General features: G+C 38.7%; 3 protein-coding genes across 5 annotated transcripts in view; 1 reads left to right on the top strand and 2 right to left on the bottom strand.

Annotated features, from left to right (window-relative positions):
* Positions 1–1,650: 1,650 nt before the first annotated feature.
* Positions 1,651–76,372, bottom strand: STK10 (serine/threonine kinase 10). Of its 2 annotated transcripts, XM_039352266.1 has the most exons (20): positions 75,670–75,702; positions 53,066–53,145; positions 51,422–51,586; positions 34,814–34,862; positions 31,281–31,430; positions 28,501–28,573; positions 27,295–27,489; positions 24,306–24,387; positions 22,644–22,778; positions 16,508–17,089; positions 15,451–15,581; positions 14,363–14,486; positions 12,369–12,548; positions 11,445–11,537; positions 11,076–11,205; positions 9,463–9,587; positions 7,840–8,028; positions 5,858–5,983; positions 4,796–4,909; positions 1,651–4,487 (listed from the first exon to the last, which is right to left on the bottom strand). In XM_039352266.1, exons 3-20 carry the CDS (start codon positions 51,506–51,508, stop codon positions 4,347–4,349), a joined length of 2,706 nt encoding a protein of 901 aa, XP_039208200.1. In that variant the 5' UTR covers positions 51,509–51,586; positions 53,066–53,145; positions 75,670–75,702; the 3' UTR covers positions 1,651–4,346. The 2 variants fall into 2 exon arrangements, with proteins under 2 accessions (XP_039208200.1, XP_039208191.1); XM_039352257.1 differs by lacking the exon at positions 53,066–53,145 and having other exon boundaries at positions 75,670–76,372.
* Positions 76,373–81,063: 4,691 nt separating this feature from the next.
* On the top strand, positions 81,064–88,172 carry EFCAB9 (EF-hand calcium binding domain 9). Of its 2 annotated transcripts, none has more exons than XM_039352289.1 (4): positions 81,064–81,478; positions 83,364–83,512; positions 85,951–86,119; positions 87,295–87,406. In XM_039352289.1, exons 1-4 carry the CDS (start codon positions 81,343–81,345, stop codon positions 87,315–87,317), a joined length of 477 nt encoding a protein of 158 aa, XP_039208223.1. In that variant the 5' UTR covers positions 81,064–81,342; the 3' UTR covers positions 87,318–87,406. The 2 variants fall into 2 exon arrangements, with proteins under 2 accessions (XP_039208223.1, XP_039208215.1); XM_039352281.1 differs by having other exon boundaries at positions 81,071–81,478; positions 85,951–86,127; positions 87,295–88,172.
* A 1,379-nt stretch (positions 88,173–89,551) lies between these two features.
* UBTD2 (ubiquitin domain containing 2) overlaps positions 89,552–144,179 on the bottom strand; it is a 69,216-nt gene continuing 14,588 nt past the window's right edge. Inside the window, exons 2-3 of the mRNA XM_039352303.1 lie at positions 112,340–112,576; positions 89,552–95,737 (exon numbers count right to left, since the gene is read on the bottom strand). Of these exons, the coding sequence (XP_039208237.1) occupies positions 95,340–95,737; positions 112,340–112,576 (635 nt within the window). The 3' untranslated portion in view covers positions 89,552–95,339. The remainder of the gene's footprint in view (positions 95,738–112,339; positions 112,577–144,179) is intronic.

Raw genomic sequence — 144,179 nt, forward strand, 5'->3', positions numbered from 1 at the left:
CTCCCTCATCCCCTCCCTGCTTTGTCCTCCCAGATTTTTTTCCCCCAGTCCAGAGCTACAGAGGAGGAGGGGGAGGTTTCCCTTGCCTCCAGCATTTCCCCTTGGTAACCAGTCCCATGGCAAGGGGGCTGGAATGAGGTGGCAAAGATGAGGTGGAGGTGGTGAGTTGTCCTATATCCTTAGCTTACATGGCAAATGGATTTCAGCTCACTAGAATGAAGGCATTTGCAATGGTGCCATGTTAGGGGGCTGCTTCTCAGAGCAGGAAGAGTTCTCCAGTGCTTGTGGAATTTTCTTGTTTTTTTTTTAATCTGTTGTTTATTTCTCCAACAACTCTTCCTTCTATAGGAGATGAGCAGAGAGATTGGGACTCAAAAATCAAGAACTAGCATCACTGCCTAAAGGCTTTGAACGATGACCTAGTATTGTATAATAACAGATGTTGTAAAAGATATTATAAGTAGTGCAAAATTCTGAACATAAATTCCTTTATTTTCTATTCTCAACTGCCCTAATATTTTATGGGAACTGCTGAAATGTACAGGAAAAATGGCTTCTCTGTTAAACCTAGTCAATTAACAAATTTCCATCTTACACGAAAATCAGTAAATTACTAGATGGTTAAAAAGATCCTTTTAACTAAGACTTCAAGATATAGTATGTAAGATGGAAATGTTTCTGGAACTCAACTAAAGCCAGGTTTTGTGTACCTGAAAGTAATGCTTTTTTAAATACTTCAGCACTCCCAGTCTATTATTATTACTACTACTATTATTATTATTATTATTATTATTATTATTATTATTATTATGGATCATCGCAGTCAGCCAGATGTTCAGACTGGATTTGGCATTTTGTCTACCTATCGAGTCCTTACCCAGGACCTGGGATAGGCAGATGTGGATGTTTGATGGTATTACAGGTATCGTCGCAGGATGGAAGCAGTTCCTAGTAAGGCCGCCTTTTGCAATTGACTAATAACGAATTTGTCAATGCCAATGGTGTTCAAGTGGTGCTCCAGTTGTTTTGGGACTGCACCCAAGGAGCCTATTACTATTGGTACTACCCTTGCTTGCTTTTGCCACAGTCTTTCTATTTCTATTTGTAGGTCTTTGTATTTTGTTATCTTCTCCAGTTCTTTCTCTCTATTCTGCTGTCTCCAGGCACTGCCACGTCCACTATCCAGACTTTTTTGTCTTTCTTATCGACAATTGTTAAGTCTGGGGTGTTATGTTGCAGGTGCTTGTCTGTTTGAATTCTGAAGTCCCAGAGCAGTTTAATTTTATCATTTTCTATGACTTTCTCTATTTTATGATCCCACCAGTTTTTGCTTACAGGCAAATGATATTTTTTGCAGATCTTCCAATGCACCATTGTTGCTACTTTGTCATGCCGCTGCTTGTAGTCAGTCTGTGCAATCTTCTTGCAACAGCTTACCAGGTGGTCCACTGTTTCTTCAGCTTCTTTGCATAGGCGGCACTTACTGTCTGTGGCTGATTATTATTATTGTTGTTATTATTATTATTCAGTATAATAATAATTATCAAAATAGAACTATTGTAAAGTAACAAGAATCTACGAGAGGTACAGATCTTGCTATCAGTGTCAAACCAGTGAAAGAGATTTGTACATAATTCCAACTAGTCGCAATTTGCTTCAAGAATTAATAGTTTAATATTAACACATTCCAATACAGTACAGATATTTTTAAGTAAGACCATCTATCTATATTTTAAAAAACACTTTGTACAAGGCCAGCAAGCTGTGGACTTGATTTTTTTTTTCAATGCCAATCAATAGAATTCTGAAACACAATTCCACTGCAGCCAAGCCAAGATCATGTACAAATACAGCTCAGCATTGCTGGCCTATAGATACATGCAGCAGGTACGCAATTCTGGATTGCTATGCAAAGGCTTAGTGGTTCATATTTTATTAGATTATTTACATCATCGTGGTAACCCAAAGAGAGAAAATCCTTGAGATTTTTTTCCCCAAAAAAACCCTTACCCCTATAAAAATACAAAATACCTTCTCCCTGCCCCTGATGAAACCAAAATATATTTTTTTCCTAGGTTAACAAATGTTTAAAAAAGGAAAGAGATACTTTCTTTCAACACCCTTCCGGGAAAAATTGGAAAGTGCATATTGCACATAGGGAAGTTCCAGCCTCTTTGGGAACAGCCAGGAAGGGAAGGGAAGACAGAAAAAGCTGTTGTGAGTGTGTGCCATTGTTTGCTTTCTTAGCCAAGAGAGGAAAAAGCAGGAATGTGCAGACAAACTAACCCACCCAAGACATAATGATGATGAAGCATCCATCATTTCAACATGAAGCTAACACTGTTCATTTAAAGAAAACTTGCCTTTACTTTCAACATTCATGTGCAGACTTTGTTTCCATTTCTCTCTCTCTCTCTCTCTCCTCACACATTATCTTTACACTCTTAAGATCTAAAACAGGTTGAAGAGGGACTAAAGTGCTTTGTGAACACACATTTCCTAAAAATGTCTAATATCCAGTATCTTCTTGGCAGACATTTCTTTCAGATTCTATTTTCATCCTGCCATCTTTAATATAATGCTTGACACTTTGTGACTGGCTCTGTCAGCAGCCACTAGTTTACTAAATTTCAATTGACATTCCAACAAATTAGCTGTCAGCACAGCAATCATTAGCAACAGTGTTTTGAAGAACAGTGCATAAGAAAACAACCATTTTTCCTACAGAGAGGCAACGAGCTATGCTTAGAACAATCCTACACTGGACATCAAAAGGAACAGTGGACCATGTTCTCTCCATAATGCGCATTGTTCTGAGATGTTGAAAATGAATTGTATCAGCTTTCTGTTTGAACTTATAGCTAAACAAGTGCCAAAATGTAGCATTTATCACATGTAGCTGGTTGCTCAAATTGAAATCTGTGTGAATTATACTTCATCAATGACAAAACAAAAATTTAAATATAAGTAATAGGGAAACGCAGACTGGCAAGGGAGAAAAAATCTTTGGAAATTTATATTAAATAAGTCAAAATATGTGGAAGGGAATGAAAAGGGATCTCTCTGGTCAAAAATAGCATTTGTAAAAGTTTGAAATACTGTGCTGCTTTAGCATTTCAAATATATAATATTATATTCTACTACCCGTGGCCTCTCTTAGGTAGCCCTTTCTCCTGATTCAGAGAAACTGCAAAGACTGGAATTACTCACAGCAATCCAGCACTGCTTTATTTCAAAACCGTGTCTTCAGTTCTGAGCACATCCAATCATTTAGCACGAGAAAGCCCCTAAGCTAGCATTTGCTACTCTACGAAAACTTAAAAATCATGTACAATTTGATACGGAGCAAAGTGCCTTCAATCTTAGTCCAGCTACAAATTTGTTGCCATGGACATCTGGAGTTGCTCTTCTTTAATTTAGCCAAAGAGTAAACACTAGTTCTTTCCCTAACTTAAGCAGAGGCTTCATCCATGACTGTGGAAAGAAAAGGAACCACAAAATTCTGGTTCACTGGTAAACCAAAGGTAAAATGCTGCAGAAGCCACTGGGATAACAGATGAACAACAAAGATCATTCTTCCTTATTATACATTTACAACCATTTAGCTTGGGCAAGTCTTTTTATTTAAACATAGCCCAGGTTGGAAGCCTTTTCCACAGTCCCTATTCAACCTAGAAATTCATTCCTCTGGCTACCCTGTTAGTTTTAAGGCTGCTTTGTTTCTAAATTTCAGGCTATTCTGTATCAAAGAAAAATTACAAATAATGTCACAAGCTGTTTGGAAGTTGCTGAGGGACAGAACAATTCCAAAAGGAAGGCACAGAACAAAAAGCAGTCTTTTGCTTAATTTACACAGGTAGAGACCGCATTAAAGGCAGACGATGGTTTACTGTCATCTTAAAGGCTATCACAGGTAAACATCATCTACTATTGAGTCTCAAAGTTATGCTGTTGAGTAAAACCACCCAATCATTAAGCTCAGATACACAGGAAAGCTAACTTGGAAAATCCAACCAATACTGCAATTAATCTCCTCTTAGATCTTTTCCACTATCCCATTAGGAAATGGTAAAACTGGCTGGGGAAGGATTCGGCAAGCAACTTAGATTCTGCAGTCCACCCCGTCAGGTGGTCCCCTGGAAGCTTGCTACAGCTTGCTTCTAACCCATATGTGAACCTACCTCACCTCTAGTGGATCAGATTGCTAGCCACACTGACTATCTGGTACACGACTGAACAGGAAACTCTGATCTGAGTTGGCAAACAGAGGAAGGAACCCTGTCTGTTGATTTTCCTCCAACAGACAAAGGCAAGTATCACCAAGCCTTGCCTACTGAACCCAAGTATTAGGAAGCCTCTGCAGAGCTGAATGGGACAAATTTAGCAGGTTTGTTTGGAGACATAGGAGATAGACCATCAGCTTCTTCACTGAGTTTGAAAAACATCTCTTGTTCTCGCTTTTTCTGATTCAGCTCATCTTCTAGTGCCTGAAACACAAAGACAAAAAGAGGTGAAAAGATAAAGTTTTCGCTAATAATAACCTTGATTTCTCTCTGGATTCCTGCCAGTTTACATGCAGTTGCAGGTTGAAATGAATATGACATTAGAATAAGGAAAATAAAAAAGTATACAATGCAAACCTGCTCACAAACATTCAAAGTCTTCCTTATTCATTCTCCCCTAAATTATGGGTCTTGTGGAAATTAACATTTTTTTCTATCCTTATTTTGACCAACTGATCTGATATTCAAAATTTCACAATTTAATTCTGATGCGGGTGCAAATTTTTAATCACCTTTTTTCTTGGCCTAAGTTTATCTCGCCAGTCCTTGAGGGTCAGGTTGTGGTTTTCATCCAAGGCTTTCAGTTTTTGTGTCTCATGTTCAACCAGAAGGTGGCACTTTTCATTCTATATAGATTGAAACAAGCAATAGAGAGAAAGAAATATGAGAAGATATTTTGCAAGGAAGAAAAAGTACCAGGCCTACCATCTCTTTGACCTAATTTGAGATTGCATGACCAGCAGCAAATAATATGAAGTTATCTTTCTAATATCTTTCTGACACTAGAAGTCTCATTCTACCTAATGTCATAGATTCAGTGTGTCTGCTTAACCTGGAGTTAGCCAATATAGCATGGTTAGCATATTGTGCTCTAGACATAAAGAAATCTCTGATAATCCATGGAGTTTACTTGATGGCTTTGAGAAAAATCATTTTCTTTCAAAACTAACATAACTCACCAGGCTTATATTAGGATTTAAATGAATTAAATGAACCCACATTTATTTACCAGTATTTCACCCCTGTGATATAATGATATCTGCAAGAGGGACCTAAAGGCCTTGGGAATGGACATTAACAGCTGGGAATCCTTGATCTCTGATCTAAAGACGCAGCATGGCCTTCTCCAATTTGAAGAGACACTTGTGCGGCAGGCTGAGGCAAAGAGGCAGTCCCGGAACCAGCGAAACCTGGGGGCTGGACAGGGGACAGATTGTATCTGCCCTCAGTGTGGAAGGGACTGCCACTCTTGAATTGGCCTTTTTAGCCACACCAGATGCTGGCTTAGGACCTCTTTCCAGAGCACAATACCATAGTCTCTCAAGATTGAAGGATGCCAATGGAATGGAATGGATTTCACCCCTTGGATAAAACTTCAGATATAAATACAATTACATGCCAACATTAAAAAAAATCCCTGATATTATTTTTCTCTTCTATTTTAGGGCCGACTGTGACCAGTATTAACAAATCTTTCAGAACAGGATAACAGATAGCTCAAAGACTTCATATGTATTGCACTTTTGAAGATTAACATAAGCATAAATAAAACTGTACCATTGATATTAAGTTACCTGTAACTGCTGGAGTTCATTCATATTGCCCTCACACTGAGCCAACATGTCCTTCATCTGCATCTCATGTTTCTGCTGCTGTTGCACTCGCTCAGCTTTTTGTCTTTTTTCTTCCTGCTGGGCAAACTGTCATGGGGAGAACACCAACAATCACCCAAGTTTTGGACGGTTTCCCGCAACAGTTATCTACCCGAACTTGAAATACTTCAGAAGGTAACTAAAGTTTACCAATGTGATTAATTATTTCTTGTCAGTGAAGCTGTTTTAAATCATCTCCTGGGATAGTTATAGGATCTCTGGACCCTGACTAATATTTGCTTGTATGATGAGTGCTTTATCAGTATGGTTTGATTTCATTTTTCCTTACTTAAGATACACCAACAAATGAGAGGGATGGGTGATCATAATTATGATCTCTCTACCCTTTCACAAAATTAGAGTGTGTGGCAATTTGAATTATTTCTATTTTGAAACTCATTTAACGCTGAAGCCTAAATATCAGTGATATGATATGCAGCTAGACAAATCATTCCCAGTAGGCTATGTCTAGCAGATTTTTACAGTATAATACATTCATTAACTTAATTTACATAACAAATGCAAGGCCAAATTACAGTTTAGCATTTAATTGGCAGTGCGCTGGTCCATACAGTACTGCTGTGATAGTACCTTTAGCTCCTCCTGTGAGCTGGCACAGCTAACCAACCTTGGATAATTCACCTATAGATAATTCATTGTATTATTCAAAGCAGAGGCCCTGGTTTGTTCTTCTCAGTCGTGGAATCCTCCATAATTTGTTAGTTGAGCCACTACTGGATGTGGTAGCAGATACAATTGGGGAAAGTATACACATTCCTCATTTACCAATACCTTATTTTTATTTAAAATATGCCTATTCCTGATTCTCTTTGTTAAAAAAATGCCCAAGCAATTGTTATAATCCTGTAACATGTCTAAGCAGGTTATATGAACTGACTCATTGACAAAAGAATCCTCTGCTTATTTTCCATCCAGCATTGAATCATATGGTTGGAAGGGACCTTAGAGGCAAGAATTCTCATATCATCTTGGAGAAATGGTTGTCCAATTTTTTCTTGAAAACTTCCAGGAATGAAGCACCTGAAGATTGCTATCATGTCTTCCCTCAGACTTCTCTTTGTTAAGCTAAAGTTATCTAGTTACTTCAGCCATTCTTCATAGGATTAGTCTTCAGACTCCTTATCATCCTTGTTTCTCTTCTCTGCATTCTTTCTAGGGCCTCAGTATCTCTTTTGTAACTTGGTGATTGGAACGGGATACAGCATTCCAAATATGGCCTCACCAATGTGATATAAAGTGATACTATTACTTCCCTTGATCTTAGTACTATCCCTCTATTGATGCAGCCCTGGACTGTTTTGGCTTTTTTGGCAGCTGCACCACACTGATGACTCACACTTAAACAGTGGTTCACCAGGACACCTTGATCCCTCTCATAGGCACTACTGCCTAACCTGTACCGATGCATCTGACTTTTCCTGCCCAAGTGCAGGACCTTACTTTTCTCACTGCTGAACTGCATCTCTTTGGACAGAACCCTGTGCTCAAGACTGCCACGATCCTCCTACATCTTGAATCTATCTTCTAAAGTGTTAGCAATCTCTCATCCACAACTTTGATGAGTGCCCCTTCAATCCCTTCATCTAGGTCAGGAGTCCCCAATCCCCGATCCCTGATCCGTTCGGAACCGAGCTACTGAAGTGGTGAGTGCATGTATGCATGTGTGTGAAGCTGCATTTGTGAAAGTGGCGTGTGCATGCAAAACCATCCCTACTCCCCTCTCCCTCCGCTGCTGCTGCTTCTGCTGGTCCGCCAAGCTGGAATGTAGGTCATTTAGGAAGATGCTGAAGAGCTCTGGGCACAAGACATCTCCATATCTAATGAAAGTTCTCAGACAGATCTCTTCAGCAAGGCAGCTACCTGACTCTGACAGCAAATTTCACCTGTTTTATCTTCTCTCTCTGTTCTGAGGCACTTCCACTGGAGTTGATATGGAGACTCTTTTTATACATGGCCATGCGGGTTTTCCCTTCACTCCTCTGAATTTTGGGGAGACGGGCCCTCTCTTGCTGCTGCCGAACTTTCAGCTGTTCTATCATGCGCTGGTTATATCGTTGCATTTGCTCACGTTCCTGCAATACAGATCAACACAGTGGTGGGAATGAGGGAGCCAGCATAAGAGAATGCCCCCCATTACACTCAGAGACATCAATGGCAAGGAGCCACAAATTATTGAACAAAAAACAAAAGGTTGTTGGGGGGGAGGGAGACAGAGAAATAAGATCCACCTGGAAGACTTGAATATGCAGAGGAGGCTAGTATCGTTGTTTTTTTCCTGAGGGAAATAACATCAATGCCTCCAGCTCTTATGGATGGCATCCCTAGCGTAAGCGATTGCGAACTATCACAGAGACAACAATGCTAATTAAGCCAGCTGAAACATAAAAGCTATTATAGAAAGCTGCCAAATTACAGATCTATCCAGTGGGATTTCTTAATGGAAATCATAATCAGTGTGTTATTTATGTGCAGAAAGACTACTTGTTCAATGCAGTAGGTAGTCATGTGTATTAAACTATGCAAATAATAAGCAACATATAAATATTAGCGATCATTCACACATGCAGTACAGGTGCCAATAAGTCAGAGGTACAATATATATTAATATTCTCCACATAGAGGAGGAAACGTTAGCTTCATCTCTAATGGAAATGAAAGGCATCTTGCTTCATAATGTAAAATAAGCATTTTTGCCAAAGGTTCAATGCAATTTCTATCACAGCAAAAGGCGAAATAGAACATTTGCTCTAATGTTGTTTCTTTCCCTGAAATCAGAGTTTTATCTGGTTTGAACAAAATTCTCTTTAGCAAATTTGACTGTAATCACAGTGGATATTGGAACTACAGTCCAATACAATGAGAGAATCCTAATTTAGGAGGGACTAACCCTGAGAGTGTGTCCTCCCCCTAATAACTACAGAGATTGTATTATAATCAGAGTACTCATTCCCAGGCAGAACGGGACAACTCGCCACGGCCAACTCATCACTGGACAACACGCCACAGGACGTGAATTGTTGCTGTGCAACAATTCAACAATTCAATTTAATTATTTAAAATAGTTAAAAAATGTTTTATTTTTTGTCATTTATATTTCATTTTGCCCTTCCTTTGGCATCCTTTCATTAATGATTCTATTTCACTATTTTTTTTATATTAGTGTAAATCCTGTCCTGTGGTGAGTTGTCACATGGTGAGTTGGCCATGGTGAATTGTTCTGTGGCAAGTTGGCCACGGCGAGTTGGTTGCAGCAAGTTGGCTGTGGCAGATAGACTGGAGTGAGTTGTTGTAGAGTAGACTCTTCCCAAAAGCTCTTAGGAGCCCACAGTTACCATACAATTTTAATATTTCAGCATTGTGCTGCTCTACCAATTCTCATATTTCTACCAAAGCTTTCCCATATCTCCACATTCCAACCCTTCTACACACTGGCTTTGCTTCTATATATCTGCAACTTTACATCCCAGCTATCATTCAACAGGACAGAGAACGGAAAATGCCGCTACCTTCTCGTGTTTCCGTAGCAGCTCGTGTCTCTGGAGGAAATACTGGTCTTTTAGTTGCTGTTTCAAAATCTGGTGCTTCTCCTGCAGATGGTGCTCTTCAAGATCCCAGATAGTGGCTTCCCGGTCTACAGTGTTTAAAATAAATAAATATATATGGCCGTTCAATACCTGAACAGAGAGGGGAAGAGTAACTGTTTCAATCTCAACATTGTCTATCCTCATGCTTAGTTTTTATCCCCTCAACCTTCTTTTTACATTATGATATTATTGGCCTGAAGAGGTGAATGAATGACAAGAGCAGCTGGTTTTCTTTTTTCTTTTCACAGGGGTTCCCAAAGCAAGAGAAGAGGAAGGATATGTGTGTGTGGGGGGGAGGAGAACTGGCTACAAAATCTTTGCTATAGAGACGGAAAACCTGTAAGCCTCTAGATTAGTGGTTAGTGTCAGTGCAAATAATCATTTCCCAATCTGTGTTCCTGTGATTATATTCCAATCCATAGATTGTATGTTAATATCATTTTTAAAAATAGTTTTCAAAAATTAGTGGTCCCTTGAAGCATTTCCTAACGTATGAAGCTTTTGCACGCAACTTTCCTAATTCACATTTAAAGGAAAAATGATAAGTCTTCCTGATGTAGTGCCATTTAAAAATATTTTTTCTCTCTGCTTTCTTTCTTAAACTTTTTGTAGGAGATGATCAGGCTGAGCCTGAGGGGAGGGACAAATGGATCATCAGTTTGGAATGGCCATGCCCCTTTAAGAGACCTATGTCCAGCTCTCCTTGAGGGCCATTGACTCTTATCTGGCACCAATTTGCCTTGATTGTTAGTAGATCAGGTTCTTGCATATAGGCTGCATGGAATATTGCTTTTGAATTCTACTCTGGCTCCTGGTTTCCTGAGCTTGACACTTTTTTCTCTTTGCACATCTATGCCTCCTATATACTTTTTAAAAAAAAATGCAAACACTTTATGTACATAAAATACAGCTTTGTGACAGATGAGATCTCTTCCCATCCTATCTTTTATGAATAATTCTGCAGAGATCTTTTATTAAAGAAGGATGAACAACCAGAAAACTACAATCTGGGAAGAATTCATACTATGGTAGGGTTTACTTTCTTAGGAATCTGTAGCAAAGATTTGCTTTTAAATTTCTATTTCTGTTTTAATTTTTGATTCCAACTCTCACTAGCACCTGCCAGTATGGTCAACAGCTGAGGAAGTTGGAAGCTGTAGATCAGAGCATCTGGAATATCACAAGTTTTCCTATCCCCATTTTATAAGTAAGCTCTATTTTTGATGTTTTATTGGCTTCCAAACTAGCACTGTGACAAAAAGTGGCTGGAAAATTATAACTTCAGATTAATTGGCTACTTTTCCAAAATAACTCTCTAGCTTAAAATATTATTCCATAATATAAATACTGATGAGTGCTCAAAACAATCCACAGCATGCTTCTCATTACTGTAAAGGATTTGCATTCTTCCTGTTTATAGCTTTGCCAGGGCTCTCCAATAGGTTGCATTGTCTTTAAATGAAAGCATATTCTTCTTAGTCTGACTTCATTACTCGTAATCCATTCTAACTGGTCCATTTAAGGAAAAAAAGCACCTCTCATAAGCTGCTGCTTTTTATTGAGGCATTCTCGTTCTTTGTCACAGATCTCTTTCCGATTCTGAGCTGTAATGTTTTTCATTGCCTGCTCCAGATCCTCGGATTGCTTGGCTATAAAGTCTTGTTCCTGGAATGAGAGAGGAGATGTATGAATATTCATCTTGGACAGTCAGAGCTTTCCCAAATCTGTCAACTTTTAGATATGTTGGGATGGTAGTTCTCAAACTAATTGAAAACTAGAATTCCAGACTCTCTGAAGGTCTTTGAGATAATCCATAGTGTTTCTCCCTGGCTGGTTGGGAATCTACCGTATGTTATTCTAAGAGTTTGTGCTACAATGTCAATTAAATCTCTCTTGTGCCTTACCATAACTTGCTTTTTTTGTACAAAGTCACCCATCTTCACTTTCATGCTGCTCTTGCGTTGTTGTCGTGGGAGCTTTTCAATGTCATTCTTGAGCTTCATAACAAAGAAAAAGACAAGCAGACAAACATTTGAGATATTCAGAACTCCTTCGTAGCTTGGAAGAATCTATACTATTGTTTCGTACATTCAGCAGAAAATTGAATAGTACTGTCATTTTTTTTTTGTTTCTCTTCTGTCTCTCTTATCTACTGTCTTGCTTTGCTCATTGTTTTATTATTGGCCATTTTTAAATTGGCATTGTCCCCCAAATTCCTCCCTAAATACCTTTTTATTCAGCAGTCCAACCTAGGTGAATAGAATGTATTTCTAGTGTGTCCATAGAGAAATGTCTAAAGGTGTTGAAAAAGTTTGTGAAAGAAGTGAGATTTGAACCAGGAACTTTACAACCCATAGCTCAATCATTAAACAAATTCATTAGCTCTTCAGGTTTTCCTCCCTTCTCTCTCTCTCACCCCACTTTTTCATTCTTCTTTCCCTAACTCCCTTCTCTGTATTTCCTTTACATTTTTCCTCCTTAGACTGCTTTCTTCTTCATTCATCCTGGGTTTCATCTTCCATTCCTTTGAATTGCTTGGTTTATGACAAACATTTTAACTGACAGCTGGGTTGGCATCCTAACATTATCCTAGCATGGAAGAATTCAAACTACCGTATTTTCCAGCGTATAAGACGACTTTCTAAAGAGTTGAAATTGGCGCCGAAGTCGGGGGTCGTCTTATACGCCGAGTCGTCTTATATGCCAGAAATTACGGTAGTTTCTGGCATATAAAACAACTTTCTAGGCATGGAAATTGGCGCCAAAGTCAGGGGTCGTCTTATATGCTGAGTCGCCTTATATGCCGGAAAATACGGTACCAGCTTTACCTCTTTCTTTTTTTGTTTTAGCAGTTCCTGAAATTGAAGCAGATCCCGTTCTTGCTCAGCACGGATACGTTTAGCTTCATCTCGTCGGTGCAGTGCATGATCTTGCTCCATTTTTTCAATCTGCTGCTTCTGCTGCCGTTCTAGATTTTCTAGTTCCGTATCATAAAACTTCTTCTTTGACTACAAAAGAAAAGGCAGATACAATCTTAAATATATTGATATTTTTCTTAATTTAGTAATAAAAGCAAAGCTTGGAAAAAAACAAGCTTAGTGACAACCTAAGTTTGGTTTCATATGAGGATGATTAGTCAAGCTCATATTAAATCTAAAACATTCTCTCACTGTCTTGGCTGTGAACATTAAAGATTCCATTGCTGGAGCTGTAACTGAGGAGTAACTCTTATTATTCTACCTAGGAGTCAGAAAAAGAAACTAAGACTCCTCACTTCATCATGCTTGCTATCTTTATTTTTTTAATGTTTTAGTTTAAGGTACTTTCTTTGTTGTAAGTCACCCAAAGTTGTTGAGAGTCAGCCAGTATACAGGCTTTAACAACAACAACAGTCACTTGATTTGAGACTTCTGAACTAGGGCAGGAAGGATGGACAATATTTTGGGACTGGTGGCCTCTTAATGCACCCCTTTTGGGGAGAATAGAATTCATTTTGCTGGTGATTGATTCAGCAATGACAGTCTGGGCAATAACCATTAGGTTCTAACTGTGGCATCCTTTTCTGTAGGCTGAGGATTGCCTATGTGTGTGTGCGTGTGTGTGCACATGTATGTGTGTGTGCACATGTGTGTGTGTTGCTGTAGATCAGGAAAAAGCCATTCAAGATTCCTTCTGCATATAAGATTGGACGATGCACATTAGCAGCAGGAAAAATTAATGGGAAAAATTGCTCAAGTACTGGAATAATTTCAGAGAACTTCAGTACAAATTATCAATGGATGAGAAATTCCTATTAAGGCTGATTGAAAACTGGGAATGTGTAGCCCTGAGAAAACTTAAGGATGGCAACTGTTAACTGTTCAAATATAGTATTTGAAAAATTATTGTCATTTTTTTTGAAGATTTAACAATAGAGAAGCTGAGAAGGATTCAGCAATGCTGATACTACCAGATGAAATGATTGCATCTGTTTACATAAGTTTTTTTCAATCTTGCATTCCCCAGATGTGTTGGAATACTGCTCCAACAATCCCATAATACCATAGTCGTGATATTTGCATGCCCTTAGTTGTGGGATAACACATGCAGAAGACACTGATTTAGAGGTGGCATACTATGAGGCATAAGAAAAGTGATTGAAACAAATTTCTTTTCCAGAATGTTCAGCTAAACGTGCTGCTTTCTGACATCCTGAAGATGTAGGGCAATCTGGAACAGAAACTTACACCAAAATTTTACAATGCAAAAATGCACAACTAAAAATTGATTATGCTTGGATGGGAGACTCCTGCAAATTTTTAGAAAGTGAGAAATTATTAGGGATAGAAGGAAGAATAGTCCTTGTTTTGTATATGCTATATCAGGAATATGAAACCTCCTATGCTCCAGATGTTTTGAACTGCAGCTTCAAAAAATCACCACAAGTTCTTGGAGTTCAAAACATTCGGGATTTCGCTGCTTGACATTGTGATTTTAGCAAGGATTTTCCAAAGGATTTTCAATGTTTGACGACACTAAAATATAAATACAAGGAAATTATTCTGAATAATAAAAGATTACAAGCCTACCACACCTAACATCCACAATCTATAGTAAGGAATATTGTTTTATGTTATGTTATTCAATATAGAGTATATTAATATTGATACATTTACACAGGTAAGATTGCCATTCTACCCATAATTCTTCAGAGAACTGACACTACTTTTAGCGACAGTATTTAGGTTTCTTCCTAGCCTAATTAGTACCGCTTATGGCTTATTAATTTTTCTTTCTCCATCTTTGACCAACTTCTGAGCTGGCAATTCCTCTTCCCACTTACATTCATTTCTTGTTCAAAACGCTTTAACATTTGTTCCAGGAGTAGCTGATGTTTGTTTGTTAATTGTGTCTGATTCCGATGTTCCTCTTTCTGAAGCAAACGTAGCTCCCGCAGTTCCTGCCGCCTGCAGGGTTACAGTAGAACAGAAATTTAGAAACAGAAGAGAAACTTTAAAGACAAAGCTACAGAGAAACACCATTTAGAGTAAAATAATCATAATGAAGACTAGCCAAGATAGGCTGCCTGCTGCCTTCTGCATTCTAAGGATCTAAATTTCCTTGAGGGGAGAACTGACTTCTTCAATCACTGCCATGAACACACATCACTTTTGGCCTGCAGGCAGAATATTTTGAAGAGGTTTTTTTTTCTTTTCCTCCCAGCTCTTTCTTGTTTATATTTGCACTTCTGGCCTTGAATTATTCAAATTACATTATGCAAACATTGTGAATAAATATGGCTTAATACAATCCCACTGACAACTGCGTGCAAGAATATATCTCTGTCTGAAACTTGGCAAGCTGGAAGAAATATAACAAACAACCCAGGTAACTTTGTGGTGTTGACATCTGTTGAAGTGAGTTTTAGAAAACTGTTAACAGTATGTCACTTTTTTGGGTATAATTTAGATTTAACATCTCAAACTGTTGCCAGTCATTTGTTGACTCCTGTCATAATAAAAAGAACAGGCAAAAACATTAGCAGTGAATTGCTCACCTTTCATTTTTCCCTTCCCCATTCTTATTCTGTTGCATGGGTTAGTGCTTTCTATATGTATTTTTCTGCAACTACCATAAATCTCAGCTAGTCTTTGGCCAAGCTGGATGGGAAGACTGGATGATAATTCTCAATATCTGATTCCATAAGATAATTTCTGATCTCTAGTGAATAGAAACCTCATAGATATGCTTCTATGTGCTGTACTTGAACACGATCTAAAATGACCTGCTACTTTTGTAGATTCTCTGATCCAAGACTGAATCTTATTACCATCAGAAAATTCTTCCTAATATTTAATGTTTTCACTGATTACATAAACAGTCAGGCCTATATAATAAATTGGTTACAAACAAAACACAATTTTAGCTTGCCTGAGGAATCTCATCTCTTCATCCTTCTTTTCATCTTCACTGATGATTTTTGAGGTGGTAACACTCACTTCCACTCCATCTACTATAAATCTTCTTGTTCGTTTCAGTGTCATGTTCTGTATTTTTGCATTCTACACATATAACCAAAGAAACAGTGTAAAAAGACAACAGGAAATTCTGGACACAAAATAATTATTTATTGCGTAACTAAACAAAATGTGTTTTCTAAAAGCCTCACAGAAATCGTAACCACCAGAAGAGGAAGAAGGACTATTTTTCTAGCAAGGAAATTCAAATTCCAAGTTGATATTAAGAAATTAAAACAATAGATTCCACACATATTCTTGATTTGTATGATTCATTTTGTTTTCTGTATTTGTATTTGAGGGAGTTTGGGAAAGGGACAACATCTTGTCCAATTAGAAGACTTTGGCAAAGAGCAGGAGGGACTGACAGTTATTGAATGCCAACCATTTTTCTGAAATTTCAAAATTTGAATCCTCTCTGAAACCAGAAATATTTGAGTGTGTCCTCTTTCCACCCAAAAACAGGACTCATCCTCTCCATCCATGCTGCATTACTATCCATCGCTAGGCAAGCAACATAGTATTATTTAGATTTTTTGAATGACATCACTTGTAATGGTATGTCATCAGCCATTAGTTGGTAGTGCTGATGAGAATTAAAATCCAAAACCTTTGTGAAGCATTTGGTTGTTTTCCTCTGATTTCCGTGCAGGTTCTTTACCTTCCTATCCACTGCAGCCCAAAACATAATCTGATTGCAGTAGAAGATGCTGCTGCATTTCCCAACCCTGCAAGCCAATGATACATTGTTGTATCAGGAGATAAAGAGATTTGGAGTTTCTAGCTCACCTTGGCGAACAATTAAAAAAAATAAGTGGGAGCAGGAGTGCTATTTCTGTTACATCGAAGGACAGCAGGAGGTGTTCTCTTTCAACCTCTTCCTAAGCATCTCTGGTGCTGCACTTTTCGCTGATCATTCAATGGGGTGCCTAACATAACCCTCTGCCTCACCCACAGACTTCAATTCTTACCTTTACAGAGTGGCACCCACTGCTTCTGTTCAGGGACAGATCAGTAGACAAAGAGATGTTGAGGTCCATACTCTCTGAAGCAGAGGTGCTACCAGAATCAGAATCTCTCTTGAGGCTATCATTCTCAAATTGAGAAGAGGTCAAACTCCCATTGGGGAGTTTTTCTTCAGTCGGTGTTTCAAGGAGGCTGTTTACAGTATGGCTTCCCCAATTTGAATCCTCACTATTTGCTGGCTCAGTGCTTTCCTTTTGGTGGTTGATAGCCCCATCCTCTGCTTGCTTAATGTTTTCATTGGGCTGCAGTGCCTGGGGGCTGGTGCTTAAGTTCTGTTTGGCATCAGGCAGGACTGAATAACTTTCTATTCCCAACAAATCCGAATGCTCAGCAGTTTTGACCAGAGCTTCAGTTATAGTTTCTTCCTTCAAAAGCCTGTTGTCCTGCCCGTTTATAGCTTCCTTGATGTGCTCCAGAGGCAACGTTGGTCCATTGGCCACAAGTGACAAGCGGTTTTCTTGAAGCTTGTCTCCTTCCAAACTTATCTGGCTTGCAAGAGAGGAATCCTTCTTCTGAACGTCATGAGGCTGAGTGAAGGAGGAGGGGAGACAAGAGGAAGATAATGAAATTATCCTTTTTTACATTTTTTTGCCTGAAGGAACAAGAAAAAACAATTAAGGGACAGAACAATGAGCATTCTAAGATAAAACAGAGACTTTTAAGGGGAATAGGATCACATTCTCCTCCAGAAAAGAATTTTTGCAAACAAAACCATTGAAACTTAGGCTGAGGTAGGTCATTTGTCATAAATTAGTATTTCATCACTGAATTCTCAAGGAACTCTGAGTACCTAGAGCAGGGGTAGGCAACCTTGGCTCTTTTATAACTCGTGGACTTCCAACTCCCAGAATTTCTGAGCCAGCTGTGCTGGCTCAGGAATTCTGGGAGTTGAAGTCCATGTCATAAAAGAGCCAAGGCTGCCTACCCTGACCTAGAGAATATTCTCTCTCCCTGCCAACTGATATTTATGAGATAGGGGGAAAGTGGGAGTTAGAAGTAAAAGGGAGAGTTTAATTCTCTCCTGGTAATTTGGCACTCATGAAGATGCTTTCTCCTCTTCTGCTTCATCAGTGCACAGAAGGTCTCATCACTGGTCTATAAAGAGTTCTCTTTGCTACAGATCAGCTGATAACATTCTGCCAAAATCTTCCAGAAGTGCTTTGACAGTGCTGATGAACTGTTACTTGAAGCATGTTGCCCCAGCTCATCCTTTGCCAATTTTGCTTCATTCATCCTGCCTTTACACTTCTCGGTTTCTGATGATCTCTCCTCCATAAGCCTTCTGTCATGGTTACAAGATCTCCATGAAAAAAAGCCTGCAGCCAAGAATACTGATTCTTTTGTCATGCCTCTGACATCTCATCACAAGAATAAGGGGAGCAAGATGAGACATTGGACATCTCAGAGATTGGGCTGTAGCACTAAGGCAGAAGTAGGGATCACCATTCCTACCTCTACAGAGCCAATCTCCTCCTCTTCATCCATATTGTCCAATTTGAAGATTGCCACTACTGTGGCTGTGGAAATCCAAAGAGTGGAAAAACTCTAGGGTCTATGGTGAGATACCTTGGCAGGAAGATCTACCAGGAATTAACTGTTATACTGAAGACCCTGGCTTGTGCAGTCAGCTGGCTACTGATGGCTATGTCTGAATGGAGATTGGGAACCTGGACAGAGTATAATATACTAGAACAGCTTTTTCAGTACCTCAGTCTCCTCTTTGCCTTGTCTTTAAACCACACCAGCTTTCCTAGAAATCCTATTCTTTCATCTGAACTTGAAAAATATTTTTTGCCTTTTCCTATGAACCTAGAATTGTAAGCCACTTGGCTGAGTTGGATGGCTATAAAAATAAACCTTAGACACTGATAATAAACTTTTCCTTATCTTTATTTAGATTAGACTGGAACTTTTATGTTCTGATTTCAATTCTGAATGCATCTACAAATTCATGGACTCGAACTATGAACAATTTTGCTAAAGCTCTGCAGTCTAGGAGAAGTTCTGGCCTATCAAAATGCTATTTTGTCTTGCATTACCATTATATTTGGACTATGGAAGTTGCGGTTGTTCAAACCTAAACTGGAGCTGCAGTGAGGAAGGACACATTGTTGAAAGCTCATCAAAGCCTATTAGAAAGAACTAAATTGGGACTGTATTCCTTGCCTTTCATCTGAGTAAGGAACAAAGTAAGGCAGAATAAGGAACAGAATAAGGCCGAGCTGTTATCTATCTCCTTTAAAGTAACATGCAATTTGACTTCAGGAAACCACTCCTCTTGCTTTGAGGATTTCACCAGATGATCATTATCAAGCATTTTTTTTCACTCTTTTCACATACAAAGGAATAAGGAAATTAGTAACGAAAATGCTGAAAGGTGCAGTTGACGTTTTCCTGAGAGCAGAAGGCTTCAGGCTGTCCTTCTACATAATTTGCACTAATGCCTGCCCTTCCCTCCCCTCACCCCCTCCCTGCATTCATTTCACTTTCTTTTCAAACTGTGTATTGCTCATCATTGCACTGGATAGAATCTGAGTTGGTTCAAGGATTATTAATAAGGTCTTGGCAGCTAGTGAAGAGAGTGCTGTGCCAAAAGTGTATTCTGCATTTTTAACTCTTTTCTTTCAAAAGGCTTGAAAAAAATAAATGCTTTTCATTGTTTTCTACAACGGAAAATAACATTTCCTGAAATCCCATGCAAAAGTGGAAGATTCCTGCAGCTCTTTTACTTAGGAGATGGCCAAAGAATGAAGATACTCCGTCTCTCGTGGGGTAACCATTCTCCACAAATCTTTATATATCCCTGGTTTCTCATGCTTCAATTAAATTTCAAGAGAGGCCACTACCACTGGCTTCTACTTATTAGGCAGCCAAAGAGGTTGCTGAGGTGAGGACTAAAATGAAAGACAAATCGAACAGAACAGCAGCATGTTCTACCACCTCATGTATTAAAGCTCAAAACCATGACAATAATATGTTCTGAAGCAAACCTTAAAATGAAAAAAGAGAAACAGAAACTTTACTCATAAGGGAAGGAAATCTCAAGAAATAAGACAGGATTCATCCCAGAAAGCAAGGGCAGAATAAGAGTCACTGAACTAGCAGTAAAACTCTAACTAAAATTCCTTATAGACTTTTTGTGACACAGGAAAAATGAAATTATGATGTATGGTTCTGGAAAAAAAATAGATTATAGAAAAAATATATAAATCATGTAATCCTAGAATAAGAGTTTATTTTACATGTACCATATTTTCCGGCGTATAAGACGACTTTCTAAAGCATGGAAATCGGCACCGAAGTCGGGGGTCGTCTTATACACCGGAAATTACTGTAGTTTCTGGCGTATAAGATGACTTTCTAGGCATGGAAATCGGCGCCAAAGTCAGGGGTCGTCTTATACGCCGAGTTGCTTTATATGCCGGAAAATACGGTATATTTATAACTGCTGCCCAGAAAATGGAAAACTTCTTCCTATTTTCTTTCCTTTTTTCTTCCCTTCATTTGTAGCTTTTTCTTTCTTCTTTTTTTTTCTTTTTATTCTAAGTAGTAGTTACCGTGTTTATCTTTCTTTTTCAAAACTGCAGTAAAGTTACATGAAAAAAAAATCTAAAAGGGAAATCAAGTCATTCTTTACTGCAAACCATTTAAACCTCAGCTATATTTCCTACAAACCATAAAGCTTGGATTTCCTGTGTTGCATTTGATAAGCTTCAGTGATACTAGGAATAGGAACACAAACCTCTTACTTGTCTCAGTAAAAAAGTATAAATCATTTATACTTGCCTTATTTTAAAAAAAAGTTTGTTACAATTCACAACTTCCATGCAATAAGATACAAATTTGCCTGTTGACACAGAAGGGGAGCCTGAGACCACATGGATAACTGTATCTGTGTGTGTCTGTGTATGTCTGTTTGTGTCTCTATGTGTGTACACACCTCAAAAGGGCAGGAAGGGGAAGGAATCTCAGGTTAAACAACCCCTAGGACAAAGGGAAAGTAGAATGGACATGCATTGCATTCTTAATTCTCTAATTATATTCTACTCTAGATTCTAGATTCTAGAAAGAGTACAGAGAAGAGCAACAAAGATGATTAGGGGACTGGAGGCTAAAACATATAAGGAACGGTCGCTGGACTTGGGTATGTCTAGTTTAATGATGAGAAGGATGAGGGGGGACATGATATATCTCAGGGGCTGCCACAAAGAAGAGGGAGTCAAGCTATTTTCCAAAGCGCCTGAAGGCAGGACAAGAAGCAATGGATGGAAACTAACCAAAGAGAGAAGCAACCTAGAACTAAGGAGAAACTTCCTGATAGTTAGAACAATTAACCAATGGAACAACCTGCCTCCAGGAGCTGTGAATGCTCCAACACTGGAAGTTTTTAAGAAGAAACTGGACAGCCATTTGTCCAAAATGGTATAGGGTTACCTGCCTGAGCAGGGGGTTGGACTTGATAACCTCCAAGGTACCTTCCAACTTTTATTATTATTATTATTACTGCCTTCTTGTGACCAAGAGATCACGAGAAGTTACACAGCCAGTCTTTTTGAATCTATACCTCCAGCAATATTTTACTACTGCGCTCCACGCTCCATTCTGTTCTACCACAAAACTACTGCTGAGTTAATACAATATGTTCTTGGTCTTACTGTGGTTATTCTTGTTGAAGAGTTAGTTTGTTCAGGCTTCCAACTACTCTTTCAAACACTGTCTTTATTGTATTCATGTCAGGGACAAAAGGCAGAAAGAGCCAAAAAGTTGAGCAAGCTTACAAGGTATACTCTATAGAAGATTCATTCTTTTTATCCAGAGACACCTTATCATTGGCTAGTGACTGCAGATCTCATTTTATTTGATGAATCCTTCAATGGACTAAACGCCTCTTCCCTGTCCAAATGTTTAACCTTCTATCTGTCTCTGCTAAGCCTAAAAGCAGCCAGCACAGTCGAGGGAGCTGCTTGCAGTTTTAATCTTAAGTGGCTAAAGGCTACGTTCTTCATAGTAAAGGTGCCAACAATTAAAACTTTTCCTAGGGGACATGTTTGTCCACACAGCAAGTGCATTTACTGAGAAAGCCATCTTGCAAGAGGAAAAGGAAGGCTTGGCCCCCTGCCCAAACATTGTTTGAAGGATTCCTGGCTGTTGAATGAAGAGCAGCCTCTTCTCAGCCAAGGAGCCATTCTTCCTGCCCACCTGCGCAAACACCTTTCAACTTCTCCCCTCCACAAGTAGCTGCAGGGATCAAAGGTTGCCAGCAGTTTGTTTTCAAAAATCCAGCTAACGTTGTTTGTGGACTCTGAAGCATTTTTAATGTGAATGTCAATTCCTGGCAAATAGACGGGGAAGAAATTGAGGTAGTGACAGATTTTATTTTCCTGGGCTCCAAGATCACCGCAGATGGGGACTGCAGCCAAGAAATTTCCTCCTGGGGAGGAAAGCTATAGCAAATCTAGACAGCATACTAAAAAGCAGAGACATCACCCTGCCAACAAAAGTCCGTATAGTCCAGGCCATGGTTTTCCGAATTGCAATGTATGACTGTGAAAGTTGGACCATAAGAAAGGCTGAGTGATAAAGAATTGAGGCCTTTGAACTATGGTGCTGGAGAAGACTCCTGCAAGTCCCTTGGACTGCAAGGCGTTCAAACCGGTCAGTCCTAAAAGACATCAACCCCAACTGCTCTTTAGAAGGCCAGATCCTGAAGTTGAAACTCAAATACTTTGGCCACCTAATGAGAAGGAAGGACTCACTGGAGAAGGGCCTAATGCTGGGAAAGATTGAGGGCAACAGAAGAAGGGGACGACAGAGAATGAGGTGGCTAGATGGAGTCAATGAAGCAGTAGGCATGAGCTTAAATGGACTCCAGAAGATGGTAGAGGACAGAAAGGCCTGGAGGAATGTTGTGCATGGGGCCATGATGGGTCGGACCGACTTTGCAATTAACAACAACATACATATGTCTTTGTATACTATGTGTATGAACACAGATTCATGTACATATAGGGGAAAAGTAATATTTTGTCTTGTTTCCTTAACGCAAACATCACTTAATGCAACAAAAGGAATTCAACTTACAGATGCAGATTCCGATGAGTCCTCTTCTTCAACTTCCTCTCTATTGTCTTCAATTTCCTCCATCACTTCAGCCTTTGCCTCTGCCACGAGCTCACGTAAGGCTTTATTGCTGGTGACCTTGCTGACAAAAGGGTGCTAAAAAAAACCCCCAAGTTCACAATTACCAAACTAGTCTGGTTCTCTTGCAAATCAAGAGCAAGACAGTTCAAAGTGAATGTAGAGACTTTGTCAGCTATTTCGCCCTTCCTTTGCTACTCAAATATTTGTGAACAATACAATATACTGTATTGATCACGAGTTACAGGCAATAATATTGCAATCTATAACTTTAAAATAAACAATATAGGTCATAAAAGTTTCTGTGTTACTGGGGCCAAACCTTTTCCAGAAAATGTTAGGAGCTAGAAGTATATTTGGTTATCAGTCTTTACAAGCTCAGACTGGTTTCTTTCACAGTTGTGGAATATGTGTGCTTCCAAGTAGCATTTCTACCGAAGCGCATACTTTCTGTGACAGTGAAACATTGAAGCTGGAAAACTACACAGACAAGGCAAAGAAAAAACATGAAAAAACCATATGGAATAGCTGCCTATTGGAGCTTTAGAAAGACAAGTTTCTATTGCTTGATAAATGCAACATTCCCATTGCAATTAAGGAGCTAAAATATACAACATGTTATGTTAGGTGTCCTTTCCATCACAGATGAACAAATAAGAAGGCTACTTCACCATAAACTGCATACACACAGACTTATTGAAAAAAAAAACTGCAGTGAAGGCCATATAATGTACTTTAGAATTTACATAAAAGAACTACATTGTTACCTTGCAATGTTGGCATTCTTCTTATAGAGGTACACCTACTTTAACACCACAGGGAGAAAACAAACTCACCAAGAAAACCCACAAATCAGCCTTCAATTTTTTACTGATTCGTCATTAAATTTATATAGCCCCTCCCATCTCACTTGCATGTGATTCTAAAACACACACAGTTAAAGCACAATTAAGAATTCTAACCTTCCACCATTAAAATCTATTAAAACAGTTAAAAGCTATATTTAAAAATTAAAATGTAAATAAAATAAAAATTTTTAAAAAAATCAGGGTTTTCCACAGTAGATAGTATTGCACACTTTCTTTTTGTTAATTATGTCAACATAGTCTGGTTTTCGGTATACTTCTGCCAAGCAATAATCAAATTAAAATTCATCCCTCCACTTAAAGGACCACTTTTTCCGCAGTTAAAGTTAGCAATAGCAAACAACAACTGCATACTTTTTAATGCTGGGCCAAAATTTAAGCTGCATAGAATAGCCTTCCCCAACGTGGATGCCCCCTACCTCCCCCCCCCCAAGGGTGGAAATAACTGCCATAATTCTCAGCAATGTTTCAGACATATGAGGGAGACGGCACTAGATGTGTCAGGAAGCAGAACTACTCAAACGGTAGAGTTTTTTCTCCCATGAGAAACATAATTAGAACCTGAACTCCAGCAATCAGGTTTTATATAGAGAAATGCAATCAGGTTTTATGTAGAGAAAACTCCAGGTTTTCTCTACATTAATGGGGGTAAATCTGTACTCCCACCAGGGACAGGTATGTGGATTTATGAGCTTCTATGCAGTATCACCACATGACTCACTTGAGATGCTATACTTACTTCCAGTAATTGTGTGGCAGTTGGCCGGGTCTCAGGGTTCTTGTCAAGCGCAAACTTCAGAAAATCTCTGAATGCTGGAGACCTTTATAAACAAACACACACACACATTTAAAAATGTCAGGAGAAATAAAACCAGGATATCCTACCCTGGATAACTAACATGGTTTATAAATTAAAATTTGTATGGCTGAACAGCGATGGCTGTTCAGAAGCAAGCTACATGCTGTCATTCTGTTCCCAATTCATGCCAAAGACCAAATGTTAGCAAGCTCATGCGGGGACAATTTGTCTGCCTGAGTTTAAGCTAATACAAAGCCTTCTGTCAGACAACGGATTGCACCCTCCTCCCTTCCTACATCTCTTTTTCTGTGCTGGCTGCCATGTAAGAGTAGGTTAAAAACACTTACTGCCAGTTTCTATGTAGAATTGCAGTTTCACATAAGGCTACATCTGCCCAGTGATTTTCTAGCCTGTCTTGTTCATATGTAAGAGACTCAGAGCATTTGGCTGTTTTCTATTCCTCTTGTACCATAATAGGAAGCCTAGCTAGATGTACCTTCTAATAAACATTTCATGTCCTGGGAGAGGCCAAAAGGGGCTTCAGAAAGTAAAAACACCAAGCTGCACTGGTTGGATATTTGTTGGGGACTGTGCTGTGCATTAAAAATATCATCATAAACCAACAGATTTCAGATATTCACAGAAACAAAGAAAAAAACTACATTGCACCAGTCAAACTACAGGTAGTCCTCAGCAAACGGCAGCAATTGGGACTGGGTTTGCTATTGCTAAGCAATACGGTCATAGTGTGATGTCATATGACTAAGCTTCTTAGTGACAACAGTTCCAGCACTCTGGTTCCTCACTTCGTTAAGTGAGGATGACACATGGTTACCACTTGTGACCTCCTCCTGGCTTCCCCATTGACTTTCCTTGTTGGAAGCCAACAAAGAAGGTTGTAGGTGATAAGCACATGACCACAAGAGGCTGCAACTCATAACTGTGAGGTTGCACCAAGTGCTCAGATAGCAACTATGTGACCAGGGGGATGCTGAGATGGCCAGAACTGCGAGAATCCGTCCTAAGTACTACATGTTCAGTACCATCACAGGTATGAACAGTTGCTGAATTGTTAAGCAAGGACAACCTGTCTTAGAATGGAGGGACTCTTTCCTGTCTCTTATTGTCATACACCTTTTAAATGGGAAAGGCAAGGAGAGAACTTGAGATCTTCTCATTACAAAGACAAGCTATTATCTTTGCTGTACATTGCATGGCTGGCTCAGGAATTCTGGGAGTTGAAGTCCACGAGTCATAAAAGAGCCAAGGTTGCCTACCCCTGATATAGTCATAAGGCAGGAAATACTGTATTTTAAGAGTTTGGAAAATGAAATATTCTGGAAAACAGGGCAATACAATACATTTAAATAAGAAATGAAAAATAATGATTGATAAAACAAGGTCAATGATACTGGAAGTTATAGTCCAAAACATCTAGAGAACATCAGGTTGAGAAAGGCTGCTCTAAGGAATCCAAGGTGTACTCTTTATACGTGTCAGTCCTTTGAGTTAGCCCAAAATCATGAATACTAAAACTATTTTTATTATAGGATTACAGTAACAGAAACTTGCAACTCTGAACAAGGAAGGGTCAAGCCTGAGACGCTTTCTCAAATTCCAATTCCTGCTTTGGGTGAAGATTTATCTGACTGTTGTCTTGGCTAGATTTCTTCTTCCCTCAAGTTTATTCTCACAGCCCACTATATCAAGTAACACCTTTTACTTTTCACATTTTAGGAAGATGCGCTAAGAAGACATAGCTCTTTGCCCAAAATTACCTAGTTTCAAGGGATAAGTGGAGATTTGTGTATAAACAAATTAGAAATTAGTGCTAGCAGTCATTGTTACCAACATAATTGATATCTCAATGTTACACTTGCTAGATATTGCTGGAATAATATTTTCCATTAGCTACAAAACTCATGGTCAATAGTGAAAGGGGCAGAAGTTATAGCTAACCTGGAGATCAGCATGAGGAATCTTAATCAAGTCTAGGAATGCATAATCCTTTCATTAGAAGCATTTCACATGACGCCCCAAGGGCTGCACTTGACAAACTGGGAAGAGCAAAATCTAATTAAAATTACTTTAATTGACTTAATTGCAGTTAAGATGATGCACTCAGCATGTTTTTAATTATTTCCCTTTTCCGTCAGATTAAATATTACAATTTGGTGGCGAGTTATAGAGTAGTCCTGAAGGATGAATTTAAAGCATTACAGCTTCAAGTAAGGTCTTGGTGCCTTAGGCTGTGTGTTTTTGAACTAGTCCACAGGTTAATAAAACAATAAGAAAAATATTTCCATTCCTCTGCTTATTCATTCTTGAGAACCTTTTTATTAAATGGGTCCCAATTTGCAGTGGCAATATTTTACAGCAGCTCAGAAACCCTAATAATTAATCATGCTGGCTGAGGCTAATGGTAGGTGGAATTCAGCAAAAGGTGGAAAGGTTCCGGATTTCAAATTCAACTTCTCAGACTTTTTCTACCATGATTATTCCGTTTGCTACAGATCTGTTTTGGCTACTAATAAAGTAATAGATTAATCCAATGAAGTATTTCCTTTTAATGTTATGGTATGTGAAAATGACCTTGAAGGAGAATGGAAGAGATGCTGTCTCAGAAACGATCAGACATGAGAAGAAGGAGTTCTCAGGGCTTAATGGCCAGAGGAAAAAAACTTAGGAAGGACCTGCTCTAATTGACTCGGCAGTTAAAAGTGCCGATGGGAGATTTATACCTTCACACTTGCAAGATTCTATTAATGCAGCCTTATAATAATGCAGAATTAGCTTATCCAGTCATGTTTCCTATTTTGTTTACCTGGGAACACTGATCATTATTGTTGGTAAAGGTGGGAAGGAAAGAAGACCAAGACACTTCTTGCAAGTATGCTTGACTGTTAGTGAACAAGAAAAAACTTCTCACCACTTTGATGGATAATTAAGAGTTGGAGGATCAGATTTGGCTATTTTCAGTAAGACCCTCATAGGGTTCAGCTCATGATGAGGTGGCTCTATTTGTGCCATTTCTATGAGTGTTATGCCCAAGGACCAGATGTCAGCCTTGTAATCATAAGGGGTGTCTTTCATAGTCTCACACATCACTACTTCAGGAGCCATCCTAAAAAACAAAGAAAGAGGAGTGAAATTCTACTACAAATTCATTTCCACTGAAAGTGGTTCTAAGAACCAGATCTTGTTTTCAAGATGAACTATATATTCAACTGCTCTAGGACCGACCTTAAAAGTACAACTTTGTAACTAAACTATGAATGAAACATGAAAATTCATCCCTTCTGCACTCAGAATTAACTAGCCAACAATACAAACTCCTGAATCCCATTGTCTATGGTAATACTATTGAACATAACACAAAAATACATCCTCTACTGAAATTAATAGATTGCAAAAATGATTAACTTCTGTAGGTTATATCCAGCCCACATATACACTCCTGGTCATTCATCTCTCCCTTCTCCATTGGCCACAGAAGGCAACCAGTCAGCTAACGACATCTGACCTAAATACTGCTTGAAATGGCAAATTAAATGCACACTGATTGCATCCCCTTAATGATGATGTAGCTGATTTAGCGATTAAATTCTTGGAGTGAATACTTGTTTTTATACCCTTGGAACTGCTTCAAAAGGACATTCCACCAAATTGGGGGAGGGGAGTGAGAAGAAGACAGAACAGCCCAAATTCCATCAATATTTCATCCCAGATACAGGCAGTGATTCAAATGACGGAATACTGTTGCAGCTGACAATTTTTATTCCTTCCATATTTTTCCCTCTACCTCCAAGGATAAAGTCCTTGACACATACAAACTCACTTTAAAAAAAAAATAATTAAATGCAGCACTGCCTTCTAAGTTGACACACTCTTTTTATATTTTACATTCATTTAAAATACATACAAATGGGACATTGCGCTAATTAAGATCAAGATATCAGTCATACAACACAGAGACAAATATATCTGCACACTCAGGGCATAATTTAAAATACAGCCCCATAATAAGTAACAAAACCATATGTTGATTAGGACACAACATCCCCCCACTTCTCTCCCAATGAAATTTGGCAGTGATTTCTTTAAAGGTCATGCTATTGTGAAATAAACCTCTTACCAGTATGGTGTGCCAATGAAAGAATCTCTCTTCTGCACAGTCTTCATGTTTTTGGCTGATACTCCAAAATCAGCTGAAAAAAGTTGAAATCACATTCAATTCTTTAATGAATATTTTGGGTACCAGTGTGCTTAAAAGGGCAACCTTTAATTCTATCACTCCTTAGTTTATTTCTCAAGCATACAGAGGACCAATAGAAACTTTAACCTGGATGGACACCAAGAACCCTCTGCATCTTATTGCACTAGAATTCTCATATTTGGGAATTGGCTCTACCCATATCTAGCCTATACTAATGATCTGAAACATGTTAAAAATATAAAAATAGTGATACTATCAAATTATGGAATCTACGCCCACAAAACATATTATTGCTAAATATTCTTCTCATAAGACAGACTACTTCAATATGGATGAGTATTTGGATGTGACAAGTAACCTAGCATTCTGATTAACTTGCTTTTTTTAGCTAACCATAATTATAGGGATGGTAAGGAAAACCCTTCTAAATCTCTCATCAAGAGCAGCATTTTGCTTTACTATAAGAGGGAAACAATTCACTGTCAGGGACTTCGCCCCCATCCTAACATACAATTCATGGTTTTGCTATTTAAATTAGATTTCATACAGTAATTTACAGTTCCATTTTACGTTAAGTATTATTTCCATCTCTTCCCAGAAATTTCAACTAGAAAGATATAAAGCAAGACATGTCAGCCTTTTCATCTCTCCACACCAACAAATAAAAAAAACATTCTCCACTCATATAGAAATGATGCCAGTTCCCACCAAACTTGAAAAGAATAGCAAGCATTGATTTATATACAAGCTCTCACAGAACAATAAGAAAAATGCTGAATTCATAAGTAGCTTTCAATGTCTCCTTGCATTCCTACACCTACTACTTCTGCTTTTGTTGGTCTTTTTAATGGCCCTAATTTCTTTATCAACTTATGTGCCGGACTTTTTAATTGCACAATTTTGGATTTTATAACTACTGTTCCAGAGAATTCACGTGCTGTTAAATTATGTTCTTGGCAGAACTGGAGCTCTCATCATTTTTCCCTAAACAGACTAAGATGGGACAAGCATGACGATAAATGTATAAATGATGATGGGAAGACAGCTTGAGAGAGAAGATCGGAATTAAAAGTAATGAAAGGGCGCCATGTGTAATGCAAAAGTTAAACTTCTGCTCCTGAAAAGACAAATGCTGAGGCATATCATTATAACATCATCTTCAAAATACCTGTCCAATACTAACTTGCTGTGCAAACAGGATTTCCATTTAGAGTTAGACAATTATCAAAAACTTCTGCTTATAAAGGAGAATCTTTGAAATGAGTTCAAAATAAAAACATCCAGTCCCAAGGAACTATTTCTAAACAATTAAGAGTTGGGATAGCAAGTAGAAATCTTAATAGTCTAACTAGAACATTAGAACAACAGCTATCCTTATGTGGCAGCATGGAAAAGGTTGGCCTTTTCGACAAAGAGATACTGTCTAAGCCAGTAAGGAAAGAAAATTCTTTGGTGGTTGTGTCTTTCTCACTGTAGCCAATGTTACATTCCACAAAGTTCATAAAATGACAAAGTTGATGAACTGACTCTCCCCCCCCCCCAGCACACACACACACACAATACGTTTCCTGGAAGGGGATGGAGGGAAGCACTAAAGTTCTGAACATGAAGCTAAGCACCTAGCAACTCTTTGATTATGTCTCTTTCCCATACAAAACCTCAGTTAAAAATGATCATTTTCTTTTTTTAAAAAAATGTTCATCAATTTATACCAGCTTACATTGAACTACATCTCTGCTCACTCTCTCTACACCATTTATAAACATGCTGAAAAGCATTAGGCGCAATGCAATCCTTAGAAGTTTCTATTCAGAAGTTGCCTTTCAATTGTGAACATGATCCATTTACTCTTATGCCATGATTTTTCTTCTTAAAGTCTCCATCCTTGCTTCCTGGGACAGCCTCAAATATAAAAACTGATCTTAAAACTGCCTTTTTTCCTTTACTAGAAAATCTGCAATTTCACACATAAGTTCTTTAAAAAAAGTTCTGTATGGATACCATCTGGTACCAGAGAAAAGCTCCATGTTCATATTGCTCATGAAGTCTAAATTCACTATAAACTTCATTTACATTCTCTATGTTATATGGATTATAAACAATTTGTAAATTTCCGAGAAACAACTGATCTATACTCTTAAATATGAAGAAGGAAGAAGAATTTTACTTGCAATGTTTCTGACTTCATGGGGCCTCTCTCTGGCAGCTTTTGGCGCCATGACCGAATTTAGTCTTTTTTGTTCCGAGAAAAACATTTCCAGTTAAAATATTTTTGCATTTTGTCATGGCTAATAACATGACAAAGGCCCACCAAAGCAGCAATCCAGTGTGTGCTTTCTCAGGAGAGAGTTCCATTAAATAGTGGGACTTAATACTAAATATAAGATTGTACATTAAGAACTTATTGAAAGGAAATTCAGATATTTGGTCAATAATAAAAGCTGGTAGATTACATTCGGCAAATTCTTCTTTTTCAATCCAACAAATTCCGATCAGAGAAAAAGGCTGAAAGAAGACCAATTTAACCAAAGACTATTTAACAGTTAGATGTGACTAACTGTCTATCGCTATTTTCATGACAAAAGAGTCCCAACTGTTGTTTTTTTTTAATCATCTACTTTTCATACTTGCTGAATACAAGAACCAACCTTCTGGCATACTGACTATTTCTCACTCCAGAGCCAAGTACTTTGTCTCACCAAGTTTAATGTCTCCATCTAGGGTTAGCAACACATTGCCTGCCTTTAAGTCTCGATGGATAATCTTCTTGCCATGCAGATAGTTCAGGGCTTCCAGCATCTGGCGACAAATCACCTTGATCTGGGATTCAGTCAGGCCTCGATCCAGCTCTACAAAACAGTTGGAAAGACTCTTTCAGTTATTCTTTGTTCTGAACTTGGCAGTAACACGCACACAACTGAGAGTGACAACCAATTAAAGCTTAACTAGTTGAGTAATAAATCACAAGTTATAAAGACCAAAATCTGCAATACAGGTAGCCTCTGCTTAGGATCACAACGGAGCTCAAAATTTCTGTTGCTAAGTGAGAAATTTGTTAAGTGAGTTGTGCCCCATTTTATGACCTTTCTTGCCCCAGTTGTTAGGTGAATCACTGCAGTTGTTAAGTTAGTAACATGGTTAAGTGAAGTTGGCTTTCCGTTGACTTTGCTCGCAAAAGGTGACCCACATAACCCTGGACATTGCAACCGTCATAAATATGAGTCAGTTGCCATGCATCTCAATTTTGATGATGTGACCTTGGGAAATCTGCAACTAGCATAATTGTGAAATATGGTCATAAATCACTTTTTTCAGTGCTGTTATAACTTTGAACAGTCACTAAACAAACTGTTGTAAGTTGAGGACTACCTGTAAATATTTTGGGTACCATGGCCTGCTTCCTCTTAAATATAGAAAGCTCATGTTAATATGTAAAATCTATCGCCCATAATAAATACAGCTTTGGAGTCTGGAGTTTACAATATTCTGGCCTAAAGTAATTAGAGCAAAATCAGGTTTAAAGTGTAAAAATTGACTGAAAAAAATTAGATACTGCATAAAAGCATGCCCTGTCTGTTTCATTTGTCACACATATGAACAACCCCCCTCTTTTTCCTCACTGGAGGAATGCTTCCAAATGGCAATCTGCTTAGAAAACATTATTAGTAGCTGAATCCAGTTTAGTGATTAAATCATGGCTGTGGTTACCATGTGGCAGTCCAAAAGGAGATCTGGCCCCATATAGCAGGAATCACATTTTCATCCTCCTCTTTATCGCTTGTTTTTATCTCAGGGCAAGAAGGTGATGCTCTGAATATGGAAGGACACTATAGAGCTAAATGGTTTTCTGGTTGCTCTGGTGAAATTTTTCTTCACTTCTAGCAAAGCCTCCGTTAATGTTTAGAACAGGGAAATCAGTTGGGAAACAGATGCAGTCTCCCTGATAGAGTGCTCCGGCAACAAAATAGTTTAAAATTTGAGTGTCATGGAGGAATAGTTTGGAAAATCCATTAGGGGACAGCCTGGAGCCCATATTATGGTGTATGGAATGACAAGGATATCAAAAAAGTATTTTGCCATCCATTAGCATCCAAAGAGAATTAGGCCATGCAGTTACTTCAAGCTGAAATAAATCTATTTTGTCCTAAAAGTGATTGTCTACTCAATCCTTCAGTCAAATTCATAATCATAAATCTTGCTGGTCTTCTGAACCACCACAACAGGAACGTGTATGAGAGGTCTTTAGAAAGGCATTCTTTCTATAGATAACATAAAATTTAGAAGATGTAATTTCCTGCTTACTTAATAATTACATAGTTTTTGTAATTGGTTTTTGTTTTTAAAGCACTGTTCTTTTTTTTTTTTTTTCAAACTGTTTAACATTTGTACTGACTTGGCTGCCCAATTTGCAAATAGTAACTCTGGCTGCCTTACATGGGTTAAAAACATAGAAACTAAGAATCACAAAACAGACAACACACAAAGACATATCACAATACAGAATAATCAAGGGCAAGTACATATATGCTAAATTCCAAAAGCTTTGTAGGACAGGCTCATCCCAAATTCTGGCCCACTGCCCAGAGGGGGGAAAAAAAACAGGTTCTTAAGGCTGAAAGCCAACAAGGCTGTTTAGCATACCAAGGGATGTATGTTTATTGGAGAGAAAGATAAGGATATTTATATAAATAAATATGTAATTCTCCAAGGCACAGTTATTACAGATGACTAATAATAAAATAAGGAAGGCCTTGACTCACAGCTATTGTAATAGAAATTAGTTTCCTCATATATTTTTTTGCTAAACCATAATAGATAAGACATTTAAGAATATTCTCTATCTTTTGCATTAAGCAACATCACCCAATATGAATGCCAAATAGGGCCAAATAAGGCTAATCCAGGAGGGAGGTGTTAAATAGGACAGTCATTCTTTCAGCAGCAAAACATCTTAACCAGAGATGAAAAGCTCCCATTTCACTGTTGGGTTCTTATTTTCCCACTGCCAGTAGAGACATTGGATTAATTTAGAACAGGGGTCTTCAAACTTGGCCCTTTTATGACTTGTGGACTTCAACTCCCAGAATTCCTCAGCCAGCGTGCCTGGCTGAAGAATTCTGAGAATTGAAGTCCCCAAGTATAAAAGGGCCAAGTTTGAAGACCCCCAATTTAAAGAGTACACATGCTTGAAGGGATAGGGGGAATGTTCCCTCAGTCAGCATTGTATTTCTTCAAAAATGTTCCAGAGATAACAAAACTTGGCTATGAGAGAGTTTTTCAGGATTTCAAGTCCTCCCTAAGTTGAAGTTGTCTTCAAGGCTTGCAATGACCAAAAGACATGTTCATTGTGAAAGTAATGGGCACAGTTGGAATTCATTTCCCTTGATCATAATCAGTCTTTTACAATGACTAATTGCATATTAAAGTTTTTCCCTCTTTATTGGAAGATCTGAGTCTTTAGATCTGCAATTTCTAGGCCAAGTTAATCCTAAGAAGGCAGAACTTCACTACCCCCTGCCTTAAGGGCAGCGACTGAACTTTTAGTTTTAATTAGAAATATTGCTTGGTTCTTTCACTTTGCTTTCCTCTAAAAGCACCTTTTCAATCCTGGAGGTGATTTGTGTGTGTGTGTGGGGGGGGGGGAACTGTGCAATTAAAATCCTGAAGAACACAAAACTCTTTCTTTCCTATCAGGAAAGACCATGAAAATACAGCCGTCACTATAGGTCACTTTGAAATATCAGCTGTAGAAAATTAAACCTCATCACTAGAAGAACTTTTTTTTAATAGACTTGCTCTATATTTTTTCACTACTGGCCAACCTCCCACTCTGCATGATGAAGCCACAACTCCCAGACTGATCTCAAAAATAAAGCACAATTTCCATAGGTTTGCCTGCTTTATTGTATTTTAGGAAAAGCTATGAAAATAAGCTTTTTCTGTAATGACATATATCTTCTTACTACTGAATTTCCTGTATACATATATGATTATTGCCAGTCTATTATGGGAATGTTTATGCACATACCTTTAAGCACAAGCTGTAATATTCTATACCAGGGGTGTCAAACTGCCAGCCCGTGGGCTGGATGCGTTACATGGAAACTGCACCCATCCCATTGCCAGCAATGGCAAAACTGTCTCGATACGTTGTGCAACATCACATGATGTCGCGAGTTTGATATGTCTGTTCTATACGATATGGGGCAATATGAAGCTTCATTGTACTTACCTAGCATAGTAGCATCTACAGCTCCACCAGGACAAAACTCAATCATAATCTAAAGAAAAAAAGAAATAAATGGGTAAGCAGAAATGATATTTATATAATATACACATTTTATTTCATAAAATATGCAAAATAAATAAGTTATGTAAAACATACATATATTTGTTATACGTATTCCCACACAACTATATAACTACTATATACAAAAAATCTGAATCACTGAATGAACAGCCACAACAATAACAAATCTCAGTCAGTTATTTCTTCTCCAAAATAAAGTTGCATTTCAGTAACATTTTCACAAATAAGCTGGACTCCTTGCTGCTTCTGAATATTATAACAAGGTGTTAAGATGCCCACTCAAATGCAAGAATAACTAAAGAGGCTATCTTTCCTCCTAGGAACACAGGAAAAATGTTGTGTTGAAATCAAGGCAAGCCATCTTATAGTTCTTGTAATTTTTAACAAAAATAATAATTTGTTTCAAAACTATTAATACTTACGAAGCACATTAGGTTGCCTTGGGCTTAGATTGGAATAACAGTACTGTTATAGTTTGGACTTCATGTGCCCCAAATGTATTCCTTTTAGTTTTTGTGGGGAAAAAATTAAAACCCTCCAGTCCCTATGTGTCTCAGTATCTCTGCCACAAACCAGGGAAAATACCTGAACATTTTGGTCTACTCGTTCCTGTGCCATCTCCAAGTCTCTAGCTAGGATGAGACTTTGCAACATTTTTTACGTGTTGGGTATGCTCCACAATTCATTCCTTCATTCATTAGGCTTGTGGGGCATGCCCACAAATTCATTCCTTCTCTTGGTTGCCAATAATTCCCTACACTTTTTGTACCAGGCACAATCCTACAAGGTTTTCTCATTATTCTAGTTTGAGAGTTGCCATCAGCCATATTGGAAAGGAGATTCCTGAAAACCCTTAATGCAGAAAGCATTTATTCTGTCAGTCTGGGAATACTGAATAATTGAAGCACATTTTAGTCTAGTACAATTTTTATAGAGATATTTGTAGAGCTGCTAACATGCCTCAATAAGCCATTCCCTAGTTGTTCCTATGAATTTTAAGTGAAGCTCCTCTTGGCAGACAGAAGTCCCCAAACAACCCTACTGTTTGCCTCTGTAGCTGGAGAACTCATGCTTTGCTAACAATAAATTAATTTGGGATTGCTTTTACTAGTTACATTAAGTACTGCTGCAATTGTTCCTATGCCATTTTAGTAGTTTACTGCCTTTTATTTTGATATGTTTGATGCATCTGTGACCTGCAATGAACAATAAAGCAAGCCTCATTCACATTTTGTTCCCCTCATAAAAGTTTGAAATGCAGTCAATTAAGAAAATCAGTCACTGTAGAATTGTCCCTCTCCTGTATACTATAGATACAAAATAATTGATAATTGCTTAGCTGGGCTACTAGTCTGTCCAGCTAAGTAGCAACTGTTTGTCAACGTTTGGCTGATCTCAAAAAACTAAGCTGTATCATACTGGCTGGGACTTAGGAAATTACACTGGGAATTACAATTTTTCAATTGCAATTGAGAAACAAAAACAAATGGCAAATGGCAAACTACATTTGTATGGTGCCAAGTAAACTCACACCTATATCTGCAAAATTACTAGGAGAGATGCTTAGCTTGGAGACTTTTTCTTAACTTAAAACACAGCCAGGCTTACAAACCATTTTCATTGATCACTTCTAGATCATGTATAATCTATTTTCTTACTAGCATACACTGGAAATGGTAAAGCAAGATATTTATACTACTGAAATATTTAAATTAGGAGTCTGTGATTGTCTTTACTTCATACAACTACTCCAGTTCCTGCACTGAAATATTTCTTTCGCTATAGTCTTGCTCCTTTCCATCCAAGAACGGTAAGAAGTTTCATTTGTGCTTGGGACATTCTTTTGCTCATGCATGTGAATTTGTTATATATCTTCATGATAGAGTTCTTCTATCTATCTAATACTTATAACTGGGCAGTTATAATTATAATACTTATAATTATGACTGCCCAATGTAGCTGAATAAGTAGTGCCTGCTGAAGTTTGGCTCCTATCAGGGGCCTTTGAAGATAAAACAGCTAAAGAAAGATTTGTGCCATTATTGTTTGTTACTGTTTTTAATTGTATTTGTTTGACTTTGTACACTCCACAGAGCCTCTGGAATGAGGTGGCTTATGAATCTTATAAATATGTCATATTTAAATATATGCTATGATTGCTTTCTTTCAGTGCAATGTTTTGCACTGCTGAAAATGAACATAATTCTATCTTGGAAACAATTTGATGCAATAATTTTTTAAGGTAAAAGGAGATTAACCCCAACTAAAAATGGATCAGTATTATCTGTCTTAAGTTATTTACACTGTCTTCCTTTATTTTACAAAATAGAAGGTCTGGAAAGGAATGAGAAATAAATATATTTAATATAACAAAGTTAGACCAAGAGTTTGAAAAGCTGGCATGAACATGAAGAGTGATGGGGAGGATGCAAAGCTTTGTGAATCTAAGAAATTGAAAAATTATACATGTGCAGTTCATGTAATATTAAGAGTGGAAAATGAGTAGTTTAAGCTTCTAGGAAGCACATTGTTCTTGAGGGTCCAGAAATTCTATTTAAGTTGTAGTAGAAACTATAATAGCTTCTGTTATGTGAAATCCAATAATAACGCCAGCCTTCCAATCCCAAACATAAACATTTAAGAGTGCTCCGTTCTACAGAACAATATTAAGCAGACATTTACTTCATTTTTTAAGCTCTTGGCCAGCTACACTGTACAAGTTGTGTGGTCAAATTCAACAGAAGAAAGAAACAAGTTTTATTTACTGTGGAACAAATAGAAAATAACACAATTCACTACTCAAGTCAAGTAGCAATGTTGATGGTCTTTCTTAAATGAAACAAGAGAAGAAAAGGTAGAAAAGTTGTTCGCACTGGTTATTCCTGGAACTCATCTAAGTCTTTCATGTACATTAGCACATTAACTTTATGACCTTCTTTTCTTTAGCTCAATGGCACTAGGCAGCCCTCATCTCTCAGCTAAAATCTGCCCTCCAATGTTTGGTTACTAGTCATAAAAAGATAGCATACCAGATGGTTTCTGTAAAGTCTTAAAATGGTGAACAAATTTGGCATAGGCTTACTGAATCATCTCCAGCCCATCTGCTTCAGCATTCTTTTTCCAGTTGTGAAAAAGCTACTGAACAACACACACTCTTAATTTCATTAATAATTTTAATAAAAGTGATTTAAAAAAAGAAAAGGAAAACAAAGAAAGAAGAAATAGTCTTATGTAAATGATATTGGTAGGTCCCATAGCTGAGTTCAAGCCATACTTGATATTCCATACCTTATAAACATAAGTTCCATGCAGTAGGACTGTCCAGTGGTCACATTTGTTATTTTCCTTTTTATTACTTGTCAATTCCTTTTAAAATATTTCTTGAATTATTTTCAAGGATAAGCGTTAAGTCACAAACTAGAGTAGCCTTATGAAGAGAAATAACTTTTTTTTAAAAAGAAACAAGATGACTAGCTGGAAGCTGCTTTGGAACTGGTTGAGCTGTAAGGATGTTGGGGAACATGATTAGAAAACTGAGAACAAGAGATTCTCCAGACCAATCACAAGAGATTCTCCAGACCAATCACTCCTGGATAGTTATCACACAACTGAAGCCAACTAGGATCACTGTAGCTCTGCATTGGAGGTCATTCCCACTCCTGTAGAAAAATAAATATCTATACCATCCATAAAGGATTTGCAGCAGAATGTTGAAAATCAGCCTTGATTAATAAATAGAGAAGAGTTACTGTTTCATTAGGTAAGAAGTCAGGAGCTATCAGAAAGACTGTTAGGATACAGCCACCAATAATTATTTTTTTTAAAAAAGGATGCTTGCCATTGTGTTTTTGGAGACAGATTTGTGACTTCACTCCAAAGAGATAAAATCTATCCTTTCAAATTTCTTAACCTAGTCTTCACTCTTTTCAGCAAAAGAGGCTTAAAGTCTGTGGCATGGAAATTTAACTGCTGAGTAAGCAAAGATTAGAGCTGAAAACTTGACACCACCCTTCCTGTGTGAAGAATTCATGACCTTTGGTCACTTTTCATACAAACTGGCAATTCTCTCAATAATTAATCCTGCAGGGGAAGCACGCTAAAAAGTAGGGTGTGTGAGCCAGAGACAGAATGAGAGATAGTTGTATATTACTGGGTGTGTTCTATTAGCTTTACTGAAACTGTCCCAGAACTAAATTCTAATTACCAACTTTCCAAAAATACTGCTTTGACACAAGAATCTTGTATTTGCATCTCTTAACTCAGTCATCCAGGTCATGGTTATCCCAAAAGTGCTTTTTCATGAGGCAACTGGACTTTCTTTTTTCTCTTTGAAGATGTTTTGCTTCAGCTTCTCAAGAAGCTGAAGAAGCTTCTTGGATGAGAAATGAAACATCTTCAAAGAGAAAAAACAAAATCCAGTTGCCTCGTAAAAAAGCATCTTTGAGATACTTGCTTCTCTTCTATCTCAAGATCCCCTCTCTAGAAGATCTTTATCATGCCCAAAATATTGGGGTGCAATTTACTTTCTGTATTCAAAATTTTAAGAGTTTCATACTTTCCATAAGAAGTGAAAAGATAAAGTCACTACTATTCAGGTCTTGTGACAGAAGCACTTGTGACAGAGAGGAGCACTTGTGACAGAAAGGGCTTCATGGGCTTGGACCTGACTACTTGAGGGACCTTCTGCCTCCTCTAGTTTCTGCTTCTCCGGTGAATCAGCCAGAGTTATCGTGTTTTGAGATCCATTGACTAAACTGGGTCATTTGATGGAACCCAGGAATTATGGTGTCTCTGTTGCAACTCCTATCCTCTGGAACAGTAACTCCCTGGATATCCGTATTGTTAATAGATTTATATCTTGCTTTTATTTATACAGCTTATATACTCCCTCCCTCAGTTTTCCCCTTGTGAGGTGGATTGAGCTGGGAGAACGTGACTGGTCCAAAATCATGCAGTTGGCTAAGGGAGGCTTAGAACGCAGAGTCCCCTGGTTTCTGGGCCAGCACTTTCACCACTATATCAAACTGGCTTCTGCAAGCTACAGCAGCGGTTCTCAACCTGTGGGTCGGGACCCCATTTGGGGTCGAAAAACCATTTCACGGGGGTCACCAGACAATGCAGTCCGCCATTTTTTCCCCTTTTCCTTACCTGTGCTACTCCCTTTTTTTTTATTGGCTTTTGAAAGCCAATAGAATAGACTCTCTTGAATAGAGTCTAATTCTATTGGCTTTCAAAAGCCCATAGGAATTGTCCAGGCTGTCTCTGCCCTGCTGAGCCCGCCAAAAGTCCCATTCTGCAAATGGTGCTGCAAGTTGTCTGCAGCGAAGGCGAGCTGTCTGGAAGTTTCCACCCCTCCCTGCTGAGCAACTACTAAAAATATAAGTAAAAGAGGGCCAGGGGTGGGAGGTGGGAGGCCAGCGGTTGCAGGGAGGGTTGCTGGCGTGCGTGGGGCCCGGCGGGTGCCTTACCTCCCTTGGGCTGGGCCAGCTGGTGGCCCAGCCGGTGGTCGGCCTGCTCCGTCTCTGCTGCTTGCCACCTACGCCTCGGCCGGCGCAGGGGGCAGCACCACGCATGCGTGGCGCTCTTAGGCAGGGAAAGTCCTCGACTTACAACCGGTTGGATAGTCCTTGACTTACAACCGATTTAGTCGACTTACGACCGGTTGTTTAGTCCTCGACTTATGACCAGTTGGGGGTCGCGGCATTAAAAAGGTTGAGAACCACTGAGCTACAGGTATAGTCTATACCATGATATCATTTAGTAACCCTAACAAAAGAAAAGTAGTCTCCCAGGCCTTGGGCTAGAGGGAGTGGCATATGGGAATGTTTTGCACTCATTATGTGGGCTTTATTGCTTTCTCTGGATGTTTATCACTCTTTCCTAGGTATTATATTGTCTCAAATTGTTGTTAATATGATATGCTTCCCAGAGTTATTATGAAGTTAAGTAGTTTCAGAAATTATATAAATAAATAAGATGTACCTGTCAAGGTCCTGCTCCATCTGATTTTATTTTTTTGTGACTCTGATTAATAATTGCTAAGGAGTGTTATGCAACAGGTGCGTCTCTATTTGAATTCTAAAGTCCTAGAGCACTTTATCTTCTTCATTTTCTATTACTTGGTCTATTTTGTGGTCTCATCAATTCTTGTTTGCAGCTAAATAATATTTCTTCCATAATAATAACAATAATTAAGAAGCTAGCAGGTTGCAAAGCACTAGCCGCAAGGTTGCATTTTCAAAACGCTTCTATAAAATGGTGGGAGGCTATAATCCAATGTGTTGTTTGATTTCTGGCAAATGGGCTTTTTAAAAATTTGACCATACCCACCAAGGCAACCATCTTGTTAAAGTGCCCATAACATACTGTCTAAATTAAAATGTGTCCTCTGATTCAAAAAGACTTCAGACCCCTGCACTAAATTATATTTCTCGACCATCCAATCTATACATTGGTTCTTATGATATTTCTTTTCCAGAGTCTATACTGCAGAAAACTCCAGTGAGACAACACAGACAAAACTGAGTCAAATGGGTTGACTGTAAAACAATAGAAAACATGATATTTACAAGTTCTTTTTCTGAGCTGAAGGAAACAATCCCCACCACAGCTCAGAGACAGACCGCACACATCTTAGTCCTTTTACATTTCCAGGCCACACTGGAAAGTACTGTTTTTGTTTGAAACACTGATGACCTGTCTGCTTTAGTTTGCCTTATTTTAAACCATGCAGCAGCTTTCTACATTCTGTTCTCTTAGTCTCGATTTTACTAAATGGTCATTTAACATCTACTAACAAGAGGAAGTTATTTAACTATATGACAATCACAACAAAACAACAAACCAAATTAAAGACATAAATGTTAAAAGTCAGGTTCACAATTGTGTGCTGATACCAGTTCCATCTCTCTTTAAATCAAGATATACATTTATTGAATGGATTGCTCTAGTAATCCTTTTCAACATCTACATCAGGGGTCTTCAAACGTGGCCCTTTTATAACTTGTGGACTTCAACTCCCAGAATTCCTCAGCCAGGCATGCTGACTGAGGAATTCTGGGAGTTGAAGTCCACAAGTCATAAAAGGGCCAAGTTTGAAGACCCCTGATGTACGTGAAACTGCTGGGTTTGGTAACATAAGTACGCTGCAGTATATCTTTCAACCCCAGGCCAGGCAACTGATCCTCTCAAGGTTCTGTCTCAGTGCCTAGAGACTGTATGGGTTTGGATAGTAAGAAACCATCTCCAACTCAGCTCAATCAAGACTGAGTGGCTATGGGTATTTGGGCCATCCAGATCTACGATATCTCATCTCTGATCTTGCTTGGGGTGGCATTTCCCCATTGAAGGTTGCTGTATTGGGAGTCTTCCTAGATTGACACTTACCTACACTCTGATCATCTTACAGCTTGACCAATGTAGCATGCTCTAATGAAGCTACCTTTGAAGACCACCTGGAAGCTTCAGTTGGTCCAGAACACAATAGTGCAGGCAGTGATGAGAATGTCCCATTACACCTATTTGTGAGCTGAACTGGTTGCTTCCAGGTGCAATTTAAGGTATTGGTCTTTACTATAAAGCGCTACATGGTATAGGGCCTGGTTACTAGGATCGCTTATCTCCCCTAGTATCCACTCAGCCACTTTGATATGGCAAGGTTTGCATGCTCTGGGTTTGCTTAAACCAGTGGTTCTCAACCTGTGGGTCGGGACCCCATTTGGGGTCGAACGACCATTTCATGGGGGTTGCCAAACAATGCAGTCTGCCATTTTTTCCCCCTTTTCCTTAGCTGTGCTACTCCCTTTTATTCTATTGGCTTTTGAAAGCCAATAGAATAGACTCTTTTGAATAGACTCTAATTCTATTGGCTTTCAAAAACCAATAGGAATTGTCCAGGCTGTCTCTGCCCTGCTGAGCCCGCCAAAAGTCCCATTCTGCAAACGGTGCTGCACCAGTTGAGTAGTCCTCGACTTACGACCAGTTGAATAGTCCTCGACTTACGACCGGTTGGGGGTTGCGGTATTAAAAAGGTTGAGAACCACTGGCTTAAACAATGTCATCTATCCAGAATTGGTTAAAGATTGTATGATTAAATGGGCTCAGAATATACAGGAGCCGATCTCATTGGATTTATGGGAGATAATTTGGATAAGAAATGTTAAATTTACACAAGCTCAAAATTTGAGAGAAAATTTTTATAAAATGTTTTATAGATGGCATTTAGATCCTAAAAAATTATCTTGTATGTATTCCAACATACAGCCCAAATGTTGGAGATGTGGCAATAATGATGCGACATACTTTCATATTTGGTGGAATTGTAAAAAAGTAAAGGCTTTTTGGATTATGATTTGGTGGAACATTCAAAAGATTTTTAGAAAGAAGATAAAGTTTACTCCTCAACTATTTTTACTTGGTATTTTTGTTGACTTAAATGAAAAAGAAACTACTTTGATGTTGAATTTATTAACTGCAGCAAGGTTACTAGTAGGTCTATATTGGAAGAAAGATTCTTTGCCTACTTTAGAAGAATGGATATTTAAAGTATCTAGTTTTGCAGAAATGGCAAAAATTTCTGCTTATTTAAAGGATCATACACAAGAAAGATATATTACTGTATGGGGAAGGTGGATAGATTATATTCAGAAAAAATATGGAATTAAAAAGTTTTATTTATTTTATGAATGAATATCAAATATTATAGAGAATTGTTTTATAAGTTATGGAGTTAAAGGTTAATTATGATATTTTTTTTCTTTCTCTTTTTTTTCTTTTTTCTTAATTATTATAATTTTCTTTTTCTTTTTTTTTCTTAACCCTGTATTCTGCTCTGGGAAGTGAAGGGAGGGGGGATGGGGGTGGGAGGGAGGGTAAGGGGGGGGTTCTCTATTTTAAAATTTTATTGTATTTTTATAAATGATTGTATGTTTTAAAAAATAAAAATTTTCAAAAAAAAAAAAAAACAATGTCATCTATCACAATACCTGCCCTTTGGAATAAGGTTCCCCTGAGACCCAGACAGGCCTCACCCTGCTGATATTTCAAAGGGTTTTGAAGACCTCGTTATTCACCTAAGCCTTTGGCGAGAGTGAGGGAAACCTCCTTTTTGACTATGTGAGTTCTTTTTTTTTTTTCACTCCTGTTCAATTTGTCATCTTTGCCATCTTTTACTCTTCATTTTGTACTATTTTTCTATTTATTCTTGGGTTCAATATTTTTATTTGTGAACTGCCCAGAGTTGAGAATTGGGCAGCATATAAATATAAATAAATTCACGGGGAATGTGCTGGGATACAGAAAAAGCAATAATCTTAAATAAAAGTGGCATATCCTTTGGTTCACAACCCCATTTTTGTTTCCTCCAGAGACCATAATGGTAAAAATTGGAAGTAAATTGCCAGAGATCAATGGTATTATGTGAATTTTTAGCAGGAGATAAAATCTGTTTTGCATTCAGATAAGCTCAATGCATTTCAAGATGAAAAAAAAGAAGACATCATGGACTATATCTTGCAACTGCCTATTCTCCAAATATAACACAAAATGTACAACTATTTTAAAAATTAGAGAATTTTAATAAGAAATAACCTCATCTCGTGCCTGGAAAAAATAATTTCAGATAAAACACATGCTTTTGATAATTTGGGTTATGTTCAACTACTATTGGAGCATTCATTGTTCAGACATACACTGAACATCAAATTACTACTTGATGATTTCCCTGGAATAAGGTCTGATTTAGTGATTCCCCTCCCTCAGCAGAATGCAAAGAGATTACACCATACTTGTGTTATCCAGTTGATCTCAGGAAAAATACAAAGAACTAGATATTACCCATAAGGCCCTAGATAGCTGGGATTCAAGCTACTTGACAGATACCTTGTTCTACATTGTTCCTGCCCCTATTGAGATCATCTGAGGAGGTTTCTAGAATACAGCTTTGCTGAATTGGGAAAAATAGGCTTTTCCTTGGCTTTTAAAAACTTTCTTAAATGGACAGTAAAGGGGGGGGGGAGAGAAAGAGGGAGGGGGCAGGCAGATCTTGAACTTGGGATGACTGAGAATTGTCCAATAAAGATTCAATTCTGTTCTAAAAAAAGAGAACTGCATTCAGAGTTCTTTTGTATACCACCAATCCATAATTAAAAGTTATATTTCCCTTCTGTTCCTAACTTTTGCCTTTCCTTCCATGTTCTTTCACTCTAAGGTTATTGATGGAGCAGGAAGTCAGTGGCACAAGAGTTGTCTTTAGTAAGACTGGAAACAGTGGAATGATGAATGGTGAAGCAATAATATATTACATTAACTGGTCCTCTGATCCTCTACTATGGAGCTAGAGGAGCTAGAGTTTTTCTAAGGTTGAAAGTTGGTTGTGTCTTCTACTAGTTTTAAAGCTGAAATTTTGGCTAAATCATGACAAAGGTGGGAAAAACGCACTAATTAATATAACGATAGGGCCTCCACTTCACAGAGGGCAACCAACCATTTAAAGCAATTCCATTTTAAGATAGAATAAAAATTCTTATACAGACATGCTGAGGGAAAATTCTGCTGAGTTCAAGGTAAGGAGTCTATTATCTTGCTAAGTTCTAGCTAGAGGCCCTGATAACTACGTTCAGAAGACTACTGAACCTCAAAGGCCAAAAAAGGTATTATCAATCTGTTCTTGGTGGAAAGATCTGGGTGCTTGGTTCCAAACTTGAGCATTATGGGATAGTCTCAAAGAGAGATATCCAATAGTCTGAGAAATCTTCAGAGGCAAAATGATCAGGTTCAAAAGAATCAGTACAGGAGATGAATGGGGTGAACGCCACGGCTCAGTGGAGGCAGACAAAAATCTGAGACTGAGGAGCCTCAGCAGATGCAGACCTAACTAAAGGGGATGATTGTAATTGCTGGGCAAGCAACAGGCTTTGCATGCCAGGAAAGGAAAGAATGAAGAATGAAAGAGTGTTGCTAGCTAAGCTGCCTGTCATATGGTTGGTCCAAAGACAATTACTGTATGCAGCAGATTTCAGGAGAAATACAGCACAGAAAGCCAATACTTAGAATGGTCTTCTTAGTATACTTAATTTAGACTAGTTCAGGGAATTCAGGTCCACTAATTAAAACCACAAAAGCTTTGATGTCAAGGAGGCCAATAAAATATTCTAGGAGAATGGAACAGCATGGAACACATTACAGATTAGACAGCAATGCTGTCTGAAAATGGAGTATGCATGAAATGATCAGCAACAGTCACAATGATCTCGAAACCAATGAAAAGTCCTTAGTTTTGATCATCCTAATTCATCAGCAGACCAGAGAAGAAGATGTGAGAGAGGTCTGTCCTGAATTTCATCTTTCAAGCTTGACTCCCAGATTTGAAGAAGAATTGATAAAGGCGGAGAGGATGAATTGAAGAATTTGGTCACACTTTCTAGGGATGAAGAAATGATGTGTGGGAACACTTGGAGTTAGGTGAAGGGACTATATTAACTTTGGTGTGTATGAACCTTACAGCTTGTTCCCCAAAGAGAGGGTCACCCACAAGATTAATTGGTATAATGCTGACATGAATCTACTATGTGGCTTACACCAAAGTAATCCCACTCATAATTTGTTGCCATACGAGGTCTTTTTCCACAACACTGGCATTTGCACAAGCTGAGAGAGAGAGAGAGAGAAAGGGAAATAATGGTTTCAGTACAACAGAAGGACAATCTGCTTTACCGGTACCAAGTGCTTATTAAAAACAAAGATGAAATGCAGTTTGGCAGGGGAAATATCAAGTAAAAAGATCAAGAAGATTTTGATTTGAAAGAGTTAATGTAGAACTACACTTTCTAAACAGACTCATCCTGTAACAGTTCTGCAACCTTGTCTGTGCTCAATGATCTGTCCTATAAGAGAAATGGGAAAGACTTGATCTTCTCGTTACACACTACAGAGGTGAAAGATACTCTATTTTTCCTATTTTGTGATGGAGCATCTCAGAAGAAGGTGAAAGGAAATATAATCTGCAAAAAGGATTTAGGAAGCAGTTTGAATTCTGGTGGGAGTATGGGTAAAGGGAAAGAGGAAAGAGTGATAACTACCTTCAGAGAAAATTGCTATTTTGTTTTCTTCCTCTGAATCTTTGTCTCCCACCATCTCTGGGTCCTAAATTGTCTCTAGGAGATTGTGTTTTTCTTCTTCCCCTGCCTCTGCATTTATATATAAAATGCAATAGCTATTTGAGGTATGGGCATTCTTAACCTGGAGACCTCTAGATATATTTGTAGGGAAAGGGGAGGAATTGAGCAGCAACTTAGAGCAGCAACCTTTTGGGCACCAGAGACTGGTTCCGTGGAGAGGTTTTCCGTGGACTGTAAGAGGCGTTGTTTCGCATGCTGCCTGCATCCTGTGGATGGGGCTTCACTGGTTTGGGTGTCCTTGTTTCTGGCATGCCATGGACCGATGCCAGTCCACGGACCAGGGGTTGGGGACTCCTGACTTAGGGCACATTTTGTTATTTCCAGAATTTGCTGGTAGACTTCTGTCCTGTATCTTTCAAATGCCTAGCAATGCCAACTGTCTGACTGTAAAAGTTCCCATGTCCAATGTGATTGATAGCATAAACAGTGCTCTCCTTTGCTCTGGGTCACTAATCCCTGCCTTATCCTCACTGAACAGGAACTAAGTCTGGCAGAAATGTCAAATGCCTTCCCCACACTTTCTAGGCGTCTGTGTGATCTCACAAAACCATCACACTTTTGGGTAACTTCAGAGAATCTAAAGACGGGGAATGGGGGAAGTTAAATGTCAACAGCTTGTCTGGCATGCAAGTATTCAGTAGGTGGAATTTAAATAGCTAACTCCCTAGGGAAACAGATTGCTTCCATTTTGCTATCATTCTTCTGCAATACAAAAATACCATTCACCAGCATGTTAAGCATAATGCCTTATTTTTCCCGAAAAAACAAACACAATAACCAACTAGGGAAAAAATCAAACTGGGAATGTCACCCATGAACTCAAGTAGCAAGTTACAAGAGAAGGTGGAAACCTTAGAAAATAATACTGTAAATCTAGCATTGCATTCTAAATCTGAATAGATTGCACCCGTTTGGGATTCCAAACTCATATAAACCATCTTCAATATTTAATGCCACATGTTTTGTCCTAAACCATGTTTGCCATTGCAGTAGTTCCAAACTATGCTATGAAGGACTAACAGCTCATACTTTTAATTCTGGCCTGCTCATATGTCTTTGTGTAAGCTCAGCTAGTAAAATTACAGTATTCAACCTTGAGGACTAATTTAAAAAAACATTTTCCAAGTGTCACTTTCTTCCTTTATTGCAACAAATAAATATAGAAAGATAGCATTGGTGGTTATAGTGTTGAAATTATTATTCATAATATTAATGTAGGGAGGGTGGTACAGGTCGTCTTCATTTAGTGAGGCTGTTCACAGATATGACAGTGATGAAAAAAGAACTGTGATTAGTAGGGCAATACTGGAAGAAGGAATCTTTGCCTACCTTGCAAGAATGGTTTTTTAAAGTTTCTTATTTGGCGGAAATGGCAAAGATTTCGGCTTTTTTAAAGGATCAATCGCAAGAGAAGTTTTTTGCGGTATGGGAAAAATGGATAGATTTTATACAACATAAGTTGGATATAAAAAAATATTACTTAGTTTTTCAATAACTTATATATAAATCTTAATATTTTATAGATTGTATTTTTTTTCTTCTCTTTTCTTATATTTCTTATTTTTATTTTATCTTATTTTACTTCTTTTTTATATATATATGCATCTTTTCTTCTTTCTTTCCTCTTTTATTCTTTTTCTTTTTAAGCATTTTTCTTTTTTAATATTTATGCTTTTCTTTTTTACATATATATTATTGTTAATTATCTTATAAGTTTATGTAATGTATTTAGATATATTTATGGTTTATACTTTTTAAATTTCTTTTTAAGATTTTTAGAAATTTTAATTAAGCCTATATTCAGCTCTGGGAAGGTTGGGGGGACGGAGTGGGAGGGTTGGGGTGGTTGGGTAGGGTTGTTTTTTGTTTTTTCTTTTCCCTATTTGTAAAAATTTTAAAAATTTTCAATAAAAAAAAAAGAACTGTGACTTAATGCAGGTCTGTAAAGCAAAGCTGAAGTAAGATCATAAAGCCAGTCATGGTTTCACTTAGCAGTTGCTTTACTTAATGACCAAGTTGCTTGTCCCAATTATGGTTGCTAAATGAGGACTACCTGTATAGTATTCATATATGACATCACCATTGGGGAAGCTGTGTTAACATTTTAATTATTATTTGCATATAAACTGTGTTTCTTTGACCCTTCATTTGGCAATCAACATCTTAACTTAGGGCTCATTATTTTATTATATTGCAAATAAAGTTCTAAACTGAGGGATGCCTACTCAGAATGGATATCCACCTTCAATCCAGAAAATATTTTAATCAACAAATTGACTATTTTAATATAATTCACTAATTTAATCAGCTTCTTTTAAAACAATTTGTATTAATAAAACACTTCATCAAGGCTTGAAGATTCATGTCCTTGAGACCCATGGCAGAGCTTGTGTGTCAAGCCTAGTTGCCTTTTGAACCTTTCAAAAATCGTTTAGAGACAACTGGAAAATTCCAGAGAACTGTAAAGTTCCTTCCTTCTTAGCACATGTCTGCACTTTAGTCTCCTAGTTCCTGAAGTTCCACTTCTGTAAATTAAACCTGACACAGGAGAAACAGTTGAAGAAAATCCAATAGGGGATGTTGTCCATTTGTCTGTTATTGGGGCTCCAACTAGTTCAGTATTTCTCAATCTCAGCAACTTTAAAATGGGTGGATTTCAACTCCCGGAATTCCCCAGTTGGTGCTTGTTGAAGTCCACCCATCTTAAAATTGCCAAACTGTAGCGATGATCACATATAAACATTCCACTTCCACCGAGGCACTTAATTCAATTTAAAATGTGTAAGTGAGGGCAGCTGGAACTCGTATTCATATACAATACTAATCTTTTTAGAGGAAAAGCTGCAATATCAACATAATAATTAGGATGCACATTGACTTTAAAAATCACTCTGTCAGGATTTCCATACTATGGCAAAATAGTCATATATGAAGAGAAACAGCCTAAGACAAAGTTATGTGTGAAATGATTTTAAGCAAGGCAGTTAAAATAGCTGAAAAAAGAAATAGAGCTCAAGAATTTTAATTACTGGCTCGATTAGAAATATAATGGACATTGTAATAAAGAGTTTTTTTGAACTAGGGCAGGTATATTAAACCCAATAAAATACAACAAAATAAAAATACATCAGAAAAATCTTCAAAAATGGAAATCAGGTTCAAAACTGAGCAAAAGCAGCTTAGCAGGGAGATAAAACCACAACTAAAGAAAAATTGAGTGAACAAGAATTTGCCCGTCTCTTCTCCATTATCTTTTAAGTTGCTTTTAGACAACAACTCCCAACTGCATCCCAACTCAGAATGTCAGTCATTTTAGAGAAGAAAACATGTTAATCTTTACTGTTTTTTAAAAAAATCCTGAGCAACAGCGCATTTGTTTAAACAAGTTGAAGTTCTTTCTAAGAAAAAGTTTTCAGAATCAAAACTGAAGGTGGTCAGATGAGGGCGGATGGTTTGTGAATCATTTTGTCTTTCCAAAGGGCCCACTTCATTCCTGTTGTTAAATATCTTTCTCCCCAAAGCCCCACATGACTAACTCCCACCCAAACTCTCCAAATTTTATTTTCAGTTATATTCATGTGAACTTGGGAGGTTCCTTTTCTCAATATATCTTGCAGCTTTTCTCTACTTAAGTAGAGTGGAATTTAGTGATTTTAAATAAATATCTGCCATAGAAGATTGATTTTGTTCTTATAATAGTTGCCAAGGTTCCTGTTGCAATGTAGATCCTTTCTTCTGAATACTAGAAATTTCACTGAACATTTTTTCTGCAATAAAATTCAGAAGAAACTTCTGTTGATTAAACAATCATCCAATCAGAAAGTCCCAGCTACTATACTATGAAAGACAATCCTTATTGTAAGCTAAAGATCTTGAGAACCAGTTTATGGCTTGTTGAAGCAAAACAGCATTTAGTCATAACTTACAAGCTGGTTAACAATTCAAAGTTTGAACCTACCAGGGTTTCATCAATTTGAATAAAACAAAGTTCAGCGGTCAAAAAAGATGCATTTTTGGTTGTTCTATAGAGATTCAGAAGAAAAATAGGCACAAGGAAGCTCTGAAACACTGGTAATACAAAAGGAAGGTCTGTCTCAGTGCAAATTAAGATTAATGGTAAGGATCACAAGCCAATATGAACTTCACATAACTGTTAACTGTATTTATTGAAAAATATGTCATAAGCAAAATATTATAGGAAGATATTCAATAAATAGCTTCAAGAAGACCAAGCTACACATAATTGGCATACGTCTGCTTGTGCACAATCTTGCACACTCACAAGATGTTAACGTTCTTGAATAAATATAATGACCTGGAAAAAGAAGAGTGCTGCATTATAGAGTCCTCTTACCCATAGTTTGCTATCATAATAAAAAGATCCCAGCAGCTTTACAATGTGTGGATGATCACAAGTAGCAAGGATCTCTATTTCCACCATGTAGTCTTCCAGCTCATCTTCACTTTTGGTCTCAATAACTTTGGCAGCAGCTAAGGCTCTAGTCTCTCTGTTTATGGCCTGTAATATATAAGCAAAAGGAACATTACATCTTGTGTGACAATTGGATGAGTGCTACTCCACACACCTGGAAGCACAATTTTGATTATCTAGAGTTATGATTATTGTACCCAATAATAATCCTGGTGTAATTGGTACATGAGAGCATACTAAAATGTGTCATGAAATGTCAAAACATATGTGCAATTATTGGAATTACTCAAATTAACTCCATGATCAAGGCAACAATCAAATATTCTATTAAGTCTGAAGGCAGCTCCATCTGAAACCCATCATTGAGCAACTGCTATGGCTGAGGGGTTACAGGGAAAAGAGGAAAATGTGTGTTGTTTTTTTTTTTTTTTTTGGTAAAGCTCTTATAAATTATAAATTACCATTTTTGCATATGTGGAACATAGTCTAAACCATAATTGGGTAGCTTACAAGATGAGACAGATTTCTACATTAAGTTTCTGACCAAGTTGCTAAGATTACCGTAAGCAGTTAAAAGCGGCATGTATTCAAATCTGCATATGTACTTCGGTATATATCTGTATATCTAACAATGTTTGCAGCTCATTTACCAGCACACATTATACATGAACCTCAAGATTAAACTGGATGTCTGTCCAGTTTAAACAATTCTAAACAATTCATAAATGGGTATGCTGTTCAAAGCCTTCATTATCAATACACCTAAAGTAGGAAGTGAAGCTGTGGAGCAAGAGGTAGTAATGTAAAGGCTCAAAGTATCTTAACAAATCAAAGCAGGATGGATCAAAGATATATAGGAAAAATGATTATCACTGAGGGTCCAAACTGGAAACATTGCAAACAGGTTGTATTGTAAACTGAAAATATAGAGCTCTTCAAGTTATATGGAAGTAATTCTCTTTTTATAAACTGCTCTAAGATAGCTTCAGTTGAGTTGAGTTGAAGGATGACAAACACTGAAGTAGTTTAAATTACGCAAACTCAAGTCTCTACCAGAAAGTCTCTAATACTTTACTCCTCTGCATCTGGCACTTCATTCTTAGCCAAATTGGACAAATGAAGCCTTTTAGGAGTGTTTTCCAAACGCTGCTCTCTCGATTAGCTAGAGACAGATACTAGATATTAGAGCAGAGTTCTCCAAACTTGGCAACTTTAAGACTTGTGAACTTCAACTCCCAGAATTCCTCAGCCACCCACGCTGGTTGGGGAATTCTGGGAGTTGAAGTTCTCAAGTCTTAAACTTGTTATGTTTCCTGTACTAGAGGAAAAATGAATTGGATCTCATTACTGATTTGTTACTGGTCAACTGAGTCAGGCAAAGCCCTGCAATCTCTATAAAGTTTTAACATCAGTTCTGAAAGCTTTTTGAGAAAGGTCCTGGACAGCACTGGCCCTCCTACCCATCTTGGACAATGATATCTGATTCAGTTTCCTTGGTCATCTGAACCCAGTTCTCAGTGCTATCTCTCTTAATTTGGCCAAAATGTGAGGGAATGAGGAGTGTACCGAGCAAAAGAGGGCAATGCATAAAGTCCTGGTTGAATTTCTCTAGACTGCTCCATTTCCCAGGTCAGTATCCAGGTAATCTGCCAAGGCATAAGGACAGCCAGTCAGTGATTACACATACAGTATCATCCACAAATAGTTTTTCTCCAGTTGACAAAAAGGGATACTTAGGATAAGCTTTTGTGATAAACAGAGGTATACATGTACAAACAAATGAATAGCAAAGATAGTAAAAGCCTTATTGAATAAACTTAACCAATCTACTTAAGTACAGCACAAAACCATATGCTCCACAACTTTGTCTAATACTCTGAATATAGTATATAATTCTTTCTTTACTTGAAGACACATGGTGGTACTTTCCACCCTGAATCTTCTGCAAAGCCCACATCGGGGTTTTGTGGGGTGAATGAGCAGAGAATTATGCTTCACTGGAAAATGCTAAGGGCTTGTTGTCTACATTACTGCTTTCTCTTTTTAGATCTCTGTTTATAATATCTTCACAGACAGTTTATAATGGCATTTGTGCCCAGCATAAACATTCAAGGTGTGCTTGAGTGAGGACAACATTGGAAATGCAAGAATATGTTGGCTACTGTGATTTTATAATGCTGTTTAGTAAGCAGCATTTTGGAGGCTGAAGCTGAGTTTGTACCCTTGCACCATCCTATCTCTTTCTAAAAAGAGAGGGCAAGGTGGGGAGAGAAAAATAATAATTTTATTTTCTTTTAAAAATATTATTGTACTTTTTTTTAGAGAAGTGTAGTTTGTGCTAGCAAAACAAAAGATCAGAAGGCACCGGGAAATACTCAGGCCCACTGCATGAAACTTAGTACAAGAAACTACATGCACCAAATGATAGAAAGATCTGCCCTCTCTCCCCACAGGGTGCAGAACTATTGGCTTGGAGTAGCAGAACACAGTTCTACTCATCACAGGGCCACCATCAAAGCGATATTAAGAAGTATGAGAGTTTCCAACTGGAGAAAACAAACTAAGGGTCCTAGTGTCTACAGAGATTCTCAATCATTCAGGTCATGGTTGTCCCAAGGTGCTTTTTCAAAAGGCAACTGGACTTTCTTTCTTTCTAAGATCCTAGTGATACTGGTTAGGCACCAACTTTAAGAGATCCATTATAATAAGGACCCAACCTTATTGATATCCTCCAAATGCTGTACATCTTTTCTGGATTATGTGTTGGCATGGCTTTAGGAAATGTGCTAAATCAGATTTTCAAAATCTTATAATAATAGTAATAATAATAATAATAATAGTAATAGTAGTAGTAATAATAACAATAGTAACAACAACAACAACAATAATAATAATGGAGGTCATCTAGTCCAACCCCCTGCTCAGGCAGGAAACCCTATACCATTTCAGACAAATGGTTGTTCCAGTCTCTTCTTAAAAACTTCCAGTGTTGGAGCATTCACAGCTTCTGGAGGCAGATTGTTCCACTGATTAATTGTTCTAACTGTCAGAAAATTTCTCCTTAGTTCTAGGTTGCTCCTCTCTTTGGTTAGTTTCCATCCGTTGCTTCTTGTCCTGCCTTCAGGTGTTCTGGAGAATAGCCTGACTCCCTCTTCTTTGTAGCAGCCCCTGAGATATTGGAACACTGCTGTCACGTTACCCTAGTCCTTTTGTTAAGCCAGAAAAAAAAAGTCAGATTCATTCTTACAAGAGAGTAAACAAATCTTGACTTTTTGTCAGTTTCTTTTCCTTTTAAGCAACTTTTGCAGTCACCTTTAAGAGATTATACAAGCTTGTAACAGAAGCATACAGCCTGAAACTCCATTCCTCAGTAGCCCACAGTGCACTCTTTAGGGACTTTCTAAAGTTGTTACCAAATTATTATTTTAATGTATCAAAAGATGAATTATTAAATTCATTACCAAAAACAGGTTAATAATTCTGATTTATAAATAAAATGAAAACAAATGTATTTTCAGCCTGCCCAAACCCACAATTTTTTGGATTATGGCCCTGGCATGTCACACAAAGATCAAGAATGGCATTTGGTATGAAAAACTTTTGCAAAATCCAGTAACTGGATTTATACTCTGCAGTGGAAGCATCTGTTGAGTCATGCAACAAAACCCACAAGACAGAGAGATATTTATGTTTATGTGTTTGTCCTCTGACACTCCATACCATTACTCCATTAGTTGTCTATTCATCCTTTAAATTTTCCAGACTTATATTTGCAACAAATCTTATTTGCCAGATAACAGAGGCTAAAATCAAATGCTTAATAGCTTGTTTTACGTGCCTTTTAATGCCTGTTAATTATTACACATATTGTTATTCTAATTTCCAGTTATCTCATTTCTAAAGTAGTAATATAGAGCAATAGGAGATCATTTGTAGAATAGATATTTCAGGGAATAAAGGGGAGAGACGAAACCATATGAAAGTTTACAATGACAGAGACCTTGCTGCCTCATCACAAATTTAATTCAGTTACTCTGGTTGTCTAGTAGAATATTTCTATCATAATTTCTAAATTTGTGAAAATGTGAAAAATGGAAATACAGACCAGTGAAGTTATATATTAAGTCAACAAACTTCTGTGATACATCTTGCCCTCAGGGCAAAGTACAATGCTCAAAGATTATTCTCAGTATGTTTTCCAAAGGATTTACAAATATATTACATTTCTTCATCTTCCATCTGTTCAGTGCAGTATGAAAATGATTGCACAGCATATGGAGTATGATGGAGAACAGCTAGAGGAGAAATGGAAACGTTCATCAGAGAAAAAAATGACAATGTAATGAAAGATTACAAACCTTATGTGGACTTTTTCCTGAAAGAAAAAAAGATTGAATTCATGACTTCAGAACTCAGGGATTAAACAAGGATGAACAGAATGGGAGAAAATTTAAGATGATAATTACTTGATAGAAAACAGAAGACATACAGTAATTGTATGTTTTCTTTTCTTTCTTATTTCCTTTTTCTATTTGACTTCCTATTTCTTTTTATTTTTGTGTAATTTTACTACACTGAAAATTTCCCCCTCTCTCTGGATATATAAAAAAATGAAAACTTTCAAGTGATGAACTACCTTTAGACATGGCTTTTTTGTGTTATAGGCATACTTCAACAACTCATTCCGCAGAGCAAGACTCAACCATTGCAATGTTCTCATGCACGCCTTAGCTTGTTCTGTGCTGGCCTCTATCAGGAAGCAAACTTCCTTTCATTTTAGATGGAAAGTGATTAAAACGTCTACTGTTCCCATTTTTTTAGGAATGAGAGCACATTTATTGTATTTGTTTTTCATCTGTCTGTCTTAATGCAAATCTTTTTTACATTTTTATCTATGCAATTTTTATATTTGTGATTTGTGATTAAATATTGAAAAAATAAAGTAATAATGACCTATTCTCTTCAACTGAAGAGGGCCAAGAAACTCTAACAAGGGACATCCATACATATATAAACATGTGACAACTGCAGGATAGAGTTACAACAAGAGTGCTTCTCTTCAGAGTTCTCTTCAGTTCTGCCACCGTCCATAATACCCAAAGCCATTCCCTTTCACAGTCAGTTTTCAGTCCTAGACACTTCCAAACACTAAGTATTAATTCTGTGTTTAGTAATCATGTTTCATCCTCACTGTTTGTTTTTTTATTTGTACAGAGTCTTGTATAAAGACCTCATATATTATAGGATTTCTGTGTTTGTTTGTGGTACTTTGGTACCTACATAAATACTCATAGTCAAAGACTCGATTATGCTACTAGTATAGCGATTAAAGATAATTCTTTTGTATTTTAATTTTGTTTGAAACGCAATAAAGTTTGTAAAAAAAAAAGTAACTTTACATTTTTAGCAAATGTAAAAGAAAGGATGTCTGTGAGAATTTAGCTGCAAACTGTTCAAGATTTGCCTGCCACTCTAGCCCAACTCACCTTAGCAAAAGGCTGCCCAGTGAACTGAACAATTTGGTGAGCTGTTATTAACAAACTTTCACTTGTGAGAAACTGTGTGCCTCTTGTAAGAGCTGTGGCTCCCTCGTTTCTGTGGTTTACATAGTTTGCTTTCAGAGAACTCCTAGAAAAAGCTTCCTTCGAGACTAAACTTGGTGGAAATCATCCACAACATAAGAATGTAACATAAGGGTGGGAGAGGAAGCCTTATACTGTCTATAAGGCATACATGTCTGTATGCAATGTGATTTGGCTCCTTCAGGTTAAATCTGAGAGTGAAGTAAAATTTCAGCTTATTGAAATGATCTAATAAATTACCCACATGAGTAAATTTGGTAGTCACTCTGGCCAGATATGACTTTCATTTTTGTGCTAAGTAGAAATGCATTATATTGATCACTTGTTGTCTGCAAACTCAGTCATTTGCACATAACATAAGATACTGACACGAATGTGTTTTCAAAATCGATTTGCTCAATATGCCATCTTTACAAAGAGGCTATTCTGATTTTCCATTTGTGAATGGTAAATTACTGACATATCAAGAGACAGAGATATGAGTTGGGTAAGGAACATGAATCTTTAAGTAGTGTCTTTCATCTCGAGGTTCTTTTGAATGACATCCTGCCCTCTCAGCCAGTGTGGCAAATGTTCAGATATAATGGCAACTGAGAATCAACCTGGTAAAGAAGTTAGCTAGGGAGTTTCAAGGTCAGGTTCATCCAAAGAATACAATGGGTAGCCTTGGATCAATCACTGTCAACCCCACCAACCTCACAACATAACCGACTTGGGGAAAAATGCAGAAGAGAATGCTATTTGTATAACCTTGAATTCAAGGAAGAAAATCAAAATAGAAATCAAATAAAATAAGTTGGTTATCACTTGTGACTCAGAGCTAGGAATTACTGCCTTGAACTGAGCGGAGTTCAGGGCTAGAGATACAAAATTTTATTTTCTCATTTGTTTTCTGAATTGAAATTGAGGGAAGTTAGCCCAGAGAAGGAAATATTAAAAAGGGCAGAAAAATATATTTTTCCTCAAAAGGACTTTTAAAACCAAACCTGGCCCCAAATCTATCTCTGCCCCAAGCAAGAGCTAGGCCCATACAAATGCAGATGTAAACCATCAGAGAATTGAAGCCAGAGCAATCAAGAAGACAAAGAGAAGATCTGCATACCCCACCCAAACTCTAGGAGTCATTATCCCCATCACCTGGGAAGCAGGATATAATAATAGGATTAAACCACAGATATCAAGGCCTAGACAAACACGTAGAAACATGCCAGGTTCATGCCACAGGAACAGGAAACTATTCCAAACAAGGCTAGAGAGGGTATAAAAAAACTACTGCCCATGTGCTCAATCTCTTTCTTCTCTTCTCCTCCTTCTTGCAAGGACCATCTTTCTGCTTCTTCAATAAACGGTAACCTTCTTCCCAAAGCAGTCTCCATGTTGCCCATTTATTCCCGGCTTGGATGAACCAGGGTGAAGACACACTTCTCACAAATAGTCATTTTCATATTATTCTTTACTTATTCAAATTATCTTTGCTGCAATAACACGCATTGTGGATAGCTCTGCTTATTCCTAACATTTACTCATAAAATTAGCAAATTTAGTACATTTATTAAATGTCAGTATATGATTTGTTTATAACTTGAATTATAAACACATACACACAGAAACACACATGAAGCAATTGGTAATACACATAAAGGCCCTCTAAAAAATACAGGATCTCTTAATTCTGTAGTAAGGTAAATCTGCAAAAATAAATTTAGAACTGAAAAAAATATCAATATGATAATAAAATGGAGCTATGTTTTCTCAACTTAAGACTCTTCTACATGTTCACATTTTTAGAAAAAATAGTTGAAGAAAACAGGAGAAAAACAGGAAGAGTCATTGCATAAAAGGTTTTCCTTTAGAGCAATATGCATAACTACCAACAGTTTCTGCTTCTTCAAAACTTATTGTTTTATCTACTAATAGACTCATAATTCTAAAATCTGAAGATCTGACCAGGCTAAGGCAAATTTCTGTATTCTTTCACACATTTCTGGGTACAAGAATTATGTTGCTCATATACTCTAAATGGTATTACATATTATTGAAAAATATTTGGGAGGAGTTAAAAAAGGGCATATTTTTCCTTGGAGATATTAGAGGCATTGAAGGTTGTACCACAAGTGCAAGTGCACAAAATTTCTTTCAACAATAAGTTGTGTCCAATAATTTAAATAACCTTAAATGGGGGGTGCAAAGGTACAGAGTTAAAAAAAATAAGGTATCAGTGTTATCACAGGAAGTGAATTCACAGCCAGGTGAGAAGTGAAAGTAAATTCAAAGCAGCCATGTAGAAAGTCCAGTTGCACCCTTGAGCACTGTGCAGATTGTAATAAATGTATACAATGCTGTGAAAACATTATACGGCATTTCCAAGGCAGGTGCTTCCCATCTCAACAAATACGGATAGGTAGGAAGTTTGTATCCGTTTCCTATCTAAGCCAGGAGGACAAAATTGTTCCTCTGTTGCCAATATATTACTGAAAAATAATTTAAATAGCTATTTACATTCTGCTAAAGAGAATTTCTCTGAGGATGGGTTCCAGCATGAGTCCGAAAGCTTGGAAGACTAAAACTCTGGTCCCAGGGACCGACCCAGATTGGATCCTGCAATATTATCCTGGGTCACATATATTTGCCTTCATCTCTAGTTCCACATAAACCTGACTTTAGATATCAACCGTGCCTAGTCTTTTGGTGCACCAGCCTCTTAGAGGCCAACTAACAGCACTGACTTTTTAAAATTTAGGAAACTATTAGAACTGCAAACACACTTCTGATTTCAGATAAAAACAATGAGGTTGCTTCATTTTTGGCTGCTTTTCTTTTCTGTATTATAGTCAGAACTGCTGGCCTATGTCCAGAAAGGACAATGAACTGGATTCCAAAGCACTAGGGGGTAGGTGGGTAGGAATTAGCTTGTTTCACTATTAAAGAGAGGGGGGGGGGGGAAAGAAATCCAAATTGCCTGCCAAAATACTTTCTCCATTCCCACCCCACCTCTTTCTTTTTATATTTACACATGTGCGCACACACACACATATAGAGAGAGATGTTGCAACAGGAACAATTATACATTGAACAATAGCAGCGGAAATTACAAAATCCCTTTTGAGCTTTACTCAGTAACTAGAGTGGCCTTGCTGTTCATCTTTCAGAGGATGTGAAACAATGATTCAGGAAAACAAACTTGTACTTAGAACACTAATAGCTCTAGCAAGATGAGACCAAAATCCTATATTCACAATCTTCCAATATCTACACAATATTCTATTTTCCCCTCACCCTCCCAATTAAAAAGGCGTATATCACAGTGTAGAGGAAAAAAACTGGAATAGTAATTAGGAATTTTACATGACTGAGTAATTCTGAGGTACTGAATATGCCACTTATCTTTGGAAAATCACTCAAGTTTCTCTTTGTTATGTTATGCATAAGTAGAGGACAAAATTAACATTAGGTCAGCAGCACAGTTTTTTCCAATGATCTTTCTCTTGGACTAAATCTCTACCAGCCCTAATGCAGTGCTACTCCTTAATATCATAATTCAGAATGGTGATATACACCATGGGAACACTTGGAATGAATAAAGCCAGAATTTCAATAATTTCACATTCTCTTAAATAAATCAAACTAAAGACTCTCAGGGCAATGTGAAATATGATGGTTTCTGCCAAACAGTTTCCTCTGTATCAAAGTCACACAATATATTAATACATTATTAAAGTGAAACATAGATGTTCCTGATGTGTTCTTTTTTTTCCACTTTGAAATCTTGAGTTGCATTTTTAAAGGGAGGGAAGCTTAAATAAAAACAAGATATGAGCTTGCTCAGAGGTTTGGTGTCCACAGCAGATCAGGAGATGAAACATTCTTACAGTTTTTAATGGTCCTGTGTCGGTCATCTTTAACGCACTATTTGTGCAGTCAGCTGGCAACGAAGACATAATGTTGGATACTGTTTCAATTATATAAATATGTAGCAACGTTTCAGGCTTTTTTGTTAAGGTCCTCAGTCAGATCTATGGCATTTTCAAATGCCACTATTTTGTGTTTATATACTTTACTACACAAAAACTTTCTAGACTTTCGTGGTGAAACGAAAACACTGAAAATTGTGAACGGGTGAAGAAAATGGTAACCATTATGATTAAATAATTATCAACAGCGTTTTGAAGAACTTCAAATCCCTCGTTTTTTAAAAGGCAATTTTGTCCAACTGGTGCTTTAAACAGCGCTTGGTATCTCCCCACAGTTAAAAATAAAGGAACGCTTTATTGAAAAATCAATTCTTAGCCACATGCTTATTGTGAACAGCCTGGAAGATTAAGCAGCTTTTTCTTCCCTCCTCCTATCTTAAAGCTGCCAAAGTATTTTAACGGTTTAGCATTATGGAGAGCATTTTTCCACTTGATTTCAGAAACCTACAGATGTATTTGCAAATGCAGGAGGTGATTGCCAAATTACCACAAATATTGACTGCCTAATGCCCAATGAATTGTAAATCCCAATGGTTCCATTTTAAGAAAAGTATTGAAAGAGCCAGCTTTCATATAAAGTGAATGTGAATGGCTCTCACATTCCTAGCCAGCATAGCTATTATCATGGGAATTCTGATCATAACACATCTGGAGGACATAATGTTGTTTGTTCATCAAATTTTATAGCTGCCCATATCACCATATCTATGGTGTATTTTTGAATGGCACACAACAATTGGATAGGTTGGGAAACATTGCCCTAGATCAGGGGTCTTCAAACTTGGCCCTTTTATGACTTGTGGACTTCAACTCCCAGAATTCCTCAGCCAGCATGCCTGGCTTAGGAATTCTGGGAGTTGAAGTTCACAAGTCATAAAAGGGCCAAGTTTGAAGACCCCTGCCCTAGATAGTAGTGCTTATCCCCAGCAACTCATCATGCTTCAACAGGATACTGACAATCTATACTAATTCTTTCAAAAAGAAGTAAGATTGTAACTTACTAGAGGGGGACACATGTAGTTTTCACACAACTAAAGATAAACATGAACATATTCATTTTTAGACTAGCTAAGGCTGGGGTCTCCAACCATCCAGGCCTCAGCCCACTACTGGGTCATGGCCTATTCACAACTGGGCCGCATGAGCAGCGGGCTGGTATGCATGCATGCAGTGACTTGCATCAATATACTTAGTGAGAAACTACTAATACATATTGCTCATTCACAAAGGCTTTGTTCAGCAGTCCCCAACCTTTGCGATTTGGTGGCCTAGTGGGAAGGGGAGAGGGGAATAGCCACATAAGTGGCAGGCCGGTGCGCATATACATGCACGTGCAGCTCAACTTGTGCAAGTGACTGTGCACTCATGTGCATGAGTGCTGGCCTGGCACTCACACAAATTGAATTGCACATGTGTGCATGCACGCACCGGCTTGCCACTTGTGTGGCTATTCCCCTCTCCCCTTCCTACTAGGCCACCAAATCGCAAAGGTTGGGGACTGCTGAACAAAGCCATTGCTATCAGTGTGAATGAGCAATATGTATTAGTAGTTTCTCACTAAGTATATTGATGGGTCTGCTCTGATCGAATCAGGGAAGAACATTCATTATACAAAACTTAAAACCATTACATCAGTTGTCAAGATTTCTGGCCCTGAAGCTATGTCTACATAGATTTCCTTCCAGACTAGTCAGTAATAACTGGTTCTCAAAATAGTCAATCGAATTCTGATTCAAAATAATGCCAATAAGAAATACGCACATTATGCAAGTAATTCTTAAATACATCAGACTTTGAAGAAACATGCAAGGCATTGCCAGTCATTAAAGAGCCCAGCTTTTTGCAGGATTCTGAACAAGCTGAACATTCAAAATGTTCCACTTGTTAAAGTTATAAATCATGTGGCTCTTAAAGCAGGAGCATCAAATTTTTCAGAGTTGTGCAAAAAGATTGGCCTTTTTCATAGATAACAGGGAGGTGACATTCACAAAGTCTAACATTCTCAGACATTCACAAAGTCTAAAGTGCAAATTCAGAATAATTTCAATGTAAGCACATCCCAAAGAGGCATGATTTCGAAGCAAAATTTATTTTGCATTTATGAGAATCAGGCTACGTACACACTGGGGGAAATATCTATGGTGTATTTTTGAGGGTTGCTTAGTGATTCATAATTCTTTATCTTCTTCTTTGTCCTGGAGACCATATCATCTTATTGCTTGGGAAATGTAGACCAGTGGCAGGGAATTGCCTTGGCCATGATTTTATATTGCTCTTTATTTACAAGTATGGCACGATAGTATAAACAATAAATACACGTAAGGAAAATTTAACCATGTTATAGTTTCCTGCTCAAGATTATAGAATGTATTAGTTTGTCATTCATGAACTCACAATATGGGTTTGGTTTGGTTTGTATCAATAATTAAATATATGACCTGCAATAAAACTGCAATAAAGCACTTACTTGCTCCACCTTTGGTGTATATCTGAGTTTTCAATCTTAAAAGCTCAATTACTTAGAGTAGATAATATTGTGTTGCAAAATAGATTCCTACAGATCACAATTTAACTTAGATATAAAGGGTTAAAACCTCCAACTTCCAATAGCATTTGTCAAGTTTCTTTATCCTTTTGCTTAATAAACACAGAATGTTCTGACCCAGAACCAGATCATAACTCTGAATGTTTACATTTACAGTGGAAGCAGGCAGAGCGATTCCAAAGTTAAGGACTTCGTCAAGAACAATATGGAGACTATCACTAATAATTGAGAAAACCTGTATTTGTGTCATATGAAAAAAATCATGGGGTGGATGTGGAAAACTGCATAAGGTAAAATAATAGAAGGTATCGTAACCTAGCTTTTTGATTGTAAAGAAACACATTTTAGTAGGTATCGGCTTCTTGGTTACATGGAGCAATTTGCCCACCTAGCAGTAACTGAAAGTGAAGTGCAAGAATACAGAGGTGGTACATACATTGCCCAGGAAAAGAAAGGTCACTTAATAAAAATTTCTTGGTAGATCCCAAAGGATATATCAGAACAGGAACATTCAGAAGAAGACAGCTCTAATACGGAATAGCAGCCAAATATTCTCCTGTTGATATGTCAATCAGAATGTGAGGAACAGAAACTGTCCGTTAGTGGAAAGAGGAAAAAGGAAGAGTTGCAATCCAACTGAATTGCCCAAGGTGGAAGACTTGTCTAGATGCCAGTAAAAAAAGAAAGAATATTAAAAAATGCAGAAGTACTAAAGTTGGATTGCACAAGAATCCAGGTGCATGGTCAAAACACATTCTTCCCCCTCCCTTCTTCCCATGCCTTCCTTCTGAATTGTCACATGATTTATAGTACATCTGTCAAGGAAGGAAGCTCTGGTTAAAAAGATTCTTCCTAAAATGCCAAAGGCAAGACGCACATGAGGAGGTTAAAATATATAAACTTACAGCTCATACTGCCATTGAGGCTTTGCTTATGACTATTCGCAGTTGCGCATCGAATGTAGTAAAGACAATTTTTTTATTTATCCATATTTCGAATAATGGAAACAACTTTCATTTTTGATATTTTTACTCCCCATAATTTTTCCACATGTGCACGCATTTTGAAAAAGCCAGGGTTGGACTGATAGGCATCTGGCGATGTAAAACAAACTTGAAGACAAAGAGAAGAAAGCTTGCATATATGCCATGTTGTGTATTATATGCATGTCACTACACATAAACAAATTCATATGTTTATATATTTAACTGTTCTGAATTTGAACTCCAGTAAACATGCTTGCTCTTTTCTCATATATTGCAATGGCTAAAAAAGAAACAAAAGACTGTTCTGTGTAACTTGCTTAGTTCTTCCATCTTTATTATAGTTATGTTGCAAAGACATCAGGATGATTAATTGCTTTCTAAGTAATTCACTGTGTCCTGTTTGAGTCACTGATGTTTTAGGATATTATTACTGATACTACTATTAGTTCCATATTTGGTTCTCCTTGTTAAGTCAATGTGGGTGCTGTTTTTATTATTCAATATTTAGGAGACAAATAGCCTGATCAATAATAATTCAGAAAGGGAACACATCAAATTAGAAGAAAAAAGTCCAGTTTATACATTACTTATTACATAATTACAAAAAAATTGAGCCATGGTGGCACAGTGGTTAGAATGCAGTATTGCAGGTTAACTCTGTCCACTGCCAGTTCGATCCTGTCTGACTTAAGGTTGACTCACCCTTCCATCCTTCTGTGGTCAGTAAAATGAGGACCCATATTGTTAGGGGCAATATAATGACTCTGTAAACCACTTAGAGAGTTCTGTAAAGCACTATAAAGTGGTTTATAAGTCTACGTGCTATTGCTATACTATGATAAATCTTAACCAGGCAGGGAAATATAACCTACATTTTTCTCAGAATATAGATAATAATGCATTCATAGATAAACTTGAATACAATGGTATTCATCTCTTGTTATTATTATATTTATTTATAGTACAAGATCAATATAAAAATATAACAATACAATCAGGAAAGCCTGAAACAATAAATTGTGTGAAAGAGGCACCAGATGACTTTTACAATCCCTGGCTGTTTTTAGAAAGTTGGCAACCCTTTTGGCTGAAGTTTGGTCTCATAGCAGGAAAGCAGTGACCTCCTGCTCAGAAGAACAATTAAGATTTCTAACCACTGTCCTTCCCTCCAATTGGCCTCTGGGAATAGTCCAAGGAGGGGTGATCAGAACTCTGGTTTTATCTGCCTAAAGATCTAGGTCTTAAATCTTCCACTTGTGATTAGCTGTGGTTTTGTCAGGCCAAGAGGCAATTAATGTAGGGAAGGAAGGTCAAAAATAGGTCAGATCAAGGCTTAAACCAGAGTATAACACTCTTACAAGTCACTGCAAGAACGGAACTGTGTAAATAACCAAATAATTGTAAATGTACATGTTTAGTTGTTAGAATTGTACTTTTCTTCCAGAAATAAATGAGAAGTAACCAGAACATTGAGTTAAATTGTCTTTGTGTTTAGCCAGCTACCTTCCTTTTGCTGAATGTCTGTGGAGATTCTCTGTCATCCAGGTTATAGTGGTCTCAAAAAAGGTTTTTTTCTTCAAAAGGCAACTGGATTGTTTTTTGCTTGAAGAAGAAGAAAATGTTTTGCTTCTCATCTAAAAACTTTAATCAGTTCTGATAGCAGGGGGAGGAAAGGATAGGTACTGACAGTTAAGACTGGATAGTGGGGGGAGCGAAATGGAAAAAGGATTATATTTCTTTGTAGTCATCTGGTCGTCAGCACTCTCTGAGAGCCGTTGAGGCCACTTGGGAGTTTACCTGTGCCCTCAGGGCTATTTGAATCAGGGTGCAAATGGTTGTGGAATCTTCTAGGACCTAGAAGAGGGCACAGGTAAACTCCCAAGTGGCCTCAGCGGCTCTCAGAGAGTGCTGATGACCAGATGATTGCAAAGAAATACAATCCTTCCATCCCCCCCTCCATCCTATCAGAACCTATCCTTCCAAGCCCCTATCATCCAGTCTCAACTGCCAATACCTAGCCTTCCATCCCCACCCCCTCCCTGCCATCAGAACTGATGAAGCTTCTTGGGTGAGAAGCAAAACATTTTCTTCTTCTTCAAGGAAAAAACACTCCACTTGCCTTTTGAAGAAAAAAGCACCTTTGAGTTTCCTCTTGCTGATTTAGATGAATGGACATGTTTTGACAATTGCTAAATCATAAGAAGAGTAGAGTTAGAAGTCCGTCTAAATGTGCTCCAGACCCAAGATTATCGTTGGGCCTCCAAACACAATCTTGAGCAACAGGAGAAGCTACAAACCAGAACTGCTTCTGACAAATCGGCTGCAGTGCACTATCAAGGAAGCACTTTAAGTAACATTATCAAGGGAAGAGGATAGGATTTCTAGTCTCCAGCTCTCCCCACTGGAATGATGTTTCTTGCCTTGACCGAATTATCATTTATCTGGTTTGCTTTGCTGTTGCTTTGTTGGGAGAAGAAACACTGTGAAGTGTGGGCTATCCATTCATTTCAAGGATTGCTGGGATAAAATCAGATCAAATCAAATCCCTTTATTAAAGTCTTTGACCAGCATTTACAATACTGTAAAAAGAGAAATAGTGTGGTATAACAATTTGTTACTGAGGAAAATATGATAGGACAATTAAATGACAAATCTAATTAAAGATTAGGAAAGCAACACATAGAGGGATCTGTTACCTGCTCCAACGCACTACATCATTAGACCTAATAGTAAGTTGCTGTCATGGTAAGTTTTATGACTAAATCCTTCCAAATACCAGTTCCTAATTACAAAATGTTAATGAAGTGTTCTGGTTTTGCTTTTTCTCCAGTGGCTGTAGGGAAGTTTCGATATGACAAATACTGAGTTTACCTTCCACTTTTATGTATTTGATTAATACCCTGATTTTCTTTAGAAGCTCAAGGTGGCTTCCATTGAAATATGTGATTTACCCATATACAGTAGATCAAGGCAGACTGGGCTGACAAACAATAACTAGCCCAAACTGAAATTCCATGGTTGAAGATGGATTTCAACTTGGATCCCCCAGTCCCAGTCCAGCATCTTAAAAGCACACTAACTCTCAGTCTGAAGATGAACAACCTAGGAAAGCTGTAACACACAACAGTGCTGCACCACACATATGTAGATTAGTACAACCTACCAATATAAAGTTTACTCCCAGCACAGGATGAATTCATTTGTTTACTATGCACGATCTTGCAAGCATTTGAGCTCCATCCAGACTCCATGCTAACCTGACAGGTTTGTGAAGTCACCAGGAGTCAATCTGAAGACTTCATCTATTTAAAGTTGGGTAGTAGGACTTCCTGGAGAGTAGGAGGGATGGTAGTGAGCATCCTAGATTATTGGAGCATCACATTGACTTCTAATAAATAGCAATGACAGGCAGTGCTCACCATGGCAGTCATCTTGTGAATGAATATGCCCTCCTGGCAGCAATTTTATGAGAATGTCCATGTCCTCAAAGTTCCAAATATGTCCATTGGTTCAGAAGATTAATGAATTAGTACAGAGGCCAGGTAGACTAGGTATGATTCCTAGAAACAGTCACAGGCAACTTTTCTTTATGAGCCAATTTGACTCATAGAGACTGCATCCAATCTACATTTTTGGCAGTCTTATGAAAGCAATTTGCCATTGCCTTTTCCTAAGACTGTTTTTGACTCCCCCTTCTTATATGGACAGTCAGCCATAAAGGCAGCAATTTCATGGTTCTAGCAGCATACTTTGGTGTTATAGTCCCAAGGAGACTTCTAGTAGGACAGCTGCAACTTGCTTCATTATCTAAATCCAATTGCCAGCAAACTTTCCTCAACTGTATAATATCTACATTTCTGATCTGTAAACATGTTGCCTTTCTTTTGTTGTTCGGAGCTAGAAAATATCCAGCAGTATAATTAAAGAAAACATGGTTTGGCAAAATGTTTTCTTTCCCCAGTCCTGCAAAAACAAGATGCTCAGAATTAAAGCCATGTTTTGCTTAATAGAACACAGGATATATCTGGATTGTTAGCAGTCTTTTCCCCAGGAACTGCAAAGAAAATGTGTCTATTTAGATTTCTGGGAAGAGGGGGTGAAGACTTAGAGGCATTCCCTCTCAGCATAGTTAAAAAAAAAAGTGGAGGAGGGAATGATTTTAACAATTATTAACACTTACTAAGATCTAGTTAAAGTTTCTGGAATTTATATCTTCCTTGTTGCAATTATGTCTGGCTCCATTAATGAAATACTGAAATGCATAGTCTGCATTTTGTGCTTTTGTTACTTCTGGCATTTGCAATAATGTGTTTCTTAGTCCATTCAAACAATCCAGCGAAAGGAAATGTTATTCATAATATAAAATTCTATTCTTTGATGAATAATTCTTAATTATAACTGTTACATTTGGAAGCAACCAAATGCCTAGTTGGTTAATTCCAGGAAACATAGCATGAATATACTTTACTTTCTCAAACATAAAGTGACACCACAGCCAAGATGTTGCTTTCAGAAAAGGGAATGTTCAGAGAAGAGAAAGGAAAAGCTGCAGTCTCCTTACAGGAAAAGGACCAGGAGCTTCTCAAAAAGCAGAATTATGAAATATTTGGATTAGCTGTTTGAATGACAAGGATAATTCTGTGTTCAATGCCAGATGCCAATAGCAAATACAAATAAAATTACAGCAAGACAACAGCCATCTGAAATTGAAAGCTAGAGGATTTCTAAAATTGAATGAAATATTAGCAGAACAGAGTTTTAAAATGCCTCTCAATCGTGCATACAAGACCAAAAAAGAATAAAAAAGGAAAATAATCAGCAGGAAGTTACTTCAGTGCATTGTTTATTGGAGGAACTGAAAGTCACACAGATCACTGTGTTGAAAACACATCCTGTCCCCTATCCTGCTATAGTCAGATTATCAAGGGCGTTGGTGTCCTCACCGATATCACTGTGCCCCAGAGCCGAGCAATTCACCAGAGACACAGATGGTGCACAATTATTCTCCCTCTGAGACACCTTTTTCATGGGACATGTTAATGTTCAAAATGTTTGAAATACTGTGGGAGTTTAGCCTGGTTCGGAATCAAACTGTGGTAGCCTACAACATAATTGTGCGATCCTTGAATAACTTTTCTTCTGCTACTTGTTCTCAAATTTGTTACAATTTAACAGATTGCCTGCAGTTTGCATGAGTGGTCAATTTTATTTGGAGATTTTAATCCGAGCATCTGTTTCTTGGAAGGAGAGTTTTGAGAGCTGAACAAGCTGCTCAAGCATTCAAGTGGCCAAGAAAATATATATATATAGATAGATAGATAGATAGATAGATAGAGAGATATAGATATAGATATAGATATATTAACTCTGCTGAATTTAACCTTCATAATTCATCTTTCCTTTGCCTGTTCATATGGTTCCACAAACCGAAGACTAAAAGTTATGTCCATCTTCTTTATGTTTCAGGACATTTATTTATTGGTGGTAGAAGGAAAAAAATGGGCAGCTATTAATAGCACAATTTTTTTTTTTTTGCTGCAGTCTCTGCCAATTTAGTATATTTCACATATGCCAAGAAACTCTCAGAATTCCTAATCAGTACGATTGCTAGGAATGCTGGTGACAAATTTTGACAAGTGTAATCTAGTATGTCAAGTGTTCCTGCAACATCTAGTTCAATTTATCTTGACCTTTGTTGGACATTTTTTCCCCTACCAATAGTAATTACTAATGCAGAATGAGGGACAGAAAAATGAAAAGAATAGTAGAGTCAAAACATAGGTTTTTTTTTTTTTTTGCTTAAAGGAAGAACTTGACTCCAAATTGATACTTTCAATAATCTTGAAAAAAAACACACACACTTCCAACTTATTTCAAACTACAAGCCAAAAGTTTAAAAACCAACATCAGCTAACCCAAGTAAAGCAAGATCCCCAAAAGTGATTTAAAGCATCTTCTAGAGTCATCCAACCATTACTATTGTAAAAATATCAGTACTGTAATGAAGACAGATTTTACATTGTCTATTTTTTGTGTGTATGTCTTCAAGACAGTTTTTTGGCTCCTGGCAACTGCCTGGACATTTCCGTGTAGTTTTTCTAGCAAGGTTTCAGAATTGGTTTGCCATTGTCTGCTTCTTAGGGCTGAGAGAGTGACTGGTGCTTTATTGCCTGGGGGGACGACTAGAACTTACAGTCTCCTGGTTTCTAGTCTGATGCCTTAACTACTACACCAAACTGGCTCTCTCAATAATAACTAGGTGACATTAAAGGATAGTATTGATCACTAATGACAGTCCTGCCTATGGGAAAAATAATAGAGGAATACAAATGTGTATAATAGTTCACTAGCCAGTATAAGGCAAAGGATGCAAAAAAAATCTGATACCACAAATAGGCAGTACACACTTTATATTTTAAATACTGTTTTAACAACAAAGACTGTTTAAAATGATGTTATAGGCATCTAAGTATTCTGCAAGTCTTAGACACCCTCTAACTGTAATATATCTTGCAATCCTGTCTATTGAAGTAAGATGTACAGAACTATGAAACATAAATTCCTTGGAAGATTGTGCCATCACAGAATTTTGAGCTGAGTTTGGATTGAATTAACAAAAGTATTGTAGACTGAAAAATCATTTCTTTTATAATCCTTACAATAATTTTTCCTCAGATGTATCTTTGTGGATATCTTCATTACATTGCCTACATGATAATCAAGTTGCAGAAAACAAATTCATGCTCTAATTTCTTGGTGTCTTCTTCCTAGTCATTCCCTCCAAAATCACTTATCTCCCATTGATATTAATATCAGGAACCAAATATTGCTAGGAAAACAAAGACATGTTCTCTGCCTATCAGTTAGGTAGAAAGGAAATGGGAATAGGTTTCCCAGGGATTTTGTACAATACCAAGAATTGACTACTTCTAATCAAGAAACTCCATTTTTTAAGAGTCCTTTGATAGGGATTATATTAGCATGCATCTTGATAAGATCTGGTCCCTTGAAAGAAGAAATATTCATTAAATGGTATTCTACAGTGAACATTCTTTACTATCAAATTCTGCTCATTTCCCATTTAACAATGAGCACTTATTTTGTACTGTCTTGGCAGAATATATTTGCGAAATAAGATATGTGCTTCTTTGGATAAGTTTCCTCTTAATAGCCAGATAGGAGAAAGAGAATGAAGCTGGAAGCTCTCTTTGTAAGATAGATGAGTTACAATTTCTAGGACCAATATATCATTCTTTATTTTTCTAGAAAGGATATTGTTTTCAGAAACTCAATGTGCATAATCTAACATCTTCATTTGAAATCTACTGCATCCAGGCCCTATCAACTAGGCCAGTGTTTCTCACTCCCTTCCCGCCCACCCCCATGGAATTCTAGCCTCAACATATTAATAGGGTGAGGAAAGCTGAACTAGATGGTAGTGGACCAACAATTATTTTCAATGTGTGTTTGGCAAATACCCCCCCAAAAAGGGCAGGGTGAGGATCACATAACGGACAAGCAAATTTCCATTAGTTCAGCCATTTAGTTCTGAAGCCTCCCACAATACCACAGGCAGCCCAGACCAAACCAGTGCAATAACAAACCAGTCCAGGGTCCACACAAATGCATTAATCCCAGACTTGAAACCAAAGCCAGGTCTTAAGAGCTTTTTGGAACCCCAGGAGAAAGGACACTGTCTATGTCTTTGGTGGGATGTTGTCCAGAAGACAATGGTTGTGACAGAGAAGACATGCTCCCTTGGTCCCGTAAGACAACAATATTTAACAGAGGGGACCTGGAGCATATCTACTCTGCTGCAACATACTTGGCCGTTAGAAAAAATTGGAAGTGGACAGTCTCTCAGATAAACAAACACTATGCCATGAAGGTAATGACTGACAGCTTATACTGAACCCAACTGGTCATCAGTGTACTTCATATAGCAGCACTCACACATACCAAGAAGCACTTGTTACTGTTTGTGCCACTGCATTTTGTACCGGTTGAAGCTTCTAGATGCTCTTCAAAGCCAGTCCCATGTTGAGCATATTGTAATCATCCAATTGTGAAGTGACCAGCATATGAATAACTGCCTAAAAGAGTTCCTGGTCAAGGAAGGGACGCAACTGGCACACAAGATCAATCTTTGAAAAGGGCCTCCCAGTCATAGATGCAATGGTTGCAAGTCCAGTAGGCCCCCCCCCCCAGCTGTGCACCAGTCTGGATTGGGAAATATAAACTCATCCAAAACTAACAATGGAAATGTGGGAGTGGGTGAAGAGAAATAGCCACAGCCATTCAGTCTTGACAGGACTGAGTTGAAGTATGTTCTGCCCCTTGGACCTGAACAGCCTCCAGACATTGGGACAGCACATTGATAGCTTCACCTATGCAGCCCAGGATTGAAATATACAGTCAGATATCATCAACATACTAATGATTCTGAACAGATTGATGACCTGACCCATGGTTTCATCTAGATGTCAGAAATAGGAGAAGGAAGAGAGCTTCAAGCTCTGAGCTACCCTGCAAATGAATGGCTGTGGATGTTACTTCTCTCTCCCCAGTCAGCTATTGATCAGGCTCCTGCTTCAAAGCTCTTTTATCCTCCAGTGCATTGACAGGTCCTGGAGTGGTCCAGAACTTATTTTATCTTTCCTGGAATAAATTAGGTTCTCCGTGTTGCTCCTATTCTGTCGTGAAAGGCAAAGATGCCATTCATATCAGATAATTCAAGGAATAACAAAACCAAATTTGATCAATAATACCATAAGACACCCAGTAGAGCCTAGAACCTTTGGCACACCATATCCTAATTCTTGAATTGCCCCAAAAGTGGTCTTGACTGAACTGTAAAAAGAGTTAAGTGGCAACTCTCCAAATTTCCATGTATTTCCATTGAAAAAGTTGTACATACAAGAAATTATAGGCCTCAAGATACATTAGACTCCTTAGATTCCTCATCTATCTACTAGTTTGTTATCTCTTTTATAGCTAGATGCTTTATATTTTCAGAATCAGAGCAAGTAGCTTTATGATACAAATTGTTTGAAACTAGCCTTTTCAAGGAACATATCTATTGATAATTACACCAGTTATGATTACAGCTTATAATACTTCCAATTAGCTGTACCATCATTTCAGATATCTTTCTTTGCCTCCATTAATCAAACAAGCTCAATACTTTTTCTTTATCTTATTATTTATCACTTATCATTTATCAAACTCCTGATCTGCCTCTTTGATGGAGGATGGAAACTAACAACTCCCATCCTAATGAGCCTTCTCAACTCATATCAATCATGAATTCAGAGAGCATCCATTTCGAATATTCTGAGCAGATATATTGGAGAAGAATACTTAGCCCTGCAGGGATTATTGCTTTCAGCTGTTTTCAAGTCTCTTCCTTTGCCTACTGTTTAAGAATTTTATGTCAGTATAATATCTATGCAGAAATCATGTCCAATTCTCAGTTATTATTTTCCTAAAAATACTTAGAAGAAACCAAGCATTTCCAAACCACATTAACCATGCAGCCACTTATTTTGTGTTGGGCACAATAGGTTCAGAAATCCAAACTACTTCTTTTCATTACTAAGCTGTAAAGGAGCCTTCTTGAGCCTTACTTTTACATCCCTTAGCTTGCTGCTCCAGTAATCCCTCAGGCAGTCTTTCTTTGGACAAGGAGCCTTGCTATTTTCTTGGCAGTTTCTATCCATAATTATTCATTGGAATTGCACAGCTGTATTAGAATACCCCAAAACATTTATATAGTAAAAATGGAAGATAATGTTAGATCCAACAAATGAAGACAATCAGAATGGAGGGAGAAATAAAAAGGCTGTTAACTTTTCTCTCTTCCACAAACTTTCTTTTAAAATAGAAGTTTCTATTTCATACTTTTGGATGGGCCGTGTGTGACTCCCCAGACATTTGTTCAGCTGCAACTTTTAACCATCCCTCATAATTCATTAATAGTGGCTAGAGCCATATAACAAAAGGGAACAAACCTTAATGTGGTTTGATTAGATACATGGGGCTCAAACTTATTTTGAGGCCTATGGTGCAGAAACAATCTATTAGAAAAGGGGAGACAGTTAACTATGAGTACAGAGAACAAAGTATTGAACTGAAAGGCTCTTCCAGATCTGGACAGTCTCCTTAATTTGAGATTATACCACATACTTATAACTGAGAAGATGCAATCTTGATGCCTGATGCATAATTACACATGTCCCTGAATAAACAAAGTACAGAATCATCCAGAAAAGAGAATGCAAAATCTCCAATCCCATCTTCAGTTATTATAGTAAATCAGTCTTATTACAAATGTGGGGAAAGTACAAATTTATACATTCTCCCACAATCTAATATCACTTCTACAAAAAATAAAAAAAGATTGTAACTGTTAGAGAAATTTATCTTAGAATAACAGATTTGGTTGATATATTACACTAAGCCATAATGTGGTTTACTTCATTTAGGCACACTGCATTGTACAGACTCAGCCACTGTAATTTACAAACCATAGTTTATTGCTGAGTGGCTTGTTATGGCTTGGAGTCATTTCCTCTGTCCTGAGTAGCTTGACAAGTGGCAGCCATAAGCTGACTAACTAAATAAAAAATAAAATACAATTACAGTATGATATGGAGTGGGGTATTTTCTAGACTTACCAAGGGAACCCCTAAATTTAATTCATTAAAAACATTTATATAGCTTTATATAAAATATGTTATGAAATGTTGTTGTATAAAGTGTAACATTTATATATGATATAAATGTAAACTGTCCACACATCCAGTGAAGGGGGCAGCGCACACCTTTCCATTGTCAACCTGCTGGAACTGATCATAAGTTCTTAAGTGGCATCTTAAGTCCATCATGCTTATCTTGCACTCCAGAAGAATAACCTTCTTTTATGTTTGATACAGTACCTGAAAAAGTCTTTCATATCTTACCGCTGACCACACCCACTTCCCTCGTCTTCCCTCGGATCCTCCTCTTGTTCTTCTCTGAACCTACTCCGAGTTGCCCGTGCGATCTCCCCCCCCCCGCCCCATCCCGTCTTCATCTTCCTACTCACCTTGTACACCTTGCCGAAGGCGCCGTCGCCCAGCTCTCCGACGATCTCCCAGACATCGTTGGGATCCAAGTCCCGGCGCACATGCTCGTACTCTTTGGATCGCCGCTTCTCAAAGTTAGAGAGGCGCAAGATGCGCCGGAAATTAGCGAAGGCCATAGCAGCGCCTCGGCTTGAGCTTTGGGATCCTCACCATCGACGTGTCAGGAGAAAGAAACCGAAAAGAAACGACTCTGGACAGGCTTCTCTACAGGCAAAACCGACCAGGCTGGAAAGGGCTAATCTGCCGAAGCCTAACGACGGAAGGAGAGCTTCCGAGGAAGCAACCGAACCAGTTCCCGCCCGGCCGGTGCTTTCACGGGGCTTCGGCTGAGGAGACAGCCCAAAGGATGCTTCTCCGCCGGTTCCTCCGCCAAACGTGGGGGGGGCGGCCCCCACCCCCTGCTTGCCGGGCTATCTCAGGGCAGAAGAAGTGGCTCCAACTGCAACCGGCAGCGCGCGAAATGAGCGCTCCGAGGTTACCCCGAGGCAGCGGGAAAGGACCGACCCAGCCAGCCAAGAACTTAAGACTTTGCGAGCGACGCTTCACCTGCTAAGTCAGACCGGAGCCAACCCCTCCCAGCTTCACTGGCGGGTCCCGCCCCTCCCCGCCAGGACACCTTCCAGTTCCCGCGGCTCCGCCCCAGCACGCGTTCCGCTGAGCTGCTCCCCCGCGCGGGTCGCGTCAGAGCAGGGTGAGCCCGCCCCGTGTCTTCCTGCGCGGCCCGCCTTTCCGCGACCCCCTTCCACAGCCATTGCCCGCTCTTCTTCCTCCTCCTCCTCCTCCTCAGGGTGTGATTGTGTGTGTGTGAAACTGCTTTTCATACTTGTTTCCAATAAGTTTGGCGGGACAATATCGTAGTTGGATAAATGGGGACCATAGAATACCCGGGTAGCCTCTTCCGCGTTCAAGATGCTTTCTTCACAACAGAGCTGCTAAGCTAAAGAATTCGGGGAAGGATCTCAAGGTCCTAATTTAAAGAGCCGGTTCCCCTTGGGAGCGGCAAAGGGGAGAAGGGGAAATTAATCATGTCTTTGAATGTGACTTTCTGAAAATTGTCAGGCTAAGTTGGGATAGAAACGGGTGAGTAAGACATGGTTTCCTGAATTGCTCAGAGAAAATAACGGTTGTCTAGGGCAACCCAAGTGCTTTAAATAACAGCACGTTTTTAAATGCCTGTCAATTAGTAAGACTATTGCCAAAATGTAGTGGACCCTCTCTTTGGCTTATAAAACTAAATTAGCAAGTTATACCGGTACAAACCCAGCTTGTGGTCCAGTTTGTGTGGCCAATGTAGGAAACTGGATCAAGCAAACCAGAATAAGCTTCAGCATGAGTAGTATACGATATTGACAAATAGTAGGTTACATATAGCTAGTTCAGAATTGTTTAAACGGACGTGGTTCATCCATAAAGTTAAGTCATAATACAGCTTGCTGCCTATTTGTATTAATGCAATATATGATTACTTTATTGGAAGTGCGCTGCATTTTAAGCCTTTCAAACTTGCAATAAAATTGTAATAAGTGAGATACCTTCTGTTATTGGCCAGTAATTCCACTGGTGTGCTGCCAAAATTGTAATAAAGATGGATTTATGTCCCCTTAATTGATAGTTAGCAACCTCTAGAATTTACAGCATCTTTTCTGCCCTTTTTATTACAATATATTGCTTTAAGTCTTGATATATTGGTTCAATACAAGGATATATATTAATATTTTTAATTTTATTTAGTTGTAATTTATTTCTCTAAATTATCTAAATTAGTAATTAGTTGTAATTGTTTACTTCTGTAAATTAAACAATGGAATATTAAAGAGAAAAAACTATCAATATTAATTACAATTTAGGATGATAATGCTGCAAACATAACATTACACTATTTGGCTTTTTCATCCAAAAATGTATGTAACACTTTAAAAAAGAGAATGCTACAGACTGCAAAGTAATAAATGTATAATAAAGGTTTTGATCTTGAACTGATTACTTCATTATGTAATTACTTAATAATTTTGTGTGTATCTATGTGTGTGTGCACACTATACTTAAAAGGGAAAAATAAATAAGCAGTACAGATTTAGTAAAAATTAAATAACAGAAAGAAAAAGAGAAAAGAGCAACTGAGTTTTAACTTTCCCCTTTTTGTATATCTGCTGATTTGCACTATTGCAGGCATTTAAATCCACTTAGGCCTTTGAACTATGGTGCTGGAGAAGACTCCTGCGAGTCCCTTGGACTGCAAGGCGTTCAAACCGGTCAGTCCTAGAAGAGATCAACCCCGACTGCTCTTTAGAAGGCCAGATCCTGAAGTTGAAACTCAAATACTTTGGCCACCTAATGAGAAGGAAGGACTCACTGGAGAAGGGCCTAATGCTGGGAAAGATTGAGGGCAATAGAAGAAGGGGACGACAGAGAATGAGATGGCTGGATGGAGTCACTGAAGCAGTAGGTGCGAACTTAAATGGACTCCAGAAGATGATAGAGGACAGGAAGACCTGGAGGAACATTGTCCATGGGGTCGCGATGGGTCGGACACGACTTCGCAATTAACAACAACAAAATCCACTTAGAACAGGGATGTCAAACTCAGAACGTCATGTGACGTGTTGCGACGTATCGTGATTTTTTTTCCATTGCTGGCAATGGGGTTGGCGCAGTTTCACCAGGACGCATCTGGCCTGCGGGCCAGCAGTTTGACACCTCTGACTTAGAAGTCTCACTGTAAGTAATAGATATGCTTATATTTGCCCTGCTGTGTGATGTTATGCACAGTATAGGAATCATTCTTAAACTTGGTTAAGTATATATACGCTGTTGTTTTTGCCTTTGCTGCATATTTTCCAAGTTTTAAGCTTCCAGTCAGATGTTTTCAGGAGCATCTTGACAGCATTATCCAGCTAATTATTGAAGTGAGAAAAGAGAATTGTTAGTTTGGCACAATGAAGGTTAGATGACGCTGGAAGTTACTCTGAATGGCTGATATGGAAATGCTGATAAGTGGGCCACTGGAGAAGAAGTGTCCAATGTTGTCTAAGTCCACACAATCCCAGTGCTGCAGAAGGGTTAAATACTCAAGACTTCTGTGTAGCCAGTATTGGTTGCTGCTGAGCTGAGTTTAGCTACTATGTGAATCCAGGATTACTGTGTTAATTTACTGAATCATGTTTCAGTTATGGTACCTCAGTGCTTTTTTTCTTTAAAAAAAAAAAAAAAAGGTGCCGGAACTCACACACGTCATACAACCGCCTTGCCTACCCTACAAGGTTCCATCCAAAAAAGATGCCGGAATTCCGTTCTGGGCATTCTATGAGAAAAAAAGCCCTGTGGTACAGTATATGCTGTGAAAACATGGTCTAAGTCTTTGTTATTCCGACCTGTCAGTTTAAGCAAGAGTGTCAAACTGCCAACCCATCACGGGGAAACCACGCCTACCCCATTGCCGGCAACGGGGGGGGGGAAGTTCTGATATCGCGAGTTTGATATGTCTGGTTTACAGTCCCCATTATGACATCAGGAACTAATACAGACTTGTGGTATTGTTGGTTCCATTGATTTAGCAGCTTTGAGATAAAATTTATAAACTTATTTGCAGAACATAGGACAGACAATGCTGCATTTATAATATAGGACAGAATGTGTGAGTGGAGAATAGCATGTAATCAATCAAGTATCCTTTTTGAAACGATGGAGCCAAAACGTTAGCTCATTATGTTGTCTTAAAAAAAATATATGAAGGAGACCCTTGCAAAGCACTCATTTCATGAATCAGGCACTCATTTCATCTCCCCCCACTCACTTTTGTTAAATAGACTCTGACATGATACATAAAGCCAAGCCTTCAAATTTATTGCTGTGTCATTTTCCTTCTATAAGTGGGCCAAGTTATGTCCCTATGTTTGGGCCTCTATTTCTGTAAATCTACCCAGCATGGTTAGTCATCACATAAGGGAAGGCATTCAGAAGTTATCTGTACAGTAGATATATTCTCAATATATGATCTGGGAGGGTCCTGTAAGCAGACCATGTCTTCAACATGTCTGATCAGAGTGCCAAAGCTCACAAGATATTCATGTGCTTTCTTGAATATTAACATCTTGTCAGCTTTGGCACTCTGATTCTATGAGATCTCTGTCTTGTAAAAACTGCCCCCCAAATTCTGTTTTGTCCTTCTACCTGAATTTTGCAAAATTTTGGAGAAGAAAGTCGAATTTGGCTATCTCACAAGTTGAGGGTGAAGGTTCGTTCTCCGAGCTTATGGGTTGGTTTCCAAATGTTTCATTACCAAGCTAGATAACATTTTCAGCGGCATTTTAAATATTTTACTTAGCCTGGGTAACGAAATGTTCAGAAACCAACCCACAAGCTCGGAGAATGAAACTTCACCCTCATCCTATACCTGAGCTACAGATATTTGCCACTATTGCATATCTCACAAGTTTTTCAGTATTTAAAAAAATATTTTTAATTTCATTTTTAATCTTGCATCCAAATTTATCCATTGAAATATTTTAGCTATTTTTTTTAAATAAGAAATGTTGATAAATATAATCTAGTAGAGACATCTAGAGGAACTATGTGGAATTTCAGAGCTCACTTATGTAGCAAATATGGTAGATGGAAAACAGAATAACAATCTTGTAAACATCTTGATGATCATTCTTATCAGTTCCTTTTTTTCTAAAAAAAAGAAAAGGTGCCGGAACTCACACAGGTCATACAACCCGCCTTGCCTACTCTGCAAGGTTCCATCCAAAAAAGGTGCTGGAACTCCGTTCTGGGCGTTCTATGAGAAACAATTGTACAATAGTATAATAGAAAAATAGCAAAATTTAAGAAGTAGTTAAATCTGCAACCAGAAGATTCATAATAGCATTTCATTAGTAAATTTACTTACCTTTCAGCAAATAAAAGACTGAAAACTGGACTGAATGTACATAAAATGAATGCTTGAGAAAGGTGAAGAGTGAGTGGCATGTCTGGAATTCATGCCAGCTGGGGAATTCTGGGAATTGAAATCCACGCATCTTAAAGTTGCTAAGTTTGAAAAATACCGATTTAGCAGAATGCAAATGGTAAGTCTTGATAGTCTCTCAAGGTCCTTAAGATATTATCAGCTCCCAATTTATCTGCCTTTTTTTTCTGGTCAGGAGGCCTACTTCCAAATAAATCCCATTCCATTTTTCCTTAGAAGGCCAATAGGGCCTATATCATAATAATGGGACTTAGAGACCGTTTGTTTATATAAAGATGATGGGATCGGCAATTTGCATTGGAGATGTCTTTCCTCCTCTTGAAGTATTATTTACATGTTACATGGGGAAGGGAGTGTAGCAAGCACCAATAAAGTCTCGCAATAACATTGCACTGGTGCCTGTGGAGAGAGACAATGTAATCTACTGCTCCTGTGGAAGAACCAAAAGGCTTAGATTGATGCTAGGATACTAGATAATTAAACACAAGGCAGAAATGTTTCTTATTCATCCTTGTTCTCTGAGTGCAAAACCTTTGTAGATCAGCACGAAAGTCTTTTTCGTCATCATGTTCTAATTCCAGGGTGGAATTCTGAGATTATAGTGTTGGCATCACCATGGTCAATTCCAGAATTCCAAATATAAACATAATTCTTCTATGGCAAGATGAGGCTGAAGCCAAAAAGCTTCTTTCATTTTTTGTGCTTAGATAAAATATACTGCTTATTATCTGTCAGAAATGCCAGAGCTCTGACAGCTTACTTTCATCTACTTGATGTTCATAAGAAGAACGCTTTGAATAGTAAGTAGGATACGGAAGCTAAAAAAAAGTCCATAAAAATGATGGAATATAGGATTATCATTATTGTATTATTTCCTTTTGAAGATCTTTAAGTATTGGGGGGGGGGTTTCAACTTTATTGAAAAGACAACAGCGAGAGAAAACTGAATATACCTCATTGAATATCTTCAGACTTGAAGTCAAATGATACTGCTATGTTGAACAGTTTAACATAGATTAACTATCAAAGATGAGCCCAAGTAGATTGCATTATATGCCTCTCTTAGAGTATTCCACTAACCTTTTCTTATTTATCCCAGTGGCTTTATTTCCTTGACACACTGAACTATGGTTAAATCAGCCATGGTTTACGCAGCTCAGTTATCTTGGTAGATTACTGTGACAGATTAAAGTGTAAAATATCTACACAGATGAATTTGCACAGCTTACTAGGTTAAATATGGCTGCCTAGGCTGAGGTTCATATATCATGCAAACATAGCCCCTATCTGGAATTAGGAGCTCAAAGTTGATCTAATTGTAACAATTCTGAGACCAAAAATCAGTAGACTAATGAGGAATTGGAGAGGTTATATTCCTAGTAGTCATCTTATCATTGAGACCACTTGGGGGGGGGTTATCTGTACCCTCGAGTTCACCTAAATCAGAGTGCAAATGGGTATAGAACCTTCTTGGGACTGCTGAAAGGACTCTGTTGTAAACAGGAGACAAGTGGTGTCCAGAATGTGTACCTTGCTATCTTCAAGGAAAGAGGACCGTTGGTTTGAAAGAGGGGTAAAAGAGGCAACCTATGTTAAAACTGAACAGCCCTCTCTCAACAGAGGGAGAGGGATATGACACCACCTATCTCCTGTACTCCGATTCAGGTGAATCTGAGAGTACAGATAAACCCCCAAGTGGCTTTAGTAAGTTTCAGAGAACTAATAACTGACTTTCAGAGTGCCAACAACCAGATGACTGCTAAGAATATAAATCCCTCCATTCCCTACCATTCAACCAGAACTGAAGAAGCTTCTTGGATGAGAAGTGAAAAGTCTTCAAGGAAAAAAACAAAGTCCTTTTGAAAAACACCTTTGGGAGAGGTTCTTTGAAGCCATTTTGAACAAAGCACTTCTTTGAAGTTGCTTCACAACTTCACCGTGCAGCTTTTCCAAACATGGTGCTCCCTGGATGCTTTGGAACGAATCTCCCAGAATTCCAGACTGTATAGCGATTGGGATGGGAATTCTAGTAGTTTCAGGCCCAGCTGATCTAGAAGGTACCAGATAGGAGTGCTGCACTGGACCGTTTCAAGCAGAGCAAAGGACAGACTGCTTCCAAATTTGGAAGAGGAAAACTGCTTTTCATACTTGTTTCCAATGTCTGCCTCTTCATTCGATTTAAGGCAGCATAATTTTTTGATTATTTTAGGTTGCAGTTAGAGTCAGGAATGCACATATATTCAATTATATATTTTAAATAAACTTTTTCAATAATATGTGGAAAATGTCTTTTATGGATTTTTGAGATATTAACAACCACTCTTATTGGTTCTGCTGTTAATCTGGCTGGATTCCAACATTTAACTAAACCAAATTATATTGTTAGATTTTGACTTCTCTGTTGTGGGAAACTTATTATCACCTATTCAGTAAACCATTATGTATTAATCCAACCAATATTAGCTGCTGTATTACAAGTTGGAATATATTAGAGTTACCAGATTTGGCTAGCAAAAATCAAGATGATTACTACAAGATATAAACAAAAATGTTCTGTACCATCATCTGGATTTTTGCAGTCTACATCTGGAGATTTTAAAATGTACAGTATACTATTATTAATAGTCTTGTTAACTATAGTAGACCCATTGCACACACAATGCCTAATACCACATCATTTTTCAGATTTGCAGTTTTACCGCTTCCTTCACCATGTAACTAATCTGTCCTCAGCTCAAATCATGCTGGTCTTTGATTTACTGGATTGGGATGGCAAAGGGGAAATCGGCTTTGACGAATTCTATATGTTGGTGTGCATAATAATGGCCCATGAGGTAAGTTAGCTAGATTGCTGGAGATGATTGAAGAAACATTTGGTTTTGCACTGAAGCCCATCTATCATCAGGTAATCTAGTTTTCACTTATATAGCAGGATTTTTTAGAGGAGTTTTGGGGTAAGTAAGTGAAGAAAAATATGTTCTGCAAGCATTTTCCTTTCTGCAAATGGATGGACAATTCTGAGTCCAATTGTTCACACAAGCTGATTTCTCATTTATGATTTCCCAGTGAAAAAGCTTACATATCTGTACAGAGTGTTCACCTGCTCCTCCTTGGTTGATGCTTCTATGGGAATCAATTGACTAGAAGCTGCATGTTTTCTCATATAATTTAAGTCAGAATCCTTGGCACATTTTTCCCTGAGAATCCAATGGAAGATATAAGAATAACCTGTATCTTCTAATTCTGGTTTATAGGATAGAGACTAGTCTGGGATGCCAGTTTAGGAACTGGTAGAAACAAACCATGATATGAGCTTCTACAATTTGGGCATCTGGTTCCTGTTGATAGAAGGCAGGATCAACTGAGACTGATGTGTCAGCATGTCATCTTATTCAAAGTCAAAATTAGCAAAAATTGCCATTTACACAGTGTGTGAACTATGCCTGAATTGTATTTAGCTGAACTAGTAGCAATTTTATTTTTAAATGCTAAGGTGGAATAAGGAGGTTTTTTGCTTCAGATGAAGAGACTATAAGCGGTCACCTAACACTAGGAAATAACTTAACTGTAAATATTTTAGATATGCTCTTAACTGTACAAATCATGATTTGTGGAGGTAGAAATAAATGTCAGGCTTGCATTCTTCTCTTGTGACTAGCATCCACTCATACCCTAGCTCAGGGGTAGGCAACCTTGGCTCTTTTATGACTCGTGGACTTCAACTCCCAGAATTCTGGGAGTTGAAGTCCACAAGTCATAAAAGAGCCAAGGTTGCCTACCCCTGCGCTAGTTTAAAAAAGGAAGCATTTTTCATAAATCCAAGTCCATTATATGACAGGTACATGGATGGCTTGTACAGTATGGCTCCAAGTAACTCATGGGCAGTTGCACCATATAAGAATCTCCCTCTCTCTACCTTGTATAGCTTTTTATATACCTGTCAGCTGCTACAAGGCTATTTTTTTTAAACATGGGTTTATTGTTCCTCTCAATCGGTATTAAACCCATGTTCAAAAGTAGCCTGATTGACAAGTGTGGGGAGAGAATTGCATGAAGCAGCTCCCTCCCATTTCACTGCAGCCTTCCAATAGAATTTGTTATATTTAGTTCGGCAAAACCTAGTTCTGACATATCGGGATACCTGCCAGTGTAACCATGTGTAAACTTTTTCCTGTTCAAAGTTCAAAAGAATGATCGGTATTCTCCCGTTAGTTAATGACATTTGATAGTGAGGTAATGAATTTTTCTATATAGATAGTCCTTGGGTTACATGGTAATTGGTACCAGGTTTGCTGTCACTAAGCTATGCAGTTGTAAAGCATTGCCTAGCAACAGCGATCCTGACGGTCCCAGTTACCCTCGTAACCCCAAGATGCAGAGATTGTTAAGTGGGAAATGATGGAAGAGCCAGATGAGGAGTGTGATGGTGCTGCAGGGGAATGAGGGATATTATGTGGGAGGGAGGCCTTGGGAAGGCTGGAACAGGCCACACACAAGTGTAAGAACACTGGGATGCATGGGACAGTGGGTGTGAGCACAGAAAAGCTAGCAGAACTTGCCAGGGCAACTAGCAACCTTCCCTGCCAGCTTCTGCATTGACTTTACATCAGGGAACCCAGCAAGGAAAGCCACAAACAGTTAGCTCATGAAAGCAGAATGCTGCAACTATTGCTAAGTGTGATCCGGTTCCCATACGCTCAAATTACAATTATGTGACTGTAGGGATGCTACAATGGTCAGAATTTCAAGGACTGGTCATTACCACTTATTCAGTGCCATCACAACTTTGAATGGTTCCGAATCGAGGTGGTAAATGAGGACTAACTGCGCAGAGTGTTATTTAGATTTAAGAATGCGAGAAGCCGAAATGCCTGGTTTTTTTCCCCCATAACGGGTTTTTTTGCTTTGTTTTAGATATGCATTACATGAACACAAACCAACATTCTGTTGAAGTCTTCCTGCCTGAAAGATATCCTATGGTCTACAACCTAACTTCTTAAAAAAAAAAATTGGCCTCTTTGTATAATTATCCCTAATCACACCTCTCATTAAATCTTATCACTGAAAGCCCAGGCATCAAGCCATCACAGAAATGGGTTTCAAATCCTGTTCTCATCCATGAGATTGGCTCTTGTTCACATTCAGATTGCCATTATAGAAGCATCTCAAGTTATTTTTTTCTGATATCTATCAATAATGTTTAGTTTTAATGTTTGAAGAGACTAGAGCAGCAGCTCTTAATTGCTGTTCTTGCCTTTCTGTCTTTAACCAGAACCATCTTGAAAAACAGTTCATGTATCGTCATTCTCATGCTGTTTTTGAGTTGCTGGACATTGATGGGGGCCATACAGTTGCTCCAGCAGAGTTCCAGGCCACACGCTTCCTTTTCAATGTCAGAAAGACTGAGCTGAGTCAAATATTCAAGGACTTTGACATCTCAGGTGATGAGGTAATCCGATATGATGAACACAGGAGAAAGGTTCCTCCTTCTCAGCTGTGACATCTCAGTATCTTTTGTTAGCCAGAAGCAATCCCATCTAATATTGTAACTGCGCTGCCCACCAAAAACTTATATCCTCTTTGTATGTTAGTCCCTCTGCTATGTTTAAATATCATAGTAAACCAGAGTGTGTTTTAGCCATGATTTGTTGGGGGAAAAAACAAAGTTAATTTTGTAGCAAGCATGATGTATTTTGGAATAATTTTTGGCTTGCTATTTCATGCTTAAAATTTTACTATTTTTGCCTTGTATCTCTGTGAATAGTTCCACTTTATTTATATACAAATACGGAATGTTCAAATTGGTGCAGTGAAAAGGTTTAGTGATTTTAAGAAGGCATGATTATCCTTTCTAACCTGTCAGCCATGTGTAACATGATTTAAGTTCCTGTGAATGTTGAGAAGGATCTTGGTAACGTGGCATTCCTTCTTGTATCAATAGGGCAGCATCCACTGACATTGAAATTTCTGACTCTTTGTTAAGATTATATGAAACTTCAAGCTCAAAAAAGTTTATTAGCTTACTCGGTTTCAACTTTTTATAAGATGGCCCTTTCCAGAAGTCAACTCCAGCATGCACTGAAGAAGATCCACCCACTGATTTTGGGTGATGCAGCTTCTAATAGCTGGTTGGAAGGCTATAGTCAACTGTTACTTCAGTATGCTTACAAATGGAGAGCTCAGGCAAACAGTTGTAAATATCGAAGTAAGATGCACCTTCCAATCCAATTTATTTTTGTATATAGAATGAGGCAAGACTATTTTCCTTTGTAAAAGGATGAATGGTTGGTATTATATTTGGGCAATTCTATGGACTTTTGAGATTTAGTTTGAAGAGTATTAATAGAGGGAGAAGGAAGAGTGAAGCAGAATACTGTTTGAAGAGAGACAGCCAAATACTGTCCGGGGATTACAGTGGTATCTTGCTCTCATCATTAATTGGTTCTGGGAGGCACAATGAGTACCAAAACAATGAGTACCAGGACAAAATTTTCACATCAAAATGTGTTCAGTATCAAATTCTATGAGTTTCAAAGTAGTTGAGTACCAAGGTATCACTGTACTTTATAAGCCTGTCAATATTCCACTAAAATACTATTATGTTTTGCTCCATTAGCAATTGAACTACAAGGAGTTTAGAATGTTTACGATCTTCTGCATTGATAGACAACAGAGGAAAGCAAAAGATAAACTGAAGAAAGAGATGGCGAAAGCTGCAGGTGAAGTTGAAACAGGAGTATACTGATTGTACCAGATTTAAACAGAACAAGAAGTTCTAACAGCATATAAAATTGATCTATGACAGCTGTCCAAGATTCAGCAAATTGAACCAAAAGGAAAACCTTGCAAAATGTTCAAAACAATCACAAGATATAAGTGAGCAATAACAAGATGGGGTGCTGTGTTATGGAAATGTTCTGTGTTCTTGAAAGAATAAAGCACCTTTTAAAGTATAACCTATTTTTCAAAAAGTAAAAAAAGAAGGCTGAAAATCAAGAAACAACCGATCACTTATTGGGATGAATTGTGTGATTAGAAAAATGGAAGAATTGCATGGACAATATTTAAAAAGGCCACGATAAGATGGAACACCTTGATCTAAAATGGATGAATGAATGTCTGGAAAGTCCAGAGCTCTAGGCAAGTTTGAGAAATCAAAACACCCATCCTCCCACCTATCTTTTTTGGTTTTCTTTATTTAACATGGCCAATCATCCCAACCAGCCTGGAGTTGCTTCAGGCCAAAACTAACTCCTTTTAATGCCGTTACACCCCAACTGATTCATTGTCTGATCTTCCATGTCCATAACTATACATTTGCAGGACTCAACACTTTCCTTTGACTTTGTTTAGATTGACTGCACGTCTAAAAAGAACATATTGTGGCCTACTACAAATATCCATGGAATATAAATAGATTCTAGGCACTACACTTAAGGAAAGTGCTCAAATAGATATTGCTATCCCTTTATAGAGATACTTATATAGAAATAAACTAGTATGTCCAAGAGTTATGTGAAAACTATAAACGTTTCAAACATGAGTAGTTTTCAAAGGAAGTTTTTTTTTAATTGTAAAAGGACTTTCCCATTTCTTTAGAATAGAGCAGTGGTTCTCAACCTTTTTAATGCCGCGACCCCCAACCGGTCGTAAGTCGAGGACTACTCAACTGGTGCAGCACCGTTTGCAGAATGGGACTTTTGGCGGGCTCAGCAGGGCAGAGACAGCCTGGACAATTCCTATTGGCTTTTGAAACCCAATAGAATTAGACTCTATTCACGAGAGTCTATTCTATTGGCTTTCAAAAGCTAATAGAATAAAAGGGAGTAGCACAGCTAAGGAAAAGGGGAAAAAAATGGCAGACTGCGTTGTTTTGTGACCCCCGTGAAATGGTCGTTCGACCCCAAATGGCGTCCCGACCCACAGGTTGAGAACCACTGGGATAGAGAGTATTGAACCACATTTCATTTAGGGGAAGAATGTCAGGGTCAGTCTGAATTTCCATCATAGTATTGAAACTTTGTCCTGAATTTTTGCACTGAAGTACCTAACATATTTCTAAAATATTAGAAGTTCACATACATTTTAATTTGTATGCATGCTGGCAGTTGCTGTGGCTTCTTGGCACATTTTTATGTTGGAATGTACAGTTGGAATTTTTTTTCTTCCAAACATGGGGACATACCTGAAAAAAACCCACTATCACCTTTTGAACTCTGTACTACTTTTCATATGTGTGACTTTTAAGAAGTATTTCACAAACATCATGGTAAATAAAAACCAAAAAACATCGACTATAGGTTTTATCATCCATAGAAAAAGGGGTTTGGAAGATGGTAATTGAAAAGTGGACTAAAAAGAACAGTAAGCAAGCAAAATGGAAGTCTTAAGGTAGATGCAAATGTGTTAAATATTCATTCATGGACATAATCACGGCACTTCTATATTCAAATTAGCAATGAAGGATTTGCTGACTAAAAATGATCAATGGTTGTGGGATCTTTCTGACGAAAATCTTCCCACTCATATACTTTGTACTCTCAGGTAGAAACTGAAAATGTCACAAGGGAGTAATAATACTATGTAACCAGTATTATGAATGCTCTAAATAGATTCAGAATTTCAATTAGGCATAGTGCATTGCTATAATAATATATACTGTACAAGGGCATTTGCTGACCTACAGATTCCAGCAAGCCAGGACAGAAACAACCATTAAATAATTTAGCTCTAGTTTAAGAGAGAAAGAACACAGAACTTGTATTTTAAAACAAGACATATCCTGTATTATCTTTATTGTTTAACCCTCCCCAAATAACTAAAAGGCATTTCATTTTTCTTTTTAACACATAATTCTATAATATACATTTCTACCTTTTTGAAATCAAAAAGTTTTATTTATAGTTTCACTGTTCAAACAGAACTATTTGTGCTCAGAGATCTCTTGCTTTTCAGAGAAAGCAAGAATTTATTCTTGGGCTAATTAAAAAAAACCTCTTAAAAAGGTCCATACAATCCATGCATAAAGTTAATTTTTTTTTAATTTTATAAAAGTTACAGGAAGAAAAGGTGTCACATCACTGTAATTCCTCTTTCTTTTTAGCCACTGAAATTGTGTACTGGTACTGAATTACTAACCATTTGTAGAACATGAGTGCTTTTTAGATACATGGCACACAACAGTGTACAAAAAAGGATTTACCAGAAAAGAGAAGATATTTTATTCAAGAAATACAAATTGATGGTACCAGCCATCTTTGGAAGCCACTACCATGAGGCAAATAGGACATTAAACTTGAGTCCTTTGCTCAGCACATCAGAAAAGAGTGTCATTATAAACTGCCAGCTGCCTAATGCAAAACAGCTCGAAAGGCTGTCTCCAGTTTCTTGACATTCCCAGGATATGGAGAAGAGAGGCACAACAAAGGCCCTTGATAGAAGGCAATTTCATTATTTCAGTTAAAGCCCCCAAAATGGTTTGTGTATCTGTGAGTTCAAATCAAAAAAACAAAAACTCATTTAAGTTGACTTCCATCTTTGGCTTGATTTAACTACCAGGAAAGAAAAAGGGATCAAAAAGATGCATTTTTACTATTCTCCATAAAAATAATATTTGGATTTTGTGTTTGACAACATAGTTCTAGTTTGCAAACCATCTGCACTATTTCCAGAAATATTTAACCTGTGACCTTAATCAGAAGGCATGAACATAATTTTTCATGGATTGCCAATCCATGAAACCCATCACTGTTGTTCAAACTTAATTATGGAGCAAACTCAAAGGAAACCCCTCCTCCACTTTTATACTTTTTAGTTCTATACATTTACTGATATGCCTTCAAACATTCCACTCTCAAAATGAGATGGAAGAGATGGAAGGAAACAAAAGAGCTGAATTAAAGAAAGAATACTTCATGACTACATCATTATTTTAAAAACCAGCCAACTAAACTTGGGAACATGGATGCCAACCAAAAGAAATTGCTAGCATTAGTTTAATATTCTGTTGCTTTGAGTAAAATGTTGAAAATGTAGAATGGTTCATTCCTGTATCTCCCATGCACAGCATTTCTTTCTGCTATTTACATTTTGTTTGATTGAAATGGATTTTTAAAAGCACACTTGGGAGGCATTTGCAAGTGAAGTACATTGCTAGATTGATGAAGAAACTGCACTTCAAGGAAAGCGCCATATAATCATAAAGAAACACTACCTATAAATGCACAAGAATGCATGATCATATAAAAATGAAATAAATATGACTTTTTGTGTTAGAACCCAAAGAATTTCAAGTGATGCACATGATTATAACATTCAAAATGAAACAAGAAAAATCTCAGCACTAGTATGCCAATGCTTTCATTGTACCTACATGTGTACTTGTTCACATCTGTTACATTAATCTTATCTTTGGGTTTGAACGTTTAAGGAATGAAAGTACTTATGTAAGAACTTTTCTGCACCTTGTCAGTTGTTTATATCATATGTTATCAAACAAACATAATCTCCCAACTAAATATATTGCTTTTACCATCTAAGTATAAATCAGTGCTTCTCAACGTTTGTGTGACAGCGACCCCCGTCACACAAACGTGCCGCGCATGCGCGGCGGTGCCCCCAGGTGCGGCGCAGCGCCACCCCATGTGCGGCGGCGCCCCCATGTGCGGCAGCGCCCCCCCGAGGGGGAAAAATGGCGGATTGCCTTGTTTGGCGACCCCCGAGAAATGGTCAATCGACCCCAAATGGGGTCGCGACCCATAGGTTGAGAACCGCTGGTATAAATCCTAATGATTTATGTGGAATGAATTGTGAAACCATACTATTAATAAAACTGAGGGATTTACCCATCAATTTACTTTTAAAACAGTATATTACTCTATTTTTCTTATCAAATTATTTCTTGAACATTTCTTTACAGATGAATTATAATCATTTTATATGACTATTTCCTTAATCTTCTTGACAACCTTTTCTGCAGCATAAATGAAGCACAGTGAATGTTGTCTGTCTTATATTAACTTGTTGCTATGTTTTTGTACACATTGCAGTACAAGCCCTTTTGTCTTTCAAACTATTCCAGGAAAAACAAATTGTAGACTATCCATTAATTCTGAAGCATATAGTACTGACACCTTTGCCAGACAAGGGGACAAACAGACTTATTATTGGATATATTTGTACTCTAATTCAACAGCAAAAAATGTTAATTAGAAATGTGGGAATTTGATGTGGCTATTAGGAAAATGGTTGTTTGCTTTTGATAATTCGGCCAAATATTATAGTGTTATAATATATACTTTCTTACATAGGAGTGGAGAGGGAGGCACATTTCATAGACACTGAGCTGGCAGTGAATCAGAATCCGGAGTACACACAAATGCAGTTTAATACAGTACTTGCTTGAACCTCTGTTAAAGCAACAAATGAAATTGTTCTGTCTTGCAGATTAACAAAATTAAAAACCTATAGTAAGCTTATTATTTACTAAAAGTCGGATGAGGGTGGTAATGATATATTATAAACTATAATCTTTAAACTAACTTCTCTGGAGCAGAAAAAGAAAGAAATAATACACTCACCAGACTCTTCCTTTGTTCTGAGAAACAATTAAAAAATTGTCCCAATATGCATTCTGTTCATGAAAGCCCACTAGGGGCTGTGAGAAATACAGAAACTATTCTAATGTATTCTGGAATTGTTACTTCAGAGCAATATGGTTACTGATGAACACTTTACAGCCAGCTATATTCCAAATGTTATTTTTTTTTTACAAAATTATTACAGTAATTCTAAAAAGCCTATAATCATGTTGGCTAGCATTCTTGGGCAGCTGTTGAGGATCCACGATTGAATCCTGATGCATCAACACTGAAAAGCATCAACTTCCTTCTCTGAACAACAGGACAAGTCTCTAGTCTCAATGAAGAGAAAAAGAAAAGGAAGCAGTGGCTGTTCCTTGCTCTTTTGATTTACTTATTAATTGACAATGCTCATACTGGATAGATTTGCCTATCATATTTTTCGTACAGATTTGAGTGATTGCCAATGATAGGAAGGAGCTGATGCTCACTTTGTTTGTGCTGATTTCACCATCCCTATCTCCATATTTGAGGCAGCACTACTGTAAATATAATTCACTGGGGGACAATCAAACTTAATTTAATGAACTGGGTGAATACATAAAAAAGGGAAATAGTTACAAAAATCATCAGACTATATATGCTTTCACTTTTTCCTTAATAGCTGCATTTTTTCTCCCTTTTCTAAATAGTCCTGGGGAAAAAAAGTGCTAAATAATAAATTTTGTCATAGTTTTGCTGATGTGTAATCCCGTAACTTGCACAATATGTAGTGCATATATCTTATCCAAGCACTGCCCAAATAAATGAAAATTCTAACATTGTAGATATTTAGATTGCACTTAAAGCACATCCAGACCTTACTTCATTTAATCCCAATATTAAAAAGAATCCCTAGTGATATGCAGAATTTTGAATTCATTCAATGATTGTTGAGCTCTTAATATTAGTTTCAGGAAATGGGAAACTTAATCAACATTTTGAAAACCGTTACTGTTTACTGAATATTTCTATGAAAACATTTTAATTATTAACTGACCCTAATCTACATAGAAATATCAGACAGTAATAGACAATGGCCAGAAAAGTTCTATAGTTCTGATGCATTCATGTAAATATAAAAACTTATTTCCAAATTTAAAAAAAACGGGATAGTTCATATTGTATCTTTTTTTAAAAAATCAATTTAATCAAAACTAGAAGTTTTGTAGCTGTAGGGTCCATGTGCATAAAGATAAATCAGATTTGGTATTTAGCCAGCAAAAGTGGTGTCAGAGATGATGACATTACTACCAAACACAGGAACATGTCAGAATCAAGGAGCATGTCATGCCCCATTTTAAAATAACGTATTTGACGAGTATGCTAACTGTTCTGATACACCTGGCCAGTGCCATTTTCCAAATGTATTTTATTATTCTAGAGAGAATCATTACTAATTTTGCTCAAAGCACTCTTAAAAGGATATATACTGTACCTAACGCCTCTAAAGAATGTCTTACCTTCAAATTCTAAAGGGAAAATCCTGTACGATATTGCTAAGATTCACATTGACCTCTAGATAAATGACGTCATTTAAAATCTATCGACTATAGAAAGTTATAATCTATTTGCCACAGGCACTGTTTATACACTGTTAAATGCATAAGTATGAACAGGTGTCGTGAAAGAGAAGAGCATATGGAAGATGCTCTCTTATTTAAAAGTTTATGGGGTATATATGCTGCTTTTACAAACTAAATGAATCCAGTCTTAATGCAAGCTTCCATCTCTACAACTTATTTATGGATTCAGGGAAAACATAAATATACATGCAATGCAGAATCCCCCAAAATGTACTTATGGGTCTAATGGAATATTTGAAAGATCTAGTGTTATACAGTCTATAATATTTTCACCTGCTAGTGAGGCTTTTTTTTTTCAATCCTTTCTCATCACCTTCTCTCATTCTGTGTACAATGGCAGTGTATGCGTGTGTGTGTGTGTGTACATACATATGTTTATTTAATTTGAGTAGGAATAAAAACCTCAGTCTTGATTATGCAAGAAAATACAAATATCAGTGGGTAAAAATGCTATCAAGCAAGCCGAACTCTTATTAGAAAAGTGTATGAAACCAGCTTGTGCTTTTTCCTAATTAGTTCATTGCTATTTTGAGGGTAAAGAAGGTTCAAAACTATTATTTTAAACATCAGAGGTGAACATATTAAATAAAAGATGTCCTGTGCCTTTATTATTCTCAAGCTGGTGTACTTTGAATGTTTGATTTTTCACCAATCACAACAGTGCACATTTAGTAGGCCCTTTTATTGGTGACAGGGATTTGTACGTCAAGTTTCCTTATAGTGGACAGCTTACAGTAGACAAGAAATTTATGTATTTAATAAATTATTGCCCAATTTTTCAGAAGGCAGGATTTATACACCCTGAAGTCAGCCCTAGCAAATAGCTATTTGTTGCTAAATCGGAATGTACCAAAACGTTTAGTAAAACCTGAATTTGAGAACATACCATTATTGGAGTGTACCTCTAGTTCTTTGCTACTCATTATTAAGCAGGAGTCTTACTGAGCCAGTAAATAAAACCCTAATAGAAACAACCCCTACAAATATCACAGCATGCTAGATTAACCAGGGAAGCTACAATGATCAGCTGAACTATAAGTGACACTGATTTCATGAAGCAGTTCAATTTGGTTTAATCCTTTAAAAAAGTGCTTTTCACCTTCATGGATCAATACATCACTTACAATTCAAACCTCAGTTTCAGCTTTATCTACCTTGACTTTCAGGCTCACTCTATCACAAACATTTTTCCATTTACTTTGCTAAGAGTGGTGTCAAGAAATACTAAATTGAACAAAACCCCCAAGTATAGTTTAGAAACAGGGACTGTATGTTTATACATAGATTTGTGTGTGCATATATTTGATTATGTGTGTTTTTACCTAAATTCCATCACAGATGGAGGGTTTGCTGGTCATTGCTTGGAACCAAACCATTTGTAGGAGAGGATGGAAAGTAAAAAAGTTCCCACATGATAAAAGAGCAGGGAAAGGGAAGAAGAGGCATACAGGCAAAAATCAGTTCTCCACCAAGACAGGATTTGTTAAGGGCTGGCTCACAATTACTTGCACCACATAATCCCTTGGTATTTTCAGTTCCTCCAGTTTCATTTTGTCTGCGAGTGGCCGGCCTGAAAAAAACCATCGCTGACTTCTAGGTTCTACCCCTTCCACTGTGTGTAGTCGTCTCTTCATGTGATACACAGTGTCCATACTGCGGACCACAAGTTTGAGGTCTTTGCCTGTTGAGAGGCGTAAACGAAGCTGGCATTCATGACCCGAGTTAGGCGGCGGATCCGGAAAATCCAGAGTCTCTAGATCACCCTTCTCTTCTATCATGTTGATAGGTGGAGCAAGGCAGTAGACAGGAAGCTGGTATCTGTTTCCCAGTTCATCGTAGCACTCTGTAAGAGCACCTTTGGAAGAAAGGGGGGGAAATTCAGTAAATAACACATTTTTTTTTTAAATTAAACCAATGTTGCATTTCTTGAATTGCTTGAAATATTTTTAGGCACAACATACAGCAGGCAACTTTTATCATCCACTCTCTTCAGAATTATAAGTATTTTCTAGTATTACAGTGTATGTATATGTTATTGGGGGGGGGGAAAGGGTAGTTTATCAACGGCAAGTTGTAGGCAATGAAGCAAAAAAGTACAAACACATTCACCTTTGTACCTAGTGCTATTAGAGCATATAGTGTGTTAATTTCAAGCCTTGCTCACATGCACATGTTATTTTAATTTACTTTTAGCTTCATAAGAGTATCATATTCAGAAAATATAAATAGGCACAGTATTACCAATTACAGAAAATGTATGTATTTTAAGTGGCGGCCTGTCACTGAAAGCTTGAGTATATCAGGCTCTGATTTATATATAAAGGAAAAAAAAGGTCACATTTCAGAGTGTTGCAGGATACTGGACAGCCATTTGTCTGAAATGGTATAGGTTTTCCTGCCTTCGCAGGGGGTTGGGCTAGATGACCTCCAAGGTCCCTTCCAACTTTATTATTGTTATTATTGTTATTATTAGAAATTACTGTACCATCTAAAAAGTATACAGGTAGTCCCTGACTTATTATAACACTTGAAATCAGAACTCCTGTTGCTAAGCAATACAGTTGTTAGGCAAGACAACTTCCTGCTGGCTTCCCATAACCTAGTTAATGGAGAAACTAGCAGGAAGTTGCAAGACCCAGCAGGCTGGCAGGCACCTAAATTGCTGGGTGGAGGAAAGTGCGAGGAAGTGGGTGAGGGTTGAGGATGGTGTGAGGGAGCCACGGCAAGGCTCAGGGAGAGTGTGAGAGGAGATGCAAGGGAGATGTAGTGAGAATTGAGGAGGGTGCGCAAGGGTTTGAGGAAGTGGACCGATGGCTGGGGAGGTTCCACCAGGGTGAGAGAAAAGCGCAGAGAGGCTCAGGGAGGGGGAAACTTATTACCACAAACTGTGACCTTTCCTGCCAGCTTCCCCACTGACTTTCTAGGGAAGCTGACCGGGAAGGCCATGAATGGCAACCACACGATTGCAGAGGACTGCAACAAACTGCAAATGCGAGCCAGTTGCCAAGCACCCAGGTAGCAATCACGAGACCACGGGAATGTTTCAATGGCAAGAACTCAAGAGAACCTTTCATGTTAAAGATATTCTTTTGGGGAGGGCGGGGGGGGACAATTTCAGAAAATAAAGACTATTCCAATACTGTTTTCAAACTTTGGTTTCTTTCCTGCTCTGTTTCTAAAGACATGAAACTTTGCTCTTGCTTGTTTTTAAAATATCTTGAATGAGACAATATGGCGATCATAAGATTATTAGCTTTAACACAATATAAGTCCTCCTTATTATTCTCCTTATTATTCTATTATTATTATGTGGGGTTTTAAATATTTCTGTTGATAATTACTGAATATGCTTCGCTATCTAACATATACTGGAACAGACCAGCCTATAAAGTAATAGGGGCCATCACATTATGTTAAATTCCTAGTAGAACAAATAAGAATATCTATCATGAAGATATGACATGACCTAAATTAGTGAGATTTGATATTTCTGTATTAAAAATAAGGCTTCCCTGAATTTTGAAACATATACTGGCGCTTCAAATTTGTCCATGACAACCTAGTCTTTTGAATTTCTTCAGTTACTGATTTTATTTGAAGCGCTTTGGCTCATCAACTTAAACATTTCGGCCATCAAAAATACCAAATAAGTTTACAAATAAGTTTAACACTTCTTTTCATTTCTCTATTTTTATTGTTGTAAGCTACTTAGTAGCCCCAAGGCAAGGTAGGCACAAATAAATTTAACAAATACGTAATAAAATAATACTGTGGGAAAAATGCAAAATGTGACAAGTAACAAATAAAGCAGGGCTGAAGTTAAATACTCAGTAGGTCTTTAGGTGAGCACAATTTCTTTCTGGAAGAGAATTTCAAGGAAGGAATATTAAGAAATATATATTAAAACAAGGCAAACATGATTTTTATGCAATCCGTGGCCAGAATTGAGAAGGTTAACTCCCTATGTTGGTCAATTAAAATTTAATAGATGCTACCAAAGAAAAGGTGAGACAAAGCTGAATTTTCAACAGGTGACATCTTAAGGATGTGACATTCATAGAATCAACTTGAACCTTTGTAATAATGAAGTAAGTTCTTAATATGATATACTTTAAATATTAAGAACTCAAAGGAAAAAAAAGCAATTGGCTGATATTTATTAAAAAAAAAAACAAATGGAAGTGACTTTTATAGCTACTCATCTTATATACCATATCCTGAGAGCTTCATATAAACATTAATATTATATAAAAAAACACAACAAAAACTAGCACAGCACCCCAAAAGCTTAGAAACAACTGATTAGTTGTAGAATATACTATAAACCACATATTATGGTATATTTTATTTTCTTAGCATTATGGAATTCCCATCTGTTTTTACAAGCCAGAAGCATGATCATTCAGTACATATTTATATCAACTGATGAAAAACTGTTAAGTCTAATGATGTTTGAAAATACTGAGAGAAACCAAAAAGCACTAAATTCATGTAACTAGATTCAAGATAAATGAGATTTGCTCAATTGGTTGTGATAAAACAAGAGATGTCTATGCTTATATAGTTCACAAGTTTGTCCCATTTAAATGAAATACCTATATCAGGGGTAAGCAACCTTGGCTCTTTTATGACTCGCATAGCTGGCTCAGGAATTCTGGGAGTTGAAGTCCACGAGTCATAAAAGAGCCAAGGTTGCCTACCCCTGACCTATATTATGAAACTGTCTCTGGCTCATGTCAGAGTGAACCTAAGCAAAAGTCACTTTTCTCCTCTTTTTGTTCTCTGTGCTTCTATATGAAAGATCCTGCAGTTCCAAGTTCCTTCCTTCTTATTTAACAGTGACTGTTATTACAAGAAATAAAATATTTAATAATAATAATAATAATAAAGTTGGAAGGGACCTTGGAGGTCATCTATCTGCATTTGAGAAAATGCAGGTAGTCCTTGACTTACAACCATTTGTTCAATGAATGAAATTACGACAGTGCTAAACAAAGGGACTTATGACTCCTGCCTGAATTTATGGCCACCGCAGCACCTCTGTGGTCATGTGAACAAAATTTAGGTGCTTGGCAGTTACACCAAGCCATTGTAGTTGATTGCAGGAATTCTTATCTTCTCCCCCCCCCCGCATAAAATTTTTAGGTGCCATAAGATAAAATATTATGAGTTATAAGAAGGAAGGGGTATAGTACTGTGGCTGGAAACTAAGACTCATGAAATATGAAGGAACTAGTAAGACTAGTGCCACCGAATCATCCTCTTCCATATATGTCTTAAGAGTTTTCTGACAGGTGATTTGATATTCATTTAAAAAAAAAAGAGAATCCACAACAGAGTTGTCAGCTTGTACTGTTCAGAAATTTCCTGATACTTGTTCTTAATTTATTTCTCCTGCATTGATAATAATTGGAGAAAAGAAGAATGCCAATTATAGTTTTTCGTCCTCTTGTAAGGGGCACAGCAAGAAGATTGGACAGCTTTGCCTTTGGATACATTTCCTACGGAGTTCATTGCTTGAGTACCAATTATAGAAAAGAGATACTAGCAGAAGTTCTTGCTACCACAAGGATATTTCTGAGTGCTGAAAGGAAAGTGAGCAATATTCTAAGATTTCTGAAAACATGTCAGTTCTAGGCTAAATCTTGTTTTGCAGTTAACAGAGATACAACGTAACAATTATTTAATCAATGCAGCAAGTAACAGTTCTATTGCAATGTTGGGGGTCCATTTCTTAGAGTAGGAATCCTCAAACTTGTGATATCATGACCCTCCTAAAATGACAAATGAATTTTGCAAACCATCTCAGAATGAAATGAACAGGATTAGGTTTGGGCAAGAAATCATTTATTAAGATACAAAGTTGTTATGTATCTTAGGCTTTTGTCTTATCATGAAATAAAACCTTTTCCATTTTAAACAGCTAGAAATTGAAAATAATTGATAAAATATTGAATTTCACTAATACATACACCTCTACAGATACTCTATAAAAGATTTGGACACATAAGATTTATATGCCACACCAGAAATCACCAACCACTGCTAACCTATCCACCAATCACTGTGTAGCTTGACAGATACCACACACTGAAATCTTACCACCTCCCAAGTGGTGTTCCAGGTTTTGTTCCCCATTTTCTCTGAACAAACTCTCAGCAAAACATGACATGAGTTTTGTGTGGGCAAAACAGGAGCATTGTCAAAATTCACTCCAGAGTTGTGTTCTCTGCCTTGTCAGTGCAAACAAGTAAGCAGGAAAGGTTGGACAATGTGTTGACTTTGCCTGAGCAAGATAATCAGGTGTGTTTTTTTTTGTAGCTCCCAGGGTTCCATCTGAATTACAGTATACAGTAAGATTAAGGAGATTCTAGGTATATTATAAAATAGTATCATCTCATCCTGAGATGATTTATAATGGTTAAGTGAGAAGATCTGCTACAAATCTATCCATTTTGTTTTCCAGAACCAATTAACTTCATTTCTCTCAATTCTTTCTTAAGTCTATACAGAGATCTAAGTTGTGGATATGCAACTTGTATAAGTTCAGCATCCTAATATTATTAGGACTTTGTTCTCTGAATCATTATGTTTTAATGCTAATATATTAGCAACATGGCTTTAAAATTACCCAAAAAATCATCTTTAGATAAGACTCAATTCCTATTAATCCTTAATGACCTATTAGTTGCCTATTCAGTTTTGTGCTAAAGATTATTTACTATGCTTATACTTTGTTGTATTATTATATGCTTTTAATTCAGTATTGGAAAATATTTTAAATGCATAATTATCTGAGATTTAAATTAATGTGGAAACTACACTTAGACAAATGATTTTTGGATACTGGAAAACATGAACTGTAATCCCATGAGCTAGATTTATTTCAGCCATTATTTTCAGTTATTTAGTTATTATTTTCTCTGCTTCACATAGGTAAAATAATCATGACAGTGCTCTCCTTGATCCGTTGGACACTCAAGTAGCTTTAGCAAAGAGAATATATGCTAATAAAGGAAAATAACCCAAGAAAGTATTTACTTGCCACTTGAGACATATGTCTATCTTGGAGGTTTCTCCCTCAAGTCATTGAGCACTAATGGTGGCTTTTCCCTCAGTGCTTTAAATATTTCCAAATTGCTGCTCTATTGCTGCCCTAGTATATACATACATAAATCTTTTATTTTGTTTCAATGATATTCTAGAACTGAGATGCATTACAAAAAATGTGTTTCACAATTTATAAGTCAAATTCACTTCATGATTTTTAATGATGCAATAATTTTACATTTGTACATAAGCCAATAATGCATGGTGGTTTCCCAATCTCTTTTTGGTTCTTTGAAAGCTTCAAAGTTTCAACACTATTATGCATCCGCCAACGAAGAAAAAAATGGAGCCCTTGTGAGAAAAAGTTCCCCATTTTATTATAAGTCAATGGAGATTTAAATTAAAGCAGTTTGCTTCAGGATAAAGGAGTACATGTATGTATAAACTGAGAAAGTTTTGTGCAAATTCAGAACCTCTTTTAAAATGTTCTATTGGGATTTTTCAAATCACAATACATGTTAAAATATTTTTAAACTTTTCACAGCAAAGTAAATAAACAATTGTGCGTATTTTTGCAATCTACATAAACAGCCACAGAATAGCTCAGAAAATAATAAATAGCTCATGAATAATCTATAATGCCTTCTTCACTAGAATCCTCTCAAAGCACTGGCAAGGTTCTACATCTCTTTAAACTTATCTTCAAAAAGATTCCTTATACGTAATTCTTCCACTTATTTCATTTGTTACCACATATGCTTCATTTATTCATCCAAACTTGCATGGGTACATATGTCCAGATTATCAAGTAAAGGACTTTTTCCGAAACTGTATCACATACACATGCACTTCTAAAAAGTAGCAAATGGTTACTTTTAAAGTTGGGGATAATTATCTCAATCTATTGTTCAAATCCACACACACACTTTATTTTTCCCCTCATATACACATGCATGCAAGGAAGAATACCTCAAAAAGGTGTTGGTTAAATATATTTAGCTCTTAGCACAGAGAACTGAGTTAGGCAAAACGAAAGCTTAATTACAGTAAAGCATCCTATCAATAGATTCTGGAAAAATTCTGACTTCAAATCCTAAAATAACTATGAATATAAGTGGATACTTTTTGATAAATTGTTCTTCCTCAGCTTAATTTTCTTCATAAGATTATCATAAGATTAAAATGGGATGAACTCAAAATCCTGGAATGACAAGTTACAAATTAGAATGATTATGTCCAAATGTAATGTTTTTAAGTACGGTCTTAAAGACTCTGAGCTTCATAAAAAGTGTGAACTGCTTATCTTTATTGGAAAACATTAATTCAAAGATCAGTTGATAAATAATAAAATCAAAATTCAATCATTGAAATCAGAACCATGTATGCTGATCCACTAATATTTAATAGTTCTTTGGTACATAAAACCATTTTAGTCTGAAGTTCAAATTTAGTTATTATTAGTTTTTAGTACATATTTCATTGGTTTTAAGATGTCCACTGTACAGTACTAGAATTCTAACAAATATTTTGATTATATGTTTCTGAATACAATTACTTTTTGTTTGAAATAATAAAACTGCCAAAACCCATAATCACCAAATTTACAAATCCAGCAGTTATCTCCCCCCCCCCCATCTAGATCTAATGCTGTGCATTTATCTGTAGAGAATGAATTTCAGAAGAACATTTCCTAATTACTTGGGCCACTGGTAAATCAAACTACAATTCCTGTGTGCAATAAATGGCTCCCATTCCCACCACTGCTGGGATGTCAGAAGATGGACTTTCTCTTTGCATCAGGGAACAACTTTTCCAAACTCATGTTTTATGAGTATGCTCACAAAAATGTAAATATATATCTAATTAATTCTACACCGTGTTTGTGTGCAATTTATCATTCAGATTGCTACATCTAATTTCCCTGGCAGGATATTAGTGCAATATTATCAGCTTCAAAAGCTAACAGCTGTGCATTTTATTAAGCTTCCCCCTCCCCCTCCTGTTTATATCATGGAAGATCAACCCAAAAGTCTTTTAGGCACATTCCTGTCTTTTCAGATAATTAATTTACATCAAATTAAGTTTGCGATCATTTAACCAAATAAGCACAATCAACCATCATTTATCTTAAGAAGAAGCAAATTAAGATTTATAATGTCTAGAAAGCTTATAAACTGAATGTACAAATCATGGGATAAAGTTAAACATACTAGAAATATTCATGAAATCTCTGTAGAATTTCAGCATTTTTATTAAAGCCTAATTTTAATTATTAAGATCCATGGATACTATTCAGTATAACATTTAGAGAAATACTCCTTGCATGCACTTTATTTCAAAAATAGACAATAAAATTAAAACAATTTATTATTTTATTTCATATAGTACAACAAAATAAAGTTTGTCTCAGGATCCAAGAACTGTTTAGAGTTCACTGACAGGAAAAATAATTAGGAATGTCAATTCCTTTTCCTAATCTCCATAGCAGTAAATTATATATTTTAATTATTATAATTCACTTTCCATTTAAGACAATTCTCCAAGTAGGTAATAAAATCCTCCATCAACATGGTTAAATTTTGAATTTGTAAACAATAACAGCAACCCATTATTATTTTTAAAATTCAACAGTCTGATATACAATGATCAGATCTGTCACTTTGACAATACCTGAACTTTATTGCAGGAGTCAGCAATGTAGAGCAGATGGCCTGCCTCCTGTCTTCTCAGATTCATGTCTCTCCCTCATAGTTGCCATCAATTTGCAGTTAACAATGCCAAGCTGCTATGATTTGTGGTAAAGTAGGCACAGCTGAAATTCTGCTGCAGAAGAATTAGAAAGATTCCCTGATTTTTAAAATAGCATATTGCTATTTGGAGAAGGGCAAAGTTTGCTGTTGACTGCTTACTAAATGCTTAGTACACTAACAAAAATTTCTGATAATGTGACGATCCCTTGAGAAATTACAATATTGAAGAACCTCCATTGCATAAATATACTTTCTCTTGCACTCATTATAAAATCTATGGACTTTTTATTGCTTCTACCTTTCTCCATTAGTTAATAACACTGGAGTACCTACAACCTATACTGTGGGTTTGGAAGACTGCACTCTTTCTCTTTCATACGTATACTGTAAGGAATGTAATCTCACCCACTGGAAAAAGATACATAAAAAGCTCAGAGACATATTTATCAGAGAGATGTTGAGTGAATAGGTATAGAATCAAAATTATTTGATAGAAAATAAGCTGGAAATGATCAATGGCAGCCTCTAACTCATCTTGGAAAGAAAAAGGATTGGACTTGGTTAATATTTTAATGGTTTTAACAAATTATATTTTTAAATATTTTTAATGATTTCTGTGGTTTTTTTAAATTTTCAATCTTGTAAGCTGCCTAGATCTTGTGGCAGTGAGATCGATAGCTGTATACATTTAATAATATTTATCAAATTTAGAGACTACCCATCTCACACACAGAGCAACTCTGGGCAGTGTATAATTAAACACATAAATACTGCATAAAAATATTAGATTTCAATATGAGGCAGTTAAGAGAAGAATAGAATTAAAGTTAAAAAAGAGTGGAGGGCCTCTAAGGCGCTAACCAACTCCAAGTTTGTGTGCTTCTCTGAGCATCCCAAGTGGGCAGAGCCAGGTGTTTAAACTCTTTTGGAAGAGCAGGAAAGTGGGGTCCTGCCTCATTTCTCGGGGGGGGGGGAGGTTATTCTACAGGGAAGCAGCAGCAGCAGCAGCAGCAGCAGCAGCAGCAGCAGCAGCAGTAGAGATTCTCTTCCTGGAACCTGCCAGTCAAAATTCTTTGACTGAAGGGACTGTAACATGGGTGGGTGGGATGGGTCGATGTAATGGGAAGAAGTCCGTTCTGCAGGTAAACTGGCCACAATGACATGTAGGGTTTTAAAGTGATAACCAACACCTTGAATTGGACCCAAAAACAAACCAGCAACCAGTACAGCTCAGGTAGTGAAGGTGTTATATTTGCCATCCTTGGGGTGCCCAAGATTTCATGTGTGATCACATTCTTACCAGCTGAAGCTTCTGGAACTTTTCAAGGATAACCTCACGTAGAGTGTGTTGCAATAATCTAAGCGGGAAATGACCCAGGAAGAGTGACTGAGAGAAGAGCCTCCCTATCCTAAAATATTTGGAGACAGATAGTTAGATAATCTAAGGTTGCAAACTAGACTAGAAAGTGGAAAAACCTTCTGGAAGTTGGTAGAAAATCAATTCTGTATTGATGCCAAGAAAATTGTATGGAATTATGCATGTAGACACCAGAAGTCAAGCTTGATGTTTTTATGTAAAGCAGAAAATGAGAAAATAATTTTCTGAGTTTATGAGTAGAAGTCTCAGTCTCTCCTCCCAGAATTCTAGCCTCATGTTCAGCTTTGGGAAAGTAGGATGGTAGTTCCTGCTGCCACCATCAATCTTCCAATGGGTGCCCACCTGGCACTTACCCCTTGATTTTAGTGTGTGAGACAAAGGTTTCACAATCTATGCTACCTTTCTGGAAATTTAAATGTCAAAATATTAAAACTAAAATGTCCCCTCTATGCCATATGGCTCATAGGCATGTGGCTAAAAGATACAGCCCCTTTTTATATCTTTGGGAAATAAAACAATATCTTAAGAAATAAATAAAATCAAACTTTATTAAAAGTATATATTTTTTTAACTTTACAGATTAAAATACAAATATTCAATATTGAAATAAGAAGTTACAGAGCTGTTCAAATCAGGGGATACACAGCTAGAAACTGAATTAAGCAGGAAACATTCCAAAAGAAAAAAAACAACGCTCCAAAGAGTCCACAAGATGGTGCCGATCTACAAATCTGTTAAAGATCTCTGAAAAGACACTGGAGTGATTCCAATTTATATTACATGTCACAAAATGAATGAATGGGAGGAATGAAGAGTGGGAGGGAGCGGAAAGGAGAAAATTCCCTCATGCATAGTTTGAAGCATGATTTAAAGCTGAGGTAAAATCTGATTTTACTGACATACCTAGAGACAATAGAAAATTACACTTTAGCACAACACAGTAACATGTCATAAAAATATGGTGCAAAGTTTATGGCTTGAGCATATCTATTCATATAGAAATAGATTCATCTTGCAGTTAAGCTTTTCTGTTATCTCTTATATGGTCATCCCTGGTAGTTTGGAATTCTAAACTTCATGCAGAGGCTGTATGGAAATTTTAGCTGCATTCTTCCCCAATGTGGTTCACTGTTTCTCTTGAATTATATCCTTCATTTTAAAAAGGACTAAGCTGTTATCTTCATCACTTGGAGGGATTGGATGATGACTCTGTGTATGTAACAAAGAGCATCCCTCACGAGAGGAATGTGGATTGTGCAGCTGGCATATTGGGTGTGGTCTGGCTACATTTACAAGAAGAATATAATACTGTGCAGAACTTAATTTGTAGCTTGTTTTATCAACAGATAAAAACCTGCACAGAAATCCACAAAGGCCACGATTTCCTGTTGGCATGTTTATCATGCTTATTAATCAGTTCATCCAATACAAGATCAGAATCAATTGTTGAGTGTTCTGCTAAAATCCCTGCCTGTTGCTCTCAAGCACAGTGTTATCAATGACCCAGTTCTCTAATTTATTAGCCAGATGTTTTGCATACATTTTAGTTATACAGATTAATTGTCTATAGTTCCCTAGGTGGCCACCATCACCTTTTCTGTACATTGTGATCACTATTCTTATATTTCAGCCCTGGGGAAGTTAGTAAGAGGAATTAATATCATTAAAGAGCTTAACCAAAATAGGCTTCTACCAAATGACATTAGCTTTTAATAAATCACCTAGTCTTTTTCTGGGGCTATGTTTAATGCCAGTACTAGGATCAGAGTCTGATTTCTTTTAGAGAATGGGCAGAAGAGGGAGAAGCATGTAGCATCATTAGGATTTAAATTAATTGGAGAATTAACAAGAATAGGGCAAGGAGCAAAAAATCTAATATCTCCCTTTCCTCTTTGGAGACTCTTACCAAATTTCCGGAACAATGTTGTGTCTTTAGAATCTATGACAGTCAGGAATGAATACTAACGAGTAATTTATTATCCCTTCTTATATTTCAGGAGATATTTACATTCCATTTTCTTCCTAAGCAGTTCTATGAATACCCATGAGGAATCACTATCTTTTATTCTTCTTGCCAAATTCCTAACCGTACACCAGGCTGTTCTACATTAAACCAGTGGCCAGGTTGTTGAAATGGAACTTACTTTAGAGCTGTCCTACCTGATTCTCGTTTTAAATGTTCATTATTTGTTGATAGTAGCTTCCAAAGGGAAGGAGCCATCACAGAGAAGGCCCTTCTTCTGGGTCCCACCAGATGTACTTTCTAAGGAGATGGGACTTGTAACATTCTGTGCCTCCTCACTCTGGTGGATTGGGAAGAGACGGTCCCTTATATAACCCATTCCCAAGCCATGAAGGGCTTTACAGATGCAAACCTTTCTATTTCTTTTATTCAGTCCTCCCTCTGAACAAACTAAGATAAAGTGTCATAAATATAATTTAAGACCCGAAGACTCATGTGGCTCTCGTTCTCTACATCCCATGAAAGTCCCCAGTGAAGACAATAACTGTGGGCATTATGGAAGTTTGTAATTTTGAATATAGAAGGAATGGAAGGTAAACAGCATGAATTAACAAATGAAATAAAATGATATATGAAAATGAAACAGAAGAACGCAATAGATGTGAATGAAAATGGCCTGATTATGTGAAAAAGAGCTAACAAGTACATGTAAAGAACGGGAGGTATATGTTTAATTATGAATGAAAGCACTAAACATTATCCCAGAAAATATAAATTGGTATCATTTAGGTATCACGTAGGTATATGTAAAAGCAGAAATACGTAAGTTGGTGATACATGCAAATTACTATCTAATGAAAAAGGCTGTGGATGAGAAAAATAATGCAAATATGGAAATATTTAATATAATTAATGACAGAAAGGTACTGCATAATGTTTACAAAGGGAAAAAATAATTACGAGTGTAATCAAAAAGAAAAAGAAATTTTAAGATTTAAAAAAAGAAAAATACAGTGTAGTTTTGATGAAAATAAGAAAATAGGAGAACAGGGATGAACAAAAGTCTTTCTGCAGAGCAACTATAATTAAAAATAGATGTGATTAAATGATTTGGGATGAAACTGAAGTGATAATGCATGAACTGAATGAAACTAATGCTATATGTAGTAAAGTCTAAAGAAATGATGAAATCTGTAGGTTTTCAGGATGTTAACTAGAAAATATTAAAATATGCATCTAGTTTACTTAAGGAATGGCAGTGTAATTTGATTAACACTTCTGTGAAGACTAAATCTATACATGAGAATTGGATGAATGCCATTGTGTTCCCCTATACAAAAATAATGGTAGGGAGAATAAATGCAAAAAAATACAGGGAGATCAGTTTGTTAACTGTCTTGGAAGATGTTTGGCAAAATCCTGATTAATAGATTATGTTATAAATCATCTGAGCCAAAAAGCTATAGTGAGGTTTTGCGCCAGGCAGAAGGCATGCAAATCAGATATTTATATTCAATGTGTCACTGAGAAATGTATAAATGTGAAAAAGAAAGTTTATTGTATTTGTTATTTTAAGAAAAAGATATGGTCCCATTAGATAGACCTCTTTAATGGGGAGGGAACACATAACATACCTGGCCTCTCTGATCTGGTGACTTGGAGAGATGTAATGGTCCTTCAATTGGTCCTTCAATCGTGCATGATCTGTTGGTTCAGTGAAGGGTGTAACTGGTGCACAGCCTACACTTGAAAAAAAAAAACCCTCCTGGTTGCTGCCTGCTCCTTGAGCAGGATTCTTGAGTCCAGGAGAATCCATAGATTGTGCACTGGGTCCATCTGGGCAGGGCAACCCCATTCAAAACCAAAGGTAGTAATTCTCCATGGACCAAAGAACCCCTAACTCAGAGCCATTCTATCTTACTAGGGCTCAGTTTTAGCCTGTTGTTCCCCATCCAGTTCTTAACAGACTTGAGGCATTGTGAAAGAGAGGTCATGACACTAATTCATCAGATATCATCCTTCCCCAGAAGGAAACAGGTCACCTTAAAGAAAGTGAGCAATTATCTGCAGACACACAATTAATGTGGATACGTATTCATGCTTCACCCTCTGAACTGCCAGGATGTAGGCTTTGATAGCAGCTCTTACCTGTATTTGGGCAAGTGTTATCTTCTACTAGTGGTGCTCTAGATGTCTCTTCATATATTTCTCAATTTCTCAGTATGCCATGGGTATGGGGTCCTGAGGACCAGGGTCAGGAGAGGTCAGATGAGTGCAATCCTGTTCAAAGCCCCAATCACCTCCCTATTCCAGGTGACAACTAGGGATTTGGCAGATCTTCACTTATAATATCCAGCTCTTTTTGAAAGCCATCTGAGTCTTTTGGTTGTGGGGGTGGTGGTGGTGAGACTGATCTAATAGGTCCTGTCTCTCTGTGGAGAGAGTAAGGCTCTAAAATAAGCTCATTACCACCAAGGTATGATGTGACAATGACAAGGGGATGAAGGAGAGGTCCACCAATTCCAGATCCACCAATTCCAGATTCCAGATCAGGTACAGCTCTGACAAGAACACCAAATTGGGTGTTTGACCCTGGCTGATATGAGTCAGGCCCATGATAGTCATCAGTTCCTTGAACTCCTACCCCTACCCCAGAGATGACAGAACGAAGTCCTCCAAAACTATAAATCTGGGAAAATCTCATCTTCAGCCCTGCAGTGAAATTCAGGAGATCAGGCAGGAAAGCTGCTACACAGCAGAGAGGCTGCAACAGTAGCAATCCCATTTGGTCACTCAAGCCCAACCTAAGAAAAAAAGGCACCCTTGGAACAATGCCCCTGGAAGCTATCAGAGATTCTCTGATGATAACAGCCACACTGCCTCCCTGCCCTGTAGTCTAAGCTGGTGTCTCACTTGATAACCAGCTGAGCACATTTCTGAGATAGGAACCCCATCTCTGCCCTCAGCTACATCTTGGTGATATAAGTGAGATCAGCCTTCTCTTCAAGAATCAAGTCAGAAATAAGACAACCCTTATTATAGGCCGATCTGGCATTTAAAACCAGCAGTCTAAAACCAGGCCCTCCATAAATCTACTGAAATGGATTGAGTTCAAGGGGCTGAAAGATCAATACCAGATACCAAGGGCACATTTCCTACGAGGTGACCTGCCCTTTGTCTCCTGCCATATTTCCCATTACCTGACACCACCAAAATATACTGCCCTACTCTGCATACTCCACCAGCCAACATTCTTGCAAACTTACATATTTATTTATGTACAAAGTATGTTGAATTTCACTGACAACTGGCTCATAGCCAGATAATTCTGATGAATTATACTACGGTACTTCCACATTAATAGAATCTGTAAAAATGAGGCATTTTTTCTTGAAATTCAGGGCATGATGGTAAATCACCTTTTCAATTTCAGAAAAAAAAACTTAAATGCTTTATATCACAGTGAAGGTTAGGTAACAAGAAATAAAAACAATTCCTTTTAGAATACTCTGAAGCAGAATTTCTACAATGTCTGACGAAGTAAAGCATCTCATATGTGGGACTGGAGAATCTGGCACTATGTTTTCATTCGGATTTGCTCTTTGTAAATCTTTGTAACTCATTAGCACTGGAGTGAAGGGATCAGCAAAAAGAATTGGCAACACAACCAGCCCCATCTTCTGACTAAATCACATCTCAAATGAATTTAAAAAAGGGGATAGTCTTTGGGAGATATCAGGAGGATTGTACTCCAAGCAAGAATCTCGTTCTGATGTTCTTATCACTGATGATGTTACCCAGTTGGGTAATGAAACATCTGCAAGCAAACAACCAAGCTCAGAGAGCACAAAGGACTTCACAAGAAAGAATCGAATAATTAATCACATGGAAGGTAAGGGGAAACAACTCCTTTGAGAATGGAAGATCTACATAAGAAAATCTGTTCTCACTACAGATTGTAAACACCTTTATGATACATACTGGATGTCCTTGAGTAAACTGTTTTGGAAAGTGTTTGTGAAAAGCAGTATGTAGTTAAATCAGAGGGTGACCACTGCTGGTTTGCAAATAATAATAAAAAAAAAACCCACCACAATCTCTTGTGACATTATACAATCTTGCAAGATTTGGGTATTCTTATCCAGAATTGTTAATAAATAAAAACAGTGCAAAACATGCTCATTAAAAATGTGACAAGGAGGAAGGGAAAAGCAAAGTAAACAATTCCTCCCTAGTATGTTTTGCAGTCACTGCCTGAGAATATGCACTGAAGAATCTTATAAAATATTTACACTTATTTACACTTTATTAACATCTTTAAATTTCATCCTGCATTTCAGCCTGTTAAGCATTTGCTCATATAAAGTTCCTTTTCCCAGGGGAGAAGAGATGAAAAGGTTTAACAAAAGTGGAACAGTTTGATTAGACAAATTTCATGGAGGATAATACTGTTCACTACATTCTATCCTAAGATCAAGACTCATTGCTAATCCTTGCCACTGTTTGGAACAGGAGGATAGAAGAGCTTTTCTTATGTTCTCATGAACATATGTGAACTATAAAAAGGTGTTCATACCCAGCTGGAATTACATTAATGCTCTTGTAATGTTTCAAAAATTCTTACTCCTTTGTTTACCTCCAAAATTCAGCCTGCTCAGTCATCCATCCATCCATCCATCCATCCATCCATCCATCCATCCATCCATCCATCCCAGATTCAGATTTCATTATTCTGACCCACTTTCAATCACCTTTACCTTAAACGGAGTCTCTTCACTATTTAAGTGATTTTCAGTTGACCGGCAGATGGCTAAGTTTGAAAACATATCATAGCACACTGCAAACTCCCTCACTCCCTCCTCCCTAACAAAGCAAAATGGAGAAGTTCAGAACTATTTCTGTTCAACTGTATATTAAAAGTAACCCAATAATTTTTCATATCTAGAAAAAAACATAGTAAATTTTAATAACATGCGCTGAAAAGAAGCTAATGTCAAGTAACATTTTTCAGAGTAGGACAGGGGTCCCTAACCACCGGTCCGTGGACCAGTACCGGTCCGTGGCAGCAACCGGTCTACACAAACAAGCAAAGCCCTATCCGTGGGATGCAGGCAGCACACAAAACCATACACCCTCTGATCCGCGGAAAAACCTCTCTCCACAGAACCGGTCCCTGGTGCCTAAAAGGTTGGGGACCTCTGGTTTAGGAGGCCAAGAAAATAAAATAAAATAAAAGGAATCATGGGGTACACTAAGACTCTCACAGTGCTTTTCTGTTCACAAGTGCTACAGTACATCCATTAAGAATATACTTACCATGTGGTAAAGTTATATTTGCACCATCAATGATTGCTTGTGCCAGTTCATGATCATTGTTCTCAAATGCATGTGATGCAGCCTTCAAAGCATCCCAGATTTCTTTGCGGCCTTCAAAAGCAGGTGCTGTGTCCCAAAATTCGTCTCTCTTGCTACGTAGCTGTCCATCTGTCATGGGGTAATCGCTTTTCCATTTTGGTTTCTCCTTTTTCAGGAGCTGATTACGCCCCAGGGCAACTGTATGAAAAAAGAAAGAAGAAACTAAACTTGCCTGTCTTCTCATGGGAAGAATATTCTAGTTCAAGTAACAGCTTTTGATAGTTTTTGACCACAATGTAAACAGCTATTGTACATAATTCATTACAATTACTTATCTAATATTGTACTGGATGGTTCCTTCATTTGCCTAAAAAGTTATTACCTAATTTGATAAATAAAATAAGTAAAAAAAAGCCATATTTTATCTTACATCTTATATACTTATTAATTCCCAAATCATATTCCAAAAAGAATGTTTGTATGTGGTACTGGAATTACTTTTTCTAATTGCTTTTCACTAAAATTTGTCATATCTTGAGTATCATAGAAAACCTAAATAATTTTATTAGTTCAATCTCTCACTTCCAGTTTGTCATTTCTTATCCTGCCTTACAGAGACCAATTTGTTTTAACTGAAATAAACTTCTGTAGATTATGTGCCACCAAATCTGGACAGCTGTTTATTAAAAGCTAATAGTGTCTCTTAATATAAAGTACTTTCAATATATTCATCCACAGACATACTGCTCTTTCTTAAAAAAAACCAGAAACATATTTCTCAAATCCACTCTCTACAGGATAAGAGAATGCAACAGTTTTATGAAAAAAAAAATATTCACCCACTTTCAAATTCTTTGAATTTCTGTACTGTACAGTTCTCAAGTTATGACTTTTTGTTTAAATAAACATTCATGGTATGAATTAACAACGGCCTTGGAAAGGATATTTTATGGCCTATAGCAGACATGTCAAACACAAGGCCCGGGGGAGGGATGCGGCCTGCGAAGTAGTTTCATGTGGCCCGTGAAGCCATCCTTGAAACAGTGAGGGAACGGCCCCCGCTGCCTTGGCCCTGGCCCAAGCCAGCCAGGAGCCAATGTACAATTTTATGGTGGCCATGTTGGCACTTGCACGGGGGACCATACCTTGGCACTTGCCCCGGTCCCACCCCCTTCTGCCAGAGACCCTCAGATCTGTCCCACTCCTGCCCAGGCCCCCTAGGCACCCTTGACGCGAATGATGTAGAATTGGTCACGCCCACCCAGTAGGCCACACCCACTGTATCCACGCCCACTCAGTAGGCTGCACCCACTCTGGCCACACATACCCCCAGGGCAACCGCAATGCTGATGCGGCCCTCAGTGAAATTGAGTTTGACACCCCTGGCCTATAGAGTGCTTCTGACCATTGCAAAACATCACACACATCCCATGAGATACCATGATTGCAATCTGGACATTTGGCATTTACAACAAGTTGTCAAGCGTCCCTCAATCATGTGAGGGCTATTTGCAATCTTCCCTGCTGGCTTCCGTGGAAAATCAATGCTTTCTGCTTGGATTTTGGCAGGAAAGATTTTTCAGTCTTCTGACCAGAAAGACGTTTTTATGTGTGGCCTGCATTCCCTCTGAGGCATCGAAAATATGATTTTGCCCTGATTCTACCAGGGAGGATTTTCAGTTCCAGAGGGCAGTGCATTTAAACTAAGGAGCAGAAAGTGCCCCATGGGTATTCACGAGGAAGGATGTTCAGCGTCAGAGTGAAGAGATGTGTTCACAGCACACCCTCTACTTGTCTGTGACCTGCACTGGGCCTCTCAGAGTCTCCCCCACACCCCAAAGCACACTGCACTTCTTACCTGGGACTCTGTCCACTTAACAATTGTATAGCTCAACTACTAAAACTTATCAGATCTTCACATAAGTCCTGTTGATTAATCCTAATACTGAAATATTGTGCTTGCTTCATTTATGTGATAAACAAAAGTTATCCAGTGTGAAAATGTCCCTCTTGCATTTGATAACTGGTTGTACCTTCCTCAGCTGCCACAATTGCAAACAAATGCTTCCTGTAATTTGTAATCAGCCTCTCACATTACAATACTGTGTAGCAATTCTGGCCCATTCCTTCATGGCAAACTGTTTCAACTTAATTAACACTGGAGGGGTTTCAAGCATAAAATGTTTGTTCAGGTTCTGCCAAAATACTTTTATGAGATTTATGTGTGGACTTTCATTTAACCATTCTAAAACAATGCATTATTTTCCTTTAACCATTATCTTGCAGACTTGCTTGTATGTTCTCCAGTAGAGTTTTCTGGCCCAAAGTGAAATTTTATGCTTCCTTCAATAATGGCAAATGTTAAAGCCTTGAGGAGGAAAACACCTCCAAGTCATGATAATATCACTTCATGCTTAACAGCTGGGATGAGGTTGTTATGGTGGAATGCAATGTTTGTGTTCCCATCAGAAATAATTATATTCATGTAGCTCAATGGTTCCACTATTGAGTGGAAGGGTTGCTTTCTGGCATATTTGAGTGGAAGGTTCACTTTCTGGCATATTTGGAACAAGCATTAATGTTCTTAATGAGTTCTGGTTTGTTACCCTTCCAGGAATATCATTACCTGATGCTTTTTTGGTAATGTAATCTTTAATGCTGACGTTGGCCAAAGACCCCAGGATGTTATTTTATGTTATGATCTTTGAGTGATTTTGAATAGCAGAGCCAATCTTGGGAAGGTTCACTATTGTCTCTTAACTATGTACTGATAAAAACTCAGAAATGATTTCATAACTGTTTTACAGAAATCTTTAGATCTTTATTTTTAAAGAATGAGATAAGTGCTGCTACAATCTTTATGGTGAGAACTTTACTGTGATGAAGACAGAGTTCTGAGAAGCATACAGGGCAAGAGTGCCTGAATCAACGTTCATTTTTAAATGAAATTTTCACACAACTAGCCTTCATGTTCTCTTTAACTGACTGATTTGGCTGGCGGGGATGGGGTGTGTGGATTACTTTGTCATACTAACACATTGCACATTGTATGACTTTGTTTATACAGTGAGGGGAAAAAATATTTGATCCCCTGCTGATTTTGTACGTTTGCCCACTGACAAAGAAATGACCAGTCTATAATTTTAATGGTAGGTTTATTTTAACAGTGAGAGACAGAATAACAACAGGAAAATCCAGAAAAATGCATTTCAAAAAAGTTATAAATTGATTTGTGTTTTAATGAGTGAAATAAGTATTTGATCCCCTATCAATCAGCAAGATTTCTGGCTCCCAGATGTCTTTTATACAGGTATTGAGCTGAGACTAGGAGCACTCTCAGCTTGTTACCTGTATAAAAGACACCTGTCCACAGAAGCAATCAATCAATCAGATTCCAAACTCTCCACCATGGCCAAGACCAAAGAGCTGTCCAAGGATGTCAGGAACAAGATTGTAGACCTACACAAGGCTGGAATGGGCTACAAGACTATCACAAAGCAGCTTGGTGAGAAGGTGACAACAGTTGGTGTGATTAGTCGCAAATGGAAGAAACACAAATTAACTGTCAATCTCCCTCAGTCTGGGGCTCCATGCAAGATCTCACCTTGTGGAGTTTAAATGATCATGAGAATGGTGAGGAATCAGCCCAGAACTAGACAGGAAGATCTTGTCAATGATCTCAAGACAGCTGGGACCATAGCCACAAATAAAACAATTGGTAACACACTATGCTGTGAAGGACTAAAATGCTGCAGCGCCTGCAAGGCCCCCTGCTCAAGAAAGCACATGTACAGGCCCGTCTGAAGTTTGCCAATGAACATCTGAATGATTCAGAGGCGAACTGGGTGAAAGTGTTATGCTCAGATGAGACCAAAATCAAGCTCTTTGGCATCAACTCAATTTGCCATGTTTGGAGGAGGAGGAATGCAGTTATGACCCCAAGAACACCATCCCCACCAAACATGGCGCTGGAAACATTATGCTTTGGGGTTGTTTTTCTACTAAGGGGACAGAAGGCGCGTTGTCTTACCTGAATGCCTTTTCTCAGCACAGAGATGGAGAATCCACCAATGGGTTGAGACTGTATTCCTGCCCAAAGATCAGTCAGCCAAAGTTGCCACGCCCATCCTGGACCACGAGATCCCAGTCTTGACGCGAGCGAAGCCAATGACTGACAGCAAGATGTTGTGGCTCACAAACTAGTTAACCCTAGGTCTAAATGACCTACGAGGGTGGGTGTGAATTCTCCATCTCCGTGCTGAGAAAAGGCGTTCAGGTAAGACAACGTCCCTTCTCGAGCACTGGAGATGGAGAATCCACCAATGGGACATACCAAAGCCTATTGTCCCTGAGGGTGGGAAATAGACTGGTCCCGTGTGGTACTTTGATGTACAACCTGCTGAAGAACCCTCCTACCAAAGGAGGCCTCTGCAGAGGAAAATCTGTCAATTTTATAGTGACGGATGAAGGGGGATGGCAAGGCCCATGTGGCCGCTCTGCAAACTTCCTCAATGGAGGCTTCAGTGGCCCATGCCACAGAAGTGGCTGCACTTTGTGTGGAGTGTGCTGTAACCCGTCTGGGAATCGGTAACGCCTCCGCCTGATATGCCCCGGCGATGCATGCTCTGATCCACCTACCAATGGTGGAAGAAGACACTTTCCGGCCTCTGGAGGCGGAATGGAAGGATATAAAGAGAGCTTCTGAGCTGCGGAACTCCGCTGTCCGTGAAATGTAGTATCGAAGCGCCCTACAGACATCCAATGTATGCCATTGGCACTCCAGGTCGTGCGCTGGATTTGGACAAAAATCCGGTAGCACTATTTCCTGCGATTTATGAAATAAGGAATTGACTTTTGGCATGAATGTAGGGTTGAGTCGAAGGACTACTCGATCCCTATGGAAGGAACACAGGTCGTCCCATATCGAGAGTGCAGCTAATTCAGAAATACGTCAAGCTGATGTGATTGCCACCAGAAAGGCTACCTTATGGGACAGGTAGCGGACATCACATGTTTTTAATGGCTCAAACGGTGCCTTGGTAAGCGCCCGTAAGACCCGTGGTAAATCCCACAAAGGGTACCTGTGTACGGTGGGAGGCCTGATATTCACGGCCCCTTTAAGAAATGAATGGAGTAAGGGATGATGGCCCAGTGACTCCGCCGAGTTACAAGAGAGAACCGTGGAGAGGGCGGAAATCTGTCTGCATAGCGTGTTTGGGGCCAGGCCCCTCTCCAGATCGTCTAACAAGTAATCCAAGATGTTGGGAACTGTAAGTTCCCCGATGGACAGGTGTCGGTCCGAACACCATGATTGAAAGTTTTTCCACGTGGCCTCGTATATGCGGTTTGTGGAAGGCCAGCTAGAGGCCTGAATTATCCTGATGACCCCTTGCGAACAGAGTCCCCTTGTTAAGATCGAGCTCTCAAGTGCCAAACGGCTAATTGTAGCCATTGGGGCTCTGGATGGAGGATTACCCCCTGACTGAGTGAGACCCGATTCGGGGGGATCCGCCAAGGGTCTGCGATGGAGAGACTCCTCATGTCAGCAAACCAAGGTCTCCTTGGCCAAAATGGGGCCACCAGGAGAATCTCGGCTCACTCCCATAGGAGTTTTCGTATTACCGCCGGCAGGAGAGGTAGGGGGGAAAGGCATAGAGCAGACCCTGTGGCCATGGTCTCCGGAACGCATCTGTCTGTTCTGCTCCCGTAGATGGGAACCTGGAGAAGCAGCAGCTCAACTGGGCGTTGGACAGTGACGCGAAGAGATCTACAAGTGGACAGCCGAACCGGTGACAGATTTCCTTGAAGACCCTTGGATGGAGTCGCCATTCCAAGTGGTCTACTGTTGTCCTGCTCAGTAAGTCGGCCTGAGTGTTCGCTTCCCCTGATATATGGTCGGCCTTGATTGAGGCCAGGTTCTGTTCCGCCCAGGAACCCAGCAGCAGCAGGAGGCCTGCTGTTCCCACGAAAGGACCGCTGGGCCTGTGCTTGTTGTCTGGCCTAGCAGTTTGTCTATCTGCCTGTCTCTCCTGCCTCTCTTGTCAGGCCTGAAAGGGTTGTGATGGCATCCCCAAATAGTTTGCCCCCCTGGTACGGGGCGGCTGCCAGCTTCCATTTGGATTTGGCATCAGCTTGCCAGTGTTTTAACCAAAGCATGCGCTGGCCGGTGATGTTGGAAGCTATGGCTCTGGCGGAGAACCTGGCCGCTACCATCTTACTGAGGTCCTGCTGTGTGCGAATGTCCAACGCTGGAATTCGGTTCTGCAATTGGCGAAGCCAACGGAGTGCGGCTCTGCTGAAAAAGGAGGCGGATGTTGCGGCCCTGATTGCCCATGCAGTTGTTTGATGTGTTCTGCGGTATGTGGACTCACATTTTCGGTCCTCGCCCTTAAGGGCCTCAGAGAAATCCCCGGATATGGCAGTGGACGATACTAGAGGCCCTAAGGGCTCGTCCACCGTCGGTACTTCCAATGCTTCCTCAAGCTCTTTGGCTACATTGTATAGCCTCTTGTCGGTGTTACCTGGGAGAGGAAGAGAGGCCGGGGAGGCCCATTGTTTCTGGACTGCGTTCAGGAAAAGGAGGGGCAGGGGATGCGGTGCTGGGCAGTTACCGGTTCGATGAAGTTCAGCTCAGCCTCCGCATCAGGAAGAGCAGGAACCGGCTCTGCTGGAGTTCCCGGTCCGAGGTGAGCTGTAGATGTGGCCTTACACAGTAGGGTGACAAAGAAGGAAGGGTTAAAGAGACCGTTGAAGGAAGGCACCTCAGGTAGAATGTCCTCCTCCTCAGACATTTGAACCTCCTGCTCTATGACCGCCTGGTCGAGGTAGGAGTCCTCAGAAACAGATGATCCTGATGGAGAAGAGGGATATTGTTGGGTCTCCGTCCCCCGTTTTTGGGCGGAACGTGAAGAGGCCGTTCCTAACTTGGGAGCCTGAGCCCTAGCCTCAAGGGCCCGGTCTATTGCTTGTGTGATTAATATGGCTAAGCGTTCCTCCGAGGGGCTACGCCTCGCTGGGGCGTAGCCCTGCTGCCGTGGGTGTGAATGTGGCCTCGGGGGCCCCATGGGACGCCCCGTGGGAAAGAGAAGAGAACTCACCTGTCCCGCACTGTGTTGGGGACTGCAAGGATTCCCCTGTTGACCAGATTCCCCGGAGTGAAGTCTGGGCTCCCAAAGGTAACTCGGGAGCTAAGCTTCCAGACTGCAGTCTTTCTAGTCTGGCCCTCTTTTGTGCCCTGGAGAACTCCTTTTCTAGGGCTTGGTGTCTCCTGCTGCCGCAAGCTCCGCTGCTGAAGTCAGTCACCACCCCTCCGAAAGGCACCCCTCTCCGCAATTCGCTTTGTGTGCATTGCTGCCAGCTGGACTAACAGTGTTAGTCCAAGCTGCTCGTTAATCAGGTCCCTTCTTGGGGTAATGGGACGGGGTGTGGGGAGGGGAGAGGGGGATGGGACCCCATCCCCAACAGGGCCTGATACCTCCCCAGAGAAGGAATTTATGTATCTCTAGCCTCTTTTTGAAAAAGAATTTTTAGAATTTGCAATGATCTACTTCAAATTAAATAATCCAATTAGCTAATCTACTGGAAATGAAATCCACCAATGGTAGACTGTACTTGCCTAAGAGCCAAGCTTGCACGTCTGTCCAGTGGGCGAGATCAGTCAAGATTGGGATCTCGTGGTCCAGGACGGGCGTGGCAACTTTGGCTGACTGATCTGATTGGGCAGGAACACAGTCTCAACCCATTGCGGGATTCTCCAACTCCAGTGCTGGAGAACAACCTCACCACATCAAAGGGATGATGGAAGGGACCATGTACTGTTAAATCTTGGGTGAAAACCTCCTTCCCTCAGTCAGGGCATTGAAAATAGGTTGTGGATGGGTATTCCAGCATGGCAAAACAAAGGAGTGGCTGAAGAAGAAACACATTAAGGTCCTGGAGTGGCCTAGCAGGTCTCCAGACTTTAATTCTATAGAAAATCTGTGGCAGGAGTTGAAGGTTTGAGCTGCCAAATGTCAGCCTCGAAACCTTAATGACTTGGAGAAGATCTGCAAAGAGGAGTTGGACAAAATCCCTCCTGAGATTTGTGTAAACCTGGTGGCCAACTACAAGAAATGTCTGACTTCTGTGATTGCCAACAAGGGTTTTACCACCAAGTACAAAGTCATGTTTTGCAAAGGGATCAAATACTTATTTCACTCATTAAAATGCAAATCAATTTATAACTTTTCTGAAATGAGTTTTTCTGGGGTTTTTTTGTTGTTATTCTGTCTCTCACTGTTAAAATAAACGTACTATTAAAATTTCAGATCATTTCTTTGTCAGTGGGCAAATGTATAAAATCAGCAGGGGATCAAATAATTTTTCCCTCATTGTAAATAAATGAAATGAGCATCAAACTTTAGTGTTCAGTTGCAAAGGTAGGCAAAAATTCAGACAATCTGAAAGGGTACAATTTCTTTTGCACAGAACTTCTTTAGAAGGTATAGACAAGCTGTGTATCACACAGAGCTCAAACCTTTATGAAAAGAGAATGGATGGCATGTTTGGAATTAATGGCTCATTTGATTATCTCAAGGAAGTCACTGCTTTGCTTCCTATAACTTACCAAAGCTGACTAAGATTTCTTATGTTATCTTTCCTATTCTTAACTGTGAATACCCCATTATGAAATTAGGTAACTTTGATGACTTGGATATTATCACTAATTTAATTTATTTTCATGGAAAATTCCTTGGCTATGGTAGATTTTCATACAGAAATAATAACTGTGATTGCTGCCTTCTGTATACATTGCAGACTAACTTGGAGCATATAATCAGCTCTGACAGATAAATGCTGTCGCAAGTCAAACAGTAAAAAAGTTTTAACACTATTTCTGTGTTTAATTATGTTATGCATAATGCCTTTTTAATAGCTTGTAAAGACACAAGTCTGGCAGTATTTAAAACCAGTTCTTTGAGAGCTGTTTTATTAACAAAATTGTTAGACTCTGTTGATGTCTATAACAAACATAAAATGTGAAGAATTCAATTATGCCAAAACACTAAGATATTGATACATATACATATCATCGTCAATGTGTGAAATCAGGCATTTTATAGAACGCCTATGAAATCTACAGAATGCCAAAAATAGGACATCAAAGCATGAAATGCTTAATATTTCACACATTTCCTAGGCGTTCTATGAAATGCCAAAGGCAAAGCAGCAAAGTATAAAATATTGCTGCTAAAATGCCCTTCTAGCCTTTCTTGTTGGAGCAAATAGTTCAATGCTGGTCTTTTTTTCTTTGTTTTTTTCCATAAGGAAGTCCTGTACTTTTTTCCTTTCATTTTCATATATGTCTTTTCAATAAATGGTATTAACCCTAACTCTAACCCTAAACCTTTCCATGGCGCTCCTTTCATACTTTGCCTAAATAATTCTTGTTATTCTGCATAATGCCTAGGTATTCTATGCAAGGGAAAGTACACAGCATATTAAAATAACCGAGATATTTCATGCATTCTGTCACAAGGAATTATTTTAGTTTGCAAAGAATGCCAAAACCCTTTTAATTTCTGCATCATTCAAACTAGAAAAGACTTCAAACAAAACAAACAAACAAATCATGCTGTCACGCTGCCACAACTCTGGAGTTGTGCCAGCAGTTCTGGGGTTTCTTGCTGTGCCTTAGGGAGGGAAGATGAGAGGGGAGGAATTGAAGAGGATGAAGTTCCTTGCTGGGACAAAGCTGGTAATGGCTTGGATTGGGATGGGTCCTCCCCTAATGACCATGCTGAGTTCACTTAACAAAGGCTACAGAGACTGCTGGAACTGCTAGGCAGGGCAGTCATGTGATATATTTTACTTAATGACTGCTTTGCTTAGTGATGGAGTTGCTGATCCTTATTAGGATTGTTAAGAAAGGGTACTGAAAATAAGGGTATTGAAAACAAACTTACTTCCAATGTAAGTCTCATAAATGTCAAAGCAATACAGGCAAGTATTAATCTTCCCCTTTGGTTCATGTAGAGGAGAAAGATTTTTTTTTAAAAGAATCATTTTGAAATCAAATAAGATATATTTTTGAAATGCAAATTCAGCTAATGTTTACAGAAAACTGCTCTCTTAAAACATTCAGTGTCAGTTTCAGAGAGCATTTGCTTCAATAAATAGATGCCAGACAGGAAACACAAGTAGATGAGCTAAATTTACTTAACTGTAAGCCTACATTATCAGAATCTTGCAAGTCTGAAACTACAAAAATTCCCACCACCGCTTTAAACTGCTTGATCCTTTCAGGTGGATCCTTTCCAAATTTCTTTCTTTGACCGTTAAGCCCCTGGGGACTCCTGCCTTTGTTGTCTGATTATTTCCTTGGCAGCATCACTTCCCCTCTTTCCTAAAGGTCGTTCCCACATTCTACTACACAGGCAATCTCCTTTCTGAAGATAAACCCAAAGAATACAAGTATTATAGAAATGATGAATGGGTAACTCCAATTGTTACCATTTTCAGCACTTGACCTTATATTCTCAACAGGTATCTAGTATGTTGCAAAGATTACTCTGCATGTTATAAAGCAAATAAATACTATTATTACAGGTAAGTTCTTTTTTACAATTGGTTTTTGTTTATCTTCATTTAATTGTTCAAATTTCATCTCTTTATCAGTAAAAAGCCAAGTAGGAACACATTATTTAATGGCACTATTGAAACAATTTAGAATGAAATAATTTATCCATTTTCATTATGAGTTTGATTAAATCTCTTATTCCATTCATATGGAGCTGGGAGTATATTGTTTTTGAAACAGCAATTTCTCCAACCTTCCAAAATAATTGTTCTGATTAAGACTATAAAAATATGTACTTCTATTGATCTATATTGTCTACATGGTGCTGCATGACTTTAGTTGCATTAAGTTGCAGCAAGGTCCAATATCTCAGGGGCTACCAGAAAGAAGAGGGAGTCAAGCTATTCTCCAAAGCGCCTGAAGGCAGGACAAGAAGCAACAGATGGAAACTAATCAAGGAGAAACTTCCTGACAGTTAGAACAATTAACCAGTGGAACAACCTGCCTCCAGAAGTGGTGAATGCTCCAACACTGGAAGTTTTAAAGAAGACACTGGACAGCCATTTGTCTGAAATGGTATAGGGTTTCCTGCCTGGGCAGGGGTTTGGACTAGATGACCTCCATTATTATTATTGTTGTTGTTGTTATTATATTGTTTGAGAATTTTTTTTATCCTGCTTTACACATGAATATGTAGCTTTGGCTCATTTTCCTCAATAAATGTAGCTTGTAACAAGTTTAAAGTTTTTGACTCATTTTTTAACTGGGTTCTCTACTTTTAGGACATGTGGAGAACAGATCAAATTTTAGGTCATATTTATGAAGAAATAAAAGGATACACACATTTCAATTACCACTATACACTATCTTTTTTAACTGGCTGTAAGGAAAGCAAAGCAAAACATATACTTTGTTAGCATTGAGCAGAGCTGCAAACATTGTTCATTTCCCTGGTTAATTCTTTCTTGACCGATAGAATTTCATCCTATTTGGATTTTCATCATTCACTTCACAAAACCATATTTCCTATCTATTAAATCACATTCCCATATTTATTAAAAATATACATTTAAAATTAAGGGGAATCTATTAATAAGGCTCTTCCATCTAGAATACTTTATTCTCTCTATTTAATAGCAACACCCACAGAAAAATAAGGAGAATGGAGTATTGCAAATGTATTGCCCTTTTCTCTTAATTGCTTAATGAGAGGAGTGTGGGGGCACCTGTGTTTCAAAAGAGTAATGTAAAATCCTAAGAAAGATGGGGAAAGACTGGAAATATATAAATCCTAGAGACGTTGAGAGCCACATTGTTCAGTTTCTCCACCCATTAATAAAATATAGCTGAAATTTAAAATAGCTGTTCTACATAGTTAAGCAAGATGCTGCTTATATCCATTCCAAATGATATTCAGGAAGAAAATTCAGCCTATCAACCAGATAAATCCAGTCTCCTAATACAACAGCTGTTTTTAATATGCATTATAAGTATATTGATTTTCAAAAGCAACAAATCACAAGGTATGTACCTAAGAAGGTACAAGACATTTTATGCTACAATAAAATTATAAAGTTCACTTGATTTTGCAACAGGGCATAAATGCATCTCTCTCTACCTTATCTATTCAACCCTTCCTCCATTCCCAGTTAAATCCTGATCAACAAATTCACTTATTGTGCCCCCCCCCCTTTTTAAAGTAAGATGCGGCCAACAATATTGAACCTACCTACTCCTTTGTAAATTGGGATACAGGAAAATGCTTACCTTATTCTCAAATAAAAAAACTCAACAACTGTTGAAAACACACTTTTGCATAAATCTTAACTGACACAGCAATAACTCCTTAAGGAAAAGGGAGACAGAATTTTAATAATCACTTAAAATCCTTGTGCCAAGCGTAAGCCAAATCCTGAAATGAGAAATCCTGAGCAAGGTTTCTAAGATAGGTTACCCATTTCACCATGAAATTTTTCTAGAGTTAGGGCTATACAATGGTGAAAGTTACAGGAGTTGCTGAAAATAGATCTCTGGATTGTAATCTTTCAGGGCCAACTCCTTTTTTTTAGTAGTATTATCAGTCCTGAGTTGGACTCTCTTCCCCATGCTCACTATACAGATGTGCTTCCTCTGCAGACTGCAAGAAACCATTCATTATGATGAAGAAATATACCATTTAAAAATATGTATCAAGGGAGCAACCTCAACAGGTATTTTGAAATGTTATATAGTTCAATAAATAATGGTTCTTCTGAAGTCTGCACAAGCAACATCAAGACCAGTCCTTGGAGTGAACCTCTACAGTATACAACATGGGAAATCTGTACATTAGATGAATATCCTGTCTATAATTCAGGGTGATAGTGAATAAAATGGGAGAACATTTTGTATCAGCTGTAATGTTGAAAATCAAAAGAAAAAGCTTTAGGCTATAAAGCGCAATGTCTGAAAAGATTCTACATCAGATGTCATATTTTAATGTGTTTTGCACTCTGCTGCATTTACAAATGGCTGCCAATTTAGGATTTATAAATTAATTAAGTCTTGCATAATGTATTCACTTAATATTTGCATTTTACATTTTCTTTCTGCAAACAAATGCAGAAATGTAAAATTGTGCTCAGAATATGCATATCAAATATGAAATTCCACTACTCAAACTTCCACAGATTTTCTGTGCCATATACTGAATACCAAGTTGTTGAGATAACATAATGGCTTCCCCACACTCACACAATGATGTAATACAGAATTGTGATGTATAGATAAGTTCCTACTTCAATTTTTATAATCGTTACTATGACATTTATTTGGGGAAAAACAATCCTAAAACTTTTAAATCTGGTGCATAAATCAAAATAAAATCAGTTTATAATCTTATTATGCGCCCAGAATACCTTTATAAATAGCCGACACTGTAAATAGGTTTTCTTCAAATGCTTTGTGCAAAGTAATACCATTATCACAACTAGGTTTGTTAGTAATCTGGAGCTTCATAACCAGCAGACTTCCTATAGTTTTATTCATATGTCTGATAACGCTATTTATGTATAGCATCTTGTAGGAAATTCACATCTTTGCAGCAGAAACATGTACAAACCTCAAAATCTCATAGCTCTTCTAGAGTGGCAGGCAGATGGTATTTGTTCAGAAGAAAATTCTTTGATCTTCAACGGTTTTCAGATGTTTAAAAAATGCAGGTAGACCTTGCTAAATAACAATTTGTTCAACAACTGTTTGAAGTTATGGTGGCACTGAACAAATGGTACTTAGGCTTGGTCTTTGAAGTGACAGCCATTGCAGCACCCCCCACACACGTGATTAAAATTCAGGTGCTTGGCAGTTAACCCACATTTACAAATGCAGGGTGCTCTTCAACTCCTCCCATCAGCCTATCCATTCATTTATGCTGTTTGGCTACTCTGCACTCTGCTGTCTCCTAGAGCTTAGTGGCTTTCCAACTGTCAAGTAAAGATGGACCAGCTGCAGGGGTTGGGATTGGGAGGACTGCTCTCCAGAGGTTGACAATCTTGTCAGTGATCAGTTTACATCAGTGTTGACAGGAGGGGGAATACTGCGTCTGCAGCCCCTCACATGTGATCTTCCTCAAGGGTCAAGACTCTCCCCTGTCCTGTTCAATGTTTACATGAAACCACTGGGTGAGATCATGTGCCAATTCAAGATTCAGTACAATCAGTTTATTGATGATATCCAACTTTATATCTCAACTCCACAAGTGAAGCTATGTTGACCGAGTATCTTGATGTTGTTCGGGTTAGAAGAGAAGATGTTACCATTATTGGTCTTAGATGGGATTTCACTTCCTCATCCAAGACTAGTACACAATTTTGGGATCCTTTTGGACTTGTGCAGCTGCTTGAAGAGCAAATGGCATCTATGACAGGAGAACCTTTCCACAGGTTCATCTTATGCACCATCTTCCACTATTTCTTCTACTGAAAGGCCCATCACACAAGTTCTGGTCACCTCATGATTATTGTAATGTGCTCTACAAAAGGCTGGCCTTGAAGACCACATGGAAGCTACAGCTGGTTCAAAATGTGCAAATGCAGTGTGAACAGTAATAGCAAGCCTGTTTTGTTTGATTTGTGTTGTTTATAAGATTATAGTCTGGGCTCTACATTCGGTTTTATATTTTATCTATTTATATGGATTTTCTAGTTTTGAACACCAACCAAAATCTATTGGATTTGGGAGCTAATAAATTCAAACAAATAAAATAAAATAAAATAAAAATAAATAAATCTTTTTATCTGGTCCCGAGTAAAGATTCAAAGCCAAAAACAAAGTTAGTGAAAGACTATTGTGACTCCTCTCCCACAATAATGAATTTTACTTTGAATTGAATAAAGCACTAAGCATGATAGGTATGGCTGAAGTAAGTAGCAGATGGAGTGAAAGAGAGATCAAAGTATGTTCCTTTATTTCCTCAAAAGTTTCTCTGTGCTTTGCCTCTCAGTTCTACTAAATAACTATTTTCTGTTGATTACATTGCATTTTCAGACCTTAGTTTTGTCATTTATATATCAGTCAAAATCATCCAGTGAATTTCTGTTGAGGGTGGACTAGAACCTGGTTTTCTCCATCCTTAGTCCAATGCTTTAACCATTAGCAGCTTTTTGTGAAGCATAAGTTCACAAATGGTATTTTATGAAGTGAAGAAGCAGAAAATACACATATTTTGTGTTTAGCTGAAGTCTATTAAACTGAGGACTTACTATACAAGTTGTACTGGTTTATTCTCACATTTTTACAGCATTATTTTCTGTAATATAAAATAAACAGCAATGCATTAAAAAGTTAAAAACATCTTGATCAAAGTTCTTTGGCAGAGAATTCTTTTGGCATATTTGATACTGCTGTTCAAGGTAAGCTAATCTGAAAGTCTCTAGAGAACTAAATAAAAACCAATTTTCTTCATTCTTTCTATTGATGTAAGGTCCAATATTTTTGCACGTATTTGTTTTGCATAAATAACATGAAAGAATATTTTTATTAATTGTATACACAGGATCTATTCAAACACGATGCTGAACTTAAACAATTACAAACATGGTGACTGCAGCCATACAATATACCTGGTTTACTTAGTATTCAATGTGGTTATTCTTTGTGTGCATGTGTGTATGTAGGGTTTAGTGTGTTAAGAAGCCATTAAATAATTTATTCTGTATCTTGTACCGGTATCGGGCAACACATTTTAGAAAGTGCACAATCGGGAAAGCAACCAAGATGATCAAGAAGAAAAAAGGAACTGGTTTGAGATATTAGCAGCAAGGACGGCAGGGGAACACGAAAATTGAAATCTGAAGGACTGTCACACCCATAAAATGGGGCATAATTGTGCATAGTTATTTCATAAGAGAGATCAAGGAAAAATGGGTTTATATTACAAGCAGACTTTGGTTGGATATCAGAAAAAAATTCCTAATGGTAAAAGCTGCTCAAGAATGAAGCAGACTTCTTTAAACACAGCACGTGTTTAAGCAAAAGCTGCATGATTTCTTAGGGCTACTGTGGCAGCAAATTACAGAAAATTTCTACATTGGGTAGACCCTTACATTCTATGATTTTATCAGCCAATGATTCAATATATTGTATAAATCCAAAACAAGTATAAAGACTGCAACCATGTTAAGGATGTTGTGTAAACAGAGCCAAAGTTATACAAAGAAACTAATGACAATTTAATGAAACTGGCTTCAAAATAGTATTGAAATAAAATTCTAAATAAAATAAGCAGCCATTTCAGCAATTATATCAATCCCACTATACTTCTTATTGTCTTAATTATCTTAGTTGAATAACTGCTGTCAAAAGAGTACAGAGTACAGTTGGGCATTTCTGGAATAAACCAACTTAAAAATGTATGTTTAATATTTCTTAGAACCATTTAACAAATTAAAAAAATACAGTGGCCCAATTAAAAGATGGGAAGGACAGGAGCAGGATGAGAGGGAGGTATATAATATCCCATTATATACTGTAGCCATTTATCTACTTTACAAGGCAGTTTTCTATTTGAGGAGGTATCAGAGGATAATCCCTTGCTTGAAGCTGTATTTATTTTTTTAATATATTTTATTAATTTTTTTACAATAACAAACTTTAGTGATTAATGAACAATGTGTTAATGAACAATGTGTTGTCTGGGTTCATATATTTAAAAACAATAATAATTAATTTCTATAATTGATCAATATGTTACTTGATAATATATTTCCTTGACCCTCTCTTCTTCCAGCAATATTCTTTTTTTGTCTACATTAAAGAAATATAATTCTTAATACTTTCAATACATAATAGAGTTGGGTATAAACATTTTTCTAGTATTTATACATATAACAATAACATATAACATCTTTTCTAATCAGCTTATGTTTCAATTGTATTTATAGAAGTCATCTTATTAAGTCATTATATATCCTGTTTTCAAGATTCTTATTTAAGCTTAATTTCCTCTCAGTGGTATTGAAACCACTCTTATCAGTTATAATTTTCTCAAAATTCATTACCTTTGAATATCCAAAGTTTTCATTCAAATACACTGTCTCAATATTTTTACATTTCATATATTTAAAAATATGATATTACTTATATATCTTATCCCTCTTACAATAGGGCCCCTTTATGTTGAACCTTTGTCTATTCTTTTGACTGTGTTCAAACAAGTATTTAATCATATAATATTCCATCTGGTAACTTGAATCACATCTCTTAAATCTAGTTCTAATCTTCTTCTTTTGCCAGGTCGCTTTCCAAATCAGTAGGTTTATCTTGCCAGATTGTATTTTTGTAGATATTGTTGGAGATAAAAAAGACAAATTAAGTAGAATATTCGTTTTTGTCTCCCACATTTTAATGATTCTCCTGACAGCTTTTTAATCCATTTTATTAAATCTTTTTTGTCCTCAAGTTTGAAGTCCTGGAAGATAAAACATATTTTTAATTTCCTTTGTTGTAGCAAAATTTTGTGGATTTTCTTTTGTTTGTATTAAGTTGTAGTTCTCTTTATTTGTAGCTTCCATATTTAAGTCATCTTCCTCTGATTTGTATTCTATTGTCTGACTTATTTGTTCATTCTTTATCATCATTACGCACTGTGTATCAAACACAAGCCCTGCTTTTAAGGAAATCAAGGTTCAGTTCTTTATTTCCTGCCTGTAATGGGAAAAAGCCTTTCTCTTTCCAGTTACACCTTTTTGTGATAGTTTCATCTGGTACGATGGCTAACTTTTTGGGCTTGGCAAGTCAAAAATTCAGAAAATGCCGATTCTGGTAAACAAACGGGAAACAATTTTCTTTTCCTCATTTAGCCCATCCTGAGCAGCGGCACTCAGCAGCAACACCAAGGCTGGGCCTGAAACTCAAGAAGGCCATCTTACGCCATTGCTTTGGGACTGGCATGATTGCCTCTGTGGCCTAGCATTCTGTCATGCGCTGCTTACCTTCAGGCAGTGTTCTCTTTCTATTACAGGCACCTGAGGTGTACCTAAGGTGACTGCTGCTGTATTGCAAAAAAGCCTTCTGCAGCCTCCAAAACCCACACAAAAGTACTCTCAGGTCTCACATGATTTTCAGAGGCCCGAGACCACACAAGCACCACACTCCCCTTTTATATGACCTCCATAGCCTCCAAAAATCATGCAAGAAAGGAGCACGCTTTCAGGAATAGTCATTGCTGGGTGTTGGTGAATGCTGGTGAGTCACCCAAAACATTGTGGCGTGTCAACTTTGACATGTGTTATGTATCAGACTGTGAGAATTTATTCTCACAAGGATATTGGAAATTGTGATTGAGCAAAATGTGATTAGTTGCATGCCATACGGCCCCAGTTTAAATTTCTATTTCCTCATAAAACGATCCTATTATGTGTATCTTTTCTAATGCTCTAATGAAGGAATTACCATTCCTATAAATCTCTGTAGTTATTTGAATTTTAAATAATTAATCTTTATAATGTTTAGGAAGTTATTAAAAATCTGGTTCCTTTCCCAGACCTTAGGATAGGGTGACTGAAGAACTCTTTTCAGTTTAAGCCACTCAGAGTGATCAAAGAATTGAGCGGCCACAGAATAAATAAATACATTTAATATTCTGCAATTTAGTGATCAATCAATCTTTTATTATGGTCACAAACCAGAATTAAAAATTAAAACATTAAAATAAAATAGAATCAGACATACTATTATATTACAGTTAGTGGTGAGATCATTGATCGGCAGTCAAAGTCTGCCTAATTTTATAGACAATACAGCAACATTTAGCTGTGTTCAAGAAGCTGTATCCTACTGATCTGATAGCAACAGCTGTACATAAAAGAGTAAATAAAAGAGATCAGAATTTCAGAAATATTTTATCATATAGTGCAATTTTGTAAAGTATAATTACTACTATATGTTTTCTGCAAATGGAATTCATATTATAACACATCATATAAAGATGTTTTTACTGTAGTTGGAATAAGATATAGAAATTATAAAAAAATTAAAATGCTTATACTTTTTTAGGGTTTGGGAAGTATTGTCTAAGTGTGTAAAGTATTTTTCAACATCATAGGTTTATCATAAATTGGTTTGAAATTTATTATTTTTCTTAATGGAGAATCAATAAAAAATCCAGCTCCTTTTACAAAGCAATTAGCTTGATGTATTATGCTATATTAGCTATATGAAACTGCTAGAAGTCTTCTTGATTGCAGTAGGGAATCAATAAATATGTATTTTATTTTATTTATGTCCATATTATGTCAGGAAGAAATACCACAGTTATGTAGAATTGAATAGATAACATTTTCAAAGATACATATTTGTCCCATTATAAATACTTACTAAACTATTATATGGAGAGAAATATCAAAGAAACATTGCCAAGCCTATTCCTGGCATGTAATAGGCATCTGAAGAGACAGTAGAGTCAGATCCAATAATTTAATTTTTCAAGTAAAGTTTTCTTTCAAGGAGAAAAGTAATCCCTGTTTGATTTTATGGTTTCTAAATGTGGATCAAATATTATGAGATTATAGCTTTATCAGGCACAAAGATATGGGGAGATTCAACATCAGTAAAAGGAAGTCTTGATTTACAAAATTCATAACTAATGAAATTTGCTACTACAAGATATATTGTTAGTCTCCGATTAAGACCATCTTTAAAAGGAATATAGTAGATAAATGATTCTTTACATTTTTTAAAAAAATCATTTTAAATTTTGGGGGAAACAAACCCATGTTCACCTTTCCAAGTTTTTCTTACAACTACCAAAATGTGTCACTCTGAAAAATTAGCTCCTGGGGAAGAATAAAGTTGCCTGTTGGCACCATTTGAAACTGCTGTCTCCTTAAATAGATGGTCCTACTTCAGAGAAGTTTACATCCACAAAGCACTTCTATAACAGAGCAATTCTGCATTCTAAATGGTTCTGTGACAAAAGCAATTCCTTACAATTAATCTAAAACACTGAAAAGAATGTGGAGGGGAAAAAACCTCCATTATAAAACACTTAAAATTTGAATTACATTAAAATTAGACTCAAAGCTAGAGTCAATGTGAGGTTTAGCTTTTATGCACATTATTATGGTTATCAGCACTGAGCCAGGCATGATGGGAATCAGTTATTCTCAGCATAGACAAAACTGTTATGTTAATGTATCTCAGCTGCCTCCAAAGACCATCAAGAGTCTTGCAAAATATCCAGAATAAGAAGGTATGTTTGAAGCAGACATGTAAAATCTATGATTTATTTGCCCAGTTATGTTTGCAGCTTCATTTTTGTCTGCAATAAAATGTTAATCTAGCTGGATTATGTATTGTATAGGAGTCTGCTGCCAAATCTAGCCAAGAGGTAAATTTAAAGTTAAGGATTGGAGACCTACGGTACGATTTAGTGCCAAGATAATTTACTTCAGCTATGAAACCTGCCTATTTCATTGTCCATTCTTACCTCCATCACACAGGGAAGGGCTGTTGTCTGCAATCAAGGTTGAAATGAACAGTACAAGCCATCGTGGAACTCACATAGTTTGGCATAAACTACAGATAGCCAGATTATCTGGACCCTTTTCAAGTCTGGGTTCAAGCGGGGTTACAGCACTGGAATGGTATTGGTCGCACTTGCCAATGACATTTGGATAGTATGGGTTGGGGGTGGGGCAACCATTCTGGCATTCCTGGACCTTTCGGACCTTTTGATACCCTTGACCATGCTATCCCTTTGGACTGGCTTTGGGAGCTGGGAGTGGGATGCACAATGTTATAATGGTTTTCCTGCTCCTTCCTCTGTAGCCAGTTCCAACTGGTTTTGGTGGGTGAGGAGAGGTTAAGCCTTAGGTCCCTGAAAAGTGGGGTAGCTTAGTTTTTTGTTTTTTTCTTTTCAACATCTATATAAAACCACCATAGGAGATCATCCAGGCTTCTTCAATTCAATCCTGACAAGATGGAGAGGCTCTAGGTTTTTGGTCCCCCGTGCCCAGGTGATATTTAATCTTTGATTCTGGACAGGGTGGCACAGAGTTGGTGTGAGATTCATGGACTCTCACGCCTTGGTCATTTCTATGTCTTGTAATGGGAATAACCGTGAGAAATGAAGGGAAGAAATACTGCCTAGGGAATGATCAGACAAGATCCCAAAGATGCCTTTTCATGAACCAACTGGACTTTCTTGTTTTTCTTTGAAGTCATTTCATTTCTCATTCAAGAAGCTTCTTCAGCTCTGACTGGATGGTGGGGAATGGAAAGATTTATATTCCTTGCAGTCAGCTGGTCATTTGCAGTTAGAGCTTCAGAAGCTTCTTGGATGAGAAGCGAAATGTCTTCAAGAAAAACAAAAAAGTCCAGTTACCTCATGAAAAAGCATCTTTGGGATAACTATGATCTGGAAGACTGAGAATCTCCATAGACAATCAGACAAGATGGGGAGGAGTTTGTAGTTGCTTAACAGCCAGAGAAAGAAACTTAGGAAGGAGCGTTGTCTTACCTGAACGCCTTTTCTCAGCACGGAGATGGAGAATCCACCAATGGGTTAGCTCTGCCTTCCTGCCCATTAGACCAAGTCAGCCAAACTTGCCACGCCTGTCTTGGGATAAGCCACTCCCAGTCTTGATGAAGGTGAAAGCAGCTGACAACAGTCCAACGTCTTGGCTCCTGGATCCCTACTATGGCCTAACTGACCTTAAGGGTGGGAGTGGATTCTCCATCTCTGTGCTGAGAAAAGGCGTTCGGGTAAGACAACGTCCCTTCTCCAGCATCAGAGATGGAGAATCCACCAATGGGACATACCAAAGCCTCACTGTCCTAATGGTGGGGAAATAGCAGGAGCCCTAGCCACGTTCCCTATAGCCACTTGTTGAATGACCCTCCTTCCAAAGGAAGCGTCCGCCGATGCAAATTGGCCTATCTTATAATGACACACAAATGGGGAGGGCGATGACCATGTCGCCGCCCTGCAAACCTCCTCGATAAAGGCCTGTGTGGCCTATGCCGCAGAGGTCGCAGCACTGCGAGTAGAATGTGCCGTGACATGGCATGGCACTGGCAGGGAAAGTGACCTGTACGCTTCCGCGATGCAAGCCTTGCTCCACCTGCCTATGGTTGAGGCGGACACCTTCTGCCCGCTAGAGGCTTGGTGAAAGGAAACAAAGAGGGCTTCAGATTTGCAGAAGGGCGCCGTTCGCTTGATATAGTAGCATAACGCCCTGCGAACGTCCAGTGTGTGCCACTGCCATTCCAAGACGTGAGACGGATTAAGGCAGAAATCCAGTAAAACGATTTCTTGGGCCCTATGAAAAAGGGTGTTGACCTTAGGGATGAAGATAGGGTCCAATCGGAGGACCACCCAATTTTGGTGAAAGGTGCAGAGGTCCTCTCTGACCGACAGTTCTGCGAGCTCAGAAATGCACCTGACTGAGCTGATAGCGATCAGGAAGGTGACCTTCAGGGACAGGGACCTCAGGGAACAAGATCTGATGGGCTCAAACAGTGATTTGGTGAGGGCCCCCAGAACCCATGGCAGTTCCCAGGAGGGGTACCTATGTACCACGGGTGGTTTAGTGTTGGTGGCGCCCTTGAGAAAGGAGCGTATCCTGGGATGCTCTGTCAAAGGCACTGAATTGGCACAGGTAAGTAAGGTAGACAGGGCTGCGACCTGCCCGTGGATGGTGTTAGGCGCTAAACCCCTGTCTAGGCCCTCCAGCAAGTATTCCAGGATTCTCGGGATTGTCAGATCCGAGACGTCTAGTAGCTGCCTCTCACACCAACTGCAAAAATTCCTCCATGTGGAGTCATAGATGCGACTTGTTGCCGGTCGGCGGGAGGCCTGAATCATGGAAATTACTCTTGTGGGGTATGATTCCCTGCTCAGGATCCTGCGTTCAAGTGCCAGCTAGCTAACTGCAGCCACTGGGGTTCTGGGTGTTGTAGAACTTCCTGGCTGAGAGACACGCGGTCCGGGGGAATCCTCCATGGAGAGGAACTGGAGAGATTTACTAGGTCAGTGAACCACGGTCTTCGTGGCCAATATGGGGCCACAAGTGTGACCTCCGCCCATTCCTGCAACATCTTGCAGATGGTTACCGGAATTAGAGGGAGGGAGAACATGTAAAGCAGTTTCCCCGGCCATGGGCATCTGAGAGCATCCGCTCCCTCCACCCCTGGGGATGGGAACTGGGAGAAGAACCTCGGAAGTTGGGAATTGGCCGGTGAAGCGAACAAGTTTATGACTGGTTGTCTGAACCTCTGCGCTATTTTCATGAAGAGGTCCGGATGCAGGCGCCATTCGGAATGGTCTACGGTTGACCTGCTGAGAAAATCCACTTGTTGGTTCGCCTCCCCCAAGATGTGTTCGGCCCTGAAAGAGGACAAGTTGGTCTCTGCCCAGGAGCCCAATGCCTGGGCCTCGGTCATGAGGGCCCTGGATTGGGTGCTCCCTTGCCGGTTCACATGGGCTTTTGCCGTTATGTTGTCCGTGAGGACTAGTACGTGTTGCCTCACCACCCTGTTGCAGAAGTAGCAGAGGACCAGGTGTATGGTTCTGAGCTCCAACCAATTGATATTGTGTTTCAGATCTGCGTGGGACCATTGTCCCTGGGCCAATTGAGACTGCAAGTATGCTCCCCAACCAAACAGACTGGCGTCCGTTATACATGTGAGCCGGGCGGGTTCCTTGAAGTGTGACCGTCTGGCTACTGCTGGTGAGGACCACCACCTGAGAGACCGCGTCCCAAATGGTGACGGGACAGACGGCGCAGTGAGGCAACCGCTCAGCTCAGGAGTACTGCGGTCACTTGAGGATGAAGGGAAAGACCGGTAAGGCTCTAGAGCGTCAATTGAGTACCCCGTCTGAAGAAATGAGAATCACAGCGGCTGCTTGAAGCAGCAGAGGAAAGCCAGCAAAAAAGGGATCCGAGGGGATGGCGGCCGCCGATCCGATGGAGCAGAAACCCAGCCTGTTTCTCAGTTCAGTGATGGAATGGAGGGGAAATCCCCAACCCCCCCGAGAGATCTTGATAGGCTTCGGCTGCAGCGCTGATTCCAGCGCTGAACAGCTGACGAGGGCTTTCCCCTTTTGGAGGGAGCTGGGGCCTCAGCAAAAGCCCCAGATCTGGGAAAAGGGAAAAGAGCCACCCCGAGCCTCCAACAGACTATTTCACCCAGCACTGATCCCAGCGCTGCTGAAAAGGCTGTGAGTATGAAAACAGAATCCACCAATGTATTAGTCTCTACTACCTGCCTTAGACCGGGAGCCAAATCCGGTTGGCAGGAGGCCTGAATCATGGAAATTATTCATATTATATCCTTATGACTTGTGGTCCCGGTGGACCTGGCCTGACAACGTTGGCCTAAATTTTAGCTTACCAGTCCGGTGATCATTTGAATCGGGGATGGGGTGGTGGTGGTCTGAGGTGGAGATTGCTGGTGATGGCCTGTGCAGCCACGCAGTCCTCCCTTCCCTTGGAAGGAAAAAGGAAGCCGATGGTTATATCTTCATTCCTGGGGAGGCTCAAGCCTCCATCGGGAACCTCTTGACTTGCTGGGCTGCAGCGTTTGCCCCAGCCGCCAAAATGGCGGCCGGAGCAATTCCACGTGAAAGGGAGATCTTCCGCTCTAGTGTGGTGTGATTTGAAGAAGACAGAAGTGCCTTTTCGGCTGCCAGCAATTTGGTGCGAAAATAGTGTTTCCGCCCTAGTGGCGGGAAATTTGAAGAAGGCGGAAGACAGAAGTGCCTTCTGTTGCTGTGGCATGCCCCGGCATCCAAAATGGTGACCAAAGTGAATTGGTGCGGCAGCGAGGCGGCTGCTCAGCTTGGGGATGCCACAAAGAGGAAGACCGGACAGCAAGGAGCATAGCGATTAAATAGAGTCTCGGAGGGAAATCGTCAAGAAAGGCAATTCCCAGGTGCAGCAGCCACCGATCTGATGGGGCGAGGAATCCAGCCGGTTCCTCGATTCAGGGACGACAGAGACTGAATCTCCTTCCCCCTGGAGCCCAGCCAACTCTCCTCGGTTCAGTAATGACAGAGACGGAATCTCCACCCCCCTGGAGTCCAGTCGGCTCCTCAATTCGGTGGGAGAACGGAGGGTGAATCCCCCCCCCAGGAGGTCTGGATAAGCTCTGGCTGCAGCGCTGGTCCCAGCGCTGAACAGCTGAAGAGGGTTTTCCCTTAGGAGGGAGCTGAAGCCTCAGCAATAACCCCAGGTCCAGGAGAGGGAAAAAACCACCTCCCCAAGCCTTCCACAGACTATTTCACATAGCGCTGATCCCAGCGCTGTTGAAATAACTGTAGTATGAGAGAGAAATAGAATCCACCAATATATTAGTCTCTATTACCTGCCTTAGACCGGGAGCCAAACTTGTCACGTCCGTCTGGGCTGAAGAACAAGTCAAGACTGGGAGTGGCTTATCCCAAGACAGGCATGGCAAGTTTGGCAGACTTGGTGTAATGGGCAGGAAGGCAGAGCTAACCCATTGGTGGATTCTCCATCTCTGGTGCTGGAGAATTCTTGTGTGCTAACTACTGCTGCTAACAAAGACTCTCTATTCCTCTCTTCCCCTTCCCCTTCCCACTCACTCAAAAGATTCAAGAATGATGCTAATAATCCATGCTTATAAGATTCACTTCTATGGACACTTGCAAGTTTTAAGACTGGCAAAAAATTATGTTCCTTTTACTTACATACATACACACACACACACACACACACACACAGAGAGAGAGAGAGAGAGAGAGAGAGAGAGAGAGAGAGAGAGAGAGAGAGAGAGAGAGACTGGTTGGCTACTAAACATTTATGGGGGCTAATTTGCTGTAATTAGACTGAAACAGATGACATGACTTGTTCTTACAATAAAATTTGCATGGAAATTATAAATCCCAAGGTAAACACTTCCTGATGTGAAGTCTCAGTGATTACTACTTCAAAGGAACTGTATCTGAATAAATTATGAAGTCCAATTGAGCAATCTTTGTAACCTTTTTCAGATGACAGGCATCATCATATAATTTAATCATGGTCATGGGTATAATAAAAGAAATACCTTTTTTAAAAAAAGAAAGATATACAAAGGTCAAGCATGTGAAAATACAGAGATCTTTCACTATCTCACAACATTTTGACTTTATTGGGGGGGGGGAAGGTTAAAACAAAGCTTGAAAATTGCCAAACTGATTTTATTAGGGACAATATGGCATCTGTACTCATCATGTTGTTATTTTGATTTTATACACTCATATCCTACAAGTTGCATTTAATTTAAATCTATGCTCGTAGAATATAAGACTATTTTACTTTTTCATGAAATGTATATAATTTAAGGTTTTTCAGTGCTTATGCTAGAGGAAAGTTAGATGCAGCAATGATGATATAGTGATTTTAAATAACCACTAAATTATTGATATTCAAAAAGCTAATTCATGGCATACTAAAATGGAGTTGAAAGCTGAGCACTCCAATAACTGCACTTCTTTTATATAAGCCATAAACTTTTGTTTCACATTAAGAGAGCTGTCAATTTTCCTACAAATACCATGATCTAATTCAGAGGTCCCAACCTTTGAAGCTTGGTGGCTCGGTTAGGGAAGGGAGAGAGGGGAAGTAGGCCACCCAAGCAGCAGGCCTGTGTGCATGCACATGTATGCACAGCTCAACTTACGTGAGCAGTGGATCAGCACACAGGTGCATGTGTGCACAGCTCAACCTGTACAAGTTGAGCTTTGTGTGCGTGTACATGTTCACCAGCCACTAGTGTAATTAGAGCTTTGTGTGCGCAAGCCAGCCCGCCACTTGCGTGGCCTGGTTTAAGAATAGGCCTGGTAGTGGGCTGCGGCCCAGAGGTTGGAGATCACTGGTCTAATTCATGCCTGCACAATTTGAAATCTAGCAAGTTATCTTTAGACCATTAACCATAGCTTATGATCAACTGACATTATTTTTCCAATGTCTAGAAGTAATGTTTGGCCTACCAGGTCACAAAGTGTGCAGACTACATGATTCTTACCAATATTCATGTCATTCCATTTCCACTTTTTCCCAATTTCTTATCATTCCAATATTCTGAAACATCTAAATAATTTATTCCAATTCATTTTCTTCTTAATATATAATTTATTTCTTGTAATATATCCATTATTTTTCTGCAATAGCAAGCAAACAAACAGGGAGAAGAAATAAAAGTGACGATATCAAGGGGGAGGCACTTGTTTTCTTTTTCTCTTTTTTCACCTCTTTCTTCAAAGCAGTTTAGTCCTGATGTATAGAGGTAGTTTCTTGGAGCTCACAACAAGAGTAAACAAAGGGTGTAAACAGAAAAGATCTGTGTGGTTGGCAGAGTCAAAAGGGAAGCTGGGGACAACATGGTTAACAAAAGAATCATCATAAAGATTTTTGAAAGGTGTGCGATCTTTGCCTTCTGATCTGAACAGATCACACACCAAAATGCAAGCTTGGGTCCATAATAATAGGGGGCTTGAGGTGTTTATGTAATGCATCAGGAAAAACGAGAAGTTCCTAGACAGGACAACTGAAGTTCTTTAGAATGGGATGTGAACATTAATTTAGCTGAAGAAACATATGGAAGAGTATCTGGAAGGATTCAGTGGCAGTGCTGCTCAGGAACTGGAACCAGGCACTTCCTCTAGAGCAGTGATGGCGAACCTTTTAGAGACTGAGTGCCCAAACTGCAATCCCAAACTCACTTATGCATTGTTGAGTGCCGGGTGGGTGTGACCCATTGGGTGGGCATGGCTGCGATGGTAACGACAGACTGGGTGGGACTAAAAAGTTCAATCAATCAATTCCAACTTTGCAAGATCTTTTTTTTCCCCGCGGGAGAGTTGAAATTGATTGATTGAACCTTTTTTTTTTTGCACACGGTGGCAGAGCCCTAAAGCGAAAAGGTTTTATAAAACCCAGCTGAAGGCCTAGGACTGGGGCGACGGCGCGCGTGCCCACAGAGAGTGCCATAGATTCGCCACCACTGCTCTAGAGGATAATATACAATTACCTGAATAAACCAGTCCATGGAACTCTATAGAAAATAGTTGGGTCCTTATGGATCAAAGAACCATCTTGAGAAAATGAATCAAGATAATATGTGATTCCCTGTTAAGAGAACTGAGACAACTGTCCAGATCCAATACAATATGAGGAAGCATACTGTCTTCTAATACATATGTCCAGGACATGACAGAGAAGATACCAAGACTATTAAAAATTCTCTGTGGTTGTTTCCTGTAAATTCCTATCATGATGAATGACACGGAAAGAAGAGATCTGGAAAGACTTTCTAAATATTACAACGCCCTAGACTGGAAGGTGAAGAAACTTGGAAGAACAATTTCTTTTTTCATTAGTCCTTGCATTTTAGAGTCATGATACAACCCCCTCCAGAATCTTTGAAGTCAAATGATTTGAAGGGTTTGAATTCTATTATGATGTTTATATCAGGGGTCCCCAACCTGTGGGCAGTGGCCCAGTACTGGGTCGTGGCCTTTTGACCAAGGCCGCATGAAGGGATGGCAGGGGAATACCTGTGTGTGCATACACTGACCCCCACACTCGTGCTGGCATCACCCCAAGTGTCCTGCCAAACCTAGTGTCATCCCGAGTGTCCTGTCAGCACTAGTATCACCCAGAGCATCCCACTGGTGATAGCGCCGCCCTGCGGCAAGCAGCCCGCTGGCACTAGTGCCACCCTGCCCCGAGTGTCTCACCGGTGCTAGTGCCACCCCATTTGTGGCACTCACACTCACACAGTCCCATTTGCGTGGCTGTATGCGCTTGTGTGTGGCCCATTTGTGCACGCGTAACGGTGCTTGCCTCCCATTCTGGGCCGCCAAACCAAAAAGGTTGGGGATCTCTGGTTTATATTATCTTCATGAAGGACACCAGGGAAAGGATAGGCCAGGGGTCGGCAACCTGAAACGGTGAAAGAGCCACTTGGACCCGTTTCCCTCACAAAAGAAAAACTAGGAGCCGTAAAATGTGCACATGAGCGCACGCACGTAACGGGACTTGATTAAAGAGTGGAGCCTAAGCAACACATGCACCGGCCCTGCCCCCATCCAGCTTCTCTTTCCCTCGGAAAAGACTGCTCTCTCCCTGCCCCGCACTCTCCCTCTTTTGCTGAAGCGCAAGCAGGAGGCCTGCCTTGGGCACAGTGGGGCTGCTGGAGGCTGAGGCCCCCAAAGGTGCGGACAAGGCTATCTTCCATAGTGGTGGGACGGCAACTGCGGGAGCAGCGGTTGGCTTGCAGTCGGTTGGGCAAAAATGGTGGATAGGATTGCAGCCAACAATAGTAGGATGTTAGAGTCGCCAACTCTGGTCTCTACCCGGGCGGGCAGGCAAGCGAAACCCCAAAAACTTTCGTGTTTGTTTGCAAAGAGAAGACGCCGGTGGCGCACAGCCCGGACTGTCAGCGTTGCCGTAGGACCACCCCCTGCGGTACCAGCTAATGCGGCATACTTCTCTTTGCAAACAAACACAAAAGGTTTTGGTGGAGACCCTGCGCTGCCCTTTCTCCGGCAGCCAGGGAAAGAGGGCCGGCCCCGAGCCTTTCCTGGAGGACTTTTTAGGCCCGGATATCCCCCCTCCCCCATCAGCCCAGGCACTGTGGTTTCGCAGCAGGAGGGAACCCTCCAGATCTTCAGTACTTCTGGCAGTGGTGGCGATGGCAAGAGGATGGTGAAGGGGTGCGGCTGCCCAGTTGCCGCCGCCTCTCCAGCCTCGCCCACACGACCGGCGGTGGCGGGACGGGGAAGGGTGGCGGTGGTAGCTCCCCAAAAATGGCTGACGAAGGCGCCACCGATGAAGCCGAGGTGCGGCCGGATAGGGGAGAGCTCTGTGGCAGCGGCGGCAGCGGGAAGATGGTGAAGGGCAGGACCGACAGCGACTCCCCGAAAGCGGCCAAGGCGCCACCGATGGGGTCAAGGTGGGGCTGGGTGGCAGAGAGCCCTGTGGCAGTGGCAGCAGTGGGAGGATGTAGAAGGGTGGCATCAGCGGCTTCCCGAAAGCGGCCGAGGAAGGCACCACCGATGGGGGCGAGTGGGGTGGGCAGTGGAGAGCCGCATGGCAGCGGGAGGATGACGAAGGGTGGCAGCGGAAGCAGTGGCTCAACGAAAGCAGCCGAGGAAGGTGCCACCGATGGGACTGAGGTGGGACAGGATGGTGGAAAGCACTGCGGCAGCAGGAAGACTGCAAAGGGCGGCAGCGGTGGCAGCAGCTCCCAAAAGCGGCCGAGGAAGGCGCCACTGATGGGGCCAAGGTGGGGCTGGGCAGCGGAGAGCCCTGTGGCAGCGGGAGAATGGCGAAGAGGTGCGGCTTCCCAGAGAACGATGACCCTGCCAGCTGCCGGCCCAGCCGGGACTGCTGCCCAGCCTGGCCTGGGGAGACACGTGGCCGGCTCGGCTTCGCAGAGAGCGATGCCCCTGCCAGCCGCCACCCCAGCCGGGACTGCCACCCCACCCGGCCCAGGGAGACATGTAGCCAGTTCAGCTGCCCAGGGATGGCCCAGGAAACGATGCTCCAACAGAGACTGCTGCCTGGTACAAGTGAGCCGGGGGCGCACCACCTGCCCCGTGGCCACTTCGCAACAGTGATCCATGGACTCAGGGCCCTCTCCCTCCCCCCTGCCACTGACCCTCTGTCTCCAGCTCTGCTGCTGCTTGGCCAACGGTCGCACCAGCTGGGCATTGGAGGGGCTGCTTTCCCTCGGGGCCGCGGTTTGCTGGAGGGCTGGCCCACTCAGCGGAGGCTCGGACGGGCCGCTCCCAGTGGGGATCTTGGGGCTTCCCTGCACGGCTCCCCAGCCACATGCGCCTCAGACGGGGCCAGCCTGGGAAAGGGACTTCCTGGCTGTCCTTCTCCCAGGGGGTGGGGCACCCAGGCACAGTGCCAATCAGGAGCCCTGCGAGGTGGCAAGTTCTCATGAGAGAGAAAGAGGGGGGAGTGCAATTGCCTCTCTCTCTCTCTCCTTGTCTCTCTCTGCAAATGGCGGAGGAGGCTCCGGAACCGCAGGTTGCCAACCCGTGGGATAGGCTATATATTATGAAGACATGGAAGAAAAATATTTGGCAGGTACATTCCCAATCTCATCAGGAGAGCCTTAAATTAGAAGAAATTTGGAAGGTGGCAAAACTGACAACCAAATATGGGGCCAACAAAGCAGAATGCAAAGGGTTAAGCAGAATCCAGGGACAGTTTTGTAGAAAAGTGCAAGAGAGAAGCCAAGATATGGTGCCTCACAAAACTTCAGGTGTTTCTTCAGCAATACACAGAGTATAAGGAGTAAACAACATAAACTCAAGAAGGCAAATATGCTGTAATCAGCATCATTGTAAGTTTGGATGAAGACTCATATTTGATATACAGCACTGGAAAGCTACATTTTATTCAAAAAGAACAGACAAGTCTTGTTCCCTCTTTTTAATAATTTCATTTGTCACAATGTGGAAGAAGGAACAAGAAAGTTTGCTATCCTGAACCTTATCCTCCCCCATAAAGAGGAATTGGTTGAAACAGTGAAATATCTTGAATGAACCAATAATGCTATCCTTGAATTTGTGAAATCCAGATGAGGACAATCTGAGAAGAAGCAGTTCTGCATCCTGAGTTTCAGAAGAATGGAGTCTGATGATCTAAGGCAGGCATGTCAAACTGCTGGCTGTGGGCTGGATGTGTCATGCCGAAACTGTGCTTACCCATTGCCGGCAATAGGGGAAAAGTTGTGATACAT

The sequence above is a fragment of the Crotalus tigris genome, unplaced genomic scaffold (genome assembly GCF_016545835.1).
Source record: "Crotalus tigris isolate CLP2741 ecotype Arizona unplaced genomic scaffold, ASM1654583v1 scf7180000017568.12009008, whole genome shotgun sequence".
NCBI classification, from domain to species: Eukaryota; Metazoa; Chordata; class Lepidosauria; order Squamata; family Viperidae; genus Crotalus; species Crotalus tigris.

Coding starts and splice junctions, on each gene's coding strand:
- STK10 (XM_039352257.1), bottom strand. CDS start 75,825: ATGGCCTTCGCTAATTTCCGGCGCATCTTGCGCCTCTCTAACTTTGAG. Junction 12,549..14,362: donor GTTTTGAACAAGAAATGAAT/GTAAGTGGGAAG, acceptor TTTCTTTTGTAG/TCAAAGAAGAAGTTTTATGA. Junction 11,206..11,444: donor TACAAAAAAAGCAAGTTATG/GTAAGGCACAAG, acceptor CTCTCATTCCAG/GAACAAGACTTTATAGCCAA.
- EFCAB9 (XM_039352281.1), top strand. CDS start 81,343: ATGAGGCTGAAGCCAAAAAGCTTCTTTCATTTTTTGTGCTTAGATAAA. Junction 81,479..83,363: donor TAAGAAGAACGCTTTGAATA/GTAAGTAGGATA, acceptor ATCATTTTTCAG/ATTTGCAGTTTTACCGCTTC. Junction 86,128..87,294: donor TTGACATCTCAGGTGATGAG/GTAATCCGATAT, acceptor TTGCTCCATTAG/CAATTGAACTACAAGGAGTT.